We start from the raw sequence: 139,093 nt of genomic DNA, 5'->3' as shown, positions 1-139,093 counted from the left end.
TCGTCCCTCAGCTATATATAGATAGTTAACTTTTGCTCTGTTCCAGAACCTGCAAGAAGCTACTATTTTTTACTACGATAACATTTTTTCCTTTATGTTTTCGGAGAAAATAGTAAAAATTAGTAGATTCTTGTAGTTCGGGAACTGACCATTTGTCCGGTGTTATACGCCGAAGAGTGATAAGGCCATGTTTATATTATAGCCTTTCGCAGGGTTAACCTTCTTATGCTATGTTTACATTTACGAAATCTACTCGATTTCAACTGTCAATTCCTTTGGCTATACGTCAAATGAAACCCCATCTGAAATCAACTGGATTTCATTTGACGTTTAAGCAATGGAATTGACAGTTGAAATCGAGTGGATTTCATGGTCCACATCATGGCGGAATAAGAAGGTGTAGCGCCAAAAACGCTGATCATCATACTAGTTGTCAAAATGCATTATTGTGAATAAAATCTCATACAAAATGTAAACAATCAATTCACTTTACTTACTTACTTACTTAGCTGGCCCATTACAGAACATTTGTTCTATAGGCCGAACTAAGAAGAGATCTCCATTCCTCTCTATTTGTTGCTTTGCTCTCTGGAATACCGCGCCTTGTCATCTCATCATCCACTTGTTTGCGCCATCTATTCCTTGGCCTGCCAATTCTGCGTGCACCGCCATGTGGCATGTATTCATACGCCTTTTTAGTGGGTTCATCATCGCTCATTCTTTGATATGGCCTAGCCAACGCAATCGCTGCATCTCGATACGTTTAACAATATTGATGTCGTTGTATAGCAGATACAGCTCGTGGTTCATGCGACGTCGATATTCACCGTCAACGCAGATTGGTCCGTAGATCTTTCGAAGAATTTTTCTCTCAAACACACCAAGCACTGCCATGTCTGCTTGCGCAAGTACCCAGGCTTCGGAGCCATACATCAGCACGGGTAGTATCAGTGTTTTGTAGAGCGTTATTTTTGTTTGACGAGATGTGGCTTTGTTTTTAAACTGCTTACTTAATCCAAAGTAGCATCTGTTGGCCAATACAATTCTTCTTTTTATTTCACAACTGATGTCGTTTGTTGTGTTGACGGAGGTGCCGAGGTAGACGAAGTCTTTTACTACCTCAATATTATAGGAACCAACTTCCACAGTCGGTCCGAGCTCAATGGACGCATTGCGCGTCGACACCATCAACTTGGTCTTCTCACCGTTTACCGCCAGACCCACTTTAGCAGATTCTCCTTCGACTTTTATAAAGGTATCAGTTACTTCTTTTACTGATCGACCCATGATGTCTATATCATCAGCATAAGCAAGTAACATGTGACTATTGGTGTAGATTGTGCCACTTCTTTTGACGTTTGCCTCTCGTATAACCTTTTCTAGCAGGATGTTGAAGAGGTCACACGAAAGGCTGTCTCCTTGTCTGAAACCTCTTTTGGTACCAAACTCTTCGGAGAGGTTCTTTCCTATTTTAACTGAGGACCTCGTGTCAGTTAAAGTCATTTTACAAAGCCGGATGAGCTTTGCGGGAATACCAAATTCAGACATGGCTTGGAATACCTTTGAGCGCAGCGGACTGTCGAAGGCTGCTTTATAATCGACAAAAAGGTGGTAGGTGTCGATCTGCATCTCTTGGGTCTTCTCCAGGATTTGCCGCAGGGTAAATATCTGGTCAATGGTGGACTTGCCAGGTCTAAAGCCGCATTGGTATGGTCCAATAATCTCGTTGACCATTGGCTTTAGTCGTTCGCACAATATCCCTGACACGATCTTGTAGGCAATAGGGAGTAGACTTATGCCCCTATAGTTAGAGCATACAGTCTTATCTCCCTTCTTGTGGACGGGGCACAGGATACTCAGGTTCCAATCGTCGGGTACTCGTTCTTCCTGCCAGATGGTGCTAACTAGCTGATGAATACACCTTATCAGCGTGTCGCCTCCGGTTTTGAACAGCTCGGCTGGTAAGCCATCGGCCCCTGCTGCCTTATTATTCTTCAGCCGATTTATTGCTGTCTTTACCTCATCTTGGCTGGGCGGTATACATTCAATACCATCTTCTGGGATTGGGACTGTGGTATCTTCGTCGTCTTCGCTGCTATTGGATACCAACAGATTTGAAAAATGTTCTTTCCATATCCTGAGTACGCTATCTGTATCAGTTACCAAATTACCTTGCTGGTCTCTACAGGAGGATGTGCCTGTACCAAAGCCATCAGTTTGATGCTTGACTCTTTGGTAGAATTTTCGGACTTCATTCTGGCTCCTGTACATCTCGATTTTTTCACACTCCCGCTTTTCCATCTCTCTCTTTTTCCTGCGGAAAAGACGTTTCTCCTCTCTCCTTTTCTCCCTGTATCTCTCTCGTGCGCTACGCGTTGCTACGGATTGTAAAGTAGCCTTATATGCCGCATTTTTCTCTTCGGTGGCAGCACGACACTCCTCATCATACCATGGATTCCTTGGTGGAGGTCTCTGGTATCCAAGTATGGATTTTGCGGCTGTTTGCATGGAGTGGGCAATGCTTTGCCATTGCGCTGATATGTTATCGGGATGAGGAGGGCTTTGATTAAGCAATTGGGCTAGTTGAGTGGAATATGCTGTGGCTATCTGTTGTGATTGCAGCTTACCGATGTCTAACTTTCGTGTTGTGTCTGTTCGTACTTTGTTTGCTACGTTTAAGCGGGTGCGTACCTTTGCTGCAACAAGGTAGTGGTCCGAATCAATGTTTGCGCCTCGGAACGATCGTACATCCAACACGCTCGATGAATGTCTTCCATCTATCACAACATGATCAATTTGGTTTCTTGTTTTCTGATCTGGAGACAGCCAGGTGCCCTTATGAATATCGAGATGATTAAATCTGGTACTGCTAACTACCATGTTTTTTGCAGCTGCAAAGTCTATCAGTCTCATACCATTGTCAGATGTTTCACTGTGGAGACTGAATTTCCCGACTGTTGGGCCAAAGATATTCTCCTTTCCAATTTTGGCATTAAAATCGCCTAGAATGATTTTAATGTCATGGGCAGGGCAACGGTCATATGTTTCTTCTAAGCGCTCGTAAAATATATCTTTGGTCTGTTCATCCTTTTCTTCAGTGGGAGCATGAGCGCAAATAAAGCTGATGTTGAAGAATTTAGCTTTTATTCGAATTGCAGCAAGTCTTTCATTCACTGGAGTGAAGCTGGATACAAGACGTTTTAGTCTCCGACTAACTACGAATCCACAACCAAACTCATGCTTTACGTCATGGCAGCTATAATACAGTGCGTCACCTTTAGGTGTTGTTGTGACGCCTTTCCCAATCCATCGTATTTCCTGTATGGCAGTAATATCGGTCTTGTACTTTTCAAGTACGTCTGCCAATGCGAAGACTGCACCTTCTCTATAAAGAGTGCGAACATTCCAGGTGCAGATTCGCAGATCATGGTCCTTAAAACGTTTGCGGGGTTCGTCAACTTTAGAGGGGTTTGTTTTTCTTTTCTTTCGTTTTTTCATAGTAGGCTGTTTTTTCTAGGGGAGGGTTACTAACCCGACGCCCAAACCCAAGTTTTTAACGTTCTTATGGGTGAACGCGCGGCACATGTTAGCTCACTACCTTTAACGGGTGTTAAAGGCAGTTCCCCAGGTGACACCACGGGGAGGTCAGTGTCCACTTGGGATGAAAGAGGGACCAAGATAAATCCTGGGCTTTGCCATGTTAAAACCGGTCAGGACCGTTCCTTGGTATCTTCCATCCCCTACGTCACCCAATCAATTCACAGCAATGCATTATTGTGAAAAAAAATTGACGTTTGGTATGATTTGATGTAATACCTTCTTATTCCACCATGATATGGACCAAGTTTCGCGTGTGGCATAAAACCGTGGCCTTCTCATTGCACTATACCCAGCAAAAAATTTTGGAAGTTGTGCATGTGGAGTTGCACTCCGTTGGATACAATTTATAAGCAGTTGCTTTAGAGATCCCTACAAAAAAAAACAGTTGGTTGATCCCTACCCACCGCTGGCAAAATAATTTATTCTAAAAATAAGATAGAGTGCATACATATAATATCTGTCAAATAAATGACGTAAACTCCCAAAACGCCTGTTTTATGTGCATATGTAAAATGTATTTAACTTCGATTTGTTGTTTCAACAACGCATATGGGCTGACATCATGATGTACCAGAAACTACAACAAGACTATTTTAACTGAAAGTTCTTATCGCTTTACCTTATGTATTACACCATGGGCTGACATCTACAACTCGCAACCTCCCGGTCCACACTGGAGTGAGTTCATTGAAAAATATTCATGAAATTATGCGTCGCTTGATCGATTTCCATAGTCCCGGCCCACGCTAGAGTGGGTGAAATTTGGTGTTTTTAAATCGCGTTCCCCACTGCAGTAATTTCATGATATTACTCTTCTATAGAACTCGATATAGGGATGCCAAATTTCATTAAATTTTTCAATGAAATCACTCTAGTGTGGATCGGGACATAGCAAAGTAATTTCATGAAATTGCTGTACTGGGGCACTCAATATAATTCCTAGCTGTGAAAGCTTTGTATGAACGTTTCCACATGTGGCTTTAGAGTTATAAATGCTTGGCGTCAAATCATGCTTCTCAAAAGAGTACAGCCGAAAACATAATCAACGTTTAAGTAAAGTATTACGTCATTTCTGGTAAAGGAATAAAAGCCAAATGCAACCAAGTTCGATTTTTTTCTTAAACGTTTATTGTATTTTCGGCTTAATAGGGTGTACAATAACTTTTATTTATTTCGTTGGTAAAGCCCAAGCCTTCATTCTGTTATGATAGAAACAATTTTGTATTGGACAAATAATACATGGACTTGAACAAACAAATCTCCTCAATTTTGTTAAAAAATGAAAAAAATGTGCAAAAGTAATACTCATGTAAATACTAGAAATTATTACGAAAATTATAATAATTAGTAAACGTAAATGATAATTAATTGCTAGATTTAAGTAACAATAACAAAGAAACAAATGAATAATGTTGATTTTTTAACAAGAAAAAGAACTAGTTTTTAGTCAAGATTGAAGTCAAGAAATAATAAATTTTTAGTTAAGAATTAAGAGACAGGGTAATAGGGTGGTGGGTCAATGTAAACGTTGTCATAGCAATAACTCTTTTCCTTTATGTACAAGATTCTACTATTTTTACTACTTTTACTAGAAAAGCGTTCCGCAGAACAATACCAAAACTGTAATAATAGTTCACAAATTGTAAAACTTTTACAAAATTTAATACGACATTCTATTCGATCGAGTATTTGCTCGTGAATGAAAAGAATCGAACTATGAAAACCTATGTGTCTTCAAAGAACATTAAGAAGGTAGATGGTCAAAAAAAGTGTTTATTTTAGGAGCTTTTTATCATAATTTTTAAATATTGATTTATTTCAAGTACTTGACGTTTGCGCAAAGGAATTGGCATTTGAAACCCAGTGGGTTTATTAAATCCGGTTAAGTGCAAACGGAGTATAAATGTAATTTAAGTTTGATATATTTCATAATGCAAAAGCTTTTATGTTTATGCTATGATCAACGACTACAATGACTTTCAATCCTAAAATAGTTCCATATATATAAACTATATACATACGTACATACATACATATGTATATTTTTTGTTCTTTACATAAAAAAACAAATTATAAAACAATTGTTGTGACGACCACTGATAATGACATTCAACGGACATTTTGCGCAGGCGTAAGTAACATTACTTTTAAGAAAAACAAAAAAATTGCAATGAAATGAAGATTGAATAAAAAACGTAATTACATATATAGTTAATTATTAATTAATAATTTAAGTTTAAATAGTTTTAATACTCACACACCCATACAAATAAAGAGACTAGCAAAGGTGTATAACAAGAAGAAATAAAAAACGAAATTTAAATTTGTTATTAAATGTCTAAATATTTGTAATTTGTTATTAATAAAGAAAATGATGAAAGGTATTATAATTTCCAACAATAAAAACAAATTTAAATAAAGAAATGACAAAGAACCCCCAAAAAATTATATTTATTATTAAAAAAGAAACAGATAAGTCATGGTCTAATTAAAAAGGTTGGCTAAAGCTTTGTGTCAGTTTAATTTTTTTCTTTTGAGTGTTCCTAAAACATCAAAACAATGTAATATTGTGGAATAAGAAGGTGTCAAGGTCAGAACAGAATCAATCGTCGCTTGCTTTGCTTGCATCCCAAATGTCAAATTATAAAGGAATTCCAGAGCCTCCTAAAGGAAAACGCAGGCAGATTTGCAAAGAGGCTCTGGCATTCCTTTATAATTTGACATTTGGGGAAGCAAGCAAAGCAAGCGACGATTGATTCTGTTCTGGCCTTTACATCAAATCATGTCAAACGTCAAATTTGCTCACAATAATGCATTACTGTGAATTGCTTGTTTACATTTTGTATGTGATTTTATTCACAATAACGCGTTTTGACAACTGGTATGAAGAGCAGCTGTTTTTGGCGCTACACCTTATTATTCCACCATGCAATGTACACAATAGGTCTGTTCGATAACCCAAAAGTTTGTACAAATTTGTACAAACTTTTACAAAATGCTATTCGATAAAAAAACTTGTCCAGTAAAAGAGAAATGAGAAGTAGTTGCAAGTACTTGCAAGAACTTGCAAATACTATTTACTTGCTAAGTTATCGAACAGGCCTAATCTATGTATGTCCATATTTGGTCTGTTCCTTTAATTTAGAAAGTGGTAAAACCGGCAAAAGTTGTGAACTTCCCCCATATGAATTGTACGTTTTCGGAAGTAAAGGAACGCCTAAAGTTGTAAAATGTTCACTTCTCTTTAAACAAAAATGGCGCTGAATGACGCTCTCTTTAACAACTTTTTACTCGACAAATTTGAGCGTGTCAAAAATAGTAACATGATTGCCGGCATCTGATTGGCTGGTACTCCGACTTTGATATTTGTTCCAGCTTTTTGACGTTTTTTCCATTTTTGAGTTCCCGAACTTCTTGAAAAAACTTTTGTGTGAGATCAATTTTTTCTCTTTCTCTCTTTTACGAGTTTTACTATTAAAAAGTACGGGAACAAAGCTTATATAAGCAAAAGTTTACACCAGACAGTTTGTCTTCAAATACAACCCTGATTTACAAACACGTACATACATTTGTCGTTTGTCTCCCAGCTGTCCATCGTTTTTTCACAGACAGTAAGGTTAAAAAATTTTTGACATTTTTGTAAAAATAAGTGAAATCAAGGTATATTCATATAAGGTAGAAGTGACAGTCAGCTGTATTCTTACTTTTTTTGTAAATTTAGTTTTCAAAATGTAATAGGGTCTACTCATGAAATTTGAAACTTCGAAATGTGCTACCATAAAATACGGCTTTTCATCCTAAACGTGTAATAAAAATAACCTACGAGAGTTATCAATGCTTTATATTTACATTTTGCTTCAAATTTGTTCTATTCTAGAGGATTTTCAAAATGCATTTATGTTTTTCCTGAAAAAAAAATTTGAACGACCCTATTATTCAATATTTTCTTTGACAATGTATTTTCAATAACAACAATGTTGTTTTTGTAAATTCGTTAGTTGTTGTAATTCATGCATATACCTTATAATAAATATACCTTGAGTGAAATAATAATAGTATTAGGTGTGTTCGTTTACTCAACAATTTGTACAAATTCGTTCAAGTCCAGTAACTTCTTGCAATCGACTAAGCTCTTTGCATTGTACTGTAGAGTAAACGAATAACATCCAGTAACAATTTGTACAAATTTTGAGTAAACGAACACACATATTGAAAACAAAAGAAAATTAACAATTACAAAATATGTGAAAGGAAAACATAAAGAAATCGATGATTTTCATTCATAATTTTACAACTGTTTTTGCAGTTGTCTGGACGTCTACGTCACACAGGCAATTTCTAGGTTTTTGACAATTAATACATGAACTCAACTGTCCTGTCATATGTAAACGCAGGGTTAATGTAGAAGCACAATGAAATACGCCGCTCTTTCACGCTCAGTTTCATGTAAAAGACTAAAGGCCAAGTACTATCTAATTCAAATAAATTAGGCAGCATTTGAATTAGGTAGTACTTGGTCTTTAATCTTTTACATGAAAATGAGCGTGAAAAAAGCGGCGTACTTCATTCTGTTCACACCTTTAAGGTGCAAACAAAATGAGAAATTCTGGCTTATCCAAGCCTAATTTTATGTAAAAGAATAAAGAAATACAAGATCGCATTTTAATTAGGTAGAACCTCCCCTTTATTCTTTTACATGACATTGAGCGTGAAGTAAGCAACAAATTTCATTGTGTTTGCACCTTTAAGGTAGAAACACAATGCCTTTGGTTAGTCCCGGTCCACACTAGTATGAATTTCATTAAAAAATTTCATGAAATTAGGCGTTCTTAGCTCGAATTCCCCACTACAGCATTTTTATGATTTTACTCTACTATGGAACTCGATCTAGAGACGCATAATTTCGTGTCAAAATTTCAGTGAAATTACTGTAGTGTGGCCCGGGACTTACTTGCCTTACGCTCAATTTCATGTAAATGAACAAAGGTCAAGTACTACCTAATACAAATGCGATCTTGCATTTCTTTATTCATTTACAGAAATTCAGGCTGGGAAAAGCACTATACTTCTTTGCAAAGAAGCCCTTCTTTGGTCTAGCGCATGGTAGAACAATAAAAGGTAACAGTAAAGAGCTGAGTACATAAGCAGCCTTGCCTGATTGCCTTGCTTTCCTGCTTCAGTTCTGACATAATAAAAATAAAAGAATAGAGGAGGCCGAGCAAATTTCGAACTGGGTTGCCCTTTTCTTTTTTATTCTTTTATCAGAAGGAAGCAAGGCAACCAGGCGAGGCAGCTTATGTACGTAGGCCTTAATACCATGGTGGAATAAGAAGGTGTTACATCAAATCATACCAAACGTCAAATTTGATCACAATAATGCATTGCTGTGAATTGCTTGTTTACATTTTGTATGAGATTTTATTCACAATAATCCATTTTGACAACTAGTCTGAAAATCAGCTGTTTTTGGCGCTGTACCTTGTTATTGTGCCATGTCCAAGGCAGAATAATACAGGTACAGCGTAAAAAACAGCTGATTGTCATACCAGTTGTCAAAATGCATTATTGTGAATAAAATCACATACAAAATGTAAACAAGCAATTCCCAGTAATGCATTAATCTTGAGCAAATTTGACGTTTTGTGTGATTTGATGTAACACCTCCCAGCAAAAAGTTTGCATCCGCGGATGCAGTTAAATCACTAGAACAATTGCCGCTGGAGTACATCTTTTCCTATGAATTCACTATGAATTTTACAAGAGAGCGCGCAGCTAGGATGCACTCCATTTTGCTTCCACGGAACACAGCTAGGATGCACTCCATTTTCGATCCAAATCACAGCCTTTGATGTAGTGTTTTGGATTGCATTTAAATGCAGTCTAAAGATGCTATAAAATTCAAGCCATCCCAAAATAAATAAAATACATTGCTTATTCGTGTAAAACAAGAATATTTACTTTATTACATTAACACAAATTATAAAAACTCTCCATTAAATTTGATCGTAACCATGGCACAAATTCCACCATGATCGTAACTAAGTTTACTACCTCTACTCTGCTTTTTATCACATCGAAATTGATATTGCTTCATCATCCAAATGGTTTTTCATGTTTCCTCTTACTTCAGTTCAGATTTCCAAAAAACTCCAACTCCAGTTCAAAAATAATTTGCGTCTCGTGAATTACGGCAATGTTCATAACTTTTGTTTGTATTTCTTTATTTTTTATAAAACAAATTCTTAGAATTTTAACACTCTTTCTTGTGTTCAGAAAAAAAGGCTGCGACTGCAGGGATCAAAAAATTGGCTTGCTTGGCTAGGGATCTTTAAGCGAGTGCTTCCAAAATGTATCGAGCGCAGCGCATTTTCATAACTCCGTGTGGACTGCATCGAAAGATGTATTGAAATCATAACTCTGCATTGCACTACTTCCAAACTTTTTTGCTGGAAGCTTCCTATTCCACCATGGCCATGAGTAATACCCAGCTGACTGAACTGGGCTGAAATGTTAGTGTCAAATTCAATACGACATTAGGTCTGTACGATAACCCAAAAATTTGTACAAATTCGTACAATTTTTTACTGAATGCTGTTCGATAAAATAATTATCCAGCAAAAGAGAGCGAGTTTGGAGAGAGTTTTGTGACTGAGAACTTGCAAATTTTTGCTGTGAAAATTTGTCCCGCAAAAATTTGCAAGTCTGATCAGCTGACTTTTAATCACCTGTTCAATGTAAACAACTCGAAATGTTAACATTTTTGACCAGGAAAATTTCACAATTGTACATTTTTTTGATTCTAAAGGGGAGTACACACCATCATTCAAAACTGACAGTCAACGTACTTTTAGGACAATTTTCCAGCAAATAACAGCTTTTATTTAGCTAAAAATGTTTGAAAAACAATATATACGGCATTATTTACAGATTACAAAAGCAAATTTTCAGTTAGGCTTTGATATTCACGAAATAGACCTCGATGACTGTCAGTTTTGCTTGTCAATGTGTACTATACTTAAAGCGTTGTGGACAAGATTAAAGCATTAAATAAGTAAACTGCAATTTTAAAATTTATGTTTTTGTTTGGTTTAAAATATCAAAAGAAACAAAAACAAATTTCATACATTTTCGGAAACAGCTGACTTTCTTGCAAGTTTTTGCAAAATGCTGTTCGATAACTTTCTGCAATTTTTCTTGCTTGAGAGAGTAAAATTCACTGAGAAAGGTTGCTGGAACTGACTGAGTAATTATTGCTGGGAAAGTTATCGTACACACATATTTTATGTATTTATTTCTATGTTCGATGTATATTAGTGATATATATTTTTTGAACAACAAATTTATTCATCAGAAAAAAAACTATTTCCCATAAAGACTTCATCATATCACTGACATGTATCCTCCTTCAAGTCCGAACGATGTGCCGCACACTAAAACACCGCTTATAGAGGCGGTACAATATTTGTTAATATGTGTGGTATTTTGTTAAACTTGAAAAAGTAATGCTTGGTTTACATTTACGAAATCCACTCGATTTCAACTGTCAAATCCATAGGTTAAACGTCAAATGAAATCCAGATGAGATTTCATTTGACGTTTGAGCTATGGAATTGACAGTTGAAATTGAAGGATTTCGTAAATGTAAACTTAGCATAAAGCCCTAATAAACGTGTGCTATTTTGATTTCAAGAACAAAATATTAAAAGCTGTGTTCCTTTACGTGCAAGAATCTTAAAGTTTTACCACTTTTTACTCGAAAAGCGTTCCTTTACTTCTGACACCATACAATTCATATGCGGGCAGTTTACAACTTTTACTACTTTTGCCGGTTTTACCATTTTCAAAAGTAAAGGAACATACCAAAAGCAGCTTCTCCATTTTCAATGAATTACCAGCGATCCCAAACACTTTTGCAAGAATTCTACTTCCTGCGAGAAATTATGCATTTAGTGGAATGATATGGAAACATTCAAATTGAAAATCTAATAGCTATATCACACCATATGCTTTTTCACATGTATGTTGTCACTTTGCCTATACCAATATACAGACCAGCTCATGTCATACATGTGAAAAAGCATATGGTGTGATATAGCCATTTCATACATGTTTTTCAAAATATTCAATCAAATGTCAAAAAATATTAGTTTTTTAAATTCCAATAATTTATAGACATTTCCTTGTTTTGTTTACATTTACCGATGACACAAACATTACAAACAAATACAAAATTCTATGTGGTTGTTGAGTTGTATTTTTTGTATTATTTACTTTACACCATTGGTCGAGGGTATAAAACGGGAAACACAATACAAGTTTGATTAAAGTTTTCCGGTAAAGGAATAAATTTAAGAGGCAAAGTAATCCGAATTTGGCTGGCCAGTTCTTTATTCTTTTAACAGAAATGATGCAAAACTTTACTCAAATGCTTTATTTAAAGCATCGTTTCAGAACTAACAAGTTTTTAAACATTTGACACATTGTTCCCCAAAATGCGTTCCCATACACCAAAAAAGTTTCAAAGTGTTCACTTCTCTTTGACCAAAAATGGCACTGAAAAGCTTTCTCTTTAGAAACTTTTTACACGACAAATTTGGGCGAGCAAAAATGTGCAACATGTTTGCCGGCTTCTGACTGGCTGACATGCCGACTTTGACATTTGTTCCAAATTTTTTGACGTTTCTGTCATTTTGGAAAAATGTGTATGTGGAAACCAGTTTGCTCTTTTGACACTTTTATCATTAAAAACGCACTGGAACGAAGCTTAAGGTTTGCCACTTTTTACTCTAAAAGCGTTCCTTTACTTCAGACAATAAACAATTCATATGGGAGCAGTTCACTATTTTTACCATTTTTAAAAGTGAAGGAACAGACTAATGCGAGTTTAAGAAGGTGATCCAAAAGGGGAATTCAGGCCGTATTCTTCATTTGTATGGTATGAAATAACCTAAAAATGTAAACAACAGCTTTGCCAAACAAACAAAACAGCTGTTCCCTTTATGTTTGCAGACGAGAATAGAGCGCGCTTTAATCGAAAAAATGTACATATGTGTTGTCATCTCATTTTTATTCATCAAAATTTCGAGTAAAACTTACAGATCTGAAAAGCAGATAGTCCGTGTTTACACACACGGGAAAGTAAATTCAGTTTTTAGGCAATAGGGGGTAGGAAAGAGTATTGAGGAGCTCCTTCCTCTCCGCTCTCTCCCAAAAACTCAATTTACTTTCCCGAGAAATTTGTGTGTCTAAACACAGACATACATAACATGAAAAACAGATGACTTGCATGTTCCTTTACTTTTGAAAATGGTAAAACCGGCGAAAGTAGTAGAAGTTGTATACTGCTCCCATATGAATAGTATGGTGTCCGAAGTAAAGGAACGCTTTTCGAGTAAAAAGTTGCAAAACTTGAAGATTCTTGCACGTAAAGGAACAGAGCTGATCTGATGGCGCTCTTATTAAACTTGGTTTAGACTATGCGCTTATACGATGATTAAGTGCATTATCTCGATTTTTATGCCATATATTGTATGAAAATGACAATTTAAAACGACTGGATTTGCTAAACCATGCATAGCATAAACGGGGTATTATAGTACGTTTACATATAATCGGATTTAACAAACCCACTGGGTTTCAAACGTCAATTCCATTGTGTATACGTCAAATAAATCCTCTCAATGAAGGTTAACCCGGCAAAAGGCTATAATATAAGCATAGCCTAATACCCCGTTTATATATAACCGGATTTAACAAACCGACTGGGTTTTAAATGTCAATTTCATTGCTTATATTTCAAACAAATCCTCATAAAGAAGGTTAACCCTCCAAAAAGCTCTAATATAAACAGCATATTATGGTCTGCTTTGTATGGTAAATATTGTAACCTTTAGCTGAAACCAATCAGCTAAACCGATGCCAGCAAACATGATTTTAGATCTGCCAAACTTGCCTAGTAGAATTCAATCTCTTAAACGGCGTTTGCATTAGATCTCTTTGCCGGGTTAAAGATCTTTATGAGGGTTTATTTGATGTTTGCTCTAAGGTTAAGTGCAAACGGAACAGAACAAATATGGTGTCTTATTAATAGCTTAATGTCCAATTTACATTAGCAACTTTTTCGTCATTTAGAGCTGTTTCGTCATTTATTTGCTAAAACAGGCAACATTTTGCGTCATTTACCATACAAAAATAAATGACGATAGCTAACAACGCACGAAAACACCATACTATTATACGCAACCCTGCTTTTTCGTCATAAACTACCAAAAAATGCAACTGTTTTATGATGTCTTTGTTTGTTTGTGTGTGTTGTAGAACAGGAGGAGGCATTGTGACTCACAAGAGAGCCCATGTGCTCTAAGTGAGCGTAAATTTGTTATCGCTCACAGCCTGTGTAGATGCTAACACGTTGTGAACAACAACAAATTTACGCTCATTGAGAGCACAAGAGAGACCCAAAAATGTTCTCTGCCTCACTCTGTTGTAGAAAGTCAAAAATACTCAAACGATTAAACAACTTGCAAAAATTATGTTTTTTGTTTTTGGAATTAATTTAAGTTATTTGATACACATTTGTGTTAAAATTCCTATTTTTCTGAATAAATATATTGTGTGCGTGTGTTTGTGTTATTGTATATGTGTGTATGTGCGATTGTGTGCGTAAGCAAATGACGCAAAAAAACAGATGTAAATGCACTTCATTTGATTCTAGGATTTCGTAAAACGAAATCATTTAATGTGCATATGTAAATTGGACTTAATTTGCGGTGCCTTTTAAAATATGTAGTTCTAAATTCCTAACTAACTACGCAAATACATCTACCTTTATTAAGGCCTACGTACATAAGCTGCCTTGCCTGGTAGCCTTGCTTGCTTCTGATCATGGTGTAAGAAAGAAGGTGATACAATAATAGCAACCTATGTCTTCATTTGCTGTCAAAACCATGGTAGAATAAGAAAGGTAGAACAGGTTCGAAAAAGACATAGAAAATCAACCCTACACCTATGCCCGCTTTCTTTCAAAATTGTCAATGGTGACAAACTTCAATTTTTGTTTTTGTTTATTTTTGTTTCATATAATATTCAATTTTCAAAATGAATAAAATGTTTAAAAAATAATATGAGCGTTGTACAGAAAAACAAATATGGTCGTTCGGGTATTATTTCAGTTGTCTGGTTCCGCTTCCCATCCGTATCCAGACTCAAAGGCTAAAGAAATGCATGTGATGGGTATCGTGGCATCGATTCGGGCCCAATACGAATTGAGGCGGATGCATCGTCCAGATCTAAATTGACCTAAAACCACTCGTGCTTGCCTTGGCAGCTGGCGTTCTTCTGCTGCGATGGGTGGGCGTTGTCCCCATGTACGGCATTTACATTGTAACTCTTTATTGTCTTCGCGACTGTATTATTGTGAACGCTATTAAAGCCTGCCTGCCTATTTTCTCAGGACCCCGAAACAATCAGTTCCAACAAAAATCGAAAGGATTCGAGAGCACGTCCTAAACTGTATTTTTCCATTTTTTTGTGTGGGAGGTGGACAGATATAGTCCATATTCCAAACTGATGTACCTCTAGTAAAAATATTACGATATAAAAAATATGGACCAAATACGTTACATTCTTCGAGAGATCGTGACAGGGATGGACACTATTTTTTGTGAAAAATTTTGAACTTTTGTGGGGCAGGTACCCGAGGATGTGCATTAATATTTTTAAACTTGATCTAAATTTGGACAACGTTTACGAGGGCAAATTTTTTGACCGAATCGTTCGATCTGTTCGCGATTTATCGCGCGATCCAGCCAGACCGACAGGGCTTAGTGACCTTTTCGTCCTTTATATCATGAAATGTTCAGCGGTCCATTTCACTTTTAATATATTCCCTTTACGCTATTATGTAGAATTCTTGGAGTAACTAGGAATATTGAAATCATTAAAATGAAATCATTTCTCGCATCTTTTTTGAACAATTTATTTTTATTTCGATTAAAATTATTTTTGTTTCAAATGAAAATTCTGTTATGTATGTATATATGTATGTGTGAAATTATTTACTCTTTGAAATGTGTGAACAATCCAAACAAAACATCAAAATGGGTTTGACACAAGTCGGTCACTAACAGAAAAAAAATTGTAATCAGCTGTGAGCTCTGCCATACCTTTCTTATTATATCATGGTCAAAACATATTTTTAATCAAAAATAAATAACAAATATTTCGCTTCAATAAAAAATATCTGTGTACAACATCTTTGTTTAAGCTTCGCGAATAATATTTTAACGTTTTCTTCCAACTTTTGTGGATATTTCGCGCAAAAAAAATTTGACAGCAAATGAAGACTACAACCTAACGTCAACTATTGTATCACCTTGTTAAATTCGCCATGCTTCTGATAAAAGAATAAAAAAGAAAAGGGCAACCCAGTTCGAAATTTGCTCGGCCTCCTTTATTCTTTTATTTTTATTATGTCAAAAATGAAGCAGGAAAGCAAGGCAACCAGGCGAGGCAGCTTATGTACACAGGCCTTAAAGGTTCGAAATTTTATTGGCCAGGGATTACAAATGACATGACGAATGAGACATGGCATCATAAACATGCCTTCATGTGTTGAAAAATCAGAGTTGTATTTTTTTAACTTGTCTTGTTTAAACCCTAGCAAATGTTTTTGACTGACATTTATAATGATAATAAATGACAAAGTTCTCGACACATGATATTCCATCAATGTTCCAACTTCTTTGGTTTTTAATTTTAAATAAAGAAAATGAATCAGTACAATAATTATCTCTAACTGTAAAAAAAATGTTAAAACACTCATAGACACGATCACCTCTAGACTAGTTTCGATATAGAGATTTGACTTAGAATGAAAACTATAAAAGCTTAAAAATTAAGTATTTAGAATAAACTACAAAAGAAAATATATATATTTGTATTAATTTGCTGCAACCAAAGGTTTCAATTAGGCTTTTGTGTTAAGTTTAGGTACAAAATCTATGTTAATTATAATTGAATCTATAAATCTTAGTGTACATGTTATTCATTAAAACATTTATTTTTAATTAAGCAAATGTATTGCTGCTTAAATGTTCTAAAAACCAAACTGCTCATACTAAATTTCTTAGATGGGGTATTTATTAGTAAAGGACATTCGGTTACTAAATTTCGACTCAAAAAGACATATACATGTCTTAAATTTAATGTTCTCTTTATTTCTTTACTAACTACTAGTAATGCCCCGTTTTAACAATGTTTTGTTTTTGAGAAATTTTAAATGCAATTATTGATTTTTTATGATTTTATTACATACTTATAAGCTGTATCATCTCCGTTTTCATAGTGAGTTTTTAAAGAGAGTTAACTTCGAATTGTCCGTTAATACAGAAATTCAATGACAGTTGTCATGTTTCTCTTTTTTTGTAAAATTAGAATTGAATGCCACACTTGACACATAGGGCCTGTTCAATAACTTTGCATGTAAATAGTATTTGCAAGTTCTTGCAACTACTTGCAAGTACCTATCAACTTTTGAGTTATCGAACAGATATATATTCTAACAACATTGGCGCCTTTGTATTTGTTTAAGCAGGCAACTATTTAACTAAAATCGGAGATGGTACAAAATATAAATTAGAAATGAAAAAAAAAAAGTTTTTTAAGTAAGCATACGAAAAAAAATGATTTTGAAACGATGAAAACATAAAAATTATAATAAGTATTGTTGTGAATTTGCAGAGATTGTGCCTGTCACCAGTTAATTAATAATAAAGCAAATGAAAAAAAAAACTACACAAAGAAATTAAAAAAAAAACAATAACAATTTGTATAATATTAGAACATTTTAAAATAAAGTGAAATCAATCACAGAAATTACTGTCAATTTCACTCAATTGACGGAATGTAGAAATAAAATAAAAAAATGTTCGTTAAAATGGAATTTGTAAAAATTGCAATAGAAAACAAAATACTTGTGTATGTATGGACAAATTAAATACTGATTAGGAGAGAATAAAAAGCTTTAATAAAACAATTCAATCACCACCACAACAACAACAGCAACAAACACATTGTCATCCCATAACTGAATAAATATAAAACTATTATGTAAAATAATAATAATAATTAAAAGACCTACATATATTTTATTACAAATTTATTTTCAATTTATTTATAGTTAGCAAAATTTAATAAACATTTAATGTTTAAATTTATATTACTTTTTATATCAGAGTTATTTGTATTAATTTCTGAAAAATGATTTGTTTACTTTTCGAATAATTATTGGTCTGTTCCAGAACTGCAAAAATCTACTAATTTTTACTATTTTTTCCGATAACATAAAGGAAAAAATGTTATCGTAGTAAAAAGTAGTAGCTTCTTGCAGGTTCTGGAGCAGAGCATATAATAGGTCTATATGATAACCCAAAAATTTGTACAAATTCGTAAAAACTTTTCCTGAATGTTGTTCGATAACAAAATTGTTCAGCAAAAGAGAGCGTGTTGAAAGAGATTTTGTGCCAGTCTTGTGACTGAGAACTTACAAATATTTGCTGGAAAAATTTGTCTCTTAAAATTTATCAAGTGCGGCCAGCTTACTTTTAATCGGCTGTTCCATGTAAACAAATGAATATGGGTCTGTTCGATAACCCAAAAGTTTGTACAAATTGGTACAAACTTTTACAAAATGCTTCTCGGTAACAAACTTGTTCAATAAAAGAGAAATGAGAAGAAGTTCATAACGCATTGTACCATGGTAGAACAAAGAAGGTAGAGTAAATACTACAACAAATACAACTCAACAACAACCACATTGGGAATTTGTTTTTGTTTGTAATATTAGTGTCAACTGTATATGTAAACAAAACAAGGAAATGCATTTAAATTATTGGAATTTATAAAGCTAAAATTTTTTCACATTTGATTGAATATTTTGAAAAACATGAATGAAAATTCGTTACATTTTCAATTTGAAAATATCCACATCATTCCACTAAATGGATAATTTGTCGCAGAAAACAGAATTTTTGCAAAAATATTTGGGGTCGCTAAAAATTCATTGAAAAAGGAGAAGCTGTTTTAAACTTTTGCTTTTGAAACCAAAGAGCACATATTTATTAGAGCTTTAATGTTTTCAAATTTAACAAAACTCCACACATATTAACAAATATTATACATTCCACACCTTATACTACAAGCGGTGTTACAGTATGCGGCACGTTGTTCAGACTTGGAAGAGGTTACGTATTATTGATATGAAGAAGTCTTTACGGGAAATAGTTTTTTTTTTCTGTATGATACATTTTCCGCAAAAAATACATATCTCTAACATACATCGAACATAGAAATAAATATACAAAATGTCGTATGGAATTTGACACTAACGTTACAGCCCAGTTCAGTGAGCTGGGTATTGCTTTTAGCTTATATTGTTCTACCATGGCATTGTACATGGGATTATCGCTTTTACACTGCGTTTATATTATAGACTTTTGCAGGGTTAACCTTTTTTATGAGGATTTATTTGAAATATAAGCAATGGAATTGACATTTAAAACCCAGTCGGTTTGTTAAATCCGGTTATATATAAACGTACTATAAATAACTAAAATGTAATTTTAACATTAATGTTTTTGTGCCATTTGATTAAAAAATATCAAAAGCAACAATCAAAATGTTTCATACATTTTTGGAAACAGCTGACTTTGTTGCAAGTTTTTGCAAAATGTTGTTCGATAACTTTCTGCAATTTTTCTTGCTTGAGAGAGTAAAATTCACTGATAGAAGTTACTGAGTAAGAGGTTGTTAAACTAGCTATCAATTTCATATGACTCGAAAGAAAAACCTTCCATATCTACCCACGCAGGCAATGTGAAAATTTCCAATACTGGACAAATTAGCGACTGTATAACAATGGAAAATTTCAGCACATATGACATTGATAGTAGTGTAAACAACCCCTAATTATTACTGAGAAAGTTATCGTACAGACCTAATTTTTAGTCAAAGTCACGAACTAATTACCCGATTCCGGCTCCGTTTAAATTAAGGTGAGAACACAGTTAGCTCTTAGCTTAATTTTCCTGCTTAGCTTATTTCTTCACTAGGCCGCTTATTTCTTGGTATCACACATGAAGCGTAAAATTCATGAGCGCTATAAACATAATTATTTCAATATATCAAATAAAATTCAATTTTTTAAAATGAATTGTTCGTAAATAATTCGTACCGAACATAAAAATTACAGCCAAACTCTATTTCTCAGATTGAACACGTGTTTATATCAAATTAAATGTCGAAACGAAATGTCAAAAATGAAGCCAGTCGAAGAATTCAAAAGTTCAACAATTTTCAACTTTGTGGCCTGAAGCCTCGCTTCGTTGTGGCCTTTCCTGTTGAAAACAGTACAATTTCAATTTTGCGCTTTGAAGCGAGGCCAAAAAAATAAGTAACAAAAATCCATTGTGTTCTCACCTATAGAGCTTTTTGGCGGATTAACCTTCTTTTTGAGGATTTATTTGACGTTTGCGCTATGGAATCGACATTTGAAACCCAGTGGGTTTATTAAATCCGGTTAAGTGCAAACGGGGTAAAAACGCATGCAGTGTGATTTAAAGTATGTTTATATCAGCTCTTATTACAATGTTAAACTGCTTTATCTTGATTAAGTTGATGTAAAACTAATTTTACACTTTCACCAAAAAAAAGTACTTGGGGCCAATAATAGTACGTTTACATATAACCGGATTTAACAAACCCACTGGGTTTTAAATGTCAATTCCATTGGTTCCCAGCAAAAATTTGCATCCGCGGATGCAGTTGATTCACTACAAGTGTACAGTACATTTGCCGTTGGAGTACATCTTTTCCTATGAATTCACTTATGAATTTTACAAGAGAGCGCGCAGCTAGGATGCACTCCATTTTGCTTCCACAGCACACAGCTTGGATGCACTCCATTTTCGATCCAAATCACAGCTTTTCATATAGTGTTTTGGATTGAATTTAAAGGCACTCTTCTTGTGTTTTTAATCAATCCAAAGATGCAGTAAAAATGCAAACTATTGCGAAATATCCCAGAATACAAAGAACTTTATTAAACACAAATTAAAAATTTGTCCAATAAATTCAATGACATTTGAGTTTATTTTCTCCGTTCTCCAATTAAGCCAAGCGCATCTGATTTTGCTTCATCATACTAAAGGTTTTTTATGTTGACTTCCCATCACTAGTTCAGCTTTCGACATGGACTCCAACTGCACTTCACTCCATTAACAATTTCCGTTTCGTGAATTACCGCAAAATTGTTGGCAATTTAAGTTGGTATTTCTTTATTTTATAACAAATACTTCGAAATGTATACACTGTTGTTTATCTTTTGAAGAAATGTGTAGGGATCAACCAACTGTTTTTTTTCTGTAGGGATCTCAACAGCAACTGCTTATAAGATGTATGTTACGTAGTGCATTTTTCATAACTCTGTTGGACTACATCGAAAGGTGTTGTGAAATCATAACTCCAATTGAACAACTTCCAAAATTTTTTGCTGGGTTTAGTTTGCTGTCAAATACATTATTGTGAAATATGTAGGGAAATCAAATCACAATAATGAACAATCTATTATGTTTGTTGTCAAAAGTTGTTAACAGAACTCTGAATGGCCGACCTTCTTTAAGGGTTGTTTACACCATCTATCAATGTCGTATGAGATGTCAAATTTTCTACCTGCGAATGTTGTACACATAGTGTGACCACTATGAAAATTTTCATCTATCAAAATGATTTGGCAACTCATATGTACATTTTTCATTTAGGGAGCGCTCTATTTGATACGGCATTCTCGTATGTAAACATAAATTTATCAGCTGTTTTCTGGCATTCTCAAAAAGAAAAACAAAATCTTTTAAAAAAGAAAATGGAAAGTTATGTATATTAAAATATTTAGAAAAGTAAATAAAGGGTGTTTATAATGTTATTTTCAGATCGATTGGTAGAAAGAAGCAGTCTTGGAAATGATTGCTTTGTGGCAAAAACATGAATGCCTCTATAACCCCAAACCTATTCTACCACAACAAACATGATAGATATTCGTTTTCCTTCAACTAAAATTAAAATTTGACCAAATTTGCAACTCAACAATAAATGTAAACAATGACAAAAACAGCTGTTTTTGTATTTATAGGTTATGTCATATGAAAATAACACTTGTAGGTTTGAACGCACAAATTGAAAGTTGTATGGATGACGTCAATTTTGACAAACATAGAGAATGTCGAATGGATGAAAGAAATGACAGCTCATATGACATTGATATATGGTGTAAACAGCCCTTTAGGCTTGTATAAAATGTCGTATGGAATTTTACACTAATGCTTGGTTTACATTTACGAAATCCACTCGATTTCATCTGTCAATTCCTTTGTGTATACGTCAAATGAAAACTCATTTGAAATCGATTGGATTTCATTTGACGTTTGAGCAATGGAATTGACAGTTGAAATCGAGTGGATTTCGTAAATGTAAACATAGTATAGTTCAGTGAGCTGGGTATTGCTTTTAGCTTGTATTGTTCTACCATGGCATTGTACATGGGATTATCGCTTTTAAAAACTTAAATGTAATTTTAACACTAATGTTTATGTGCCATTTGATTAAAAAAATATCAAAAGCACCAATCAAATTTTTCATACATTTTTGGAAACAGCTGACTTTGTTGCAAGTTTTTGCAAAATGTTGTTCGATAACTTTCTGCAATTTTTCTTGCTTGAGAGAGTAAAATTCACTGAGAGAAGTTGATAGAAGTTACTGAGTAAGAGGTTGTTTACACTAGCTATCAATTTCATATGACTCGAAATAAAAACATTCCATATCTACCCACGCGGGCAATGTGGAAATTTCCAATACTGGACAAATTATAGACTGTATATTGTACAGTGCATAACAATGGAAAATTTCAGCACATATGACATTGATAGTAGTGTAAACAACCCCTAATTATTACTGAGAAAGTTATCGTACAGACCTAATTTTTAGTCAAAGTCACGTACTAATTACCCGATTCTAGCTCCGTTTAAATTAGAGATTTTTGGCGGGTTAACCTTCTTTTTGAGGATTTATTTGTCGTTTGCGCTTTGGAATTGAAATTTGAAACCCAGTGGGTTTATTAAATCCGGTTAAGTGCAAACGGCGTACAAACGCATACAGTGTGATTTAAAGTATGTTTATATCAGCTCTTATTACAATGATAAGCTGCTTTATCTTGATTAAGTTGATGTAAAACTAATTTTACACTTTCACACGTTTCTGTAATTTTTCCGTTCCCGCACATTTTGGAAAAATGTGTATGTGGAACTCATTTTCGACAGTTTGCTCTTTTGACACATTTATCATTAAAAAAGTACTGGAACGAAGCTATATTCTGTATTGAAAACTTAAACGACGCATGTTTTGAAATGCAAGTGTAAAATGCGTTTTAAAATGCATTTAATACTTGCATTTAAAACATGTGTTTTGGAAATTTACGTTATTTACCTAATTCAAATGCTGCCTAATTCATTTGAAATAAGTAGTACTTGGCCTCGATTTCAACTGTCAAATTCATTGCTTAAACGTCAAATGAAATCCAATTGATTTCAGATGAGTTTTCATTTGACGTATACGCAAAGGAACTGACAGTTGAAATCGAGTGGATTTCGTAAATGTAAACAAAGCATTAGTCTTTTACATGAAACTGAGCGTGATAAAGCGGCGTATTTCATTGTGCTTCTACCTTTACGGTTGCTCATATTCGTATATTTTACACGCAGGGTTACATTTTTTGTAACTTGGCATCAAGCGTGTACTTTTTGTTAAAAAAAATCCGTTATGTAAAAAAGCATTTTATGATTTTGAAATAACTTATATTTAGGTCATAATATCTAATACGACCAATCGTAAAAGTGTTAAACACGACAAACCATTCGCAAAAACAGTTGCAACTGTTGGTACTTTTTGAGCATAGTTGTATTTTTTTGCACAACATCGAATACAACATTGAATTTTTGGTCGATTTATGTCGGATTTAATTTTTGTATGGAAAATCTGATCCGATTTGACCAGATTAATACCCCGGTTACACTTAACTGGATTAAGCCAGTGGATTTGGGTTTCGAAGGTCAATTCCTCATTAAGTGGGTTAACCCGGCAAAAGCTCTAGTGTAACCGTGCTATTAATACCCCGTTTGCACTTAACCGGATTTAATAAACCCACTGGGTTTCAAATGTCAATTACAAAAAGCTCTAATGCAGACGTCGTTTGAGCCGCATTTACATCTAAAACATGCGTCATTTATGTTGTCAATTCCGTAAAGCGTGTACTATACTATAGATGACGTATTATAGCTAATGTAGGCTATACTTGATTTATACATTCAGTGAATTTAAATTGTCATTTTCTTACAATATAGGTCTGTTCGATAACTTCGCAAGTAAAAAGTAGTTGCTAGTACTTGCCATACTTCTAAGTTCTCCTTTGTTGATCAAGTTTTTTATCAAAGCATTTTGTAAAAGTTTGTATAAATTTTTGGGTCATCAAACATACCTAATATTTATCAAATAAATCGAGATTATGCACTTAATTATCGTATAAATGTTAGTATAACCCCAGCATTGGCCCCAAATGCTTGTAGTTTTAAAAACTACATTACATAAAATGTGTGCCGAAATTTGTAATTTATTTATTTTTTATAAATAAGTCGTTTAATTTCATTCAATTATTTTTTATATTTTTAATTTTAAAACATTATTTAAATCTATAATAAACAATCAAACATCAATAATAGCTAATCTAGTTAAAATAAACAAAAAACTGATAAATAATACTAAATAAGCGTATGTGTATTTGAAAACAACAACAACACTCAATCTTGTTTATTTTGAGAAATAAGTCCCAATTTACATTGGGCGAGTTTACTTGCGGCAATTGTCATTTTGTAGGAGAGAGAGGTGGGGCATATGGTAACCCTTTGCCTCTCAGCACCCTCTCTCACCTACAAACTGACAATTGCCGCAAGTAAACTCGCCTAATGTAAATTGGGAATAAATAAAGGCAGAAATTACCTGTCGTTTACACGTGGACAATTTTGAGCAGACAATAGATACAAAGTCCCGGGCCTCACTAGAGTAATTTCAATGAAATTTTGACATGAAACTTTGCATTTTTTTGGGAAAACACATAATTTCAAGAAACTAGTGTACACGGTTTCATGTGTTCTGCAATATTGTTTCGTTGCAATATTCGTATGAAACAAACAGACTATTTTATTTTACATTTTCTTTTACTTTCATGTCATAATTTTAGTGAAATTACTCTTATTGTGGCCCGGGACAAACGTTTTTCACCAATTCATTTATACATTTCTTATATTTGCTATTGTCTACCCAAAACTGTCGTTTGTCAACGCAAGGTTAAAACATAGGATAACAAAATCATTGAAACACTCGTTCGTAGGTTTAAACGAATTATTTTATCCCGTCCTTGTTAAACAGTCAGTTGCCCGAATGTCAGACGGGGCACTTTTATTTAAAAACATCTTAATTTCTCAATAAAATATGTTGCGATCGACTTCCAAAGATGTCGTGAGAACTGGGTGTTATACTATGTTTACATTTACGAAATCCACTCGATTTCATCTGTCAATTCCTTTGTGTATACGTCAAATGAAAACTCATCTGAAATCGATTGGATTTCATATGACGTTTGAGCAATGGAATTGACAGTTGAAATCGAGTGGATTTCGTAAATGTAAACATAGTATTAATGTCACTAGTACCTGTTCATGCAATATTACAGCATGTTTACCTTAGAACTTTTTGTAGCGTTACAGTACATTTACATTGCTAAATCTTGTGGATATAAATTGTCAATTTTATTTGACGTACATGAAAACAGTGCAGTTTAACTTTCTCCCTATGAGGAGATGTAAAAATAACAAATTTTGATTCATTTCAGGCCTTATAGTACGTTTATATGTATATATAACTGGATTTAGTTAATTCAATGGGTTTCAGCTGTCAAATCCATTGCAGATACATCAAATAAATCCTCATTAAGGAGGTTAACCCGGCAAATAGTGCTAATGTAAACATGTCCTTAGAGATAAAACTGCCCGCATTTTCTTAAGTTTTAAGTTTTTTCATTACATTTTGAAGGAAAGATGAGATTGTGACATTGTGCAAGACAGAGTAAGAAGTCAAACAAGCAAAAATTACCACCGCTTAATTTAAAATTATTTTGATACAAAAATATGAACACATGTAAATGGACTACACCCAAACCGAAACACATAAAATATTTATTTCATTTCCAAACCTACGACCAATACATTTTTAGATATAAGATAACGAATTTCCAATAAATTGAATAAATTCTAAAAAAATGTGAAATGCTAAAAAAGTAATACATTTATACATATTTAAAAATAATAATAAAAATGTTAATTGTTGAAAAGTAATAATAATAAAATGTACTAAATATTGTAATAATTAAGAAATAAATGAAAAATGAGAAACCATTCTCATAACAAGACACCGAACACTCACACACAAACGTAAATGCGAATCAAACCTAAAAAATATCGAGAATTAATTTCATAAAAATTTGTTTCTAAAAACAACAACAACCACAACTTTGTTTATAAAGTTGGGAAGAATAAACTGAATGCTAAAATAATAACAACAACAATTAAAACAAATTATTTCTAAATTCAAATTTCAATCAAAAAATCACCAATAGATGAGAAAAAAAAAACAAATAAATTTAAAAATTAATATTTAAAATTGTATTAACGACAAGAACAACAAATCCCCCAAACCAAACAAACTCAACTATGTAGATTCAGTATAAATTTAATATTACAACACAAAAACGCAGAAAAAATAGTAAAAAAGAAAAATATAAATAATTAAAAAACAAAAAAGAATTTGTAACTGGTTTAAATAAAAATTGTAAAAAATAAGAAAAATAATGGTGTTTTAATTTTTCAAGGTAATTTAGAGGGTCCACAACAAATCAGGTTTGTATGATAGTACCCAAGGCCTACAGAAGGTCGGTCATTCAGAGTTCTGTTAACAACATTTGACAACAAACATAATAGATTGTTAATTATTGTGATTTGATTTTCTTTGTATTTTATGTCACAATCATGGCACAACAATAAGGTACAGCGTCAAAAACAGCTGATTTTCAGACTAGTTGTCAAAATGCATTATTGTGAATAAAATCTCATACAAAATGTAAACAAGCAATTCACAGCAATACCTTATTGTGATCAAATTTGACGTTTGGTATGATTTGATGTAATACCTTCTTATTCCACCATGGTCACAATAATGTATTTGACAGCAACCTAAATAGTCAGGGCTAACTACTTTGGGCTGAGTGTCCGACTGTATAGACTGTGATAGTACCTTTACATATAACCGGATTTAATGAAACTATTGAGTTTCAAATGTCAATTCCATTACATATATTTCAAATAAATCCTCATAAAGAAGGTTAAAACGGCGTTTGCATTAGATCTTTTTGCCGGGTTAACCTCCTCTATGAGGATTTATTTGACATTTGGGCTGTGGAATTGACATTTGAAACCCAGTGGGTTTATTAAATCCGGTTAAGTGCAAACGGGGTATAAGACCATGTTTATATTATAGACATTTGCAGGATTAACCTTCTTAATGAGGATTTAGTTGACGTATACGCAAAGAAATTGACATTTGAAACCCAGTGGGTTTGTTAAATCCAGTTATATGTAAACGTACTATAACACGGCTAAAATCTATAAGTCCCAATTTACATTGGGCGAGTTTACTTGCGGCAATTGTCAGTTTGTGGGTGAGAGAGGGTGCTGAGAGGCAAAGGGTTACCATATGCCTCACCTCTCTCTCCTACAAAATGACAATTGCCGCAAGTAAACTCGCCCAATGTAAATTGGGACTAAAATAAACATGCTATAATACCATACTTATGCTTGGTTTACATTTACGAAATCTAATCGATTTCAACTATCACTTCCTTTGCGTATACGTCAAATGAAAACTCATCCGAAATCCATTCGATTTCATTTGACGTTTAAGCAATGGAATTGACAGTTGAAATCGACTGGATTTCGTAAATGTAAACCAAGCATTACACTTAACCGGATTAACCCAGTGGGTTTGGGTTTCCAATGTCATATTCATAGCGCAAACGTCAAATAAATCCTCATGAAGTGGGTTAATCCGGCAAAAAACTCTAATGTAACCGTACTATAAGATAGGTAAATATGTAAAGCCAAATTTACATATAACAGGTTTTACAAAACATGCGTCACTTACCACGGTGCGCCTTAACCAATTTTAAATGGAAAGGTGCTTACACCTGGGAAGTTTTTGCAGATTCTGGAACTACAATGCTCATAGATGAGAAATATCTAGAAACAAAAAAATCGCCGGAGGGATTTTCAAATAAATCGCGATTTAAGTTCACATTTTTAGGGGTTCTTTAGGTTTTCACGATTTTGCTTGGAAACCGCCGGTCCAATGTAAATGGTTCTACTGAAAATATTGTAGCTGTGAAAATTCTCCACAAGATTGGCCTTTATGGTATTTTCGCAGGTTTTACCGTTTTTGATATATAGAAGTTCAAATTGAGACAATGCACGGACTGTATCGCCTCCTTATAAAACAATGCCATTACTGCAATTTCCCAAATTAAACATATATATCTTGAAAATGGTACAACCTAGGAAAAAATAAATCATCCAATCTTGTAGAGAATTTTCACAGCTTCAACATTTTCTTTAGTCCCATTTTGATATGACTTGCAGTTTCCAAGCAAAATCTTGAAGACTTAAGATAAAAACCTAAACATTTGAATTGAACCTCTATATCTCAAAAATTGTAAAACCTACGAAAAAACCTAAAGGTTATTCTTGTAGAGAATTTTCACAGATACAACATTTTCTTTAGACTCATTTCAGTACGGCTTGCTGTTTCCAAGGAAAATCGTGAAAACCTAAAAAAACCCTAAAATTGTAAATTTTGATCGCGATTTATTTAAAAATCCCTCCGGCGATTTTTTCTGATTTTTTAATTTTTCTTATCTATGAACATTGCTGTTTCAAAATCCGCGTAATCTTCCCATGTGTAAGGGGTTTTCATCAAAAGTTAGTTTTGGCGCACTGAGCATGATATTGTTTTATAAGGAGGCGAAACCGTCAGTGCATTGTCTCAATTTGAAATTCTATATCTCAAAAACGGTAAAACCTACGAAAATATCATAAAGGCTAATCATTTTCTTTAGGCCAATTTACGTAGGACTCGCGGTTTTCAGGCAAAATCGTGAAAACTTAAAGAACCCCTAAAAATGTGAACTTAAATCGCGATTTATTTGAAAATCCTTCCGGCGATTTTTTTTGTTTCTTGCTATTTCTCATCTATGAGCATTGTGGTTTCAGAATGTACAAAAACTTCCCAGTTGTAAGCACCTTCCATTAAAATTTGAGTATTTGCACCTTTGAAGTGTTTAGGTTTATATGTATATGTTCACAATATCCCGCTCCACACTAGAGTGATTTCTTTGATAATTTGCACAAAGAAGTAAATAATTAAGATATGAAAAGTCAATTCTGAAAAAGTACCAATAGATGAATTTAAGGCCTCGGCAAATACATGAAAACTTCAAAAACAAACTTGCCATCACTTCCACATTTTTTATGATATTTCTCTGCTATGGATCCCGATCTAGGGGCGCATAATTTCATTGATTTTTTCAATGAAATCACACTAGTGTGGACCGGGATTAAAGTAGAAAGTGTACGAAATAGGGATACGCAAGTCGATTTTCGAGTAATCGATTCCTCGATTCTTTGATTTGAAGAATCTAAAAATCGAAATCGAGTTTTGACTTCATAGGGAATCGAAAGATCGATCTTTGAGTTCTAATTAAGAATCAAAAGATCGAAAGATCGATTTTTGCATGGTAATACGTATCCCAAGTACGAAAGCTGTAAAGCTGAAAACACATCCAACGTTTGAGTAAAGTTTTGTCATTTCCGGTAGAAAAATAGAGAAAATTTGAAACTTGGCAGACTTGAAAAATAGAACTTGGTTGCATTTGCCTTTTATTCATCTACCAGATATGACACAAAAGCTCTGTTCCTTCACGTGCAAGAATCTTCAAGTTTTACCACTTTTTACTCGAAAAGCGTTCCTTTACTTCTGACACCATATAATTAATATAGGAGCAGTTCACAACTTTTGCTACTTTTGCCGGTTTTACCATTTTCAAAAGTAAAGGAACAGACAAAAAACTTTACTCAAACGTTGGATGTGTTTTCAGCTTAAAGGTAAAGAAACAAACTTTAGCCACAAAACACGACCTTTATGTAATATCAAAATTTGTAAACATCGAAAAAAAAAATAAAATTCGCTTTTGTACACCATGTTAATTTTTCATTATGTCTCCGTACTTTTTTAATGGAAAAAGAGCAAATTAACGAAAATTGCTTTCCTATATATGTAAATTTCTTCAAAAAGTATGGGAAATAAAAAATGGCAGCAAAAATTTTTAAAGTCAACATATCAGCCTATCAGATGTCAGCGAACAACATACTGTTACGGAATTAGGTTTAACTAATCTCCGTGTAGACGTTGTTTTATTCCCCGATACGATTTGTACCAAATAAAACAAGGTTCGTTTTAGATTACGTTTCAACAATGATTTATTTACTTTATTATACTTATTCGGAACTGACTGTAATGCCAAGTTTACACTTGCGCTCTAAAATCCACTGGATTTCACGAAATCCTGAAATACATCCCAGTGTTTACACTAATTGTTTTGTTGATTTCATACATATCACAATGATCAAGGTAGATGCATACGCGCAGCTGATCGAACATGAATTTTCAAAACAAGTTGTTGCAAATTGAATTAGTCATCAAAAATATACGACAATATAGAACTTTACAACTTTATTTCGAAAATTATCGTAAAACTATCTATATATCGTATTAATTGTGTATAGAACCCGTTCCCGTACTCCGAAGTCTAGCAAGACTTACACTTCTCTTTAAACAAAAATAGCGCCGAATAACACCCTATTCTCCTGTTTTCTGCCATACAATTTTGGCATAGTAGAAACTAGCAACATGTTCATTATCATCTAAATACGATAGCAGATACGTTGATATACTGCAGTTTTTGCAATTTCCGTCATTTTTTCGTTCCCGTATTTTTTAAGAAATTTGTATGGGGAAGCAATTTTAGACATTTCGCTCTTTTTTCTAACATTACCATTAAAAAAGTACGAGAACGCAATGAAAAATAGCATTGTAACAAAGTAATCTAATATTTTTTTCACATTGTTTAAAAATTTTGATTCTAAAATTTTTTGTTGCATCAATTGACCATCTACCTTGTTTATTGTGATACGTGAAAAGTGTTGCAACTTTTGGTACTTTTTCAGTCACAAACAGGGTTGTATATCATGTGTACTGTGATTTCGATGTTGATTTCGCTGAAATCACGAAATGAGATGATTTCATTTTTGTATGCGAAATCATGATAATTTTTGCGTGATTCCGCGCGAAATCACGAAACGCCTTCGAAATCACGAAAAGACGCCGAATGTAAACCAAACATTATGCTAAGTTTACATTCATGGTAGAACAAATACAAGGTAAAGTTAATACTACAACAAATACAACTCGAACAACAACCACAAAGGAATTTGTTTTTGTTTGTAACGTTACTGCCAGTTGTATTTGTAAACAAAACAAGGAAATGTCTATAAATTATTGGAATTTAAAAAACTAATAATTGTTCACATTTGGTTCAATATTTTGGAAAACATGAATGAAAATTCGTTACATTTTCAATTTTCATGGTTCCACATCATTCCACTAAATGTATAAATTCTCGCAGAAAGTAGAATTCTTGCAGAAAAGTTTGGGGTCGCTGGAAATTCATGGAAAAAGGAGAAGCTGTTTCAATGTTTTGTTTTAGAAATCAAAGAAGCACATGTTTATTAGGGCTTTATTTTTTTACATTTTAACAAAATACCTCACATATTAACAAACGTTGTATCGCCTCTACAAGCGGGGATTTACTGCGCGGCTTATCGTTCGAAATTGGAGGAGGTTACATATCATTGATATGAAGAAGTCTTTCTGGGAAATGTTTTTTTTCGAATGATATATATTTTTTCTCAAAAAATATATGTCCCTAATGTACATCAAAATAGAAATAAATGTATAAAATGTCATATGAAATTTGACACTAACGTTACAACCCAGTTCAGTCAGCTGTGTATTGCTGCTACCTTTTCTTATTCTACCATGGTTTACATTTACGAAATCCACTCGATTTCAACTGTCAATTCCATAGCTCAAACGTCAAATGAAATCTCATCTGGATTTCATTTGACGTTTATCCTATGGATTTGACAGTTGAAATCGACTGGATTTCGTAAATGTAAACCAAGCATTATAGCTAAGTACACAGCTTTACTTTACTTCTTTAATAGACGATGTTTACACTTCGCGAAAAAATTCATAACTGATCACTGTTTGCCCGGCAATCTCATATTTATATGCCCACATTTATCGCTTGGAAGTATCTAGAGCATGTATCTGGCAACCTCGAGAAGCCAACTAACAACAAACACACAGACGCACAAGCGAACAACAACGGGATACAAACACAGAAGACAGACATGACGTACAGAATGGACTATTATACAAGAAAGTACAACAAAAACAATTACAAGAAATGGCAACTAGGCGATAATTGAATGATTATGGCAAAACAAATAGAAACTAGAATGATGAAGAGAATTCTACATGGTAGTTGTTGTTGCTTAACTAGGCGTTTACACCAGACAGTTTGTCTTCAAATACAACTCTGATTTACTAACACATACATACATTTGTCGTTTGTCTCCCAGCTGTTCATCATTTTTTCACAGACAGTAAGGAAGACAAATTTTTGGCATTTTTGAAAACAAAAGAACATGAACAAAAACAAAATATGCGAATGGAAAACAAAAATATGTCGATGATTTTCATTCAAAACTTTACAACTGTTTTTGCAGTTGTCGGGACGCCTACGTCACACAGGCAAGTTGTGGGATTTTGACAATCAATACATGAAGTCAACTGTCCTGTCATTTGTAAACGCAGGGTAAATAAAGTAACTGCGTAATAAAACTTTACGTTACAATTCAAATTTTTAAATTAACGGATATTAAACTAATTTAACATAAATCTATCAGCTACATTCTTAACAATACTAATAATTTCTACTAGGGAAAATTTGTAAAGCAGATAATAGGGAAAGAGAGGACTATTCAGCGCAATTTGTTTGTTTAAAGAGAAGTGAAAATTTTGCAAGTTTTTGGAGTAGTACTATTTTGCAGGTTCTGAAACACAATCAAAAAACTATTATTATGATGTCTCAACGACAAAATCATTTTTTATTTGTAAGTAGTATACACAATTTACTTACTTCGCTGGCTCATTACAGAACATTTCGCTCATTTACTCAAAGAGTGACACATCTCGAAAAATCAAGTTTCGAGAAAAACGCGTTTTAAGTTGACGATTGAAATTTGACTTCCCAAATTAAAAAGATTATTGCACTAAAACTAAAATAACTACTTGGACCATATTTTGCAACCAAATAGCCAGATATCAGTGCTAAATTTCTGTGCATGATCAAGCATGATTTGAAGTGTTTTAGTGCTTCATAAACTCAAAAAAACTTTTGTGTTGAATTATGCGAAACTCGAGCTGTAACTCGTCGAGTTTTTGAGATATCAGCATGAAAATTTGACACAAGATAAAGTAGAAGTCGTAGAAAAAACAGAAATTGCTAACTCAGAAAACGCATTTTTTAGTTATGTCCCTCTTTGAGTAAATGAGCGATTTGTTCCATAGACCGAACTAAGAAAAGATCTCCAATACTCTCTATTTGTTGCTTCGCACTCTGGAATACCGCGCCTTTTCATCTCATCATCCACTTGTTTGCGCCATCTATTCTTTGGCCTGCCAATTCTGCGTGCACCGCAATTTTAAAATATAATACAATAAACCAATAAAGTTCTATATTCTTGCATATTTTTAACTACTTAAGGCCCCGGCACATGCGGTCCGTGGAACGTCGCGTTACAACCACCCGATGAAAACTTCAAGAACAAACATGGAATCACTTACACTTTTTTCATGTGGTTATTGTTTTCAAGGCGTTACGCGACGCTTTAGTCAATTTACAACAATTTTTTTGAAAGTTCATGTTCGGTCAGCTGCCAATATGCATCTACCTTGATTATTGTGATATGTTTGAAACATGGTACAATAATACAGGTAGCATTATCATGCCAGCTGATGGTAACATATTGTGTCAATTGCAATGAATTGATGTCAAATTTTGACATCTTATGTTGCCAACAATTGCCGATGCGGCTACCTGTGTATTTGTACCATGATTTGAAATCAACAAAAAATAGGTCTATGGTGGAACAAGGTGTTACACCAAATCATGCAAAACGTCAAATTGGCTCACAATAATGCATTACTGTGAATTGCATGTTTACATTCGTATGTGATTTTATTCACAATAATTCATTTTGACAACTGGTATGAAGATCAGCTGTTTTTGCCGCTGAATGCTGTTCGATAACCAAATTGTTCAGTAAAGTCCCGGTCCACGCTAGAGTAATTTCAATGAAATTTTGAATTTTTGCGGAAAACATATAATTTTATGAAACTAGTGTATACTCTTTCATGTGTTATGCAATTTTGCTTTCTTGCAATATTCGTATGAAACAGACAGACCGTTTTATTTTAGTCCCGGTCCACACTAGAGTGATTTCATTAAACAAAATTCATGAAATTTGGCATTCTTAGATTGAGTTCCTCACTAAAGCAATTTCATTATATTACTCTACAATGTAGTGACGCATAGTTTCATTTAATTTTTCAATGAAATCACTCTAGTGTGGGCCGAGACTTACATTTTCTTTACTTTCATGTCAAAATTTCAGTGAAATTACTCTTAAGCTGTAAACACATCCAACGTTTGAGTAAATTTTGTGTCATTTCTGGTAGATGAATAAAAGACGAAGTTAGATCGAATTCCCCACTACAGCAATTTCTTGACTTTACTTTACTAGGGGACTCGATCTAGAAACGCATAATTTTATGAATTTTTTCAATGAAATTACTCTAGTGTGGACCCGGACATGTTCTTTGAAATTGACAGCGTAAATGACACCTTTTATTAAAACGCCTTTGGTGTAAATGCGGTTTAATTGTTTACATGTTATTTCAAGTACACCAAGACCTCGCTTTGCGTCGTAGATACGTTCCAAAAAAAAAAACACGCTCAAAGTGAAACGACGCAAAGCGAATTAAAATTTTCTATGGAAAACCATGTTAAGTTCGGAGATAGGTTCCAGGCTAGAACAACACTATTTTTTCTTATGCCCACAATTTTAGGTGGAGAAATTACTTAAACACTAGGAACCCTAAACGCCAAATGATAGCTATTTTGGTCTAATTCGGCCAGAAAATGTAGCTAAAGTAGTCAAAATGCCCGGGCGGTATTGCTTTTTGAGGGCTATAACAAAACGTGGACACATGTCAAGTTTAAACATCACTGGAAACACTAAATGGCATATTAAGCTAATTCGCTCTGAAAATGTCGCTAAAAAGGTAAAAACAACTGAAATTGGGCGGTACCGTTATATGGGGGCTTTACTAAAACGTGGACTGATGTAGCCCATTACAGTCCTCTATCTCAAATCATTCGAAGATAGCGTGATTACAACAAACGGACGGACATGGCTAAATCAACTTAGAATTTTACGCTGACCAAGAATATATGTATATATGTACCTACTTTGTACGGTCATAAATGGTTATTTCAATGCGTTACAATCGAAAAAACAAATGTTGTATACCCTCCAAATTTTGGTGGAGGGTATAAAAAATTAGACACTCAAAATTTTAAACAACACTGTTACGACTCCCTGTTAGTCGGCGCTAGAGGGGACCTTCCGGCAGCTAGCGGTCTCGGGTCTATGGTCCTCAACCCGTCCAACATCTCTAGCCCACAGGGCGAACACGAATTTGAACTCTACATGCACAACAACACTACACACACAAACACCTGCCTTGACAAGAGGGTAACGATGTTACTCCCCCTCCACATCCGCCCACCCAACCATGGTTTCCAAATCTCCTCCATACATAAATTTTATCGGAAACCCCACAAACACACACACTCACCTCATCACCTTACGTATTCCCCCTTTTTGACGAACAATTAAAACATATTAAATATTTTCGCTAGAAATCAACACATTTTACATTTATTTTTATAAAGAACCTTAAAACTAAGTATTTTGTTTTTTTGTCTGACGTTTTAGACTATTACTTGAAAATCTAACACCAGCCAAAAATCGTAAAAAAATATCAAAAATGATCGTCGCTTTATCTACAGGAATTTAGAGCATATGTTCTGTCTTCTGACCACTTATTAATTTATATCCCTATCCTAAGTGAGCTCGCTTAAGACAGTCTAATTCGCCAATTTGGCCTCACGCACAAAAAAACTACTCTATATCCCCTTGAAAAACTTGATGAAATTCAGTTAATAAGACACTGGCGTTAAAATCTCTTACAAATGTGTAATACAATATAGGACACTCACAAAACAACACAACAATTAATATTACTAGTCTTTCATAATACTTATAAAATAATATGGTTATAAATTACTGGCATAAAAGTGATAGTTTTAACCTTTATGACTCTTAGCGGATTTCTATTGAATATTCTTTTCCTTTTTGTTAGCCAACAGAGCCAAAATATCTGTGGCGACAATTATTTCAAATTGGATTTTTTTATGATTTCAAATATGGATATATTGTTAAATAATTAATTTATCTGCCTTTCTTATTTCTTGCAGGAAACCGCAACTCAGAGTGGATCACACATCAAATTCTCACATACAAAGGTTACCTGGGACTTCCTGTAGCGAATGGCAAAATTCCCGTTTTCTGGCCAAATACCTCTTTTCGGACCTTGTCCATCCATCAAGGAGGAACCGACCAAATACTCTGCTACACCCACTTCACGACTTGTCCAGAAAAATGGTCGAATAAATCGTTGGATTTGGCCGTGGCTGGTAGTGGGAACACCAAATCTGAACGCTCTCCAGCCGGCAGAAAGACCAAAAGAAATATTTTTGTGGCACAATTCCCAAAATTGGTTTCCGTTTTGACACAATAAAATACCGGGAAACCTATATAAGACCACACATTTTAATCTTTGATATCGTTGTTATGTACCACACACTCACTTTAAGTATTTGTCTCCACAAACAAACAAAAAGAAATAAAAGTAACAAAACGTTCAACACTTGTCGAATTATTACCACTGTTTTTTTTTGGGCTAAAAATGTAGTTATAGCAGGTAACCTGTATGTTATGCGGTCAATAGACAAATAGACCCTCCAAATCTTCGGAATTTTCCTTTTATACCGCAGGGCATTTCCACCATTTTCCTCCAATTTTCCAATAATTTGCCAAAAACAAAAACCATTATACCGAAATGGCTACTTTTTGCATAGTTGATTGATAAGGTAACTCCCGACTGAACATACCCCTCCGATTTTTTTGTGTTGACATGGCAACACTTCCTTCTTCTCTACTTTAGTCTTTTTTGAGGATCGCATGATGTGCGGACACATCAAATTTCTTAAAAAAAAAATTTGTTGCGGCAGAATCAACCACCCATTTTAATTAATAAAATGAACTACGTTGGTGAGTGTTGCATTGATCCTTCGTTTGGATCATGCTTCCTGATATAATAAACTGTACTAGGTTGGATACCGCCGACAACAGGGTAAAAATTGCCTACCCACGCAACAAAACTTCGCCCATTGCTGAGCGAAATTTGGAATTTGCAAAGGGCGATGTGCGTGTGGTCTTCTTTTTCCAAACGTGGGGAACTCCCACACCCTGGAGATTCCAAGCCGGGCATATTTAATCAGTTTCTGGTAAGTTTTCATATTGGTTGATCCATGTGGTTTTTAAGAACTAGCGGCACATTTCAGCGTCATTCATGCATTTGGATGTACTCACACATATACATGAACGTAGAGCAACTAGTAAAGCCGAGCAGTCGCCGTTAGCGTCGACAGAATCTTCACTAGTTGAATGTTTCAATGTATGCTATCCACCATATTTACTACGCCATCTGGCAGCATCCTTCACGCGCCATTCACCCTGAATGTCTCATTCATAAGGAGGTCTAACAAGAAGAAGCATTTACAAATTCTCCATCGAGGAATGTAAACACACAAAACATTGGGTGTAAAAAAATGTTTGCTCAACAGTAGGTGTATATTTTAATATTTGATTTCCATTGAGGTAACAATTACAAAGTTTTCTTTCATTTGTTTCAGTTCCGCCCGAAAGTCATTGTGTTTCTACATAAATGGAATTGTTCTAGAACCCTTTGTGCGTATCTTGGTAAAATTCTTTCCACTTCCCTCTTTTATTCATTTCTGCTTCTTTTTGTAGGTACATTCATATGGCTGATTGTTGGGGAGCTTCCGACCGGCATATACTTTAGTGGATTTTGGAAATTGAATGGGGTGATTGTATTGTGTCTTGTGCTTAAAAGACAATTTAGTTCCTAATGGGCAAAAAGTGCAAAAATCGTATCACCATCATTTGCCCAATTTAAGGACAACAATGGATTAAACCATAGTGTGGCTTGTTTAAAATACTTCCACACTATGTTTATGAATGATGGAATTTCGTCTATGGGTGTATATGATTTAAGTAGGCCGTAGTAAAGTCTTAAACTACCTGCTCCCCATATACAGGGCTCTTTGTAGTCATCAACAAAAAATTATTTCGTTTTTGCAAGTATAATTTTAATCAACATTGGTGTCGTTCGGATCACTACGATGGTTACCCTTTTTATTTTTAGATGCGGGCAGTAGTGTCTATTGAATGGCAGCTTCACTAGTCGCATACCTGTGTGGCCCATGTTCCGGGAAAGTGCGGATGGACATTTTACATAGGAACCCACCACTCACTACAAGGACATCCCATTAGGCTGGACATTTTCCAGGTACGTTCATCCCAGATTGTGTGTGTGTGTGAATAAAAATGAATGTTTTTTTATTGAAAATGGTTGGGCCATACAAAATGGTTACGTATGATAAAGTTATGTGTTCATTATTATATGTCTTCCTTTATCCCAGTTTGGATTTTCCGAACACAATTTTTTTTAGTGTTCTGATTAAGTTAAAGTTAAAAGCGACGATACAATCCCAAGGAGGACAATCTTGGCATTAGCTTTCAATGTGCAAACTAGATTTTTAATGTCTCCAAATTGGCTTATTCTGCGTTTTCAGATCCATCCAAGGTAAAAGCACACATATAATAATGGCCCATCGACTTATTTATTATTGATCGCAGTCCGAGAAAGTTGGGGTTTGAACTTGAAATCGGTCTATGAAGATTGTTAAGTGTAGGTTATATGTGTATAAAGACATTGACCAAAGCAAATTTGTATAAGATAAATGCATTAGTTACAACAGCTAACAAATTTTCCCAAACCACATTGTTTTTATTGAAAACTATTTGTCACCGAAAATATTGAATATTAAGGTCGTTCCAAAATTTTTTCTCAGGAAAACATAAATACATTTTGACAATCCTTATAACAAATTTGAATCAAATGAATTCCGAACTGTCGTAGTTTCGTTTTATTACAGGTTTTGGATAAAAAGAAGTATTCTGTGATAGCACATTTCAACGTTTCAAATTTCATGGGTAGACCCTACTACATTTTAAAAACCAAATTTACATAACGAGTACAAATACAGCTGATTGCCACTTCCACATCATATAAATTTGCCTTGGGTATGACGGATGCAATAATTATATTTTCATGATGGGTGGGAACATTGTGCAAGAAAGACGGTGATACAATCACGCCAACTGATGTCTTCACTGGCTGTCAAAACATATTTTTTTTTTCAAAAATTAATAACATATATTTCGTTTTTATAGAGAACATATGTTTACCAAATCTTTATAAAAAAAATTCGCGAAGAACATTTTACCATTTTCTTCGACCTTTTGTGGATATTTCGCGGAAAAATGCTTGACAGAAAATGAAGACTTCGGTTTGAATTCGCCTTTTGGATCACCTTGGTAAATTCGCCTTGGGTGGGATATTCAAACTGTTTTTGTCAATAGACAAATTTGCTCGTACACAAAAAATGATTTTAAAGGGGCACTAAAACTGCACTTTTGTGTCGAAATAAATAAACTGGTAAGTGTAGACTTTAAATATGCATATGCTAAAGGATCATCCTTAGAAGGGCTGTGTACTACCGACAATCAATGGGTGTGTTCGTTTACTCAACAATTTGCGCAAATTTGTACAAGCTCAGTAACTTCTTGCAATCGGCTAAGGTATTTTGGATTGTACTGTAGAGTAAACGAACAACATCCAGTAACAATTAGTACAAATTTTGAGTAAACGAACACACATAATAAGGTATTGATGGCAATTGTGCGATCATTTATTATATGACCATTCCCCTCGCTTCGTGGAAAGGTACAAAAAAATAAAATAATTATGCTTGTGCAAAATCATAACCACGTTTTGGATAGGATATATTAACTTATAGTTAAACAATTATGACCATGTTTAAAAGTGGTATGAAAAGAGATGAATAATACCTTCGTTGGCCAATTGATTTTCGGGTTATTTATGGTGATTAATACTCCCCACTTTTTTGGTGAAAACCCCAAAACCCTACATAATGTTCGTACATCATGATTTGTGAAATGTTATCTTTATTATTGCCAATAGTTAGAACTATTAGGTAGTTGGAATCTAGCTTTTGCACCGGCCACTTTGGTCTCCCTCAGTACGCGTGGCACTGGTTCCTCTTCGCTACATATGTTGGAGCCATTTCAGTGGTTTGGTTTAGCTACACGGTCCTGGCTGTAGCCTTGCTAGACTTCACAACTACCTACAAATGTTCCAACTTTGTCTTTATCCGATAACCTCACAGTCTGGTGTTACATTTTTAAATCTTTAATATGGCAAGTGCCTAGAGGATTACCTTGCAGGTCTTCGATTTCGTAAATGTTATTACCAATGGGTCTCACTATTCTACATTTGACATACTTTCTGCAAAATTTTGCATTAATATTCTTTCCGAAATCGCTCAGTATGTGATTTCTTTTATAGACCTCTTGTCCTGGAACAAATTTTACAGTACGTGCCCGCTGATTGTAACGCTTCGCACTCCTTTCATAGGCTTCATGCAAGTTTTTAGCAATCTTTTCTCGAACTAGCTCCAACTTTTCTTTTCGATTTATTTCGCTAATCCTGTGGTCGCACAAGGATTTAAGTTGTCTAGCTAACTTATAGTCGGTCCCATTCGTATACATTTCATACCCGAAAAGGGCGAAAAACGGTGTCACTCCCGTGGCTGTATGTATAGATGATCTCAGAGCGCACTCTATTTCAGACAAGTATGTGTCCCATTCTCGATGATCCTCTTCCAAATATGCCCGAATTGCGGCTAGCACAGATTGGTTTACCCTTTCTGATGCATTTGATTGCGGTGAGTAGGGTGCGGTTTGCAAATGCTTGATTTTATAAAGTTCGATCATGTCTTTAAATATTTTGGATGTGAACTGAGCCCCATTATCAGTATGTATGGTTTCTGGAACACCGAATTTTCTGAAAATTTCCTCAACTAGAAACTGCATAACATTGGATGAAGTAGCCTCTTTCATAGCCTTTAAGAAAACAAATTTGGAAAAGTGGTCAACCACTATAAAGATATATGCATTACCGCTCTTAGATCTGGGGTACTTCCCCAAAAAATCCATGTAGAGCTTTTGGAACGGTCGTTCCGTCACAACCTCGTTCCCTATTGTTGGTTGCATACTTTTATTTATGGGCTTAGTCTCCTTACAAGTTTTGCAATTGTTTATGTAGCGTTTCACCTGTAGGGTCATTTTTGGCCAATAGTAAAATTTTTTTAGACGATGGAGAGTTTTTGCAATACCCCCATGGGCAGCTGTTAACTCATCGTGAGCTTTTTCTATTAAAAGGTGTGTTAAGGATTCAGGGATCCATAATTTATATGGCATCTCATCTTCCAATTCGGAATCCACATCACTTTTAGTCCGTTTAAATATCAGTCCATTTTCTATTTTGATATCAGGCAGTTTGGATTTGCTCTTTTCAATATGCTCTAATAAATCTTTATACTCTTGACTTTCGAACTCTGCCGTCTCAAAGTCAAAGAGATCATCTACCACGTCAATATCTTCTACCACCTCTAAACGAGAAAGCATATCGGCCACCACATTCTCTTTGCCTTTCCTATGCTCTATGTCGAAATTGTATCCCTGCAACATAAGAGACCAGCGAGCGAGCCTACCACTTAAGTCTCTTACCCCCATCAGCCACTTTAAGCTGGCATGGTCCGTTATGACTGTAAACTTCATTAGCTCCACATAGGGTCTAAATCGTTTCACAGCCATAACGGCCGCCAAGCATTCCTTCTCAGTTACACTATAGTTGCGTTGGCAACTATTTAGCTTCTGGGAGTAAAAGGCTATAGGGCATTCCTCGTCGCTTTCTCCCTTTTGAAACAAGACAGCTCCAATACCATGTTCTGAAGCATCGCACTGAATATAAAACGGTTTCGAAAAGTTTGGGTGCGTCAGAACAGGTGCTGTGGTTAATGCAATTTTTAGATTTTCGAAGGCCTCCTTAGCTTCTTTAGTCATTGAAAACTTGGGACCTTTTTTTAGGGTATCTGTCAGAGGGGCTGAGATGTTAGCAAAGTTCTTAATGAATCGGCGATACCAACCGGCCGTTCCCAAAAAGCTGCGGACGTCCCTCGGGCTTTTTGGTACTTTGAGATTTTTAATGGCTAACACTTTTTCTGGGTCGGTCTTTAGAACTCCCCCTCCTATGATAAATCCCAGATACTTGAGTTCCTTGAAACAGAACATGCTTTTTTTCAACCCGATGGTCAGATTAGCGCGCTTTAAGCAGTCTGCCACTTCGCTCAAAAGTTTTAAATGGGTCTCGAAATCTTCAGAGATCACCAAGAGATCATCTAAGTAAATAAATACATTCGATTTTAGGCGTGCAGGGATCACCTTATCCATAAGGCGGCAGAGGCGCTGTGCAGCGTTACACAGACCAAACGGCATCATTCTGAACTGATAGAGTGGACGACCAGGTACAGTAAACGCCGTATAGGGCCTTGACTCTTCGTCCAACTCTATCTGCCAGAATGCATGTTTTAAGTCAACGCTGCTGATATATACCGTTTGGTCGATTCTGCTCAGAATGCCGTCAATATTTTGAAGCGGGTAAGCATCTTTTATTGTCACCGCGTTCAACTTTCGGGCATCCAGACAGAATCTATTTTTCCCTGGCTTGCGAACTATCGTTGTCCTATTATTCCAGGCGCTTTCACTCTCTTCAATGACTTTTAATTCTAGCATTCTGTCCACTTCCTCGTATACTATCTGCTGCACTGCAGGTGAAATGGGATAGTGTCTATCTTTAATAGGATTTGTCCCATCGACCAATTTGATGGTATGTTTTTCTATGTTTGTGTGACCAAGCCCCAATTTTTCAAAGGAGGGAAATGATTCCACAACCTTTTGCAATTTTTTCATTTGATCCGGTTCTAGGACATGCATTTCCTTCTTCCCCTCTGAATCACCAGCGAATTTGGATTGTATCTTCTCAATGTCTATTTCCTGTACTTCGATTATATCTGGAGCCAATTTAAACGCTTTCCAAAAATCGATTCCTAAATAGACTGGTTGTTCCAGATCAGGACACAAGTAAAAAGCTATTTCCTTTTCATAATCTTTATATTTCACTTTTATTCTTATCTTGCCTAAAATTCTGTGCAATTGCCCAGATGCTGTTCTGACGTTAGTATAATGAGATTCGGGTCCTATCTCCAATTCCTCTAACAACTCTCGGCATCCTTTTCCCAGTACAGAAACGGTGGCTCCCGAATCGAGCAAGCCTTTTAATTCTTTGCCTTTTACGTTTATTGTTGCATATGGTCGAGGGTCAGAAGTTTCGTTGTATCTTCTCACTGATTCTATCAACATCCTTCTAGCGAGTTTATTTTCCTTTCTTCTTTCTCTCAACTTCAAAAGTCGTTCGTACCTTTTGGGATTCTTGTAAAGTTTTTTGCCTTTCTGACATTCTGTTTCCTTTTCGGTTTCTGTTTGGTCGACCTCTTCTATCTCAAGTATCCTTTTCCTTACAATCTCATAATTGGCTTTTCTAACTTCGATTGGTAGGTAATGTCGTATAGAAGCGTAATTTGAATCTTCTATTGTTGACGTTGTTGGTTGGACTGTACGGGTTGGTTTGCTGAACATGACTTTCCCGCCATCGTCATGTTCCTTCGAGAGTTTTCCGGATTACATTTTGGACACAAAGGGGCTACTGTTTTTGGATGACCACATCGGTAACAGAACAGTGTCCTTTGTGTCGATAGGCAATCCATGAAACGGTGCCCCGGTTTGCGGCAGTTCCAACAAACCGGCCCTGTAGAAACCTCAGCTACTTCTGGTACTTCTTCTAACTCGTGATAGTCGTAAAGTTCGTTAGCTATTTCGTGAACCCTAATGTTGCGATTAGTGGGTGGTGGTATCTGCCTGACATCTCGTTTTGAACATGCCTTTTCAGCCCGAATACACTCCATCCTCAAATGTTCAATAGAAGAGATGGACATTGGATAGACCATTCTAAATATCTCACCTTTCAAATTATTCTTGATAATTTGAATAAATTCTCTTTCACTTATGGGTTGAACTAATTTCGACCTTATAGTGTTTATGGATTGGAAAAAGTTATCAATGTCTTCGCCTGGCTTGAGCTTTCTCTCTACTAACTCGCTCATAACTTCAAAGTTAGACCTAGTGTTGCAGTACCTGCTAAACAAAGCGTCTTTCAAAGAAGGCCAGTCTTTTACAACGTTAGTTTTGATCTGGAGCCAGAACCATTCATAAGCTCCTCCAGATAGCAATGACTGAAACTCGGCGTATATTTCTTCCCATGAAACCTTATATTGTTCTTTTAAGTATTCTAAACGAAAGACGAAGTCTTCAACAGACATCCCAGAATGCCCACCATCGAATTTCAATTTAAACTTCTCCACTTTACTTGACCTATCAAAATTTGGACCGTGATTAGTTGGCATTGATTGTGGCCTATCTGGGGGTCTATTTGGATCTATTGTTGGTGGTGGTGTGTTGAAGTTGAATGGAATACTCGGTAGAGGATTTTGAGGAATGTTCTTTGCCCCTGACAAATTCTTAACCATATCTCCTAACTTCCCTATCGCATCATAAACTTTCCTCATTTCATCCCCAATGCACTCCTGTACTAACGGCCTAAGATTCAGTGACGCATTGTTGATGCTTTCATCAACCATTTGCCTTATGTTTTGGTTGTCATTGGAAGGCGTAGGATCTTTACTTGCTATATTCTGAGCTACCTGATTAACATTCATTAATGGTATATTGCTCGCAAAATTTTGACCATTTGTATTAGGAGTTACGTTGGCATATTGATTCGAATTGGAGTTGATAGTTTGGGACATGTCTACTATGGACGCGTCCATTCCCAGAGGTTGGTTCACCATCCTGCCCTTATTATTCTTTTTCCTATATTTGGGTTTTGTTTGGACAAAAATCCTACTTGCATCGAAGGATGCTGTTCGGTTCCGCTTACTTCGACGTACTGTCTCAAAAGGATACTCTTCTGTCATTCGCAAAAACCTTCGTATCTGACAAGAACTTGGTGTCTAGAGCCTCAAAAATTTTATATAAAAAAAAAATAAATCAACGGAAGTTAAATCAAAAGGAAAATTTTAATCAAAAGAAGTCAAATAAAAAAAAAATAATAAAAGTATATAAAAAAATAAATAAAAATCATAAAAAATAAAATATAATAAATCATAAATAGTACGTAAACATACAACGTGCAACCAAATTTATAAACGAACAAATAACACATTTTAGGGGTTTTACACAAGATGGGGTTTCATGAGGTGTGTGTTTTTTTATTTTAATTTATAATGGATATGTCCTTTCGGTTATCAAGGCAAGCTAACAAATACATGATAATACAAAAAGGTTTAAAAATTTCTGTTTTCGAGTTTGTCTCGGTGGCTATTTTCTTCTTTTTTTTCGAAAACGCTCTCACCGATAGGATTGTCAACTAACACCCGATTCTCCAGATCCTGGTGACTATTGCACAGTCCCTCGTCTCGAAAATCTCGCTATTTAATCTACACTAACAAAAAAGACAAAACAAAACAGGTCTTTCACAATACAAACATTGTTACACACAAGACGAACAAGCTATTGCACTGACCTACATGTAAATGGAAGTACTATCCTAAATATCCTATATACCTAAAACTAATATTGCACTTAAAATGTTTTCCACAGAAAACACGAATCAATATCGTTCAGGTTGATGGATATCGCGATAGCACTCATATCTATTAAAATCCCTATGGTCTATTGTTTTCGTGCTTGGATGGTATTGCACTTTTTCAATTTTCTTTGTTCATTATATGAACCTTTTTTCCGTTTGGGCGCCATCTGTTACGACTCCCTGTTAGTCGGCGCTAGAGGGGACCTTCCGGCAGCTAGCGGTCTCGGGTCTATGGTCCTCAACCCGTCCAACATCTCTAGCCCACAGGGCGAACACGAATTTGAACTCTACATGCACAACAACACTACACACACAAACACCTGCCTTGACAAGAGGGTAACGATGTTACTCCCCCTCCACATCCGCCCACCCAACCATGGTTTCCAAATCTCCTCCATACATAAATTTTATCGGAAACCCCACAAACACACACACTCACCTCATCACCTTACGTATTCCCCCTTTTTGACGAACAATTAAAACATATTAAATATTTTCGCTAGAAATCAACACATTTTACATTTATTTTTATAAAGAACCTTAAAACTAAGTATTTTGTTTTTTTGTCTGACGTTTTAGACTATTACTTGAAAATCTAACACCAGCCAAAAATCGTAAAAAAATATCAAAAATGATCGTCGCTTTATCTACAGGAATTTAGAGCATATGTTCTGTCTTCTGACCACTTATTAATTTATATCCCTATCCTAAGTGAGCTCGCTTAAGACAGTCTAATTCGCCAATTTGGCCTCACGCACAAAAAAACTACTCTATATCCCCTTGAAAAACTTGATGAAATTCAGTTAATAAGACACTGGCGTTAAAATCTCTTACAAATGTGTAATACAATATAGGACACTCACAAAACAACACAACAATTAATATTACTAGTCTTTCATAATACTTATAAAATAATATGGTTATAAATTACTGGCATAAAAGTGATAGTTTTAACCTTTATGACTCTTAGCGGATTTCTATTGAATATTCTTTTCCTTTTTGTTAGCCAACAGAGCCAAAATATCTGTGGCGACAATTATTTCAAATTGGATTTTTTTATGATTTCAAATATGGATATATTGTTAAATAATTAATTTATCTGCCTTTCTTATTTCTTGCAGGAAACCGCAACTCAGAGTGGATCACACATCAAATTCTCACATACAAAGGTTACCTGGGACTTCCTGTAGCGAATGGCAAAATTCCCGTTTTCTGGCCAAATACCTCTTTTCGGACCTTGTCCATCCATCAAGGAGGAACCGACCAAATACTCTGCTACACCCACTTCACGACTTGTCCAGAAAAATGGTCGAATAAATCGTTGGATTTGGCCGTGGCTGGTAGTGGGAACACCAAATCTGAACGCTCTCCAGCCGGCAGAAAGACCAAAAGAAATATTTTTGTGGCACAATTCCCAAAATTGGTTTCCGTTTTGACACAATAAAATACCGGGAAACCTATATAAGACCACACATTTTAATCTTTGATATCGTTGTTATGTACCACACACTCACTTTAAGTATTTGTCTCCACAAACAAACAAAAAGAAATAAAAGTAACAAAACGTTCAACACTTGTCGAATTATTACCACTGTTTTTTTTTGGGCTAAAAATGTAGTTATAGCAGGTAACCTGTATGTTATGCGGTCAATAGACAAATAGACCCTCCAAATCTTCGGAATTTTCCTTTTATACCGCAGGGCATTTCCACCATTTTCCTCCAATTTTCCAATAATTTGCCAAAAACAAAAACCATTATACCGAAATGGCTACTTTTTGCATAGTTGATTGATAAGGTAACTCCCGACTGAACATACCCCTCCGATTTTTTTGTGTTGACATGGCAACACTTCCTTCTTCTCTACTTTAGTCTTTTTTGAGGATCGCATGATGTGCGGACACATCAAATTTCTTAAAAAAAAAATTTGTTGCGGCAGAATCAACCACCCATTTTAATTAATAAAATGAACTACGTTGGTGAGTGTTGCATTGATCCTTCGTTTGGATCATGCTTCCTGATATAATAAACTGTACTAGGTTGGATACCGCCGACAACAGGGTAAAAATTGCCTACCCACGCAACAACACAACGTCGAAAATCGAACGACGCAGAGTGAAAATTGGTATTAACTAAGCAACGACGCAACTTCGAAAACAACGCAAACTGAAACGACGCAAAGCGAGGTCTTAGTGTATTGTAAATTGTTTAAGCTCATACTACTGTTATTTTTGCATTGCTTTTCTTTTTGTCTACGCTACACTTGAATCTACTTTTAAAGCCGACCCCAACATACGTTGGCGTTGAATAGAAAATGTGATTTTTTACGAATGGAAATGGAGCATGGCACAATCATACAAGGTACCCGCATCAGCCCAGCTGATGTATTGCAAGCTGTCAAAAAAGATGTTGTAATTGAAAACATAAAAATAAAAAAAAAATTAAGTAAAAAGTTGTGAGTTTTTAATGTATTTTTGTAATAATGCGTTTACTAATACCTGCCTAATAAAATTTTGTTGCAAAAATTATGTGAATCGCTTTATTTTTGGAAAACATTTTTAACATTTCACAGTACTGTAGTGCGATTCTCTAACACATTTTTGGAGTTACCGACAAAAATCGATAAAATTAAATTGCTTATAATTTCGGTAATTAACGGTAAGCTAGCGATCAATAGAAAGTAGTCGCAAAGTTCTACCGATAGCAAAAGTGTTGTCAACTTTTATTTGAACATTTCATTCATAATTTTGCGTTTAAATGTTACCGATTTTTGTCGGTAACTCAAAAAATGAGTTAGAGAATCGCACTACTGAGCTGGTTTTTGTTGTAGTTGTTGGCTGATGCATCTACCTGTAATTGTGCCATGAAATGCATGGTAGAACAACAAAAGGTAACATCAATACACAGCTGACTGAACTGGGTTGTAACGTTAGTGTCAAATTCCATACGACATTTTATATATTTATTTCTATTTCGATGTACATTGCGGATATATATTTTTTGAGGAAAAAATATATCATTCCGAAAAAAACTATTTCCCAGAAAGACTTCTTCATATCAATGATATGTAACGTTTGTTAATATGTGAGGTATTTTCTTGAATTTGAAAAAATTAAAGACCTAATAAACATATGCTTCTTTGATATCAAAAACAAAAGATTGAACCAGCTTCTCCTTTTTCAATGAATTTCCAGCTACCCCAAACATTTTTGCAAGAATTCTACTTTCTTCGAGAAATTATGCATTTAGTGGAATGATGTGGAAACGTCCAAATTGAAAATGTAACGAATTTTTATTCATGTTTTCCAAAATATTCAATCAAATGTGAAATTTTTTTTCAAATTCAAATAATTTATAGAGATTTCCTTATTTTGTTTACATAGACTTTTGACACTAGCTTTACAAACAAAAACAAATTTCTATGTGGTTGTTGTTGAGTTGTATTTGTTGTAGTATTTACTTTACCTTATATATGTTCTACCATGCATGAAATGGAGGAATGTGAAAATCCGTTTCGCTTTTTTCGATCTATAGATCCATATGGCAAAGCCATTCTCGATCTATAGATCCTTCCAGCTTTTATCCAACAAAGTTGCCAGGTTTCACAATCTTTCGTTATTGTGAATTAATCATTGTAGCATCTGGCAAAGTTGTGTGTTATTCTGAATTGAGTAAATCTTTAATTAAATGACATTAGGTCTGTTCGATAACTTCGCAAGTTAAAAGTACTTGGAAGTTCTTGCAAGTACTTGCAATTACTTCCTATTTCTCGTTTACTGAACAATTTTGTTATCGAACAGAATTTTGTAAAAGTTTGTACAAATTCGTACAAACTTTTGGCTTATCGAACAGACCTATTACTAGGCCTTCACACAAGACAATTTGTCTTAAAATACAACCCTGATTTACTAACATATAGGGGTAAAAAATGATTGACATTTTTGTAAAAATAAGTGAGATAATAATTGAAATATATTAAAAACATAGCGCAAACCTCAAATAAGCCCTCATAAAGAAGGTTAACCCGCCAAAAAGGTCTAATGCAAACGCCGTTTTAGAGATTTATGTGCTAAATCCGCCAGGGGCTTAATTCTGTTTCTATGAAAATTGGAAATGAAATCCTTTATAAAGGATAAAACTGTCAAATGAAAAAAATTATGAAGGAAATATTTTTCATTTCAGTTTCATGTCAAAATATCAGCGAAAATAATTTTTTTGTGGCCCGGGACCAAATCCGGTTATATATAAACGTACTATAACACGTTTTTTGAGTTACCGACAAATTAGTCGTGTAAAAAGTTTCTTAGTCCATATTTACATTAGGCAATTTTCCTTGCGGCAATTGTCAGTTTGTAGGTGAGAGAGGGTGTTGGGAGGCAAAAGGTTACCATATGCCTCACCTCCCTCTCCTTCAAACTGAAAATTGCCTAATATAAAATGGACTAACAATGTGTGGCAACAAACCATGGCACAATTACGCAGGTATTCGATCGCACCAGCTGATCGAATATGAAAAGTCAAATCCCTTTATAAAAAAATTATTTTTGTTGTAATTTCCCCAAAAACATAAAGAAAGTTTTGACACAACATATTCAAAATTTTACGATGTCACTACCTGGGTAATTTTGCCATGTAACAAACCATGGCGCAATAATAAAAGTAGCTTTGTTCCTTTATTTTTTTATGATAAAAGTGGTAAACGAGAAAACTGTCAAAATTGTTCTCTGATGACTAGTTTTACCAAAAAGTAAAGAAACGGAAAATTGAAGATCTGGTAACAATGTCAAAAAGAAAAAGTTCAAATTATTTCACTGTTTTCAATTTTGTTGTTTACTAGGCGTTTACACTAGACAGTTTGTCTTCAAATACAACTCTGATTTACTAACACATACATACATTTGTCGTTTGTCTCACAGCTGTCCATCATTTTTTCACAGACAGTCGGGTTAACAAATTTTTGACATTTTTGTGAAAAGGAAGTGAGATGATAATTCAAATGCGTTGGAAACAAAAGAACATGAACAAAAACAAAATATGTGAATGGAAGACAAAAAGAAATCGACGATTTTCATTCATAATTTTAGAACTCAACTGTCCTGTCATGTGTAAACGCAGGGTTAGCGTTCGTTTTTTAGTGTAACCCTGCGTTTACACGTGACAGGACAGTTGAGTTCATGTTTTGATTGTGAAAAACCCAAAACTTGCCTGTGTGACAAGATCTATTTAACAGGTCACGTAAGTAGCACAACAACAACTCGCTTTTGGCCGAAAATTCTTCAATATGTCAAAATGTTTGTTTACGTTTTCATACAATTTATTCACAATAACAAAATATTTGACAGATTGAAACCAATCAGCTGGCCGTTTTACGCCACCTTATAATTTCATCATGCTGTGTGACGTAGGCGTCCAGACAACTGCAAAAACAGTTGTAAAAGCTGTGTTTCTTTACTTACCTGAGGTTACTATTTTTACCATTTGTTACCATTTTTAACCTGCAAAGCGTTCCTTAACCCCGAAAAGTGGCAAAACTGGAAGCAATTTTTAAGAGATTGAGAGCGAGAATGGCTTTCTCTTCTACCAGAGGCTACCTGACAAATTTCTGCAGGTAAAAAATGGCAGAACTGATTTTTCGACTTTTGTTTGACGATTATTTCACAATGAAGAAGGAAAAGGGCGAAAAACAGAAGAAAAAGTCGAACGCTGACAAAACTAAATTAAAAACTGTGAAATAAAAGACGAAAATTGATTTTTTTATGTTTCTTTTTGACATTGCTGCCAGATCCACCATTTTTCCGTTCCTTTACTTTTCTGGTAAAAATGTTCATGAGAGAGCAATCTTGAGAGATTTTGACACTTTTCTCTTTTACCACTCTTACCATTAAAAAAGTAAAGGAACTAAGCTAAAATTATGAATGAAAATCGTCGATTTCTTTTTTGTGTTCCGTTCATATCATGGTGGAATAAGAAGGTGTAGCGCCAAAAACAGTTGATCATCATACTAGTTGTCAAAATGCATTATTGTAAATAAAATCTCATACAAAATGTAAACAAGCAATTCACAGCAATGTATTATTGTGACCATGATGAAATAATAAGGTGGCGTAAAACGACCAGCTGATTGGTTTCAATCTGTCAAATTTTTTGTTATTGTGAATAAATTGTATGAAAACGTAAACAAACATTTTGACATATTGAAGAATTTTCCGCCAAAAATGAGTTGTTGTTGTGCTACTTACGTGACCTGTTAAATAGATCTTGATTGTGACCAAATTTGAAGTTTGGTTTGATTTGATGTACACCATGGTACAAATATACAGGTAGCCGCATCGGTAATTGTTGGTAACATAAGATGTCAAAATTTGACATCAATACAATGCAATTGACACATTATGTTACCATCAGCTGGCTTGATGATGCTACCTGTATTATTGTACCATGATGTACACCTTCTTAGTCGGCTTTCACACAGTGTACTTTCGTCACGGAGACGACGTCATTTCTTGCTTTCCGTTTTCGCTTCATTCGTATTTTTTTGTAAGCAGGGTTGCATTTTTGCGGGATTTTTGTACCAATCGTACATCTTAACCTAAGCGTACTATTCATGTACCGAATGTACAAAAATGTTTTAATGAAATATGTTGAAATAGATATTACAAAATATGTGTATAGATTGATTCTGATGAAAAACATCATTGCAGGTAAGAAAGATAATAAATGAGTACAATAAAATAAGTATAATGTGTATGAATTCACATCAATAGTACTTTTTCGTACGTTTTCTTCCTATCTTTGCCACAACATTTTCCCACCCTGACAACATCTACGAATGAATATCAAAACGGAATCTGCGAAATGGTGTCGTCAAAACGACACTGTGTGAAAGCCGACTTATTCCACCATGCCAGAGCCTCCTAAAGGAGAACGCAGGCGGATTTGCAAAGAGGCTCTGGCATTGCTTTATAATATGACATTTGGGGAAGCAAGCAAAGCAAGCGACGATTGATTCTGTTCTGACCTTTACTGTGAACTGCTTGTTTACCTTCTGTACGTGATTTTATTCACAATAATGCATTTTGACAACTAGCTGCTGTTTTCCCGTTGTTTCCCATGGTCTTGTATAAACGCCTAGTCTTATGCCAGACTATGAACATTTTCATTAACATGAATATGAGTTTATTGGTAAGAGGTGTGAAGGGGGTGAAACTCTGTTCACAAGGTTCTGTAATCTGAAATTATTCTTTGTGTTTAAATTAGTAACTCTCAAACCAACGCAAAGCAATGAAAATATCAAAATTTTCATATGATTTCATATATGTGTGTAGACGCCAATGAAAATTTGGAAGAAAATGGCAAAGCGTTTTCAATGAAAATTTTCATTGTCTGGCATAAGACCTAGTAAAGCCTGTTAATACCTCTGTTCCTTTACGTGCAAGAATGTTCAAGTTTTACAACTTTTTACTTAAAAAGCGTTCATTTACTTCAGACACCAACAATTCATATGAGCGCAGTTTGCAACTTTTACTACTTTTGCCGGTTTTACCATTTTCAGAAGTAAAGGAACAGACCAATCCAGCAAAAAGTTTGCATCCGTGGATGCAGTTTAATCAGTACAAGTGTACAGTACAATTGCCGTTGGAGTACATCTTTTCCTATGAATTCACTTATGAATTTTACAAGAGAGCGCGCAGCTAGGATGCACTCCATTTTGCTTCCGCAGCACACAGCTAGGATGCACTCCATTTTCGATCCAAATCACGGCTTAAGATGCAGTGCTTTGGATTGAATTTATATTCATTCTTCGGATTGCGAAATATCCCAACATAAATAAAATGCATTTATTATTTGTGTAAAAGAAGAACTCAAAGAACTTTATTATATTTATTTTAAAGAAACACAAATTTAAAAAAAGTTTCCATTAAATTCATTCACATTTGAGCTAACTTCCTCCGTTCTCAATTTAATCCAAGCGCATCTGATTTTGCTTCATCGTCCAAAAGGTTTTTTATGTAGCCTTCCCATCACTAGTTCAGCTTTCGACAGGGACTCCAACTCCGCTCCATTAAAAATTTCTGTCTCGTGAATTACCGCAAAAATTTTCGCAACTTAAGTTTTTATTTCTTTATTTTATAACAAATTCTCCGAAATGTATACACTCTTGTTTGTCTTTTGAAGAAATGTGTAGGGATCAACCAACTGTTTTTTTTTTCTGTAGCGATCTCTACAGCAACTGCTTATAAAATGTATCGAACGGAGTGCATTTTTCATAACTCAGTTGGACTACATCGAAAGATGTTGGGAAATCATAACTCCAATTGCACAACTTCCAAAATTTTTTGCTGGGAAGTGATACTAGAGCTCTGTTCCAGAACTAAGAAGTTTTTACAATTTTTACCACTTTTACACATTTTGCGTTTATACAAAGATGTAAATATTATAAGATAGGAAAAGTCAATTGTTAAAATAAACTGTAGGTGGAGTTAACCTCTGTTGCTACGATATCATAACAACATTCTGTTAAACGAAAACTGTTACTCATTGGAATATTGACAAGAAAAACATTAAAACTCAAGTTTGACGGCATTCGCTTTTGATTTTTTCATTGAATAAACAATAAAAAAAAAGAAAAGAAACAAATTTTAGCCACAAAACACAACGTTTATGTTTTCTGTGCGGATAAATGGGAATCAAAAGCGATTGACATTGCTGTTATCAATTCCAGTAAGTTATGTAGCCATCTGAAACCAAAATGTGGAACTATTAGCATATGTTTTTGGAAAATGCATTTCTTTTAGTCTTTACTTCTCTACGTTTTTGATTTATATGAAAATCGTTTACGACTTTTACAACTTTTACCACTTTATAAAGTACGGGAACAGGCCATAGTTGTCGTAATGCATTATTGTGAATAAAAGTCACAGTAATGCGTTATTGTGAACAAATTTTGACGTTTAGTATGGCTCAATTATTGTTATTGATTGATGTAACACCTTCTTATTCCGCCATGCAAAACAGATGGTATTCTCTGCTAAAAATTAACGGCGTCATATACTTTTGCAATATAAAAGACAACAACAAAAGTAACAAAACTGGCGCTCGAATGCCGTAGAATTGAAACAAAAAAGATAACAAAATGAAACGACGAATGGGGGAGACATTGTGAAATTGAACTACGTCGAAACCTTTGAAATCGGAACAATTTGAAGTCAAAAGAAAAAGACCGACACAACGACAAAACATAGCGTTAATTTATTTGTGTGTGGTGTTACAAAAGTAGTCGTCGAAGGGTTTTATTTGAAAGAAATTTTTTATTGAACTCAAATAATCTGAAATCTCCCTAAAAGGAACATTTTACAGCTCCGAAAAGGGTAGCAATAAAGTTGAAAATCCAGCGCATTTCCAGAGATCAAGGGCTGTAAGTATTAAAATAAAAAACCCAAAAGCAGGCAGCAATGCAAAAATGTTGGTGAAGGAAAAAATTAGAAGAAAACTAAAACTGCAATGAACAGGTATTTGGTTGGTGGTTTTTGGTGGCTGGCGGCGAAAAGAGGAAGAAATAAGTGCCGAAATTAATTAAAAATTCATAATTTTTATTTTATCAGATAAAAACGTTAACGAAACATCTTGTTAAAGAAAAACATGTGTGTGTCCGTGTTTTTGTAGTTGTTGTCGCAAATTGAATTTTAATATTTTCTTGGATTTGGCGATATGTGAGTGATGCGTTCGTTATTTAGTTTATGTGACAATAATTAAGAAATCGCAAAAGAGAAAAAAACAAAGAAAATCTTCATACATTTCTTTGCAATATATTGTTGGCATGCACAGGCACAATCAGACATTGAACTTGGCCGGGGAGGCTGGAAGAAAAAACATTCATTTTCACTTTGAAAATTAAATTCTCAAAATATATTTTGCTGAGCCGACTTGCCAAATCGATCAAATATGAAATATTGTACTAGCAACCACTACTGGATCCCGTAGCAGATCTGCAATAGACACACATACGCACATGTACTAAACGATGCCTGCCCTGCTGCATTCTACTGCATTAGGAACGGTGTACAACTGAATCACACAACTCACACTTATCTCTAGGCTAAGTGGGTCTTCTTTGGTTGTCAATGCAACACCACGCATTCCCTGAGAGACAGTAGATCTCAAAGCGAAAATGGGGTTGGGGAGTTATTTGACTTGAATAAGCCAACCAGCCAGCCAGCCTTCCTTTAAATACACGCATTTTTTTATGCTTCTTCTAGTTATTATTCGCCCAATACCACCGCCCGCCGCCACATATCACAAAAAAAAGCAACACAGTAGCAGAATTTTCATACGTTTACATTTGCTTGCTTTCAATTCCAGCCAAATAGAACATAAACACACACTCACGCAGCAAAGAGGTAGAAAATATCTCCAGCTTTTCTTGTTTTAGTTTTTTTTGGTTTGGTGTTGGTTTGTTAGCAGCAGCAACAGCATACCGACAAGAAGAGACGAAATTGGTCAAGTTTTTTTATTGGGTGTCTTTTTGCGGTAAGTTTTCCTTTAATTAGAATGTTTAATATATTTAGTAACTAAATAATTTAATATTTTCCAGTAAGCATTTGCTTTTTTCGCTGGTGATCAAACATCCACAAAACCAACCTCCAGCACATCTTCCCATCGTCATCAATTACAAACCAGCCGCCAAACAACAAAACACAAATTACAATGGAAAAGAGAATAGATTTGGAGAGACGTGCTCGTAAAGCTAATCAAGTAAGTGTCCCAACTATAAACTATTATTTATGTTATACTTATGTGTACAAATGTTGTGTTATCCTTTTTCCGATTATCTGATAACCCCCCATTATCACCACCCATTTTGTGGTTGTGAAATAAATATTCAATAGGAAATTATGGATAAGAAAGATACATTTGCCACATTGTTTCTTTATTATTGTGGTTAGTATTGTTGCTAATCGCCTATTTTGTATATGATCTTTTGAGGTTATGTTAAGTATTTCTTGTTAGTCAAAACAATCGCTTAACAATATCTACTATCATAACAAAACAGACACATAATTGTTGAAAAGACGGCCCTGATCGAAGATTCCTACTAGTCAATCCGGTGCATAGAAACGGCCGTCGTGGGATTGATCTACTACCTACCATAGGTTTTATTGATGCCCTATATTGATTTTTGGGAAAAGTTAGAAGTGTCAAAATTTTCAGTATGTATAGCGGGTATGCTAATCGCTGCACAACAGTACAACAGTATAATTCTCCTCTTTGTGAACGTTTCCAAATCGTAGTTTTTAAAATCAATCAATGAGATAAGGATATGTAGATATTTCTAAGCCAGAAAATATTTGTCTATAATCGAAAATCATAAATTCTCAACATAGGTCGTCCTTGTGGATGAGATTTTGCACATGTGCTGCCAGTGTTCAAATCTTCCCATGACTAAAATTCTTAAACTCTGGAGGTGGCATCGAAAATATGTATTCTATTCAAGCTTATTAGAATGCCTTAAAAACATAATGAAACTTTAGTAGGTATTTTGACTAAAAATTATGAAAAAGTCTTTACATATAGCACTCCTGCATGTTCACAGTCTCTATTTATTAAAGAAAAAACACACAATTCTTTAACTTACGAAACCACTAAAAATGCTTCTAAACATGTCAGACCTGTAAAAATATTATAGCTATAGAAGGACTTCTATCTGCAGATTTCTTTGACACATAATAAAAAGCATATCTTGTACCATTTGCTTTCAGAATGTATTCAATCTATAAAAACCCTACACACTGTTTTTCCATATAGAATAACTATACACACTTTAAATATCTATTCCCAAAAATCGTGGAAAAATAACAATACACTTGATACCTACTTACCTATCTACTATTTACCTGGACCATTATCTTTGGCCGAATCGTGCTCGAGAATACGCAAAAGAAGTTTTTCCTTTATTTCAAAACACAAACGGGGCGTGTCGAAAAATACGTATGCACACATGTTCCCACAAACATCCCCCTATGGACAAGGGAGACTTCTCTTGTATCAATGACTCTGTCCTACTTTTTTCGCCAAGTCCGAATGGCTTGTCTTAAGACGGCACTTGTAAATAAGTTTTACATGATTAGAATACTTAGGAAATCTAGCCTTCATTAGGCCGAGGATGATTTTTTTTTTTTTTTACGCCATTGAAAGTGTGATGGATGTTGTTTTTTGGCTTGGAATATAATCCGGGAACTTAGTGTCCAAGGCGTAAGTGCTTACCGATATGATATCCAAAAACAGGCTTCAATTTTTCTCTTTTGAGAAATCAATTAAAAATCGACTTTCGATTTTTTTCGCCGCCCCAAAGTCTTGTACCAGGGTATGAAAATTGCCATGAACTTGTTTTGATTTTGTGGACAAGAAGTTAGGAAGGGGGCTCCTTCCCTTCACCTCCGCTTTCTCCTAAAAGTTAAAATTTTCATGTGATATTTTCAAAGTCTGATCAAAGAGCTATCATTGGTAGGAAAATCGAAAACCGATTATGAAAAATGGATTTTTCGATTTTTTCCATAACCAAGCACGCTCCAAAAAAATAAGAAATATACTGAAGTAACATTTTCACTAAAAGCCACGTACGCCTATTGTGCTATACCATGTAGTACATCTGCCTCCTGCCCAGAGAACCTCTGATAATTAAAGAAAATTTAAATGTCATTCTAAGGGCGCTCTTTTAACCCAAAATGAAGATATTGCGTCCAGAGGACCCTAATTCCTAATCGACGAAGTGGAATATGGTCAATATATAGAAATCATATTTTATCTTTAAAAATACCTAGTTCGTCCCGATTATGAATTCAAGAAGGTTCTATGCTAATTAATGTACATATGTTCAAGAGTAAAATTCTTACATCCTTTGAGATGGCCACCTAATGCAACTCACTTGTCCCACAGGTTTTTGAACATTTTGTCTGGTTAGACAGGACATTATGGGGAACAAAGTAACATCGTAAGTTTCTCTTAATAGCCGGCCTTTGACCGGGGATTTAAGACTTTCTCCTATGGACAGGAGCCAATCTCGGGAACTTGAACAACATTTTCTTTTAAATTAAAAATGTTCTCTAAGTAGCAAGCCTTTCAACAAGGGAATTTTCGGGACTTCACGAGTCCCATATCTCGGGAAGTATACATTTCCCCAACAAAAGTTATACAGCCTTGGAATCAGCATAAAAAGCACTATCTGTGGTAACAATTTCATATTTTTTCGAATACTGTCGGTAAAGGAAAGATGTGCCCATTGTGGTGGTCATCGTTAGGTAGGACATGAAGTAATAAACAATTTTTCTAAACCAAATTTTCTGCACTCACAAAAATGCCATATCATAGTTGGACCACTTATACCCGACCCTCCTACATATATCCAAGCCTGTGTTACCGTCTACCTGTAATATGCCGATGTTGTCGCATGTTAGGTACTTCTTGGGTTTTAGTCAAAACTTCTAAACTAATAAAGTTTCAAGACAATCCGAGAAGTGTCTTTAAACTAGATTTAAATGTAAAAGTGCTGATCTTATGTAGTGAAAGCAAGTGCTATGGGCAAGAAATATTCCGATATAGTCCCTCTTCTTATGTGTTTTGTGTGGGAAAAAGATAAATATGTGCAAAGGTTGGCCAATGCCACTCAATCCCTTTATGTGACCGTTTTAGTTGGTCACCGTAAGAATTCTTAGAGTCCATGAAAAAATAGAAAATAACTGAAATTCTGTGGTGGGAGGTACTCGAAGTAGTTGACCGTTCTAGGTTTGGAAGAAATATTACGATGTACAATGTTTAGACCTAATGGGTTACACCCTTCGAAAGTTACCTCGGGCACCTGCCCGAAAGACAAACGACAACGAATATAGTTATATCGACTCCAAGTTGTCTGGAAGGAATTTGGTTTTAACAACTGTGGGGTCCAACGCCAGTATTTCGATGAGACACATTGTCCATCATAAACTACTACTTCTTCCCATATTTTTGTTGGAATATGACTACAGCCAATTATTACTTTTTAAGCCACAGAAATGAACTGGTAAAATTTTCTCGTCGATTGGTAATTACGCAGTAATTACGGCCTTTAAGGCAACTTCGTAAAAAATCACCTTTGGCCCCAACAAATTACTTTGGAAACTTTGAGGTCCCAGTGGCACGTGACAAGCAATTCCAATTGTGCTCAAACGTTGGCAGTCTTAAAACTTAACTTTTTAGGAGGATGATTTTCCCTTTGAGTTAATGATACACATTGGTCGGCTGTAAAAACATAAGAAATGTATCTATGTAGATCGAACGACTCCAAATTGCCTGAAGCGGACTTGGTCTTTACATTTATGGGATCTAAAAGCATTATTTCGATAAGACGCATTGTCCATCGTGAGCTACAATATTTTACCCTTATTTTTTGTACAATATGGACTCTACGCCAAAAGAACCGCTACAGTTTTGAGGCAAAGGATGAAGCAAACAAATTTCGATACCTTATTCATAAGTGAAGTGCTTCCCCCTAGAAGCATCCTGCATCAAACAACAAATGACAGTCAACCAGATCTGGGATATAAAGCCGGAGGAACGAAATACCTCATCCCCTTTTTACGAAATAGTTTTTTAACCAGTCTTTCAAATTCCCGACCACAGGAAGACTGTTGTTATAATCGAAAATTATGGATTTTGGCTGGTGTTCTGGTTGTTTTCGGCGGGCCTTTGACTGCCCAGTGGCCAGGTATTAGGCAACTGTGATGATTTGGTTGGTTGCTTAGGCTTTTCACATGACTATTCGGGTTTGAAGATTTTTACTGTTACACCAGTAACAAAACGATGCCAAGATGGCGTCATTCCACACGTAACAGGCTATTTGCGATTGAGTTTGGCATATTTGGTATACTTGATTTTAATTGGCACATACCATATCTGAGAGTTATGTCATATGTTTTCAAAACCCACAATATTAAATTGTAGACCCTATAGGTAGCTACTTGGCTCAATCATAATGAAGTAATCTAGTCTGCAGAAGAATCTAAAGAGCAATGTAAGACTTAATATCCGAAAAAAATGTGGGAACAAAGTGAATTTTTTTTTGTTATGATGTTCAATGAAGGATAACTTAAAAATGTGTTGTGTTTGGGTACTGCCGGTACGCATGTCCAGCACCACGGTGGATCAAACAATTTACAATTATTCCTATTAAGGCAAATATTTTCTGTTCTTTGCTTCATGATGCAGCTAGGAATTAAATAATATACAAAGCCAGACCATTACGTTGACCTTCTCAGGGGTCATGTAATGATTTTGGAGCTTAATGGTCGACAGATATTTTTCCTAAAACTACTAATTATTACTTTCCTAATGTAGATTTCCGACAAATAAGTTACGAAAATATTCCAAGAAGAAGTAATACAAATAAACTAAACTGTCCAATGAGTATGACCATTTTTGATGTTTTAAATCATATTTTTATTAGAGTGAAGACATCTATCTGCCTGCGTCATTAAAATATAGCAACTTAACCGTTTTGCCATAATGAATGACGCGGCGTATATGTACTGTCAATTTGTAGGGAACTGTAATTGACATTTTCAAAGATGTGATGAACCTAAACCTTGCTTTCCAAAGATAGGCATTCTATTATCGATTTATCTCAAATTCAATTGTGGGTAACAAATAGATCGTTGCATTCTGCATTGTTATGTGGAAGAAAGTGTGTGTGGTGATAAGTGGAGGGGTTGACCACACATCGGCAGATAATCGCCGCGCAAACACAAATTAAAGACGTCAATTATCTTTTAGAAACAATGTGGAATTGAATATACACGCGTTACTTATCTACCACAATTTTAAAAAACACCAAATTTGTCGTAAGCAAATCATTGCAGATAAGAAAGCACAATTGACTCCCTCCTTTCCCCCTCATTAACACGTTTTTAATAAACATGATGAAAATTTGGATCTGAAAGTTATGAAAAGTTTGTAGCAACAAAAAGTTTGCAGCAATTCAATGTGATTGACCACCAGTGCAGTTCAACCACTTTCATTTTTGCATAATTAATACACTCCCCCCTCCCTCCATTAATCGCATCACAACAATGCATATAAAAAGGGAGAGAAAAAAAACAAAAGTTGTTGCTATTGCAGAGGGCCATCGCATCTCAAAACATTTTGTAAACAATTCAGTATTTTTTACATTACATGGTAAATATTGTTTTGCTATTTCTTTCGCGTGGATGCCATGAAACATTTTCTTTCGTTTTCTCATTTGTTTCTATTCTCTCTGGCGAGTGTACTCTGCAAAAAAGTCAATTTTCTCATGTTTCATTATCATTTTGTTCACCACACAGAACAGAAGGAACAACCACTTTGCTATCCCTACCCCCTTCTCTATCCGTTCAACGTTTCGGTTGCCAGCCAGCCAGCACCAACCAACCGACCATCTTCAATACGTTCGTAGATTACATCATATTTCTTTTGGCTTTTTTCAATATGAACTCTTTAGAAATTTTGCTGAAATTTTTCTGCTTTTAACACATAAATTTGTGATTTTTCTCACATTTCATTGTAAGAAATTCATTCATACACATTTTTTTAGTATTTCTTTTCAACATTTGTTGCATATTTTCAATTTCGAGTTTGCTATTGGAAAAGTTTTCATTTGTTGGTGGGTGCAATAAAAAGTTCTTTGCTCTTTGTGTTTTTTTTTCTTTCGTTTTTCACGCGTTCACACCAAGACAACACAACTCGCAATATGGCGGCTGTTATATGAACGCTTGCTGAAATGCGACTAGTTTCATCTTTGTTTCGCACTTTCGGTTTATAGTCCGCATATGCAGAAATGAGTGAGCAACAAGGTGTTTTTTCTGTTTTGTTGTTGTCGATTCTTGTTGTCATTCTGATTCGCAGTTGTTTCTCTGGGAATGTTTCACTGTGCGATGTTCCACACAAATGTATTTCATCTTCATATTGTTTCAATGACATGTTAATTCCTCTTCGTTTCGTTTGGCTTGATTTGTATTTATCTGCTATAGGTACGATGTTCGTTCTTGTTGCTCAGAAATTAATAATGCAACCTTTTTGCCAACCCTTTTTTGTTGTCGTTGTGGCAGGATGGATTGTCAAATGTATCCTATAATGTAACTTATAGCTCATTTAGACTAGCCATAAATCCTCGACTGGATTTAATAAATCCAGTACAAATCTCATTGCATTTAGATATACATTTTGGAGGATTTAAATGGCAGTCAGCTGATTTTTGTTCATAGCACAATTACCAAGGTAGATGCATCAGCCCATCTGATCGAATTTGAAACGTCAAAAGAATTTTTTGTAAATTGAATTTGTCTCAAAAAACATACAGTGTACCACAAATGTCTTCGTACTCCTTGTAACAAAATATTTATTAGTGATAATCAGTAGTTTGCGAAATAGTTTTACAAAATATTTAACTGTATTTGTCCTTTTTATACATTTCTTTTATCTTTTTAAAAAGAACTGGCGAATTTTGCGAATTAGTGCAAAAGTTATTAACGAAATACTAAAAAATGTGCCCTTATTGATCCCACAAAAGTCTTCGTACTTTTCAGAATTGATTTGATTTTGTTAAAATTTCCGCATATTAAAGACTCTTTTATAACGATTCCTGTTAAAATACAATAAGAGGGAGATGTGCGAATACATTCCTGGCCTGCTGCGCGAAATCTGTCATAAGATTCGTCAACAAATGTTCAAAATACATGGGAAATGTTTGTCGTACTTTGATGATCAAGTTAATCTTCAAGAATAAAGATTCCGCTCAGTGAGTTGGCTCTGCTAATCTCAAAGAAGTCTAGTCTGTCAAATCCCTGATATGCCGCGTTCAAAAACGAAGTTGCATTTTAAAGAAGCCCAAAATTATATGTACTATGTCTTTAGATTATTAAAAATTTGATCATATTTTTCATATGACCACTAAAGATCCATTTATTTTTTGTCGGATACAAGGAAACACCCCTATAAATCGCATTGTTCCAACATTATTGATGTAACTGTACAAAATTCGGTCATAGACGCTATTCGAAAATATAGAAAAGACACCAACCATCCTTTTGTAAATGGTGTAAAAAGTAAATTAAACCAAGAGATTACACGTTTATGACTTTCACATTTGGGAGGGACTTCATATACTTCCTTGAAGTTAAGTACTCAATTTTGCGCTCATTTGTGGATTGAAAGTGTGAATAAATGACAATAAAACCTGATTAACTTAAAATAACAAATTTAGTCGATAGGCATGTTTTAATATTATAGTGATATTGAGCCATACCGCAGTTGGTGGTGTTTACCAATTGGAATGAATAGGTGGATTCACCCAAAATCTATGATAAATTTATATTATTGAGATAAATTTATATCCCCATTGAGAAATATTTGGATGGCTTTAGACACAACTACAAAAATAAACTGAGTAATTGAAGTAAATGACCTCTAATATTAGGTCACATCTGATGTTTATTACTTTAAAACGCCAAATACAGGAGAATGGTGTTAACTCCGCCAAATGATTGAGAAATTTGCTTGCGAAAAGTGTCTAAATTCAAGATAAGATTTAGGATTCTCATTCAATCTAAAAATGGGTCAATATAAGATCTCTCTACGTTGAAGACACAATCAAAACCTCCAAAATATTGAGTTTGTAGGAAACACGTCGCGACAAATCAGTGACATCAATTTAAAAACATTTTAGTGCCCGTTTTGATAAATTCTGTTAGGAGTACGAAGACTTTTGTGGTGTCGAAATATGAAACTTTTTGGTTTTGGCGTAATAACTTCTTTATGGTTCATTAAAATTCACTCTTCTTTCGAAATTTCATTCAAGAACTGTGGTAGCGAACAGCCGCACACTATTACAATTTACATTTTTGCTTTATCATAGTATTTTTACATCAATTAAGGAAAATGCTATAGGAGTACGAAGACATTTGTGGGACACTGTATGTATGTACGTCAAATTACAAATTTATTGTTTAATACCAAAAATGTTAGCACATTATGCTACTAATGCTAACCAAAGAGCAAATAAAGAATTATTTTATCGCAGTTTGCCCATCTAAAATAAATAAACGAATTATTTTATCGTTTGGACATCGTAAATATTAGTCTTAGTTGATTAAAATCAACTTTGTACATCAAAACAATTTTAATTTTTCCGCCTTGTTTACAAATTTTTACATTTTAAATTATTTTTAGTGTAGCAATTCACCGATGCATCTACCTTGTTTCTTGTGCCAGCTTGCAACTTTTTGTATTTTCTAGCAACATGTTGCAAAGAACAGAGTTGTATACGAGGATTTATGCCAGATTTAAAACAAATCCACTCAATAGGAGGATTTATTTTTGTATGGGAAATCGGGTAGATTTTGCCTGGATTTAGCAAATAAAACCTGATAATGTGCCAAATCCGGCTAATGAAGTCATATCTAAATGGGCTCTTATAGTACATTTACATCTACTAAATCGAGTGAATTTCAACTGTCAATTACTTTGAGTATACGTCAAATGAAAAATCATCTGAAATCAAATGGATTTCATGTGACGTTTAAGCAGTGACAGATGAAATCGGGAGAATTTCGTAAATGTAAACGTGCTCTGACAATGCGTTTATATACCCAGATTTAATAAAAACACTGGGTTTTACATGCCAATTCCATTGTATATGTACAATAAATCCTCATAAAAAAGCTTAACACAAAAAAGCTATAATATAAACAGGCTATAGTCTGTTTATACCCTCAGCATTTATACTAACGAGGGTATATACACTTTCATACGGGCAAAATGCGCCTCATCGAAATAATGGTTGTAGACCCCAAGTATGTTTGGACGAAATGTGTTTCAGACAATTTGGAGTCGATTGAGCAATGTCCGTCCGTCTGTCTGTCTGGCTGGCTGGAGCGCACGATAACTCTTGAACGCATGAACCGATTCGGTTCAAATTTTGGCTTTCGTAATATTTTGCCCAAACTTAGTTTAAGTTTGAAGGAGGGCTATATCGGTCCACTCCTTCCGGTACCTCCCCCACAAAAGTTCGAAAATGTTCGGAAAATTTTTGCGCACGATAACTCTTGAAGGGTGTAACCGATTTGGTCCTTACTTTGCCCATCGTAAAGTGTGTACCAGGCTTAGAAAAGGTTTCAATATGGACTCAATCGGTCCACTCCTTCTGGTACCTCCCACACAAAATTTCGGAAAAGTTCAGTTTAGGGCCATCTCTCGAATCGCCTTGATTTTTGTTTTAGCAACTTGTATTCACTGCCCCCCATACGACGGTACAAGTTTCCTTAGGGCAAGTCCATACTTCCCGAGAAAATAGCCTGAAAGTTGCAAAATAACCCCTTTGACACCGTGTGTAGTGGTTGGATCTGCCGATTCGATCCAAAATTTGGCCTTCATCATATTTTGTCCAAACTTAGTTTAAGTTCGAAGATAAGCCATATCGGTTCACTCCTTCAGGTACCTCCCCACAAAAGTTCCAAAATGTTCGGAAAAATTGTGCCCACAATAACTCTTGAAGGGAAGGGCCGATTTGGTCCATACTTTATCCATCCTAACATACTTTAACCATCCAGATATAGATCAGGTTTGGATATGGACTATATTTGCCCATTCTTTCGGGTACGTCCCACACAAAATTTCGGATAAGTTCACTTTAAGACCTGGTCTTGACTAACTTTAATTTCTGTTCAGGCAACATGCAATCGCTGTCTCAATTCCAACGGTAAAAGTTTTTTCTGTGGCAAGTCCATACTTCTTGGGAAAACAGCCCGAAAGTTGTAAAAAAACCCCTATGGCACCATATGTAGTAGTTGGAGAGCACAATAACTCTCGAACTGATAGACCGATTTAGTCCAAAATTTGGCATTTGTCATATTTTGTCCAAACTTAGTTTAACTTCTAAAATGGCCCATATCGGTCCACTCCTTAGGATACCTCCCCCACAAAAGTTCAACATTTGTGTCCAAGTGTAGTTTAGGGTCTATTCGGAGATCCTTTGGAAATTTATACCGATGATGTACAGCCATATTATGTTTTCCGTGGATAAGTCCATGCTTCCTGGCATACTGGTCCAACAAGTGTACAATAACATACTGAAATGACTAGTGGGCGCGATATCTATCGAAAAAATATGACTCTCAAAACAAGATCCACTTCCGTAATACACTATGTCGGTCCATTCCCTCCTCCGCAAAACTTTTGAACTTTAATCCTAATCCACATTTTTGTTGGCAAGTTCAAATGCCCAAAAAGTGCCACAAAATTCTGAAAAGACCCTAAATACATTCGATCTGTCCATAGATAAAAGTTCCAATTCACATAGCCTGAGGCAAAGCCCACTTATACTTTTTTACTTGTTTTAATTTATGATACATTTAGTTGCATTTTCGAGGATACGGAAGACAGCCAATTTTACCACCGCCACATACATATGTAATATCTTCAGTTCAGAGATTGAGCCACAGACATTTAGTGTGCAGGGCGGAAATGCTTACCACACCACGGTGGTGTTGAAACAATATTTAATTTCAATTATATAAAGCTGTTATGCTTTTAGCTTATTTCATAACCACAACCAAATTTCCTCTTACTTTCAGATTACAGATTTAAATTTGGACAACTGCCGGAGTACAAGTATCGTTGGCCTTACAGATGAATATACGGCATTGGAATCATTAAGTTTAATTAATGTTGGCCTAACAACCTTAAAAGGTTTTCCAAAATTGCCCAATTTAAAGAAATTGGAATTATCAGATAACAGGTAAGTTGTTGCTACAGAATATTTGATAAGAAGGACACTATACTTTATACCTCTCCATTTGTTTTTTTTTTTTTCAGAATATCAAATGGCCTCAATTATTTGTGTACTAGCCCCAAATTGCATTACTTAAATTTGTCTGGTAACAAAATCAAAGATTTAGAAGCCTTAAAACCATTGGAAGAATTCAAACATCTAACCGTTTTGGATCTATTCAATAATGAGGCAACACAAATTGAAAATTATCGCGAGAAAATCTTTGAAATGTTGCCTTCATTAAAGTTTTTGGATGGGTAAGTTTAACATTTTCGTCGCAGTATAGCTTTTCAAGAAAAACAAAATGGATTTTTATGTATATATTGTTGATTTATTTACAGTTTTGATCGCCATGATGTAGAAGCTCCTTCAGAGGGTGATGACGATGAGGAAAATGGAAATTATTCTGAAGAAGAAGGTAAGATTTGCTTTCAAAAGATATGTTTTACTATAAATGTTGAATCAACGACAGCTGATTCAACAGATAGCAATGTTTGGTAATACAGTAAAACGCGAAAGAAGCCGCTTGAAGGTGCCGAGAGTTTAATATGGACTACATCAGAATCGCGATAACTAGTATTCGTATATGTCGAAATCCTAAATACAGTGGAATGCCTATTATATGTTCGAGGGGTCAGTCTTTTTTACGAATTATCGGGGCTTTCGATTTAACGGAAATCGGTCCCTGAAGCCGAAAGCATGCTACAAACTCCAGAGGTTTTCGATTTATCGGCCATTGGTTTAAGAATAAGCGGAATTCTATCATAGGTATTTTAAATGTCAAATAATTTGTCCACATAAAATGTCAGGATAACTCAATATATAAAAAGGTTTAATGACCCTCGTCCCAACAATAAATAAAAAGTAAATGGACCCATTTATATGGCATCTTGTATAGTTCAACAAAAAACTTAATTTCTTAGATAGTTTTTTAAAAAATCCAAAGCAATGCAACAATACTTCAGCTTTAAAATGGCAAGTGGTATGTACTTACCTTTATGATGTGATTCCAATACTTTTTTCAAGATCTCCCAAAACGGGTTTCTGTTAGAATACAGTATATTTGTATATGGCGATTCTCACGGGTTAATATCAATATTTCCAATATAGATCTCACAAATTGACAATTATACTGTGATTCTCACCTTATTTATTGTTTGTGTTTATATTCATCATCTACATTGGTACACAACACACACCCCATAACCTCGAAATCGTTCATACATATATTACATTTGTCCAACAACATCACCGCCAACTCTATTTCAGATAAACAAAATGCATTTAGTCTAAATGGATTAGAAATTGATTTGGATGAATTAGAAGAATTTGAGAAACGTATTAAAGCTAAAAGGGAAGCTATGAAAAAACAAGAGGAAAATACAAAACCAACAACAAATGACAATAATACAACGACAACTGAAACCACCAACAATATGGGGACCAATAACTCTACTACTAATAATGAAACAACGACAGAAGTCGATGAACTTGATGAATATCTAAAAACATTGCAGCTAAAGGAAAAGATGGAAGAGGAACAGAAATTGCAGCAGCAATCTGTTTTATCATCTTCTTCTAATAGTCACACAGATGATGGTTCTTCTCCCATGAAATTTGCACTTTTATTGTATTGGTTTTTAGCAATTTTAAATTTGGCCAGTGCTGCCTTTTGTAAGCATTATTCCAAATTGTCTATAACAATTGAAAATTAATCGGTTACATTTTTTTCTTTTTTTTTGTTTGTTTTTCAGATTCTGAAAACGATGATGATGAAGATGACGACAATGATGAGGACGGTTCAGATGGTAGTGAATCAAGTGCGAGTACAGGAGATGTTTCGTTATCAGAGGTAAGTTGTTGAGGGGGATATTTTTTCAATCTCCAATGATGTTAATTTGTTTTCATTTTTCATTTCATTTTAATATAAATGTCAATACATAGGGAATTCAAATCTAAATTTGTTATTAAATAACTAAATAATAAATATATTTAATAATAGAGTTTTTAAACTCATTTATTTATGAGACACACTTCACCTCTCACTTCACGCCTCAAGCATTTTGTTTACCCAATTTACTCCTATTTTTTCGAATTTCTTGGGGCTAAGATTCACTAGACTATAAAATATTCGAAAAATAAGCGTAAATGGGGTGAACAAAATGTTTGAGGCGTGAAGTGAGAGGTAAAGTGTTTCTCAGAACATACCCGATTATATTTGTTATATAAATACGAGTACATTGCTGAAAAAAAAACAATACGATACAATGGTTGGTTAGGCAAATAATACCAAAAATGATCAACTCGAACAAAGAATGATTTTTCATAGATAACCGAATGAACCAAAGGGATATCAATTTGAATTCATGAATGAAAATTCATTAGCAAGAACTTCTGAAGATGTTTTCAAAATTTTATAGAATTGAAGAACCAAGCGAATTACGCGAAAATATAGGTTGGGATGGAAAAGGGAGAATTTATCACAATGTTCCAGGATTTGGGCTTTTTTATCAGGTATTCCAAAATTTTGGCATAACAGGAAGTATTAGGTTTGTCTTTGTACTTAATAATTTTTACTAAATTTTACTGAAACACCTTTTTTTTTAGCAACTTTTCCATTATACAACTGTCAAAATTCGAAACATTTGTAATAATTATTACAAATTATCGAGTATACGGCAGGGATATTATAGGACTCATTTCATTACTATTGTGACCATTTTTGAAATAGGTGTGATCCGTCCTAATTTCCATGCATTGTTTTTTTATAATATTTTTTTCAGGTATACAATGATGACTTAGAAGAAGATGAAGGTGAATGGGACGAAGAAAATGCTGCAAATGATGAGGATGACGATGACGAAGATGAAGATAGCGATGAAGATGAAGCTAACGATTCAGCTGTTGCAAATACTGACAAAGCTGGAGATAATGCTGCTGGTGGTAAGTAATTTTTTTATACCCTCAGCATTTATGCTAACGAGGGTATATACACTTTCATACGGGCAAAATGTGGCTCATCGAAATAATGGTTTTAGACCCCAAGTATGTTTGGACGAAATGAATCTACCGATTCGGTCCAAAATTTGGCTTTCGTAATATTTCGCCCAAACTTAATTTAAGTTCGAAGATGGGTTATATCGGTCCACTCCTTCCGGTACTTAACTTCTTAGGGTACCTTCCCCACAAAAGTTAAACATTTGTGTCTAAGTGCAGTTAATTCCTAATCCACATTTTTGTCGGCAACTTCAAATGTTCAAAAAGGGCCACAAAATTCTGAAGAGACCCTAAATACATTCGATCTTCCCGTAGATGAAAGTTTCAGTTCACATTGGCTGAGGGTATATCTCTGTCGGCAAAGCAGACTGACACTTTTTTACTTGTTTTATTGAATATTTTAAGTGAATTGAACAAAATTAGAGCTTTTAAACTGGGAAGAGACACTTCCGTCATGTGTAAATAGTGGCCTATTAACTTATTAGCTGTATGAAAGTTCTACGCCGGCAATGGGATGCATAGTAACAAAACTATGCTCGGTAAGCTAATTTGTGGGAATACATTATTATAGAGCTTCAGCCAAAAAATATTGAATACAAACCCACAGTTGTTTCAAAGGTAGGCCAAAACTTTGATAGAAAACTAAAGTGAAGAAACGAGGTCACCTCTCAGTTGCAGTAGTTCTGAAGACGGAGATAGCCACCCAAGTATGATATGACAGATTCCGAGTTGGGAGAGCAATTGGTTGTTGTTGTAGCAGCATAAAAACCTACGTAGAAGCATAGCTTTGAGATGCTGGGTTGGCAGCCGCTGGCCGAAACAATATGGTTCCGGGTCAATCCGGTATGAAAGAACCCGCTGCCGTGGGATTGGTTGTCCGTTTCCTCATCTGCGAAGCACGGCATTTTCTCATCTGCCACTTTAACTTTTTGTTTTTGTTATCCTCAATTAACGAGATAGGTCGGACTGTCAATTTCAATTTCGGACAAAACTCTAAGTGAACCTTCGTAAAAGAGGCAGAAAATGGGAAGATTTTCGGATACATTTTCAGAAATTCAAAAAAAAAAATCGGACGTATACCAAATTTTGAAAATTATCGGATGTTTGATCCGAAGTTCAGAAAATTTTCGGAAACTTTGTTCCTCTAACAATAACTTGTTCCACTATGTTTAGGTCACTTAACAGCTGAGAAATAACTAAAAGCAATATTCTGCGTGCAAACAAAACAAAAACATCTCAATTTTTAATTTTGACTGCATCACTCGGAAACCTTCCGGTCCATTGTGATCATCCAAGGAAAATAAATGAAAGCACTGTAAAGATAAAAGATGGAGAAAAAGAGAAGAGAAACGGATAAAAGGAAATACGAAAGCATTTAAGTAACATTTATAAGGAAGAAAAAGTTAGGGGTGATTATGGTTGGAAGAATTTGGATAATACGGTTTACGTGTTCAGGTTGCGCTGTCCCAGCCACTTTAGATTTCTGATGATGTTGTACAGTTGAATAGAAGGTTAGACCTGGTGGAAAGTGAAAACCGATTAATATATGCCGCCGCCTGCAAACCAAAGCTGGACATCGACACAGGAGGTGCTCGTTCGTCTGCGTCTCCTTCTCATCCTCACAGAGTCTGCAGTAGTCAGTAATTTCATCGTCCCATTTGATGGCAAAGGCCCTGATATAGCAGTGTCCCAGTTCACCTTTAGCTCTCGCAGCGAACGGTCAACATCTCTTTTTCGTGCGCTCAACACAAAAGTCTATTTTTCGTATCAGAGCAAAACAAAAAAAATCAAAGTTCATTCTCTCTATCATCTTTTATTTTTGTGTACTCGTCATACAAGTTTTTTCTATTACTGCCTGTTAGTGATCGGTACTCGTAATGGAGTCCTCCTCTGGAGGAAACTACTATGCTAGTCTAGACCCAGGGGAACCAAGTTCCGCCTCTCCTAGACGCAAAAAACAAAAAACAAACGCAACCGTCATGCTTGGAAATTCCATGGATTATCCACCTCTTTTGCAAACACGAAACAAGAAGCAGCAATGTCCAAAGTTCGTAATCATGAAGAGCAAAAATATCGATCAACCGTTGAAATCATACAACATTTTCCTTTTATCAAAAGCCATACAAGGCATTTCTTCAGAGCCAACATTAAAAACAATATTCACGAGAGATGGAAATTTAATGTTCCTTACAAAAAACGAATCGCAAGCCAATCGTTTCATCAGGGCAAAAAGTCTACCTGGCCTTTGCCCAATAGAATGTGCACTACATCCTACTTTGAATATTGTCAAAGGTTTTGTATACTGCGATCTGTTAACCAATCTTAGCGAAGAAGAAATTGTAAAAGAAATGAAATCACAAGGAGTTGTTGGATGCAAGAAGATAACCTCGTTTAAAAATGGCATTGTATCTAATACACCCATGCATATTCTCGATTTTGATCTCTACGAAGTTCCACAGACTGTTGATATTGGCATAATCCCATGCAAAGTGAAGGAATACGTACCAAACCCTTTGCAATGTAAAAACTGTTACAAAATAGGCCACACAAAAAAATTTTGCAAAAACAACACAGCATGTGAAATTTGTTCTTCTGTAATACACGATCCCACACCATGCACTAAGATCCAATGCATCAATTGTAACCACTCTCACCGCTCCACCAACAAACAGTGCCCAGCCATATTACAGAGAAAAGAGATATTAAAATATAAGATAAAAAATAAATGCTCATTTAAAGAAGCATCCCAACAATCACCAAAGCTCACGAATTTTGAAATACCAATAGAGAAATTAGAGGAAGCAATGGAAGAGCGAAAACTCAAATTAAATACAATAAACAAAGACAACAACATCTCAACTACCGTTGAGAAAACAACAAAAACACAATCTCCTACTGAAAAAGTCAACAACCAATTAAGAAAAGAAACTGATTCAACAATATGTACAACATCCACCACTAACAATTCATCATCAAACACTCTGCTAAATTCTTTTTTGAAAACCAACAATTCTATCTCCTCTCTCAGCCCCACAACTGAAATTACTAAAACTACCACATCACACACAAATACATCAACATCACCCACAAATACTTCAACATCATCATCACCCGCAAATACATCAACATCATCATCACCCACTCAAAATGAACAAAGCAAAAAATTCACCTCTTCTTTTCTCAGCAACCCAACTACATCATCACTCAATATCTCAAGAGCATCATCTGCAGATACAAAGAACAATACTCTCAAAGAGACACCAGCTAAAATCACTGCAAGAAGGTCTGAAATAGACACACAAGACATTGACATGACAAGTAGCTAATCTGTTATAGTACTTTTGGATTTCTGGATCCGCTCGATTTCAAGTGTCGATTTCATGGCGCATGCGGCAAATGAATCCAATGGATATTTTTTGGCGTATGCACTATGGAGTTGTCATTTGGAGTCGAGCGGATTTCGTAAGTCTAAACGTACTATTAGATACATTCCATCTCGATTATCAATATGGATATCTTTAAGATTATCCAATGGAATATTAAAGGTTTGATCAATAATTATATTGATCTTCAACATTTAATAAATGATTATAATCCGGATTTTTTATCCATACAAGAAACACATATACCCTATAACGGAAATATAATTGCGCCATCCTCATTTGCTTGTTATTCAGCAAATCATCCGGATAACAGTACTGCTAAAGGTGGAATCGCTGTTTTTATTAAAAACCATATACCTCACAAAAAAATTTCCAACAACTCGAAACTCCTGAACATATCAGTTGAGGTTACTCTTAATATAAAATTTACGATTGTTTCGGTATACATCAACCCCAACGAAACATTTTCAATTTCCGACATCTCAGATCTTTTTTGCAATATACGTACACCTATAGTATTCGTCGGCGATGTCAACAGCTGGAACATAATTTGGGGATCAAATACTACTAATCCTCGAGGCAATATTATAGAAAATGCCCTGAACATTCAAAATTTATGTGTGCTCAACGATGGAAAACCCACGCATTTGTCAACATTTGGCACACACACAAATATAGACATTTCGAGCTGCTCTGCATCCCTATTATCATCCGCTAGTAGTCACACACTGGACGACTTATATGGTAGTGACCACTTTCCCACAATTACCAATATCTTGTTGGGTACTTCTTCCATAAGATCAAAGCCATCGATCAAATATAATATAAAAAAGGCGAATTGGGACTCTTTTAAAATTGATGTCGATAAGAAATTGGACACAAAAAATCTTAAAGGTAACCCAAATAAAGTTAATGCGATCTTCACGAAAGCGATTCACGTAGCTTGTAATAAAAACATTCCAATTTCTAAAATTATACCAAGGAAGACCGTCCCTTGGTGGAATAAGGAATTGGACACCCTACGGAAATACAAGATGCGTTGTTATCGGAAATTTAGAAAATCGCCCTCTATGGAGAATTTAAAATTATACAAAAAATCCAATGCCAAATTTAGGTTTGAATCCAAAAAAGCAAAAGCGTTATGCTTCTACAATTTTACCAAAACCATAAGCCGTGATCTTCCCCTAAATTTTGTGTGGCAAAAAATCAATAGATTATCAAAAAAATGTGAGCACCACTCCTTTACAACCATGGAGTCCAATGGTATACTTATAAATGATCCTGTTGATATTGCTAATCACTTTGGTATTAAGTGGTCAACCGAATCCTCTAACACCAATTTTTCCAGTGATTTTTGTTCCGCCAAATCAAAAATTCCATCAGCATTTTCTAATGTCGCTTTAAATAAACAAGCATCTACAATTGAATCAAAAATCGAATTCTCCGAACTTTTATTGGCGATGAAAAAAGTCAAATGGAACACACCAGGACGGGACAATATATCATACCCAATGTTGCTAAACTTATCCAACAAATGCAAACAAAAACTGCTCTCTTTTTACAATGATGTTTTCGAAACTGGTATAATTCCTCATGCGTGGAAGGCTGCAACAATTATACCAATCCCAAAACCAAACAAAACCAAAACAGATTTTTCTGCGTATCGACCCATATCTTTACTGCCTTGCGTTTCAAAACTATTAGAACGCATTATCGCCAATCGGTTATCATGGTTTCTAAGTACACGCAAACTAGTTGCAATTAACCAAGTTGCATATAAATCAAATCAGGGATGTACAGACGTACTTCTGCACATTGATTCATATGCATCAAAGGCAATCTCTACAAAAAATCATGCTTCCGTATTATCAATAGATTTTGAAAAGGCATTTGATCGCATAGGAATGCATGTCATCTTAGAATCCTTATCGTCATGGGGCGTTGGCTACAAAATCTTAAATTTCATCAAATCATTTCTAACAGGACGTCATTTTCGAGTTAGAATTAACAATTTCTTCTCCGAGCAGTACACAATGGATAATGGTATCCCACAAGGATCTCCACTTTCTGTGATGCTATTCCAAATAGCCTTTAACCGAATAAGTGATATCATCAACCAACATCCAAAAATATATCATTGTCTCTACGCCGATGACTTATACATTTTAAATACTAACAAGGATAATACCACTACCAACAATCTGTTCTCCAACATAATAACTGACATCAACACATGGTCCAAGACATCCGGTGCCAAAATATCTTTCTCAAAGTCTTCAATTCTCCACATTTGTAGAAAGCAAAATTGTCTTCCCACAGATATATCGGCAAATGGATTTAATATATCTTACGTTAATAAACTCAAAATTCTGGGCATTGTATTCCAAAAAAATTATCGGTGGAATGAACACATCATAAAATTGAAGAAAGACCTAATTCCGAGGTCCAACATCATCAAATACCTTTCATCAAGAAGTTTTGTCCACGTAAATACTCTTACATACTTAGTAAAGACATTGGTTTTAAGTAAAATTGACTACGGTTTGTATTTATATGGCAATAGCCCCAATTCAACACTAAAACAAATAAAATCTGTATACCATGACAGCATCAGAGCAAGTTTGTACGCGTACAGAACAACACCCATAACTACATTGCTTATAGAATCTGGGCTACCCTCTCTCGAAGACAGATACCAAGAGTCTATTAATATGTTATTGCCGAAAATTCTGTCTTCCAAATCCTCGCTTATCGACGCTGATGTAACAAAAATTATGAAGGCGAAAAGAAAACCCAAAACACCATCAGCTATTTATTACTCTCTTACAAGCAACGTACTCAATTTCAAAGATAAGCTGTCTTGTAACAAAATAAAATGTCCCACTTGGTCTTTTCCCGACAAAGCTTGCGACATATCCCTCAGTACTCTAGGCAAGAGTACAACACAAAATGAAACATACTCCCAACATTTTCTAAATTTTTCTTCTCAACATTCTGATTGGCAGTTCCTATACACTGACGCATCCAAAACAAACACAGTATCTTCATATGCCGTAGTTGATGCTGTAGGCAACGTTTTAAAAACCAAAAAACTCATAGACTTTGCATCAATCTTCACAGCTGAGGCAGCGGGGATAATTGAAGCCATCAACTTCGCAACATCAACAAAACGTAAAACAGTTATTTGTTCTGATAGTTTATCAGTAATAAAAGCAGTTTCTAATATATCAAATATTAAATGGACTTCAGTTAATATGATTAGAGATGTATTATCTGAAAATAACAACATCAAATTATATTGGACGCCTGGGCATGTTGGCATTAAAGGAAATGGTTACGCGGATAAAGCGGCTAAGAATGGATGTACAGCTCCTCTAGTGTATGACACAATTACAGAAAAAATGGATTTGAGAGCTCATATTAAAACTGAGCTCCTTGACATTAGAGCAAACAAATTATCTCTATTCAGACATAACCATTACAATCATGTCAATCCCAAATGTATCAAACCAATTTATCCCACAAATGTGGACAAAAAGAAGATAAGATTATTCTCCAGACTACGTATGGGTCATACTATATCCACGCATCAACATCTTATTAACAAGGACATTAGCAATACTTGCCCGAAGTGCGGAAGTATCTGCACAGTAGAGCACATCTTACAGAATTGCAACCAACTTTCCCATCATTACCACACATATCTGAACAACCGAGGACTGGGTATCCTGAAATCACCGACACCTGCCAACATTGAAGCAATTTATAATTTCATATCAAAATCCAATTTTATAATCTAAACTAATTGTATCCTAACCTTTAACTATTACAAGCTCTAGCTGATGGCCACAGTAGCCAATGCTAAATCTTGCTTTACTAACTATGTATTTACTACATTGTTAATAATAAATAAATAAATAAATAAATAGCAGTGTCCAGTAATAACTCCCGTCATTACTCTAACTTCAGCTTTACTCTGGTTCAACAGTGAGTTCGTTCTTTTGGCTAACAGAGTTGGCCAGATGGATCTTGATCTAGGTCCATTATGCCATAATTCACTGACTCTTTCGTAAGAGAACGTCTCAATATTTCGGAAAAAAATTACAAATGGTTGATTTGATGGAGTCAGTGATTGCCAGATGTGTAGACTGCGATCCCCGTCTAGCTAATTCGTTTGCTTTTTCATTACCCATAAAATCGCAGTGTCCTGATACCCAGCATGGTCGATAGCTGTTAGTTAGGGTTTCCCAAGCTGTTCTACACTTAAGGACGATCTCAGACTTGATGATACAGGGTTTGATGGCTTTAAGAACCGCTTGACTATCCACAAAGATAGTCACCGGTTCAATGAATTCTGCATCCAGACTTTTTGTCAGTTCCGCTGCCTTCCAAATCGCCAAGATTTCAGCCTGGAATACACTATCTAACCTGTAAGTGTACTCAAGACCTAGCCTTTCACACTAGACGCCAGCCCCAGTACCTTCTTCCATCTTGGAACCGTCTGCATAAAAAGCCAGTCCAGAGGGGGGTTAATCGGTTCCAGTTGTCTCTACTAGGGATAGCGACATCTATATCGTCAAATCTTAGGACTGATGATTAGACAGCGGAATCCTATGCAAATGAATATATGGTTAGGATGGTCGTAGAGAAAATCTGATTAGACAGAAACTCGTTTTATCACAAAATAAAACAAACTAAGCCCAGAAATTTTTGCATATTTTGCATATCGTGCATATTTAGACATATTTGCATAAAATGAGCATATGCAAGACCATATGCAAAAATATATACAAGGATTTGTGGTCTAAAAATCTCACCGAAATGCCTGAAATGTGGTATAAAGTCTTCGTTAGGGGTATGAAACTTGACACCTGAAAATGGGTCCACGTCTTCATATAGCCCCCATAGAACGGTACTTCCCAATTTCCGATATTTTGAAGGTTGTGGCCTCAACATCACACTTAAATGGCTGACATTTTGTATAAAGTCTTCGTTGGGAGTATAAAACTTTTCATCTGAAAATTGTCCGCATGGGTCCACGTCTTCATATAGGTCCCATAGAACGGTACCTCCCGATTTTCGATATTTTGAAAATTGTAACCTCAATATTAATCCGAAATGGCTGAAATTTGGTATTTAGTCTTCTTTGGGGGTATAAAACTTTCCACCTGAAATTTCTCGATATAGGTTCACGTCTTCATATAGCGCCCATAGAACGGTACCTACGGATGTCTGGTATCTTGAAGGTTTTGGCCTCAATACCCCTGCGAAATAGCTGAAATTTGGTTTTAAATCTTCCTTGTGGGTATAAAACTTTCCACCTGAAATTTCTCGATATAGGTCCACGTCTTCATATAGCCCCCATAAAACGGTACCTCAGGATTTCTGGTATTTAGAAGATTGTGGCCTTAATATCCTGCCAAAATGGCTGAAATTTGGTATTAAGTCTTCCTTTGGGGTAAACAACTTTCAACCTAAAATTTGTCGGTTTATGTTCAGGCCTTCATATAGCCCCCATAGAACGGTACCTCCCGATTTTTGGTATTTTGAAAATTGTAGCCTCAATATCCCTCCGAAATAGCTGAAATTTGGTTTTAAGTCTTCCTTGTGGGTATAAAACTTTCCACCTGAAATTTCTCGATATAGGTCCACGTCTTCATATAGCCCCCATAGAACGGTACCTCCGGATTTCTGGTATTTTGAAGGTTGTGGCCTCAATATCCCTCCGAAATGGCTGAAATTTGGTATTAAGTCTTACTTGGAGGTATAAAACTTTCGACCTGAAATTCTTCATATAGCCCCCATAAAACGGTACCTCTCGATTTTCGGTATTTTGAAAATTGTAGCCTCAATATCCTGCCAAAATGGCTGAAATTTGGTATTAAGTCTTCCTTGGAGGTAAACAACTTTCAACATAAAATTTGTCGGTTTACGTTCAGGCCTTCATATAGACCCCATAGAACGATACATCCCGATTTTCGGTATTTTGAAGGTTGATGCTGTGGTTATACATTTCTCTATTTTATTGACTTGTCTGAAAAGAATTTTAAACAGAAAAATTGTACATACAAAAATTTTTTTACCTATTATTGAAATATTTGTTGCATAATTTTGCATATGTCATATGTTTCGATTGCAATTTAATCAGAAGCCAAAAATATGCCCAGTCCCAAAATTTGACATGAATCGGACCAAAAATAGGGGTTGCATAAAATTCCGCTGTCTACTGATGATATATAGCCGCTTAGTTTTAATCATCAAGGTCCATACTCTCTTCTTTAGAGCCACATCAATCTTCCTGAGTAGACTTGGTCGGCATCACCGTGGTGTCCAGTTAGGGAAAGATTGTGTAGCAATTCCACCGGGAGCTGGTAGGAGTTCCCTACTCTGTCTCTCTAGATTATCGTGAATAGTTTTGAGTGTCCCAACTGCGGTCCTGTCTGCCGTAGACTGGTTTTCACCAGTCCTGGCTAAATCATGTTCCATTAGAATTGCCGGGTCGTCATCTATTTTTGGGGTTAAACTTGATGCACTTGTAACGGGTACAGCTGTAGGTGCCAAGGCAACCACACCTAAGACAGCCGGATCAAGTAGGAGAATGGCAACTCCCCTAGGAATGGCAACTCCCCTGAACACTAAACAGATTAGCTCTTTTTGTTTAATGCGGACCATGCAATGCACATGAGGAAAAGGCTCTTCCTGTCCTTTATCACAATAATAATATTTTTTAGTTTAGTAACGCCATGCTTAGATTGAAACGTCCATTTGGAAGAATTTTTCATGATTTAGAATAGAAGTCCAAATTTACGTGGAGGTATTCTGTTTGTGAAGACCGCAAGGAATATTCCGTCAATAGGACCTCAACATATTTTCTGTCTATAAAAGAGTTTAGAAGGCCCTTTCTTATATATTTCTTCTTTCTATAGAAGAGATATTCTCTCAATAGAGAACTTAAAAAGATATGCCTTCTGTAGTCAGTCGACAACCAGAAGTCATCTGTGATCTATAGAAGACCTCAGGAAGTTTATTTTTGTTTATAAAAAAAATCAAGATCTTAAGAAGGTTTCTGTTTATTAAGACCTCAGAGAATTTCAAGAACTATTTCGCTAACTACGAAAATTCGATTTACTTTTAAAATTTAGGTCCACCACTCCTGTTATTTTTTATAGCAATAGGCCTTCTGTATTAAACTGACTCGTTGTTACTTGCTTTATTTGCGTTTGAAACTTATAAAATTATTCTCTCGTTTTGTTCTTTATTTTTCAGCTGAGGAAAGTCAGGCACGAGGCAAGAAAAGAAAGCATGAAGGTTAAGTGACAACTCTAACCAACCAACCAACAAACAACCACACAACAAACAGTAGCAGCAAGAAGAAAACCAACCATTATTATCATCTTTCCACACTTTGGTTATCACATCTCGTCGTTTCTTTTCATGTGTGTTTTTTTTTATTATTAATAATAATTAAATCGTTTTTATATTATGGATAATACTTTTACACATTATTATTATACTACAAAACAAGAACAACAAAAATATTTGCAACTTATTTTTCGTAGAAGAAGGAAAAGCTGAAAAAAAACAAACCCCCACAACAACAAAGAAATCAAATTTTAATAATTAAGTCAAAAAGTAAAAACCAAAAACCAACAGCAGCAATTTTGATGGACATGATGTATTAACAACGGAAATACGAACAACAACCAATCCATTCTAATGATCCAAAAACACCAAACAATAACAGCAATTAATACAAGAACAAAAAAAAAAAAACAAATGCAAGCAAGAAATGAGAAATAAAGGATTTCATTTACAAATTAAAAATTAGTACACAAACAAATGTTGGAGAACAGAAAAAGAGTATACATAACCCAGAGGAGATGATACATATTTACAAGTTTAAAAAATTAACACATTTCATTTTTTAAAACAAAAACTTCTAGCAAAAAGTAATAGCCAAAGCTATTGAAACATCTAACACTCCACTGTCTCTCTCTAGCTCAGCAAGCAAAATATGAAAAGAAACATATGTATTAGCATTTGGATAACAAATAAAATCAATACTTTCCTCCTCCTCTATACTTTTCTATTTTCCTTGACCCTGTGTAAGTCCTTGTTTTTCTCCTTTTCCCAAAAACACATTATGTGCTTTATTATATGTATGTCTGCTGCAAAACCCACAATAATTAAATTCATAGAATCGTGTCTTTTTGCTTTAAGTTCACCACCAAAACCCAATTAAAATGTAGATACGAATTTTTAAAGCTGATATTGTTGTGTTTTTACTTTGCCGCCACCAACACCAACCAATAATACATAATAATAATGCTCTCCAAGCCAATCAACACACACACATTTCCCCCTCCACATTTCCATAAAATTTTGAGTAATTTCCTTAGGATATTAATTATATAAGTATAAATCAAAAGTTTATTGTTCATGTATATGATTTTATTGAATGAAGAACTTTATATATATAAAAATTAATAACAAAAAACTTTACAGAAACAAAACAAACAAATGTGGTTATAATTTTTTATCTAATAGTGAATGTTGGAGGGAATACGATCGTCATTGTGATAAAGTCAACAAACTTCCACGACTTGTGTTCCATTGATTTTTTAATAAATTGTGTTCTCTCGTACAGATTTGTTGAAAATGAAAGGACATGGGCAGTAAATAATAATTTTTATATCCTCAGCCTTTTGGCGAACATTTGCCTCATGAAAATAACATTTTAGACCCCAAGTATGTTGGGACGAACTGTCCGTCTATGCTTTACACGATAACTCTCGAACGGAACAACTGATTCGAACCAAATTTTGCACTTCGTAATATTTTGCCCAAACTTAGGGGTCGATCATCGATAACAATTATCGTTGAGTGGCGTTGCCAGTTGTCAAAATTGATCCACGTATGGCAACTCTCAACTGAAGTTGCGAATCTCAGTTGACGAAGCGGCTGTTTTTCAGCAACCACAAATTTTCAGTTGCAGTGAACATTTTCGAAGAAACAAGTGGGTCTATCTTGTATTGCCACTAAACTTGTGTTGCGTTGTCAGTTGTCTGTGCGACTGAGACGAAATGTTGTACCATTAATGTCAACTCAACTGGGTGGTCGATAAACATGTTATCGATCAGTGTTTTTTCAAACTTGTGACCTCTATTCGCCAAAAAAAAAAACGTTTTAAAAATAATTGCGCTTTGGATAACTCTTTTGTGTATTCTGGACAATATTTTGGCTGAGTTTTCGAGCAAATTTGGAAAACAACCCAAGATTGGAATATAACCTGCCCATTGAATCTTCGGATCGTCAAGTTTTATTTGCTGTCCCAAAAAATGATAAGTTCGGTGGAATTATTTTTTGATGATGAAGAAAATGTACAGGACATTGCATCTATTAGAAGAAATTTGAGGGACAAGTCGAAACCATTGGAATTGCCATCTGCACTGTAAGCTGATGATCATGTGGAAAGATCTGTGTAATCAGTAAATTATTTCAGGTTTAAGGCGTATTTTCGATTGCCAAAGGATGCCGTAGTTTACGTTGTGGAAACGTTAAAGGATGACTTCAAAGTAAGTTACAGATCAACAGCAATACCCCCACTTTTAAAAGTGTGCGCAGCGTTGCGATTCTTTGAGGACGGAAGTTTCCAAAAGTCCCATGGCAATGATTTCAACAATTGCATGGCTCAATCTACATTGTCGAGAGTATTGAAGGAAATTGTCCACTTGATAGAGGACAAATTGTGTGTTTCGAAGTTGACAGAGGAGGAAAAAAGGCAAAATAAAAACCATTTTTATTCAAAAACGAAATTCCCTGGTGTAGTTGGCTATATAGATGGAGTACATGTGCACATGTCCAAAGGAGGATGTTCGTCATTTGTACATAAACTGAACCTACTGTATTTGTCACCAAATTCATTTGCAAAAGATTTGCTGCTCTCCGCTCCAAAGGTGATAAATTCACTTATTGTGATGGACCACCACCAGTGTCGTTGAAGTTTATTTTATTTTGAGGCATTTTCTTTTTCAACTTTGCTTTAAAGTGAATCCAGGCTCTGCCACTCTTCAGGTGTTCGTGTTGGAGGTTCATGGCTGTTTAAACTGTCCGAAATGGACCTCCACGCTTCATTCGCTGTGGCTTTTGTTTCACCAAAACTCCCGAACTCCTCGGGCTAAGTTTGGATTTTCACTCAGTTTATCAATTAATATTTCGAACTGTTGCTTTGATTAATTAATGATGCAAGGAATGCAAGGAATCAATAATTGTTAACAAAATGTTTATTTTTCCTTCTATTTTACTTCTTGTTTCTTCAAAAATGTTCACTGCAACTGAAAATTGGTGGTTGCTGAAAAACAGCCGCTTCGTCAACTGAGATTCGCAACTTCAGTTGAGAGTTGCCATACGTGGATCAATTTTGACAACTGGCAACGCCACTCAACGATAATTGTTATCGATGATCGACCCCAAGAAGTAAAATAGAAGGAAAAATAAACATTTTATTAACAATTATTGATTCTTTGCATCATTAATTAATTTTGTGTATCAATATGGTGAAAATAACGACAAAGCAGCAGTTCGAAATATTAATTGATAAACTGAGTGAAAATCCAAACTTAGCCCGAGGAGTTCGGGAGTTTTGGTGAAACCAAAGCCACAGCGGATGAAGCGTGGAGGTCCATTTCGGGCAGTTTAAACAGCCGTGAACCTCCAACACGAACACCTGAAGAGTGGCAGAGTCTGGATTCACTTTAAAGCAAAGTTGAAAAAGAAAATGCCTCAAAATAAAATTCAACGACACTGGTGGTGGTCCATCACAATAAGTGAATTTATCGCCTTTGGTGCGGACAGCAGCAAATCTTTTGCAAATGAATTTGGTGACAAATACAGTAGGTGCAGTTTAAGTACAAATGAGGAACATCCTCCATCTATACAGCCAACTACACCAGGGAATTTCGTTTTTGAATAAAAATGGGGTTTATTATGTCTTTTTTCCTCCTCCGTCAACTTCGAAAGATCCAATTTAGGCACAATTTGTCCTCTATCAAGTGGACAACTTCCTTCAATACGCTCGACAATGTAGATTGACCCATGCAATTGTTGAAATCATTGCCATGGGACTTTTAGAAACTTCCGTCCGCAAAGAATCTCAACGCTGCGCACACTTTTAAAAGTGGGGGTATTGCTGTTGATCTGTAACTTTGAAGTCATCCTTTAACGTTTCCACAATGTAAACTACGGCATCCTTTGGCAATCGAAAATACGCCTTAAACCTGAAATCATTTACTGATTATACAGTTCTTTCCACATGAACATCAACTTACAGTGCAGATGGCAATTCCAATGGATTCGACTTGTCCCTCAAATTTCTTCTAATAGATGCAATGTCCTGTACATTTTCTTCATCATCAAAAAATAATTCCACCGAACTTATCATTTTTTGCAAATAAAACTTGACGATCCGAAGATTCAATGGCCAGGTTATATTCCAATCTTGGGTTGTTTTCCAAATTTGCTCGAAAACTCAGCCAAAATATTAAAATATTTTCCAGAATACACAAAAGAGTTATCCAAAGCGCAAATTTTTTTTTAAAGTTTTTTTTTTTGGCGAATAGAGGTCACAAGTTTGAAAAAACACTGATCGATAACATGTTTATCGACCACCCAGTTGAGTTTGACATTAATGGTACAACATTTCTGGGCCGATTCCGTACAGCGAGGCGAGTCATGTCGCGTCGTCTATCGTCTCTGTGACAAAATTTAAAAAATGCACTACGTACAGCGATAGAAAATAATCGTCGATAACAAGTTATTTTTATTTTTTTTTATTCGTTAGTAAAAATGTACGGCGACAGCTAATTTGTTGTCGCCGGAAAATGAACATTTCGGCGACAAAATTTGACGACGTCAGGCGATATTGCCATACGGAATCGAAAAATTGCATTTCGCAACGCGACACGACTCGCCTCGCTGTACGGAATCGGCCCATTCATCTCAGTCGCGCAGACAACTGACAACTCAACTCAAGTTAAGTGGCAATGCAAGATAGACCCATTAGTTTGAGTTCAAAGATCGGCTATATAGGTTCACTTCTTCGGATACCTTCCCCACAAAAGTTCACAAAAAAGTGAACTTTAAGAGCTCTCTTGGATCGTTTTGACATTTTTTAGCAGCTTGTCCTTGCGGCCCGCTTTACAACGGTACACATTTTTCGGAGGAAGGTCCATACTTCCTGAGATAATTGGGTATGTTCTGAGACACACTTCACACCTCAAGCATTTTGTTCACCGCATTTACTCCTATTTTTTGCGAATTTCTTGGGGCTAAGATTCATTGGGGTATCTAAAAGAAGATTAAACCCTAGTCCGTCCATAAAATACTCGAAAAATAAGCGTTATTGTGGTGAAAAAAATGTTTGAGGTGTGAAGTGTGTGGTGAAGTGTATCTCAGAACATACCCGAATGACTTAAAGGGGTCGATTATACATTGTCACTAAACTTGAGTTGCGCTGGCAATTGCCAGCGCGACTGAGATGAAATCTATTATTGATGTCAACCCAACTGGGGTGGTCGGTAAACGTGTTATCGATCAGTGTTTTTTAAAAGTTGTGAACTCTATATTCAAAAAAAAAAAAAAAAAAACACAAAATTCGCAAAAAAAAAAACAATTTTTAAATGTTAGGGGTCGATCATCGATAACAATTATCGCAACTGAAGTTGCGAATCTCAGTTGACGAAGCGGCTGTTTTTCAGCAACCACAAATTTTCAGTTGCAGTGAACATTTTCGAAGAGTGAAAATCCAAACTTAGCCCGAGGAGTTCGGGAGTTTTGGTGAAACCAAAGCCACAGCGGATGAAGCGTGGAGGTCCATTTCGGACAGTTTAAACAGCCATGAACCTCCAACGCGAACACCTGAAGAGTGGCAGAGTCTGGATTCACTTTAAAGCAAACTTGAAAAAGAAAATGCCTCAAAATAAAATAAACTTCAACGACACTGGTGGTGGACCATCACAATAAGTGAATTTATCGCCTTTGGAGCGGACAGCAGCAAATCTTTTGCAAATGAATTTGGTGACAAATACAGTAAGTTCAGTTTAAGTACAAATGACGAACATCCTCCTACACCAGGGAATTCCGTTTTTGAATAAAAATGGTTTTTATTTTGCCTTTTTTCCTGCTCTCTCAACTTCGAAACACAAAATTTATCCTTTATCAAGGGGACAACTTCCTTCAATACTCTCGACAATGTAGATTGTGCCATGCAATTGTTGAAATCATTGCCATGGGACTTTTGGAAACTTCCGTCCTCCGAGAATCGCAACGCTGCGCACACTTTTAAAAGTGGGGGTATTGCTGTTGATCTGTAACTTTGAAGTCATCCTTTAAGGTTTCGACAACGTAAACTACGGCATCCTTTGGCAATCGAAAATATTTAAGGCGTATTTTGAAATAATTTACTGATTATACAGATCTTTCCACATGATCATCAGCTTACAGTGCAGATGGCAATTCCAATGGATTCGACTTGTCCCTCAAATTTCTTCTAATAGATGCAATGTCCTGTACATTTTCTTCATCATCAAAAAATAATTCCACCGAACTTCTCATTTTTTGGGACAGCAAATAAAACTTGACGATCCGAAGATTCAATGGGCAGGTTATATTCCAATCTTGGGTTGTTTTCCAAATTTGCTCGAAAACTCAGCCAAAATATTAAAATATTGTCCAGAATACACAAAAGAGTTATACAAAGCGCAATTATTTTTAAAATGTTTTTTTTTTTTTTTTTTTGCGAATAGAGTTCACAAGTTTGAAAAAACACTGATCGATAACATGTTTATCGACCACCCAGTTGAGTTGACATTAATGGTACAACATTTCGTCGCAGTCGCGCAGACAACTGACAACGCAACTCAAGTTTAGTGACAATACAAGATAGACCCATTACTTTGAAGTCATCCTTTAACGTTTCCACAACGTAAACTACGGCATCCTTTGGCAATCAAAAATACGCCTTAAACCTGAAATAGTTTACTGACTATACAGATCTTTCCACATGATCATCAGCTTACAGTGCAGATGGCAATTCCAATGGATTCGACTTGTCCCTCAAATTTCTTCTAATAGATGCAATGTCCTGTACATTTTCTTCATCATCAAAAAATAATTCCACCGAACTTATCATTTTTTGGGACAGCAAATAAAACTTGACCATCCGAAGATTCAATGGGCAGGTTATATTCCAAAATATTAAAATATTGTCCAGAATACACAAAAGAGTTATCCAAAGCGCAATTATTTTTAAAATGTTTTTTTTTTGCGAATAGAGGTCACAAGTTTGAAAAAACACTGATCGATAACATGTTTATCGACCACCCAGTTGAGTTGACATTAAGTCTGTCTGGTTACTTTCCCAGCAAGAACTTTCTCAGAGAGTAAGGGGTTTTTATTCTCTTTTGCTAGAAAATTTTAAAAAGTAAACAGACACCTTCCCTTCAAAAACCAGCAAGCAATCAGCTGACTTGCCAAAACAGAACAATTTGTCCGCCAACAAAGGAAGCAACACGTTGTATTTTATTAAAAATAAAAAAGAAAATGAAACAAAAAAGTATTTTTCCACTTTACAAATTTGTTCTCCATAAAACAATGCAATTAGACTATGTTATTTCCACAATAAAATAGTTTTTAATGTTCACAAACATAAATCAACAAAAAACTAAAAACGGCTGATTGATTGTTTTCAGAAGAAGAGCTTGCTAGAAGAAATTTGTCCAGCAAGAATTTGCAAGCTATCAGTGAAAGAACTGTCAAAATGTCTCTCTCGAATCGCTCTCTTTTGCTGGTTTTTTGTGTTAACACACGACTTCCAGCAACAATTGGTACAAATTGTTACAAATTTTAGGGTAACCAGACACAGCTATTAACCCTACGATCCATAACCACCTGGACGAACGAGAGTCCATAACCAGGGTACCCGGGTACCCAAATGGAGTTTTTTCGTTTATATTCAAATAAAATAATATTTATATGTACAAATTTTTAAAATCGCTTAGTTTTACATCTCAACTGTACGAATTTCATGTTTGTAAGATAAAATTGGTTTCTATGAGCATTTTCTAGGCTAGAAAGGCTCACAAAAAAGGACTGGTTTTGTGTTTTAGGTAGAAAATGTTGAGTTTCTTTATTTGTGTACCCGGGTACCCTGGTCATGGACCCCCGTATACAAAAACTTTAAAGCCATTTTTTTAGTTAATATATTTAACCAAATTTGATAAATTTCTTTCCAGTCTCTAAGTTTAGCCGAAATCTCTGATGATCCGGAGTTTCATGTTGATATCTTCAATAATAAAGGAACAGCAGCACTTTAAAGTTCAAAAAGTACCCGGGTACCTGGTTATGGACCCCCGTATACAAAAACTTTAAACTCATTTATTAGTTAATATATTTAACCAAATTTGATAAACTTTTATCCAGTCTTTAAGTTTAGCCGAAATCTCTGATGATCCGGAGTTTCACGTTGATATCTTCAATAATAAAGGAACAGCAGCACTTTAAAGTTCAAAAAAGTACCCGGGTACCTGGTTATGGATCGTAGGGTTAATGGTACAACATTTCGTCTCAGTCGCGCAGACAACTGACAACGCAACTCAAGTTTAGTGGCAATACAAGATAGACCCATTCATCTATTAGAAGAAATTTGAGGGACAAGTCGAATCCATTGGAATTGCCATATGCACTGTAATTTATGCATGTTGGAAAGATCTGTATAGTCAGTAAATTATTTTAGGTTTAAGGCGTATTTTCTATTACCAAAGGATGCCGTTGCTTACATTGTGGAAACGTTAAAGGATAACTTCAAGGTAAGTTAGAGATCAACTCACTTCTTCCGATGGACTACCACCAGTGGAATTAAAGTTTCTATTATTTTGAGCCATTTTCTTCTTCAACTTAGCTTTAAAGTGAATCCAGACTCTCTGCCACTCTTCTGGTATACGTGTTGGATGTCCATCGCTGTTTAAACTGTCCGAAATGGACCTCGACGCTTCATCTGTTGTGGCTTCGGTTTCACCAAAAACCCGAACTGCTCAGGCTAAGTTTGGATTTGCACTCAAGTTATCAACAATATTTTAAAATGTTGTTTTGTCGTTATTTTCACCGTATTTTTGATGCACAAAATGCCTGTCCGTGTACTGGATAATGGATGACTTTCGTATTGTCAGTTGATTTTTATTCGTGCATGAAACTATTCTGGAGAAGCAGCCACATCGTGGGATTTTTTTGATGAAATGGACGAAGTTTATGGAACCCGCTCTGATATAACTATACATGATACCCATATACACCTCAAAAGTGCTAATATTCGTCCTAAAATGGGAGTAACATACGTCATCCGGCATATTATATATATATGACTTCCCAGAAGTTACATGTCTTTGGAATCTTTCTGCTTTGAAGATGTTCAGATGATTCGAAAACATTTCTTTTTATTCAGGGCTATCAGGAATATTTCCCTCGGTATTTTCCGCAATTTTAAAAAGTGAAATTCTTTTAAAATCAATATTTGTAAAACGTTGAAAACTACTAGATTCACTTAATTATGGCATATTCTAGTCGAATCGATAAAAATATTCCCTTTTTGGGCATAAATATGGAAATAAAAAATTCTGGAATAGGGGAAAGGGAACAAATTTCGCACGGAATTTTTTTTTCTTGATTGCACTGATTGTGTTTATCACACTCAGCAAATTTTGACTGGAGGTTTGATTCATGCATTGTGACAAATTTAAAAAATGTTCAAAAGAAATGTGTGCGGTCGCGTTCTTCACGTTTGTTTTCCCTAATAACATCTGCCAGCTGTTCTACATCGTCAATGTAGGGGTCGATTATGCATTGCAACTTGAGCTGAGTTGTCAATTGCCAGCACAACTGAGTGGTGTTTTACATTTAAACGATTGCTCGTACGCAAGATCTATTATTTCATCATGCTCGTACGAGATTTTTTCTCCTCTTTGTGGTGGTTATTCTTGTTAAGCAGAGTTGCAAAACATAGTAAGAGAAATTGAAACAGAATTTAGTTTTGCAATGAATTTGTGCATAAAAATTTATTTAACGCATAAAATGATAATAATGAGGAAGAGGTCTTCTTATAGAAGAGGAAGAGGTCTTCTTATAGTAGAGCAAGAGGTCTTCTTATAGAAGAGCACGAGGTCCTCTCCTTGAAGAGCAGGACGTCTTCTGATAGAAGAGCAGGACGTCTTTTCATATAAGAGCAGGACGTTTGCATATAGAAGGGCAGGAGGTCTTCTTATAGAAGAGAAGGAGGACTTCTTATACAAGAGCAAGAGGTATGCTCATAGAAGAGCAGGGCGTCTTCTCGTAGAAGAGAAGGACGTTTGCATATAGAAGGGCAGGAGGTATTCTTATAGAAGAGAAGGAGGTCTTCTTATATAAGAGCAGGAGGTCTGCTCATAGAAGAGCAGGACGTCTTCTCATAGAAGAGCAGGAGACCTTCTTATAAAAAACCAGATGGTCTTCTCATAGAAGAGCAGGGGCCCTTCTTATATAAAAGCATAAGATCTTCTCATTGAAGACCAGGAGGTCTACTTATAGAAGACATGAAGGTTTTTCATAGAATATCTGGAGGTCTACTATTAGAAGATTTGGGGGTCTTCACATAGAAGGTCTTCTTATAGAATATCTGGAGGTCTTCTTTTAGAACATTTAAAGCCTCTTATAGAAGTCCTAGGGTCTTCTTATAGAAAAGCTAGGGTCTTCTTATGGAAAAACTGGAGGACTTCTTATAGAAGACCTGAATGTCTTCTTATAGAAAAGCTAGGGTCTTCTTATGGAAAAACTGGAGGACTTCTTATAGAACACCTGAATGTCATCCCATAGAAGGGCTGGAGGTCAGCTTGTAGAAGACGTGGGGGGGCATCATATATAATATCTGGAGGAGTTATTTTAGAAAATCTGCAAGAATTGTTATACATCATCTGGAGGTTTTCCTATGGTGGATCTGGAGGTTTCATTTTAGAAGACCTGGAAGTCTTCGTATAGAAGACCTGGAGGTCTACTTATACAAGATCTGGAGGTCTTCTTATAGAAGACCTGGAGGTCTATTTATACAAGATCTGGAGGTCTTCTTATAGAAGATCTAGGGGTTTTACAATAGAAGATCTGGGAGTCAAACGAAGTGAAACATTTCCGTTGGGAAAAATCTATGCCATATGGCATAGTATGAAATATAAAAAATCTGGCAGCTCCATTGAACTATATTTCGGATATTTTTATCGTTTTAATTATTAAGGCAATGATTATCTACTAAATTAAATACAAAAAGTTAACAAAAAAATATTTTTGTTAAGTAAATATATAAAACTATAAGATGGTATTTTCATGCAAATTTTAAATCGAACGAGGAGCGCTTGCTCTTTGAGACATAACAATGTATAGGGTCCACCAATCAAACATTTTTGTCGAATTATTTTTAGATAACACTTCAGGGAAAAATACAAAATTATTAAAAAAAGAGTGCCCATAAGTATTTAGCCTTAAAACGGGCTTCAAAAACTGACTATGCCATATGGCATAGAATCACCGAAAGGGATATGCTAAGATCGTTTAGGCCAGCGCATCAGGCATGTTTTGAATGTAAATGGCTAGAAGACAAAGGACGATTTTGATAACTTCTATTTATACAACCATTTTTACAAATTTGTAGATATGAAGTATTTTTTAAAGTCTTTTTCTGTATCAAGTCACCCTAGTGTCTTGTCTAGGAATCATTTTTTCAATACATACACATGTACAATCGAAGGGGGTGGTTTCCTTCATGAATTGTAATGCCCTCCATTTCGGAAGTTTTTGTTGATATCATATCAAGAAGTGTTGACATGATAGGTTGGCAGTGGCTTAGAACGCTAAGACCTCGATAAGCCACTGCCATCGGGAACAAAATATTTTTTAAATTTTTCACTAAGTAGCTGGCCATGGTAGAACAAATACAAGGTAAAGTTAATACTACAACAAATACAACTCGAACAACAACCACAAAGGAATTTGTTTTTGTTTGTAACGTTACTGCCAGTTGTATTTGTAAACAAAACAAGGAAATGTCTATAAATTATTGGAATTTAAAAAACTAATAATTTTTCACATTTGGTTGAATATTTTGGAAAACATGAATGAAAATTCGTTACATTTTCAATGTTTATGTTTCCACATCATTCCACTAAATGCATAAATTCTTGCAGAAAGTAGAATTCTTGCAGAAAAGTTTGGGGTCGCTGGAAATTCATAGAAAAAGGAGAAGCTGTTTCAATGTTTTGTTTTAGAAATCAAAGAAGCACATGTTTATTAGGGCTTTATTTTTTTAAATTTTAACAAAATACCTCACATATTAACAAACGTTGTATCGCCTCTACAAGCGGTGATTTACTGCGCGGCTTATCGTTCGAACTTGGAGGAGGTTACATATCATTGATATGAAGAAGTCTTTCTGGGAAATGGTTTTTTCCGAATGATATATTTTATTTTCTCAAAAAATATATGTCCCTAATGTACATCGAAATAGAAATGAATGTATAAAATGTCATATGAAATTTGACACTAACACTACAACCCAGTTCAGTCAGCTGGGTATTGCTGCTACCTTTTCTTGTTCTACCATGGTAGCTGGCCTTCAAAAAGGCAATTTTCTCAAATTCAGGGGCCCATATTATGCTGTTTATATTAGAGCTTTTTGCGGGGTTAACCTTCTTTATGAGGATTTGTTTGACGTATATGTAATGGAATTGACATTTAAAACCCAGTGGGCTTTTTAAATCCGGTTATATATAAACGTACTATATGACGGGAAGTATGGACTTCCGCAACAAATGTTATATATATATTTGTGATCAGGGTGACGAGACATACCTGTCTCATCCCGATCCGAGCTTAGTGGATCCATATTGCCTATATCAATGTGCAACATTTTTAGGGTGATCTTGTGGAAACAATTCCAACTGCGGATTTTTTTAAAGTACACACCCATACGACAAAAACCCTTAGTTGGGGTTTGTTTTGTCAGATCCAGCTCGGATTTTATGGCCCCATCTAAACATGGTTAAATATTGAGTTTTTAAAGAAATTCGGGACTATATCTCTGAAACCAATGCGAATCTTCTTCTGACCTCTGAAGCAAATTTGTAGATAAGGACAAGAATAAAATAATTGGAGAAATAATGAACTCGAAAAACTACATTTATTGCCTTAAATTTCAAAATATATGCAAAAAGTCTACAATTTTTATACCTACTAAAAATGTAAATAATGTAGTGAAATCCGAAATGCGAGAATAAACTGTTGGTGTGAACAGTGTTTGAAATACGTGTTATAAAAGATATGATGCAAAATACCGCTGAAACAACATGAAGTGAGCATTTTAGGGTTTCAGAATGTTCTAAAGAATTGTTGAGAACTTTATTTGGAAGATTTTTGCCAAAGGTTACTTGGTTCAACTCCCAGTAGTTTAGCCGATACTAACCACAATTTCAGCAATTATGTAAAATTTTCTATATTTTATAGATTTTGATGCCCTAGATGGAGTTTTTCTTATGTGGTTTCTTCAAAAGATAAGTTCTACTTGTTTAGGGCTACAATATTGCTAACGACAGCAAGGCCAAATTCCTATTCGTTTCTGAGATAAAGGCCTGATAAATGCAAAAAAGTGTAGATTTAGCCCGGTTTAGATGAGGCCATAAAATCGGAACTGGATCTGACAGGACAAAACCCTACTAGGGTTTTTGTAGTCTAATTATATACTTTCAAAATGCATGCATACTAGAAGTTGTTTGCATTTTCAGTTTTGCATAGTATATTAGGATATGATGCTACTATCAAAACATTTCCAAAACGTTCAAGACCCATATTATGGACTTTTCAAAACATCATAAGTTTACAGTACATTTTATAAGCTTTACTAAGTTATCCAATGGATTTTTACCACTTCCGAGGTCCACATCTCTTGAAGTAGAATATAGCCTGTCTGGAAATTAAAGTTCTTATCTAGTCGCGCTTCGATGTATATTTTAAAACATTTGGAAGATTGAACTGTTTTATGTCAACACTGATATCCGAGTCCTCTCCACTTGTTGTTGTTTACATTAGACATGTTTAGGACAACAAGATTTCTATTTGCACCACCAAATATTAATAAACTTCCTTCCAGTATTTGCCATAATACCATTGAATAAATTTGAAACACATTATCACTTTAGTTGTCTGTACATTTAAAAAACTTTTGAACGTTTTTATTCAACATATCTTCTGGAGAATTGGCAAACCCCCTTAAAAATACAATATGCATTAGATTTGGGGGGTTAAGACCAAATGCACATTTACAAAATATCTATAAACTTCTCTCTTGTTAGGAGATGACGCAGGAGGAGGATGTTATTGTTGGTTGTTGTAATACCCAAAGATAGTAAATGTAAATTTACTTCAATGGAATGAATCTGGAGCTGTGGGTAGCACCAATACCGGGACGACCGTGCTTAACGGGTTTGTAGGTCAAAACAAATTCACCCAAGTAGTGACCAATCATTTCTGGCTTAACTTCAACTTGACCGAAATCTTTGCCGTTGTAGACACCAATGATGGAACCGGTCATTTCGGGAACGACAATCATGTTTCTCAAGTGGGTCTTGACAATTTCGGGTTTCTCATTTGGTGGAGCCTCCTTCTTGGCTTTGCGCAATTTCTTGATCAAGGCCATTGGTTTGCGTTTCAAGCCACGGGAGAAACGTCTGCGGGCACGGCTGTGCATCAATTCAACCAATTGGTTGCTACAAAAACAAAAGAAAAACATTACATTAACCACAAATCACTTTTGCTTGGAGGTGGTTTATCTTACTTGGGCATATCCAACAATTGGTCCAAATCGACACCGCGGTAGGTGTACTTTTTGAAGGTACGCTTCTTCTTAAGAGTTTCTTCAACCTAAAATAAAGGATACAGGAAAATACATTAGTCACTTTCATGTTAGATGAGCTAGAATTCACAAATTGCAAGTTTTCTTAGAAAAATTTCATTTACATCATATGTAGACTTGTATTTGCCACAAAATTTATGTAAATTTAGTTTGAATTAATTTAGGATGTGCAATATTTTTAAAGATTTTCGTTGAAAAAATTACCTCGGCCATCTTGACGTTTCAGTTTACAGAACGGAAAGAAAAACAAAAGGGGTCGGAGTTGCCAGCCTTGAAAATTTTTGGTTTGTCATGTTGTCAGCACTGTGGTCGATGAATGGCCAACTTTTATTTTATTTGAAAAGCATTGCCATAATAGTATTATGTATTCAAGCATTGCCAGCAATGTATCTTTTTCTGGGGTACGTTTATACTGGCGTTTATCATAATGATAATGATGGCTTGTTTGACAGATATTTTTATACATTTTACGTCAAATTACGATAGCGCCTCTTGTTCTCCTGTTATATTAAAAACAGTGCAAAGGCTAAAGCATGGGTACATAAGCTGTCTTGTCTTTATTTCCTGCTTCATTTCTGACATAATAAAAATAAAAGAATAAAAGGGCAACCTAGTTCGAAATTGGCTCGGCCTTCTTTAAGGCCTGAGTACATAAGCTGCCTCGCCTGCTTGCCTTGCTTTGCTGCTTCATTTCTGACATAATAAAAATAAAAGGATAAAGAAGGCCGAGTAAATTTCGAACTGGGTTGCCCTTTTCTTTTTTATTCTTTTATCAGAAGCAAGCAAGGTAACCAGGCAAGGCAGCTTACGTACCTATTGCTTTATTCTATTATCAGAAGCAAGAAGGCGAGGCAGCTTATGTACCCAGGCCTTAAAGCATGGGTACATAAGCAGTATCGCCTGCTTCATTTGTCCCGGTCAACACTAGAGTAATTTCATTGAAAAATTGCATGAAATTATGCGTCTCTAGATCGACCTCCATAGTAGAGTAAAATCAAAAATTGCTGTAGTGGGGAATTCGATTTAAGAATTCCTAATTTCATGAGTGAAAAAATGATAGACAGCTGGGAGACAAACGATAAATGTATGTATGTGTTAGTAAATCAGAGTTGTATTTGAAGACAAACTGTCTGGTGTAAACGCCTAGTTAGTCAAAAGGTTGCGGCAACTCATATGTAACTTTTTCAGTTAGTCCCGGTCCACACTAGGTCCCGGTCCACACTAGTATGAATTTCATTAAAAAATTTCATGAAATTAGGCGTTCTTAGCTCGAATTTCCCACTACAGCATTTTTATGATTTTACTCTACTATGGGACTCGATCTAGAGACGAATAATTTCGTGTCAAAATTTCAGTGAAATTACTGTTGTGTGGCCCGGGACTAGCGTGAATTTCATTAAAAATTTTCGCGAAATTTCGAGTTTCATAGTAGAGTAAAATCATGGTAATTTTTTAAAATGTTTTCTTTTTTGTCTACGTGTGTTTATAGCCGAGACGCCGCGAGTGTTTGAAGAAGCGCTGTAGAGACTATAAAATAAATAAAGTAATAAAAAGTTGTTAAAGCCAAATAAACAAAAATTTACCAACACAAACGAAACAGGTGAAAATAATAAAGCTAACGAGCACAATGCCAGCGCCGACGAATTTTTGTTTTTCCCGGAGTGATATTAAACATAGTCTTCTGCCAGACTATGAAAATTTTCATGAAAATGTTTTGAGCTTATGGGTAAGAAGGGAGAAAGGGAGCTCCTTCAACTCCGCTCTCTCCTAAAAGCTAAAATATTTTCATGTGTTATTTTCATTTTATACTTCACATTTGATGTAACTTGCAGTTAGTATATAATTATACACACAATAATTTATTCTGATTTTTATTTTAATTGCAATTTTCCGGCGATTGGTTTTATTAAATTACAGTCGATTAACGCCCACCGCTTTCCGTTCAACGTCGGCAACACAGCTGTTCTGTAATAAACACAGCATAGTCCCGGTCCACACTAGTGTGATTTCATTGAAAAATTTCATGAAATTATGCGTTCCATATTCAAGTAATTTTTTGGAACTGCTGTAGTGGGGAACTCGATCTAAGAACCCTTAATTTCATGAAATTATTTAATTGAAATCACTCTAATGTGAACCGAGGCATAGTCGAGTAAAATCATGGAATTGCTATAGTGGAGTATTCGATCTAAAAACGCCTACTTTCATGAAATTCACGCTAGTCTGGACCGGGTCTAACTGAAAAATTTACATATGAGTTGCCGCATCCTTTTGACTAAAGCCACACGCTCTCTCCCACAGCTATTGGGAGAGAGCGGAGATGAAGGAGCTCCTTCACCTCCGCTCTGACCCAAAAGCTGTGAAAGTTTCGTATGAAAGTTTCAACTTGTGGATTTACTAGGCGTTTAAACCAGACAGTCTTTAAATACAACTCTGATTTAATAACCAATACATACATTTGTCGGCTGTCTTCCCTGCCCATCATTTTTTCACAGACATTCGGGTTAACAATTTTTGTAAATATACGTGAGATTATAACCCAGCAAAAAGTTTGCATCCAGCAATTCACGAGATGGAAATTAGGTTTGGAGTTTAGTTGGAGTTAATTTCGAAATCTGAGCTGGATTGGGAGGACAATATATATAAAAACCTATTGGATGTTGAAGCAAAATCAATTACGGTGGCATAAAATTCAGAGCAGAGGAAGTGATATCAGTCACGATTAAATTAAATTTCAGTCACGATTAATTTAATGGGGAATCATATGTAAATTTTTTAGTTAGTCCCGGTCCACACTAGCGTGAATTTCATTAAAAAAAATCATGAAAGTAGGCGTTCTTAGATCGAATACTCCACTATAGCAATTCCATGATTTTACTCTACTATGTCTCGGTTCACATTAGAGTGATTTTAATTTAATAATTTCATGAAATTAGGGGCTCTTAGATCGAGTTCCCCAATACAGCAATTCCAAAAAATTACTTGAGTATGGAACGCATCATTTCATGAAATTTTTTCAGTGAAATCACACTAGTGTGGACCTGGACTATGCTGTGTTTATTACAGAACAGCTGTGTTGCCGACGTTGAATGGAAAGCGGTGGGCGTTAATCGATTGTAATTTAATAAAACCAATCGCCGGAAAATTGCAATTAAAATAAAAATCAGAATAAGACCTTGTACACGCGCTGCGACTTTTGATGCATGCATCACCATTTTCGTACTTGTAGGGTTGCATTTTTTCGTAATATTGTAAGAAGTGTAATTTTTGTAACAAACATGTACGATTTTACATACATGTTATGATTGTTGAATGCATGTAGGTATAAATTGTTAAACCAAAATTATTGAAATAGGTAAAAATATTTGTTAATATTTCTCGACAAATGTAAATAACAAAATTTTTGGAAAAAAACATTGTTAGGTAAAAATGTATTTTCCATTCTACGACACACAGGTAATAAAACTCCGACAATATGGGCGTTCACACAACTATAATTATTGAAATATTTTTACGAAATGTTGGGCTACAAATTGAGCAACGAACGGCGTCAATATTAATCCAATCGATTCAAGCAATTAAATTCTTTTATCTGCAATTCGCATTTTGATGTTTTAAAAACACATTTGGAACACAAGCAATTCAGTTCCAACTATGAAGTCAATAAAAAACTAACAACATACTTATCAAATAAAGGAGGAAGTTTAGTCCATTTATTTTTATTACATTCTTTTAAATCCATGATGTACATTAAATAATTTTAACATTCTAAATGGTATTAATAAATTAAATGATTAGTCATGAAATTTTACATTTCATACATTTCGTACATTTTCATTCCCTCCATCACAACTATTTTTTGCAACACCGCTAAAAAAATGGTGATGCATGCATCAAAAGTCGCAGCGTGTGTACAAGGCCTAAATTATTGTGTGTATAATTATATACTAATACTATGTTTACATTTACGAAATCCACTCGATTTCAACTGTCAATTCCATTGCTCAAATGTCAAATGAAATCCAATCGATTTCAGATGAGTTTTCATTTGACGTATACAGAAAGGAATTGACAGATGAAATCTAGTAGATTTCGTAAATGTAAACATATTCTAACTGCAAGTTACATCAAATTGAAGTATTCAAGTATTTATGTTTAATATCACTCCGGGAAAAACAAAAATTCGTCGGCGCTGGCATTGTGCTCGTTCGCTTTATTATTTTCACCTGTTTCGTTTGTGTTGGTAAATTTTTGTTTATTTGGCTTTAACAACTTTTTATTACTTTTATTTATTTTATAGTGTCTACAGCGCTTCTTCAATCTCGCGTCTCGGCTATAAACACACGTAGACAAAAAAGAAAACATAAAAATACATTTTTGCTGACGTTTCGTTTTTAACAAATTATTTCTTGTTTTGTGTTTTTTATTAAATAAATTGTGTTGTTTATTTATATATTATCAATCAAAGCTAACAAATTATTGTTACCAAGAAATCCCAAAATGTTAAATTGCAAATTGCTCAAAATGCTAAAACACCATTGAAAAGTTGGCTCTAGTAAAATTCAAAATCCTTTTGCCACCATTACTAATCTATATATTTCCTTTAATTAACCAAATGTGATTGAAATAAAGTTGCAAATTACAAACGTTATATGGTGGATGAATAATCTTTCTCTTTTTATTTGTTTTCTTGTATTCAGATAGCCCAAAATCGAAAAAGTGAAAGTTTTGCATAAATATTTATTATATTGGTGGTCAATGTGAAGTTCATTAGGTCACTGAATTATAGAATCGTTGCTAAATCAAGGGCTTACGACTTTTACTACGTTGCTGTTGTTGTTGTGATCTACCGGCTAGTCAACCTTGAAACTATTGTAAAATGTTGGCCAATTCCGGTTATGTTATGACGCTAGCGAATAGCATTATTGGTGTGGGGATATTAGCTATGCCGTTTTGTTTTCAAAAGGTATGTATGAATGTGTGTATGTTTTGTTTACATAAATTATAATAAATAGGTATTCTTTAATTATTTAGTTATGTTGTCAAATTCATATCAATTTTATTTTAAACAAGCATAGCAAATGCCGTTATCTCCTCCTTTATCTCTAACAATGTGGAAAAATCACAAAAATACTTGTGAAATTTCGAGAAATGGTTATTATTCTTTCTAACGCAATAACAGCCGTAATAGAAGTATGTCTACATTTATGAAATCAGTGGAATTCAATTCTCAATTCCACCGCCAAATAAAATCCACTGAATTTCAGATGAGGTTTTATTATTGAAATTCACATGGGTAAATGCAAAAACTTTGTTGTCTTGGTTGTCCTATAATCATAAGAAAAAATCACGACTTCAAAGATCTATAAATTTATTGCGGAAATGTATTCTTCCCGAGATATAGACCCCGCCACAAATGACCGCACTTGTCTCGTTAGCAACATCTGACAGAAAACAACTAGGATATAGGAGAAAACTTGCCATGTAGCCATGTAAAAGAACATTTTGTTGTTGTTGTTAAGGTTGTTCCAGGCTTAAGTTGAATGTTTTCATTAAGCTCGGATCGAGACCCATATTTCGGAAATTTTGCACTCTCCAAATAAATAGAAATTGGTTTCCCATATCTCGGAAAGTGTGGACTTCAGAAATAAATGTTGTTATAATTGTGATTTGGGTGACGAGATCTAGCTGTGAAAAAAGTTTGGTCCCAATTCGAGCTTGCTCTGCTATGGGTTTCGACCCAGAAATAAAGAATATTCTCCAAGAATATTTCTCCAATAAATCATTTGATGAAAAACTATATGTATTGCAATTTGATGAATTATATGTAATGCTTGACAATGAATCACGCAATGCAAATGTCTTCTTGTTGGACAACCTTCATAAGTATGACACTGTTGATGATGACTGTTCAGTTATCACCAACACCTTTAAACTTGAACCTATTGAAGTAGATGATATTGGAGCAAAAGTGGTACATATTGTATGTATGATGCTCAAGATTAAGGAACCTTATTCTAGGTATATTGAAGTTCGTGATCACCATAACCTATACGTTATTGATATAATCCATTGCTTTTTATATTGATTCGTGCAAAACAAAACGAAAATAATGATAATAATGATATTTATACCAATATAGAATTTGTAAAGCGAGGAGTAGGATTCGACACCACTTATAAGCGTTTTTATACCCTCAGCCTTTAGGCTAAAGAGGGTATTTACACTTTGATACGACCAAAAATGTGCCACATCGAAATAATGGCTTTAGACCCCAAGTATGTTTGTACGATATCCGTTTCTGACAATTTTGAGTAGATCTAGCAATGTCCGTCCGTCTGTCTGTCTGGCAGGCTGGTGCGCACGATAACGAACGGATCAATCGATTTGGTTCAAATTTTGGGTATCGAAATATGTTGTTCAGATTCGAAGATGGGCCATATAGGTCCACTCCTTCAGGTACCTTCCCCACAAAGGGTCAAAAATTGTCGCAAAACTTGTGCGCACGATAACTCTTGTAGGGAATAACCGATTTGGTCCATACTTTGCACATCGTGTAATTTCTACCAAACTTAGATGAGGTTCCAATATGGACTCAATCGGTCCACTCCTTCGGGTACCTCCCTCACAAAATTTCGGAAAAGTTCAGTTTAAGACCTGGTCTCGAATCGCTTTGATTTTTGTTTACGCAAGTTGTATTCGCTGTCCTCTATACGACGCTGTAAGTTTCATTAGGGGCAAGTCCATACTTCCTGAGAAAATAGCCTGAAAGTTACAAAAGAAACCCCTATGACACCGTGTGTAGTGGTTGGAGCGCAAGATAACTCTTGAACGGATCTTCCGAATCGGTCCAAAATTTGGCTTTCGTAATATTTTGTCCAAACTTAGCTCAAGTTCAAAGATGGATTATATCGGTCCACTCCTTCCGGTACCTCCCCCACAAAAGTTCGAAAATGTTCGTAAAATTTGTGCGTACGATAACTCTTGAAGGGAGTGACCGATTTGGTCCATACTTTACACATTCTCATAATATCTACCAGATATAGATCAGGTTCGAATATGGACTATATTTGTCCACTCCATCCCGTACCTCCCACACAAAATTTTGGATAAGTTCACTTTAAGACCTGCTATTAAATCACTTTTTTGTTGAAGCAACTTACATTTCGCTGCCTCAATTACGATGGTAAAAGTTGTTTCAGGGGCAAGTCCATACTTCTTGAGAAAACAGCCCGAAGGGTGTAAAAACCGCCTATTGGACACACATGGTCTATGTCGGTCCATTCCTTTAAGTACCTTTTCCGCAAAATTTTTGAACTTTAATCCTAATCAACATTTTTGTCGGTTCATACGACCAAAATTTTGAAACCCCCTAAATATATAAGTTTTTTGTGAAAAAAGTGTTTTAATTTGCACAGGCTGAGGGTATATCTCTGTCGGCAAAGCCGACTGATACTTTTTTACTTGTTTTATCAATAGTTTATCACTATAAACATAATACAAAGACATAAATACAACAAGATAAGACATTTTTTTTGCTATCATTCTTCATTGAATGGCTTTTGAATTTAACATAATGTTATATCACGATATGGTGATATAACATTTTTTTCTTTTATACATTTTTACGTATTTAACCGAATTTACCGATCCAATTGACATAGAATTATTCTTGAATAGATCCTTGAATTCATAAATTTCGTTTCTGATACCATTACATGAAATGTTCCTCCTTGGTTGCGATTTTGAATTAACTGCAACCTGTTAAGGGTAATGTTTCTATACAAAGTTTCGTAAACATTTTTTTGTTGCATGCATTTTGTCTAGTCTTAGTTGTATTTATGTCTTTGTTGAATTTAACATAATAGCTGTGTCTTTTTACGTGATAATTAGTAATAATTATTACTAATGTTGCAAATTTTGACAGTTGTATAAAGGAAAAGTTGCTAGAAAAAATGTTTCAGCAACATTTAGTAAGTAAAAAGACACACCTAATGTTATATCACGATATGGTGATATAACATTTTTTTCTTTTATACATTTTTAAGTATTTAACCGAATTTACCGATCCAATTGACATAGAATTATTCTTGAATAGATCCTTGAATTCATAAATTTCGTTTCTGATACCATTACATGAAATGTTCCTCCTTGGTTGCGATTTTGAATTAACTGCAACCTGTTAAGGGTAATGTTTCTATACAAAGTTTCGTAAACATTTTTTTGTTGCATGCATTTTGTCATGTCTTAGTTGTATTTATGTCTTTGCATAATATGTTAGACATAATTACAAAGTTTTTATGAGAATTTCATAAATGTATTAGAATATCGCACATCAGGTTGTAGAATACAGTTCGATGTGACGTTAGTTGAGACCTAAAACATTTCTCATATCTCGGCGAGGTGGTATCAAATGAGTACTCCCCTTCCAGGATTAGTAGAGAGTGCCTCCTTGTCGGACAAATGACATATCCTGGCCACCATTTCATCGGTGGGCATGAGTGAAAAGTTCCTACATCTTCTATAGGGTTGTAACATCACCTTGACTAATCCGAGGTGGTGTGCTTGTTCTTTTTCTTTATGTGCGTGAAGATAAAATCGATTTTAACTAGCGGAGACAAAAACCATAACTACCACCACCATATTTAGCCAAGACACATTCTCTTACGTATAACAGATTTAGAACAGTTGTATAACAGTTCTAAAAACGATTTTGACAAAATATAAAATCGATTTTGACAAAATCGTTTTTGAAGAATATGTGTTTTAGACCTTTTTCAGGATCTAAAAAGATATGAGCACACGGAAAATTGACAAAATTGAAAAAAAAACGGAAAGTTAAAATAAAAGATTCTGTAGGACTTTTTATCGAAAACCTTCATACATGTGGGTGGACCTATTGAGGGCCCTCCTGGCGAAATTTATGCCGCGTACCTACAGATGGCGAGTACAGCTAATTAGGCCATTGGGTCGACTATAAGAAAATACAAATTTGATTACAGGTTGATTGTATAAATTTTGAAATATCGACATTTTATGAAAAACCTTCATATATGTGGGTGGACCTATTGAGGGCCCCCCTAGGCGAAATTTATGCCGCGTACCTACAGACTGCGAGTGCAGCTAATTAGGCCATTGGGTCGACTATAAGAAAATACAAATTTGATTACAGGTTGATTGTATAAATTTTGAAATATCGACATTTTATGAAAAACCTTCATATATGTGGGTGGACCTATTGAGGGCCCCCCTAGGCGAAATTTATGCCGCGTACCTACAGACTGCGAGTGCAGCTAATTAGGCCATTGGGTCGACCATAAGAAAATACAAATTTGATTACAGGTTGATTGTATAAATTTTGAAATATCGACATTTTATGAAAAACCTTCATATATGTGGGTGGACCTATTGAGGGCCCCCTAGGCGAAATTTATGCCGCGTACCTACAGACTGCGAGTGCAGCTAATTAGGCCATTGGGTCGACTATAAGAAAATACAAATTTGATTACAGGTTGATTGTATAAATTTTGAAATATCGACATTTTATGAAAAACCTTCATATATGTGGGTGGACCTATTGAGGGCCCCCCTAGGCGAAATTTATGCCGCGTACCTACAGACTGCGAGTGCAGCTAATTAGGCCATTGGGTCGACTATAAGAAAATACAAATTTGATTACAGGTTGATTGTATAAATTTTGAAATATCGACATTTTATGAAAAACCTTCATATATTTGGGTGGACCTATAAAGGGCCCCCCTAGGCGAAATTTATGCCGCGTACCTACAGATTGCGAGTGCAGCTAATTAGGCCATTGGGTCCACTATAAGAAAATAATAATTTGATTACAGGTTGATTGTATAAATTTTGAAATATCGACATTTTATGAAAAACCTTCATACATGTGGGTGGACCTATAAATGGCCCCCCTAGGCGAAATTTATGCGGCGTACCTACAGATTGCGAGTACAGCTAATTAGGCCATTGGGTCCACTATAAGAAACTAATAATTTGATTACAGGTTGATTGTATAAATTTTGAAATATCGACATTTTATGAAAAACCTTCATATATGTGGGTGGACTTATTGAGGGCCCCCTAGGCGAAATTTATGCCGCGTACCTACAGATTGCGAGTGCAGCTAATTAGGCCATTGGGTCCACTATAAGAAACTAATAATTTGATTACAGGTTGATTGTATAAATTTTGAAATATCGACATTTTATGAAAAACCTTCATATATTTGGGTGGACCTATAAAGGGCCCCCCTAGGCGAAATTTATGCCGCGTACCTACAGACTGCGAGTACAGCTAATTAGGCCATTGGGTCGACTATAAGAAAATACAAATTTGATTACAGGTTGATTGTATAAATTTTGAAATATCGACATTTTATGAAAAACCTTCATATATGTGGGTGGACCTATTGAGGGCCCCCCTAGGCGAAATTTATGCCGCGTACCTACAGACTGCGAGTGCAGCTAATTAGGCCATTGGGTCGACTATAAGAAAATACAAATTTGATTACAGGTTGATTGTATAAATTTTGAAATATCGACATTTTATGAAAAAACTTCATATATTGGGTGGACCATTAAAGGGCCCCCCTAGGCGAAATTTATGCCGCGTACCTACAGACTGCGAGTGCAGCTAATTAGGCCATTGGGTCGACTATAAGAAAATACAAATTTGATTACAGGTTGATTGTATAAATTTTGAAATATCGACATTTTATGAAAAACCTTCATATATGTGGGTGGACCTATTGAGGGCCCCCCTAGGCGAAATTTATGCCGCGTACCTACAGACTGCGAGTGCAGCTAATTAGGCCATTGGGTCGACTATAAGAAAATACAAATTTGATTACAGGTTGATTGTATAAATTTTGAAATATCGACATTTTATGAAAAACCTTCATATATGTGGGTGGACATATTGAGGGCCCCCCTAGGCGAAATTTATGCCGCGTACCTACAGACTGCGAGTGCAGCTAATTAGGCCATTGGGTCGACTATAAGAAAATACAAATTTGATTACAGGTTGATTGTATAAATTTTGAAATATCGACATTTTATGAAAAAAACTTCATATATTGGGTGGACCATTAAAGGGCCCCCCTAGGCGAAATTTATGCCGCGTACCTACAGACTGCGAGTGCAGCTAATTAGGCCATTGGGTCGACTATAAGAAAATACAAATTTGATTACAGGTTGATTGTATAAATTTTGAAATATCGACATTTTATGAAAAACCTTCATATATGTGGGTGGACCTATTGAGGGCCCCCTAGGCGAAATTTATGCCGCGTACCTACAGATTGCGAGTGCAGCTAATTAGGCCATTGGGTCCACTATAAGAAACTAATAATTTGATTACAGGTTGATTGTATAAATTTTGAAATATCGACATTTTATGAAAAACCTTCATATATTTGGGTGGACCTATAAAGGGCCCCCCTAGGCGAAATTTATGCCGCGTACCTACAGACTGCGAGTACAGCTAATTAGGCCATTGGGTCGACTATAAGAAAATACAAATTTGATTACAGGTTGATTGTATAAATTTTGAAATATCGACATTTTATGAAAAACCTTCATATATTTGGGTGGACCTATAAAGGGCCCCCCTAGGCGAAATTTATGACGCGTACCTACAGACTGCGAGTGCAGCTAATTAGGCCATTGGGTCGACTATAAGAAAATACAAATTTGATTACAGGTTGATTGTATAAATTTTGAAATATCGACATTTTATGAAAAACCTTCATATATTTGGGTGGACCTATAAAGGGCCCCCCCTAGGCGAAATTTATGCCGCGTACCTACAGACTGCGAGTGCAGCTAATTAGGCCATTGGGTCCACTATAAGAAACTAATAATTTGATTACAGGTTGATTGTATAAATTTTGAAATATCGACATTTTATGAAAAACCTTCATATATTTGGGTGGACCTATTGAGGGCCCCCCTAGGCGAAATTTATGCCGCGTACCTACAGACTGCGAGTGCAGCTAATTAGGCCATTGGGTCGACTATAAGAAAATACAAATTTGATTACAGGTTGATTGTATAAATTTTGAAATATCGACATTTTATGAAAAACCTTCATATATTTGGGTGGACCTATAAAGGGCCCCCCTAGGCGAAATTTATGCCGCGTACCTACAGATTGCGAGTGCAGCTAATTAGGCCATTGGGTCCACTATAAGAAAATAATAATTTGATTACAGGTTGATTGTATAAATTTTGAAATATCGACATTTTATGAAAAACCTTCATACATGTGGGTGGACCTATAAATGGCCCCCCTAGGCGAAATTTATGCGGCGTACCTACAGATTGCGAGTACAGCTAATTAGGCCATTGGGTCCACTATAAGAAACTAATAATTTGATTACAGGTTGATTGTATAAATTTTGAAATATCGACATTTTATGAAAAACCTTCATATATGTGGGTGGACTTATTGAGGGCCCCCTAGGCGAAATTTATGCCGCGTACCTACAGATTGCGAGTGCAGCTAATTAGGCCATTGGGTCCACTATAAGAAACTAATAATTTGATTTTTCATAAAATGTCGATATTTCAAAATTTATACAATCAACCTGTAATCAAATTATTATTTTCTTATAGTGGACCCAATGGCCTAATTAGCTGTACTCGCAATCTGTAGGTACGCGGCATAAATTTCGCCTAGGGGGGCCCTTTATAGGTTCACCCAAATATATGAAGGTTTTTCATAAAATGTCGATATTTCAAAATTTATACAATCAACCTGTAATCAAATTATTAGTTTCTTATAGTGGACCCAATGGCCTAATTAGCTGCACTCGCAATATGTAGGTACGCGGCATAAATTTCGCCTAGGGGGGCCTTTATAGGTCCACCCAAATATATGAAGGTTTTTCATAAAATGTCGATATTTCAAAATTTATACAATCAACCTGTAATCAAATTATTATTTTCTTATAGTGGACCCAATGGCCTAATTAGCTGTACTCGCAATCTGTAGGTACGCGGCATAAATTTCGCCTAGGGGGGCCCTTTATAGGTCCACCCACATATATGAAGGTTTTTCATAAAATGTCGATATTTCAAAATTTATACAATCAACCTGTAATCAAATTATTAGTTTCTTATAGTGGACCCAATGGCCTAATTAGCTGCACTCGCAATCTGTAGGTACGCGGCATAAATTTCGCCTAGGGGGCCCTCAATAAGTCCACCCACATATATGAAGGTTTTTCATAAAATGTCGATATTTCAAAATTTATACAATCAACCTGTAATCAAATTATTAGTTTCTTATAGTGGACCCAATGGCCTAATTAGCTGTACTCGCAATCTGTAGGTACGCCGCATAAATTTCGCCTAGGGGGGCCATTTATAGGTCCACCCACATGTATGAAGGTTTTTCATAAAATGTCGATATTTCAAAATTTATACAATCAACCTGTAATCAAATTATTATTTTCTTATAGTGGACCCAATGGCCTAATTAGCTGCACTCGCAATCTGTAGGTACGCGGCATAAATTTCGCCTAGGGGGGCCCTTTATAGGTCCACCCAAATATATGAAGGTTTTTCATAAAATGTCGATATTTCAAAATTTATACAATCAACCTGTAATCAAATTTGTATTTTCTTATAGTCGACCCAATGGCCTAATTAGCTGCACTCGCAGTCTGTAGGTACGCGGCATAAATTTCGCCTAGGGGGGCCCTCAATAGGTCCACCCAAATATATGAAGGTTTTTCATAAAATGTCGATATTTCAAAATTTATACAATCAACCTGTAATCAAATTATTAGTTTCTTATAGTGGACCCAATGGCCTAATTAGCTGCACTCGCAATCTGTAGGTACGCGGCATAAATTTCGCCTAGGGGGCCCTCAATAAGTCCACCCACATATATGAAGGTTTTTCATAAAATGTCGATATTTCAAAATTTATACAATCAACCTGTAATCAAATTTGTATTTTCTTATAGTCGACCCAATGGCCTAATTAGCTGTACTCGCAATCTGTAGGTACGCCGCATAAATTTCGCCTAGGGGGGCCCTCAATAGGTCCACCCACATGTATGAAGGTTTTTCATAAAATGTCGATATTTCAAAATTTATACAATCAACCTGTAATCAAATTATTATTTTCTTATAGTGGACCCAATGGCCTAATTAGCTGCACTCGCAATCTGTAGGTACGCGGCATAAATTTCGCCTAGGGGGGCCCTTTATAGGTCCACCCAAATATATGAAGGTTTTTCATAAAATGTCGATATTTCAAAATTTATACAATCAACCTGTAATCAAATTTGTATTTTCTTATAGTCGACCCAATGGCCTAATTAGCTGCACTCGCAGTCTGTAGGTACGCGGCATAAATTTCGCCTAGGGGGCCCTCAATAGGTCCACCCACATATATGAAGGTTTTTCATAAAATGTCGATATTTCAAAATTTATACAATCAACCTGTAATCAAATTATTATTTTCTTATAGTGGACCCAATGGCCTAATTAGCTGCACTCGCAATCTGTAGGTACGCGGCATAAATTTCGCCTAGGGGGGCCCTTTATAGGTCCACCCAAATATATGAAGGTTTTTCATAAAATGTCGATATTTCAAAATTTATACAATCAACCTGTAATCAAATTTGTATTTTCTTATAGTCGACCCAATGGCCTAATTAGCTGCACTCGCAGTCTGTAGGTACGCGGCATAAATTTCGCCTAGGGGGGCCCTCAATAGGTCCACCCACATATATGAAGGTTTTTCATAAAATGTCGATATTTCAAAATTTATACAATCAACCTGTAATCAAATTTGTATTTTCTTATAGTCGACCCAATGGCCTAATTAGCTGCACTCGCAGTCTGTAGGTACGCGTCATAAATTTCGCCTAGGGGGGCCCTTTATAGGTCCACCCAAATATATGAAGGTTTTTCATAAAATGTCGATATTTCAAAATTTATACAATCAACCTGTAATCAAATTTGTATTTTCTTATAGTCGACCCAATGGCCTAATTAGCTGCACTCGCAGTCTGTAGGTACGCGGCATAAATTTCGCCTAGGGGGGCCCTCAATAGGTCCACCCACATATATGAAGGTTTTTCATAAAATGTCGATATTTCAAAATTTATACAATCAACCTGTAATCAAATTTGTATTTTCTTATAGTCGACCCAATGGCCTAATTAGCTGCACTCGCAGTCTGTAGGTACGCGGCATAAATTTCGCCTAGGGGGGCCCTCAATAGGTCCACCCACATATATGAAGGTTTTTCATAAAATGTCGATATTTCAAAATTTATACAATCAACCTGTAATCAAATTTGTATTTTCTTATAGTCGACCCAATGGCCTAATTAGCTGCACTCGCAGTCTGTAGGTACGCGTCATAAATTTCGCCTAGGGGGGCCCTTTATAGGTCCACCCAAATATATGAAGGTTTTTCATAAAATGTCGATATTTCAAAATTTATACAATCAACCTGTAATCAAATTTGTATTTTCTTATAGTCGACCCAATGGCCTAATTAGCTGTACTCGCAGTCTGTAGGTACGCGGCATAAATTTCGCCTAGGGGGGCCCTTTATAGGTCCACCCAAATATATGAAGGTTTTTCATAAAATGTCGATATTTCAAAATTTATACAATCAACCTGTAATCAAATTATTAGTTTCTTATAGTGGACCCAATGGCCTAATTAGCTGCACTCGCAATCTGTAGGTACGCGGCATAAATTTCGCCTAGGGGGCCCTCAATAAGTCCACCCACATATATGAAGGTTTTTCATAAAATGTCGATATTTCAAAATTTATACAATCAACCTGTAATCAAATTATTAGTTTCTTATAGTGGACCCAATGGCCTAATTAGCTGTACTCGCAATCTGTAGGTACGCCGCATAAATTTCGCCTAGGGGGGCCATTTATAGGTCCACCCACATGTATGAAGGTTTTTCATAAAATGTCGATATTTCAAAATTTATACAATCAACCTGTAATCAAATTATTATTTTCTTATAGTGGACCCAATGGCCTAATTAGCTGCACTCGCAATCTGTAGGTACGCGGCATAAATTTCGCCTAGGGGGGCCCTTTATAGGTCCACCCAAATATATGAAGGTTTTTCATAAAATGTCGATATTTCAAAATTTATACAATCAACCTGTAATCAAATTTGTATTTTCTTATAGTCGACCCAATGGCCTAATTAGCTGCACTCGCAGTCTGTAGGTACGCGGCATAAATTTCGCCTAGGGGGGCCCTCAATAGGTCCACCCACATATATGAAGGTTTTTCATAAAATGTCGATATTTCAAAATTTATACAATCAACCTGTAATCAAATTTGTATTTTCTTATAGTCGACCCAATGGCCTAATTAGCTGCACTCGCAGTCTGTAGGTACGCGGCATAAATTTCGCCTAGGGGGGCCCTCAATAGGTCCACCCACATATATGAAGGTTTTTCATAAAATGTCGATATTTCAAAATTTATACAATCAACCTGTAATCAAATTTGTATTTTCTTATAGTCGACCCAATGGCCTAATTAGCTGCACTCGCAGTCTGTAGGTACGCGGCATAAATTTCGCCTAGGGGGCCCTCAATAGGTCCACCCACATATATGAAGGTTTTTCATAAAATGTCGATATTTCAAAATTTATACAATCAACCTGTAATCAAATTTGTATTTTCTTATAGTCGACCCAATGGCCTAATTAGCTGCACTCGCAGTCTGTAGGTACGCGGCATAAATTTCGCCTAGGGGGGCCCTCAATAGGTCCACCCACATATATGAAGGTTTTTCATAAAATGTCGATATTTCAAAATTTATACAATCAACCTGTAATCAAATTTGTATTTTCTTATAGTCGACCCAATGGCCTAATTAGCTGCACTCGCAGTCTGTAGGTACGCGGCATAAATTTCGCCTAGGGGGGCCCTCAATAGGTCCACCCACATATATGAAGGTTTTTCATAAAATGTCGATATTTCAAAATTTATACAATCAACCTGTAATCAAATTTGTATTTTCTTATAGTCGACCCAATGGCCTAATTAGCTGCACTCGCAGTCTGTAGGTACGCGTCATAAATTTCGCCTAGGGGGGCCCTTTATAGGTCCACCCAAATATATGAAGGTTTTTCATAAAATGTCGATATTTCAAAATTTATACAATCAACCTGTAATCAAATTTGTATTTTCTTATAGTCGACCCAATGGCCTAATTAGCTGCACTCGCAGTCTGTAGGTACGCGGCATAAATTTCGCCTAGGGGGGCCCTTTATAGGTCCACCCAAATATATGAAGGTTTTTCATAAAATGTCGATATTTCAAAATTTATACAATCAACCTGTAATCAAATTTGTATTTTCTTATAGTCGACCCAATGGCCTAATTAGCTGTACTCGCCATCTGTAGGTACGCGGCATAAATTTCGCCAGGAGGGCCCTCAATAGGTCCACCCACATGTATGAAGGTTTTCAATAAAAAGTCCTACAGAATCTTTTATTTTAACTTTCCGTTTTTTTTTCAATTTTGTCAATTTTCCGTGTGCTCATATCTTTTTAGATCCTGAAAAAGGTCTAAAACACATATTCTTCAAAAACGATTTTGTCAAAATCGATTTTATATTTTGTCAAAATCGTTTTTAGAACTGTTATACAACTGTTCTAAATCTGTTATACGTAAGAGAATGTGTCTTGGCTAAATATGGTGGTGGTAGTTATGGTTTTTGTCTCCGCTAGTTAAAATCGATTTTATCTTCACGCACATTTTTTCTTTGGCAATTTGTCGTTTACACTGAAACTGACAAAGGGAGGACATTTTCACAAAAAATCTTTTGTTTCAAAGATGTACCAAGACAGTTTACTAAGGATAATATTGCAAATTCCATCTGCAACGCTAAAGCTTCCATAGCGATGGACTCGAACGGAATACCAATGGCAACACTGAAGCTGCTGATTGAGCTTGAGGATCTTACAAAAGTCTTCAACATATCGATTGTCATCGAAGTTTGCAAAAAGGTATTGCGTTCCCTCTACTCAACCAAAACATGCAAGCCAACAAAGCTGAAATTGTATATGTCGATTTCACTATTCCTTCTTCCTAGTATCAGACACAATTATGCAGTTGCCCATCATCGGCATGGGTTCAGCTAGCCGTACAGGGAAGAACAACACAGCACCCGAATTAAGTTAGGTTATAAGATGAGCAGCTGACATTGATTGTTGTTGTAACGGTGTTTTTTATTATGTTTGTATTTTCGTTCCTCTGTTCAATCTGGATCTGGGTCTATCTCCAGTTCCAGAAAAATCGCTGCTTCTATGGGTTGTAGCCACAGATCCACTGGAGTTAGATGGGTAGGTTTGGCGGGGCAGTTGAAAAGGTGTTCTGTGTCGTGCGGAGGGCCCATGCCGCATTCTGTGCAGATGTCTTGCACGGCGCGATCGATTTCCGCCCAATAAGAATTTTGGCGACTGCAATATCCCGAGCGTAGTTGATCCAAAACTACTCTAGTTTATCGTGGCAGCTGACGCTCCTCAGTTGCGATAGATGGGAGATGTACTCCGAGTACTTTATTCACACTATAATTGCTTAAGGCCTTGGTAACTGCGTCCGTGTGAATGCTATTCAAACCTACTTGATATGCTTGTTGATCTAGGGTTTCTCTCATGTATCCTTGGACCTCTTCCTCTAGAGCATGGATATCCTTCCTGATCTGCCTGAATGTGTCGGGCCTACGCATAAGATGGCGATTGGGATGGCTCACAAGGTAACATCCAAGCAGGTACTGCAACGAAAGCATCTCATTGTGTTGCTTTACTGGAAGAATCTTTGCCTCCTCATGTATATGGTCCACTGAAGATTTGAGGCACCCTGTTGTTGTTCTCAGGGCGGCATTCTGGCAAGTTTGAATCTTTTTCCAATTCGTATCACATAATCTCGGGGAACAGACTGTACCCGCATAGCTTACCACAGACCGACCTATGTGGTCAACAAGGTTTCTTTATCTGCACCAAAAGTGCTGCCGGCTAGGGACTTGAGGACCTTGTTCCTACTTTTCAGCTTGTCGCAGATAGCTGTGGCGTGTGCGCACGATGTGAATGTAGTATCGAATGTGACAGGCTTAAGCGAGATAGGTCTGTATTGGACAGACTGGTGCAATAGGAAAGCTAATCCCCCACCTCCACTTCTTGTGCGATCTTTCCTTAGCACTTTGTATCCATCACAATGCTCTAAGCTGTGGTTGTCGTTCGTTCAGCTTGGTTTCTTGCTTCTTCCGACTCATGAAATCCACTATTTCCTCGATCTTACCTCGGAGTCCATTGCAATTAAATTCCAAAAAGGATGCATTCTCTGGGATTGGGACAACAACGGCTGGTGTTAAAGGCTGCGTGTGCGGTTGTTGTCGAGGGGACTGCAGGGGAGTTTCGTAGTCAGACGACGAGGTAGTTTCGTAATCGGACGACGACTCACTGGGACTGTGTTCACGCAGCATGCAGCAACATAGTCCCTGTCGTAGTCCCTCACGTGGACAAGTCCAGAGCAACCCCTTAGATGCACCCACTCCTGACATCTATTGCATTTCACTGAAGGTTGGATGTGGGTGAAGATGCGGATGTGACAAACTGAGCACAGATATATTGGTCCTGGGTTTTCCTCCGTCCCGGCACGGACAAAAAGAATTCGGAGCAGGCATTCCGGGATATGCTGCTCGCAACACAGAAAACCGAAACAAATACAAACATATGTACACTGATGTGGCAGCCGCTGTTGATTGTTGTCAGCAACTACACTCGTAGACTCAGCGGTCCATTGTGTTCAGCCTGAAAATAGATAAACAGGAGCAGGAACTTACGCAGGGTTTTTCCAAGGGGGCCCGGAAGTGGTTAATAGGCCCACAGGGTCTATGGAGGAGAAATAAGAGAGATATACCAACCATCCCATGCACACCAAACAACCTATGTCTTTTATTTAACTAACAGTCTACGACACAGGCAGAGAAGATGCTCGATTGTTTCAGTCTTTTCTACGTTGTTGTCCTCCCACTTACTTGTCATAGAACTTATGCCCCGAAGTGACCAATAATGACCCCTACAGTGATTCTGATTTAGGTAGTGAGAGAAGGGACGCAGTTGAACGCCCTGAGATTGCCGGCCAGCTTGACTTCATTACCAAATCGTTGCGGGTTTCTCTGCATAGAGCATAACTGAGTTTGTTGAGAAATAAACAAAGGTCAATGGATTGGAACCTCGTCTTGCCAGTTTATCACATAAATCACTCAACTTAACGTACACTTCGGTTCATCTGAATAGAACCGACCATTTTTGCCTACAAATACCGTTATATCTAACGATAGGAGAGAAATTGGAAAATATATTTTTGTGGACATGTAGAGTATATTGTAGCCGATATTTTCAATACCTAACATGTTTCACATATGCGTTACAACGGTACTTTTTACTCTCTTTATGAAAAAATATAAAAATATTGGCATGTTAGAATGGTTCACCAGGATAGAACCAATGTGTGTGAAAATAAATTGGAATTTAAATTGGAAAATTTAATTTTAGCAAAGGCGCACACCAATAACAGGGTGATTATGAGATGACATTTTAAATTTAAATTGGACAAATTTAATCACAAATTCCAATATAAGGTGACATTTTAAATTGAAATTGGACAAATTTAATCACAAATTCCAATATAAGGTGAAATATTAAATTAAAATTGGACAAATTTAATTACAAATTCTAATACGCAAATTTGCTGATGTGCATACTGCTGGAACCACTGTTCAAAAACGGTGATGGGTGCGCCGGCGGAATAATTTTTTTTGTAATCAACATCGAAAATGCCTACAGGCCATGAATGTCGGATTTTTCTATATCTGTTCAGAGGCTGGTAAACAATTATTTGATATATCCCCAAGAGAAAATTTGATGAAGTTTATATATTGTTTGGCCCACTATTCAAAAACGGTGCCTCGTGCGTCGATGAAATAATTTTTGTCGGAATCAGCATCGAAAATACCCCTAGGCCATGTATTTTGGGAAGATCAATGCTTATTAAAATCTTGGAAAAAAATTTATTTGTATGTACACCCAATGAACCTCTCGAAGTGCATTTACTGTTGGGCCCACTGTTCTGAAACGGTGGCTCGTGCGTCCGCGGGATAATTTTTATTGGAATCAGCATCGAAAATACCTCTAGGCCATGTATTTTGGGAAGATCAAAGTGATGGAAATATCCCAAATAGTTCTCGCTGTCCCAAAGGTTATTGAAAGAGGATCGAATTAGTTTAACTTCTTAGCTTACAATTCACTTTATTTCAGTTGGATAAATTACAAGTGAATGAGAGACTACAATAATCAGTGTTATCAACATTATAAACATGTTAATGTTTTGCATACAACATATGACCAGTGATGATCACTTGCAATCAATTTACTACATTCGTAGTCACTCATTTACCATGATATACAATAATAAACAAAAAGCGTACCAATATTCATGTTGTTATAAATCATTAAGTGTAACAAACAAATCTTACAATTCCGACACTCCTCCTCAACATGTATATTGTACATAAGAAATGATATTATTCTAAATTCAAAAGCTTCATAAAATACATATGTTTTTCTTTCGCCAAATTTTTTGTAAAAATGTCTGCAATCATATTTCCGGTTGGGCAGTATTCTAATTTAATTTCCTTTGCCTTGATCAATTCTCGGATGTGGTGATATTTGATATCTATGTGTTTTGTTCGGTTGTGATAAACGGGGTTAGTAGCCAATTTCAAAGCACCTTGATTATCCACTTGCAGCTCGACACTATCATCTTTCCAGAAACCAAGCTCTTTCAACAATCGTTTGAGATACACCGCTTCTTTTGATGCATTTGATACAGAAATGTATTCAGCCTCAGTACTACTCAAAGCTGTCGTTGATTGTTTTTTCGATTCCCACGAAATGACACAATCACCAAGATAAAACACAAATCCAGAGTAAGATTTTCGATCTGTGGAACAGCCTCCCCAATCTGCATCAGCGTACCCCTTAATATTTCCATTTCCGTATCGAAACTTTAATTTAACGTTCTGCGTTCCTTTCAGGTACCTTAGAATCTGCTTTGCTGCCTTAAAATGTTCTACGTGAGGTTCTGAATTCCTTTGAGAGAGCTTTGAAACAGAATGAAGAATATCTGGTCGCGATGTAACAGCCAGGTATATTAGGGCACCTATGAGCGATTGGTATACTGTTTCATTTACCCTTTCACAATTTTCGTTACATGCTGTTTGAAAACCAGGCGACAGCGGCAATGATGCTGGCTTACAGTCTATCATTCCATGCTCCTCTAGTAGTTCTTTAATATAAGTGGCTTGACTAATTTCAATTTCACAGGTTTTTCCTTTACGGCTTACTTCAATTCCCAAAAAATGTTCCAATAGTCCTTTATCAGTTATTTCAAATTCTTTTCCAATCAGTGATTTAATTCTTACAATTTCATTTTCCTCTTTACAAGCAATTATCAGGTCGTCAACATATACAGCAATAAGAATCAGCGTGTCGTTCCGAGTCATCATATACAAACATTGTTCATTTTCGCATCTTTTGAATCCAATATGGCACAAATAATCATTTAATTTCGAATTCCACTCTCTACCGGCTTGCTTTAAACCGTATAAAGATTTTTGTAGTTTCAGCACTTTACCGGGATTGTTCTTATCGATGAACCCTTCTGGTTGTCGCATATATATTTCATCGGTTAGTTCAGCGTTAAGATATGCAGTTACTACGTCAACTTGATGTAGATGCATCTTATATTGAACAGCTAACGCTAGCAGCAATCTAATCGTGGCATACCTTACGACAGGTGAAAACGTTTCTTTATAGTTGACCATATACTTTTGGCTGCAACCTTTAGCAACGAGTCTTGCTTTATGACGAAGTACTTCTCCTTTCTGATTTCTCTTTAACGCATATACCCACTTGCATTTAATGGCTTTATGACCAGCTGGGAGATCTTGTATAATCCATGTTCTCTTTTCCTTCAACGACTTCATCTCCTTCTCCATTGCTTCTTTCCATTTAAGACTTGACTTGCTGGATAATGCCTCTTCATAATTTTGCGGTACATTTTCCTCCACCACATTATTCAGCGAGTTTGGTGGTACTCTTCTTGGACGACCAGGTCTACCGCTTCTTACAACTCGTGGCCTTCCAGGACCGCGTCTAGGAGTACTAACTTCTGACGATTGCTCCTCCTCACTTGGCGTAAATCCACGAAATTCTTCAGTATCATTCAAACTATCACTATCTGAAGGGCTATTCTCAATTTCATTATCCGCACCGTTATCATTTTCTTCCTGTTGCACGTCTTCGTCGGCATCTTCGTCTACACTAATTTCTTCTGGATTACCATTCTCGACATGTTTTGGGTTATGACAATTCTCAAAACAAATAAAGTCCTTGTCTTCCTTATTAAATCCACCACCAGGCATTATATTTTCATTGAATATGACGTCACGCCGTTCGATAACTTTTTGGGCACTACTATCATACAATCTGTACGCCTTTGCAACTAAAGAGTATCCCACCATAATCAAACTAGAGCCTTTTTCTTCAAATTTGCCTTTTCTCCTTTTATTTAATGCCACAGCCTGAGAACCAAACACTTTAAGATGGTTAACTTTGGGTTTTTGACCACTCCAAACCTCATATGGTGTTTTTCCATCCAAAATTTTTGTCGGACAACGATTTCTTAAATACACTGCCGTTGCTACAGCTTCAGCCCACAAATTTTTATCCAAACCCGAGTCGATTAGTAAACACCTAGCCATTTCAACTATCGTACGATTTGCACGTTCTGCTATGCCGTTTTGTTGGGGCGTATAAGGGACAGTTAGTTGGTGTATGATTCCATTTTCTTCCAAATACTTGTTAAATTCACCACTAACATATTCCCCACCGTTATCGCTTCTCAGTATTTTTATAACTTTGCCCGTTTGGCGTTCCACCATGCTCTTAAAGGTTTTGAATTTATCGAACACCTCACTTTTCTTTTTCATAAAATAGACAAAAATGCGTCGAGATTTATCATCTATAAATGTGACAAAATATTTGGAACTACCGAGAGATTCCACCTCGATGGGTCCGCACACGTCTGAATGAATCAAGTCTAACACATCCATAGATTTATCCTCTTCGTGTCTTGGAAAAGATGCAGCATGAATCTTTCCAACCATGCATGTCTTACAGGGCTCAGCAACAATCGACTGACTCAATTTCATACCACTCACCATATCTTTATCAAAGAGGTCTTTTAACCCTTGGTAATTGAGATGACCAAATCTTCGGTGCCATAGTTTGTCATCACCATTTGCAGTGCATAATTTTTGTTGGACATCGTTAGCTTCAAATACAAATAAATTATCCTCTTTCTTGGCTTTCAGCACGAGTTTACCTTCGTCGGTTACTACCGCTCCGTTGTTATCAAATTTTACTTTACAGCCATTTTCAATTAATTTGCAAATCGATACAAAATTACCATTTAACTCCGGAGAGTATAAAACATCCTTAAACCTGATCTCAAATCCATTTACATAAACCGTCACAATTCCTCGTCCTTTTGCCGTGATCGATTTTCTGTCAGCCAACATAATTTTTTCTTCGCATTCTTCAAAAGTCGTAAAAAATGAGCGATTCGAACTCATATGGCACGTGGCTCCACTGTCAATTATCCACTTGGCGCTTGGCACATTTCCAACGGTTTCAACCATTGCCACCATAGAATATGATTTGTGATCTCCATTTCTTGATCTGCATTTGTTTGCATAATGTCCCCTCTTACCGCACGAAAAAACACTTGCCATCGTTTTCTTTTCTGTATTTTGCTTTCTTACCATTGTCTCTTTTAGTCTTGCCTGTCATTACTCCAAACGCTTGTTGACTCGGTGTAACTTCATCACCCTTCCTTTGATTCCTTCGCTCGTACTCTTCCAAAAGTTTCACCTTTAATGCAGACAACTCTGGCAATTTGTCTCTTGTTTCGATTGCGACGACGAAGTTTTCGTATTCCTTCTCCAAACTTGAAAGTAAAACAATTACCAGCAGCTCCTCTTGAATTTCAATGCCAACATCCATCAGCTTTTCAGTAATTTCGGTAAAATCATACAAATAGTCGGCCATGTTTTTGTATTCCTTCATGTTCAGGTTCAGCAACTTCTTGTACAGTGTCACCTTTTGTAGGGGTCCCTTTGGCTTATAGACATCCCTCAGCTTATCCCAAGCTTCTTTGGAGGATTTACTGTTTTTAACATAGTTGAGTTGAGACGACTTAAGGCTCAATGTAATTGTGGCCAAAGCTTTTTCGTCGTCAATTTCCCATTCCAGTATCTTTTCTGCTGTCCAGTTTGGATCCTTCACACATTGACCATTAACATATTTCCAATAACCGCTATGGATCAGCACACTCTTCATATGGACGCTCCAAGACTCATAATTTTTCTCGTCCAATTTCTCAATTTGGTACAACGACGAACTCATCTTGTATGAAATATTTCCTGCCGCTTGCTATTGAATTTAATATTCTTCTCCAACGAGCACTGGGCCCATAACCTGATGGAAATATCCCAAATAGTTCTCGCTGTCCCAAAGGTTATTGAAAGAGGATCGAATTAGTTTAACTTCTTAGCTTACAATTCACTTTATTTCAGTTGGATAAATTACAAGTGAATGAGAGACTACAATAATCAGTGTTATCAACATTATAAACATGTTAATGTTTTGCATACAGCATATGACCAGTGATGATCACTTGCAATCAATTTACTACATTCGTAGTCACTCATTTACCATGATATACAATAATAAACAAAAAGCGTACCAATATTCATGTTGTTATAAATCATTAAGTGTAACAAACAAATCTTACAATTCCGACACAAAGCTTATTAAAATCTTGGAAAAAAAATTATTTGTATATACACCCAACTTGCAGAAATGCATATTTTTTTAGGCCCACTATTCCGAAACGGTGGCTCGTGCGTCCACGGGATAATTTTTATTGGAATCAGCATCGAAAATACCTCTAGGCCATATATTTTGGGAAGATCAAAGCTTATTAAAATCTTGGAAAAAATTTATTTGTATGTACACCCAATGAACCTCCCGAAGTGCATTTCCTGTTGGGCCCACTGTTCTGAAACGGTCACTCGTGCGTCCACGGGATAATTTTTATTGGAATCAGCATCAAAAATACCTCTAGGCCATGTATTTTGGGAAGATCAAAGCTTATTAAAATCTTGGAAAAAAAAATTATTTGTTTATACACCCGCTTATACTTGCGACGTAAAATGTTTTTTGAAGTTTAACTTTTGTTTATTGAATTCTGAATTCATTATTTTTGTATTTTCCAACAATAAAAATATAAATAAATAAAAAATAAATTTATAATTTATTTATATTTATAAAAAAAATATCATTTTAAAAAAATTTACTGAGGGGGTGGTTTAGTTTTGGCCGACACTGTATGTATTTGGATAACAGACATAATACGTACAAATTTATAGAGTCACAGTCAAAAGTATCCTGTTCAGTTTCTTTAATTAATTCATTAATTTGCGATTGCTAAGAGTAAATTAATGAAAATGTTTTTGTTCTTTTTTATATTTTTATTATGTCTTTTATCCAAAAATGTGTACAAAAATAATAAGGACCTGCAACCTAATAAGGCAACCGCTATTTGTATTAAAATCAAAAATAATTTAAAAAAATAAGCTACAGTGTATTATTATAAATGCATTTAAAACTAGAAAATAATTTTTCGCTTAGCATCAAGTATTATATTCTTCATCAAGATGGAATCTCTCAAATAAAACGCTCGGCGTTTAATTTTGTCACGACTTTTAATTTATATGCAAGCGTTTTATTTGAGAGATTCCATTAGTTTTAGTTTAAAATAATGCTGACTATTTTATAAACACAACTTAATATTTTCCCAATATTTCCCCTTAGGCCAACTGTCTAATTAGGGTTGAGAACCAAAGTATTCAATATTATCCAATGCTAGCTTGATTAATTTTGAACTAGTTATAAGCTAAACTGCCTATTTTGGCTTATTTGCTGATTTACAGTTTAACAAACGCTGTGCAAAAAGAATGTGTTTTTTGTTCTGTTTTTTTTTTCCAATAGGGATGATTGAACATTTTCTCCTTTGCCTTTTTCGAGTGTCTACTGTTACCCACAAACACACCTTCATTTATATTACGTTGCCTGTTGCATTCCTTCTTCATACCACTACAACAAACTGTACCACATGTAGTACCTCGATCAACTTATAATGAATGTTGGTTTTATATGAAATTTATTTAGAAAATGCAAATGCGAATTATTTATACATTTTATTATTTTCTTCAAAAACAAAAAACACGTTGAAAAAGTCCATTTTCATTGTCAATTTGTTTGATGTCTCGGTGACTTCAACAAATTTACAGTTAGTTGAAATGTTATGCAGAGATGGACATTGTGTACCTTTTTCTGTTCAGCTCTATATGATTTTTAAACCAATTTACATGTACATAGTATGTACATATTTGGTTGTAGAAAATTTATAATAAACTATTTTTAAACTGGTTGATAAAATTCAGACAGGGAAAATACACAACAGAAGAATATTGATTAAAGTAAAATCCTGATAACTTACTCTCGGAAAAAATGTATTATATTTATTTTTTACGAAACATATATTTTATGCATTTTATTCAGTACCTCTACTGAGGTTGCATAGCCGAATTGGTTGAGAGTCTGACGTTGCGATTTATCGGTCTTGGGTTCAAATCTCAATGGAGTTTTGATTACATAAAGTTGTTTATTTATAGTGAATATTTATTTTGTTATATTATATTTTATTATATTATATTTGACCATAAACTAACATTCGTTCAACACATAGACTATATTGTCCCAAAGGCTTACTCAATGCTGGCATTTATAAAACGCAATTCTTTGGATTTTAGTGACCCATATACACTAAAATTATTATACAATTCATTTGTAAGGTCAAAGCTAGAATACGGTTCTATTATTTGGAGCCCTTTTGTAAATATTCATATTAACAGGATAGAAAGAGTCCAAAGGAAGTTCATTAAGTATTGTTTAGCTCACTTGAACTTCTCACACCCAATTCCAAGTTATGAATCACGTTGCCTTTTAATCAATTTGGAAACATTAGAATGGAGAAGAAAAGTACAATGTATGCTATTTATCTATGACTTACTTAATTCAAATCTTGACTGTTCTTATTTATTAGAAAAAATATATTTTCACGTACCAAGTCGTAATCTACGGAATAATAATTTATTTCAAGTTGAATTTCACAGAAATAATTATGTAAACAATAATCCCATTGATAGAGCTTTGATAAACTACAATACGCTTAATAAAGATGTATTGGTGGACTTCAGTGCAACAAAACATCATTTAAAATACACTATTAAAAAATTTATAAAATGATATATTATATAAGTATATACATATATGAATAAAGTAAATATACATGTATTTGAAAATAGTTTAAGTTCTCACAGTCTGTAAAGAATATTGTTCTATAGACTGTAATCAGATGAAATAAAGAATATTTATTCATAAATTAATAAGACAAAATCTTTCTTTTTTGTTAAATAAATAAAAACGCAAAAAAAATAAGTCATCAAAATCAAAACTCCACAGGGATTTGAACCCAAGACCAACAGACTGCAACGACAGACTCTTAACCACTTCAGCTACGCAAGCTCCTTATCGACACTGAGTTAAACGTATACTATTAGCACTGCATCTTTCTTTTTATTACGTTTAGGGGTAGGTAGTATACACATGCACATAGTAAACATGTGCAGTCTAAGCCTAATACTATTTTTTAAAAGCCAATTTTCTCCCGCGCTTTTAAGCATCATTTTTGGTTGGAGAGAAGGAGAGAAGATAATAAAAACACAAAAGCTAAAAATAGCTATGGAAACTTTTAAGTATAGAAAAAGGCAAATAAGAGAATTCTGGAGCAAACAGACATCACAGATCGTAACACAAAATATCTTTTAAAGGGCGGTACCACTACATATCAGTTTTGAATGACAGTCAACCCTTTTCAGTATATAAAAACTATTGTTTAGCTAAAAAAATTGAAATGCATGATGTAAAGTATTATTTACAAATTAGGAAAGTAATTACATATGTACATATTCAACTAGACTTTGATATTAACGAAATATGTAGACCTCGAAGACTATCATTGTTTTTTGTCAACGTGTACTATGTTTAAAGCCTCTGGTCGTTTAAACACCACAACAAATGATTTCAAAAATTTACGTAAAACGCTGGTATATTCGAATATTTTTGTGGGTTTTTGCATTTTGTTATAGTATTGTCCGTTATCTATCATTTAATGCTTATAAAGCATTTGCCCACAATTGGGATAAAACCCAAGCTATTAAAAAAAACTCGACTTTTTTGTAATTTTCGACATTTGATGAAAAATTTGAATATGCGATAAAAGTTTAATCATACATGTTAGAATCGTATAAAGCCAGGGATTTATTAGGAATATAGGTAGTAAGAGTATTTTCTTAATCAAATACCAATGGATTGGCATATAAGGATTAGAGTTGTGCCAAAGGAACTATATGGAACTATATAGTTCACTTCGCAGTTCCAATGGCCCACATTTTTTCTTTGAACAAACTGCGTATACTTAACATCACACGTTATATTTCATGATGTTACTCATACGTTTTGGAACTAGTACAAGGAACTAGATTACCCAACTCTAATAAGGATACACCTATATTACACTTCAAAGTTTTTGGCGTTTTTAAAAGAAGGCCCGATTGCAGAAAAACTATACGTTTTAGAGAAAAAAGTTATTTCATAAAAAATACTTAAAAAAGTCTTAAAATATAATTTTCATAAACAATTTTAAGGTTTCTCGCAAAAAGAGGGTTAACTCACTTAGCGCCGAGATTTTTTTCGAGAAAACTTAAAACTTTATTTGAAAATGATAATTTCGTGACTTTCTAAGCATTTTATATAAAATACCCTTTTTCTCTAGAACGCATAGTTTTCTTGGAATCGGGCGTTCTTTAAAATGGGGAAAAGTTTGGAGGATTTTATATGTATGTATGTATGTACCTATGTGTATAAATGTTTTCAATGTGCTGGTTTTTGATTGAAAAAATACTGTTAGTACATTCCTAATAAATTCCTGAATTTATATACATACATATGTATGTAAGTAGATATAACATAAATGATTAAATTTGTATCACATGTTTAAATTTTTCATCCAAAATTACGAAAATCGGTTTTTAACCCACATAATGCCAAATGGTTGCAAATATTTACGTAAAACTCGGATATTTTCGCAAATTTTTGCATTTCGTCATAGTATTGTCTGTAATTTGTCAGTCCATGTTTACAAAGTTTCATTCGGCCTATGTATCTCCACGCAATCGCAAATTGTTATTTTTTGTAAAAAAAAATGTTTGGGGTTTTTAAAGGGTTTCTGCATATTTAATAAAATTTGTTAATTAATAAAACAAAACAAAAAATTAATAGAAAGACTTTCACCTCCTCGGGGATTTGAACCCAATCCTCTGCTATAAAACTGCGTTTGTACCGACCTCTTAGACAAATGAGCCAAAACCCGACACGATAACTCGATCGCAAACCATTATATGGTGTGGTTGGTTACTAGCAAGTTCTCATGAAGAGAGAGTTAACAGAGAACAAAGTGACTTAACAAACAACTTTCTGTAACAACTTAATTATCCTTTTCGTAGTGGGTATATACAATTTTTTTTCCAAAATCTGAATATATTTAGAATTTCTTGAAAGACATGGACTTAATAGACATTCGATGTCCTATCCAGAAAAAAATATTCCGTGGACGAACCCCTCCCCATTATTAAGTGGGGCCCCACAATAATTTCCCTTTAGCAGTTTTCGTAGTGGGAATATAAAAAATAAGTTTTTCCCAAAATCTGAATATATTTAGAATCTATTGAAAGACATGGGCTTGATGGACGTTCGATGCCCTATCCAGAAAAAAATATTCCGTGGACGAACCCCTCCCCATTATTAAGTGGGGCCCCACAATAATTTCCCTTTAGCAGTTTTCGTAGTGGGAATATAAAAAATAATTTTTTCCCAAAATCTGAATATATTTAGAATCTATTGAAAGACATGGGCTTGATGGACGTTCGATGCCCTATCCAGAAAAAAATATTCCGTGGACGAACCCCTCCCCATTATTAAGTGGGGGCCCCACAATAATTTCCCTTCAGCAGTTTTCGTAGTGGGAATATAAAAAATAATTTTTTACCAAAATCTGAATATATTTAGAATCTATTGAAAGACATGGGCTTGATGGTCATTCAATGCTCTATCCAGAAAAAAATATTCCGTGGACGAACCCCTCCCCATTATTAAGTGGGGGGCCCCACAATAATTTCCCTTTAGCAGTTTTCGTAGTGGGAATATAAAAAATAATTTTTTTCCCAAAATCTGAATATATTTAGAATCTATTGAAAGACATGGGCTTGATGGTCATTCGATGCCCTATCCAGAAAAAAATATTCCGTGGACGCACGAGCCACCGTTTCATAACAGTGGGCCCAACAGGAAATGCACTTCGGGAGGTTCATTGGGTGTACATGCAAATAAATTTTTTTCCAAGATTTTAATAAGCTTTGATCTTCCCAAAATACATGGCCTAGAGGTATTTTCGATGCTGATTCCAATAAAAATTATCCCGTGGACGCACGAGCCACCGTTTCAGAACAGTGGGCCTAACAAAATATGCATGTCTGCAAGTTGGGTGTATAAACAAATAATTTTTTTTCCAAGATATTAATAAGCTTTGATCTTCCCAAAATACATGGCCTAGAGGTATTTTTGATGCTGATTCCAATAAAAATTATCCCGTGGACGCACGAGTCACCGTTTCAGAACAGTGGGCCTAACAAAATATGCATGTCTGCAAGTTGGGTGTATATACAAATTATTTTTTTCCAAGATTTTAATAAGCTTTGATCTTCCCAAAATACATGGCCTAGAGGTATTTTTGATGCTGATTCCAATAAAAATTATTCCGTGGACGCACGAGTCACCGTTTCAGAACAGTGGGCCTAACAAAATATGCATGTCTTCAAGTTGGGTGTATATACAAATTATTTTTTTTTCCAAGATTTTAATAAGCTTTAATCTTTCCAAAATATATGGCCTAGAGGTATTTTCGATGCTGATTCCAATAAAAATTATCCCGTGGACGCACGAGCCACCGTTTCCGAAAAGTGGGCCTAACAAAATATGCATGTCTGCAAGTTGGGTGTATATACAAATAATTTTTTTCCAAGATTTTAATAAGCTTTGATCTTCCCAAAATACATGGCCTAGAGGTATTTTCGATGCTGATTCCAATAAAAATTATCCCGTGGACGCACGAGCCACCGTTTCGGAATAGTGGGCCTAACAAAATATGCATGTCTGCAAGTTGGGTGTATATACAAATAATTTTTTTCCAAGATTTTAATAAGCTTTGATCTTCCCAAAATACATGGCCTAGAGGTATTTTCGATGCTGATTCCAATAAAAATTATCCCGTGGACGCACGAGTCACCGTTTCAGAACAGTGGGCCTAACAAAATATGCATGTCTTCAAGTTGGGTGTATATACAAATTATTTTTTTTTCCAAGATTTTAATAAGCTTTAATCTTTCCAAAATATATGGCCTAGAGGTATTTTCGATGCTGATTCCAATAAAAATTATCCCGTGGACGCACGAGCCACCGTTTCCGAAAAGTGGGCCTAACAAAATATGCATGTCTGCAAGTTGGGTGTATAAACAAATAATTTTTTTTCCAAGATTTTAATAAGCTTTGATCTTCCCAAAATACATGGCCTAGAGGTATTTTTGATGCTGATTCCAATAAAAATTATTCCGTGGACGCACGAGCCACCGTTTCCGAAAAGTGGGCCTAACAAAATATGCATGTCTGCAAGTTGGGTGTATATACAAATAATTTTTTTTCCAAGATTTTAATAAGCTTTGATCTTCCCAAAATACATGGCCTAGAGGTATTTTTGATGCTGATTCCAATAAAAATTATCCCGTGGACGCACGAGTCACCGTTTCAGAACAGTGGGCCTAACAAAATATGCATGTCTGCAAGTTGGGTGTATATACAAATTATTTTTTTTCCAAGATTTTAATAAGCTTTGATCTTCCCAAAATACATGGCCTAGAGGTATTTTTGATGCTGATTCCAATAAAAATTATTCCGTGGACGCACGAGTCACCGTTTCAGAACAGTGGGCCTAACAAAATATGCATGTCTGCAAGTTGGGTGTATATACAAATTATTTTTTTTCCAAGATTTTAATAAGCTTTGATCTTCCCAAAATACATGGCCTAGAGGTATTTTCGATGCTGATTCCAATAAAAATTATCCCGTGGACGCACGAGCCACCGTTTCCGAAAAGTGGGCCTAACAAAATATGCATGTCTGCAAGTTGGGTGTATATACAAATAATTTTTTTTCCAAGATTTTAATAAGCTTTGATCTTCCCAAAATACATGGCCTAGAGGTATTTTCGATGCTGATTCCAATAAAAATTATTCCGTGGACGCACGAGCCACCGTTTCGGAATAGTGGGCCTAACAAAATATGCATGTCTGCAAGTTGGGTGTATATACAAATTATTTTTTTTCCAAGATTTTAATAAGCTTTGATCTTCCCAAAATACATGGCCTAGAGGCATTTTTGATGCTGATTCCAATGAAAATTATCCCGTGGACGCACGAGCCACCGTTTCAGAACAGTGGGCCCAACAGGAAATGCACTTCGGGAGGTTCATTGGGTGTACATGCAAATAAATTTTTTTCCAAGATTTTAATAAGCTTTGATCTTCCCAAAATACATGGCCTAGAGGTATTTTCGATGCTGATTCCAATAAAAATTATCCCGTGGACGCACGAGCCACCGTTTCAGAACAGTGGGCCTAACAAAATATGCATGTCTGCAAGTTGGGTGTATATACAAATAATTTTTTCCAAGATTTTAATAAGCTTTGATCTTCCCAAAATACATGGCCTAGAGGTATTTTCGATGCTGATTCCAATAAAAATTATCCCGTGGACGCACGAGTCACCGTTTCAGAACAGTAGGCCTAACAAAATATGCATGTCTGCAAGTTGGGTGTATATACAAATTATTTTTTTCCAATATTTTAATAAGCTTTGATCTTCCCAAAATACATGGCCTAGAGGTATTTTTGATGCTGATTCCAATAAAAATTATCCCGTGGACGCACGAGTCACCGTTTCAGAACAGTGGGCCTAACAAAATATGCATGTCTGCAAGTTGGGTGTATATACAAATTATTTTTTTTCCAAGATTTTAATAAGCTTTGATCTTCCCAAAATACATGGCCTAGAGGTATTTTTGATGCTGATTCCAATAAAAATTATCCCGTGGACGCACGAGTCACCGTTTCAGAACAGTGGGCCTAACAAAATATGCATGTCTGCAAGTTGGGTGTATATACAAATTATTTTTTTCCAAGATTTTAATAAGCTTTGATCTTCCCAAAATACATGGCCTAGAGGTATTTTTGATGCTGATTCCAATAAAAATTATCCCGTGGACGCACGAGTGACCGTTTCAGAACAGTGGGCCCAACAGGAAATGCACTTCGGGAGGTTCATTGGGTGTACATACAAATAAATTTTTTCCAAGATTTAAATAAGCTTTGATCTTCCCAAAATATATGGCCTAGAGGTATTTTCGATGCTGATTCCAATAAAAATTATCCCGTGGACGCACGAGCCACCGTTTCGGAATAGTGGGCCTAAAAAAATATGCATTTCTGCAAGTTGGGTGTATATACAAATAATTTTTTTTCCAAGATTTTAATAAGCTTTGATCTTCCCAAAATACATGGCCTAGAGGTATTTTCGATGCTGATTCCAATAAAAATTATCCCGCGGACGCACGATCCACCGTTTCAGAACAGTGGGCCCAACAGGAAATGCACTTCGAGAGGTTCATTGGGTGTACATACAAATAAATTTTTTTCCAAGATTTTAATAAGCATTGATCTTCCCAAAATACATGGCCTAGGGGTATTTTCGATGCTGATTCCGACAAAAATTATTTCATCGACGCACGAGGCACCGTTTTTGAATAGTGGGCCAAACAATATATAAACTTCATCAAATTTTCTCTTGGGGATATATCAAATAATTGTTTACCAGCCTCTGAACATATATAGAAAAATCCGACATTCATGGCCTGTAGGCATTTTCGATGTTGATTACAAAAAAAATTATTCCGCCGGCGCACCCATCACCGTTTTTGAACAGTGGTTCCAGCAGTATGCACATCAGCAAATTTGCGTATTAAAATTTGTAATTAAATTTGTCCAATTTTAATTTAATATTTCACCTTATATTGGAATTTGTGATTAAATTTGTCCAATTTCAATTTAAAATGTCACCTTATATTGGAATTTGTGATTAAATTTGTCCAATTTAAATTTAAAATGTCATCTCATAATCACCCTGTTATTGGTGTGCGCCTTTGCTAAAATTAAATTTTCCAATTTAAATTCCAATTTATTTTCACACACATATAGAACCACCAAAGTAATTTGCACAAATCCTTTGTCAGATGTGGAAAACTTTTACAACATCCCATCCTGGACAAGGGAGACTTCTCTCATATCAATGAGTGCACCCCGATTCATATTTAGCTCAATAATATGGGACCTACTGTTTATCGCCGAGTCTGAACGGCGTGTCTTAGGACAACACTTGTGGAGAAGTTTTTCAAGGCTGAAATACTCAGGAAATGTCGCCAACATTACTGAGGGGTATTTTGCCACCATTGAAAAATGTTTGATGTTGCCTGGCCGGGGAATCGAACCCCCGACCTTGTGCGTGCAAGGCGGGCGTGCAAACCATTACACCACGGTGGCACCCAAAAAAAACTACTTATAATTACAACTTAAGGACGTGTGTGTCCATTGCCAACAAATATTGGGCAAAAAAATTGTCTTCATCTGCACAGTAAGTCATAACGCGATCTGTATATTAAAGTGGCTTAAATACCTCATAAGATAGCATAATCAGTAGATTGTTTATGGTAGTAACCCATAGGAGGTGTTTATAAGGTGCCTTCTAGTGGCGCTCCTACGCTAAAATTGTTCCTTATATTTACCTCGTGCAGCCCTAGTCTACCCTTCTGATCTTTAGAAGCTATTATTTCCAAAATCACAGATCTCTACCTTGTTTCATGTATTCCGCTTGGAACTTCTAATCCCAGCTGAAGCTATAAAAATTCTCATTCTGAGAACTGTCGTTATTATAGAATATCAAAGCCTTTTTTGTAGAATATGAAATAATGATATTTTTATATTATTTTTAAGAATTACTATAATAAAAAAGTAAAGACCTTGTCCTACACTGTATAATATGGTTTTTTGTTTTAATTCTATTTTTCTTGTGAAATTAACGTGAACATGCAAATATTAACACTTTGGTTTTCATTTTTTTGTTTGTTTATTTGCAGTGCGGCATTATTTTATCAATTGTTTTACTTGTGGCCAGCAATTGGGTAACACGAATCTGTTGTCATTATCTCATCAAAACATCACTACTCACACGAAGAAGAAGTTTCGAACTCTTGGGTAAGTTCTTACATTTCGTAAGAGCATATTAAGAAAGAAGAAAAAAAATAAAACAAAAAACGTAACCACAAGCTTTCAATGATATGCAATGTCGCCGTCTCTTTATTTTTTTTTTGTAGGTTTTCATGCATTTGGTACGTCTGGCAAATTATTGGTAGAATTATGTATCATTGGTTATCTACTGGGTACGTGTATTACCTATTTTGTGGTAGTCGGTGACTTGGGACCACAGATTGTTAAGAAAATGTTGTCACTGGAACATGACTATCATCATTTACGTACACTGTTAATGTGTGGCGTTACACTGGTTTGCATCATACCACTGGGTATGTTGAAAAATGTTAGCAGTTTGTCGACGGTGTGCACAGCATCAATTGGTTTCTATGTCTGTTTGGTTATTAAAATTATTATGGAATCAAAGACACACATTAAGGCAAATGACTGGACCACAGAAGTTGTGTATTGGCAGCCAAGTGGTGTTTTACAATGTCTGCCTATTTTCAGTATGGCTTTGTCATGCCAAATGTAAGTAGTTTTTTGTTTTAGATAATACCATGGTGTAATCATGATCATTAACGTGTTTACCCTTTAAGGCAACTTTTTGAAGTTTTCACCACCATCAATAATCAAAGTTTGGAAAAGTTAAACGGTATTGTGCGTAATGCCACCTGGATTTGTACCTTTGTCTACATTGCTGTGGGATTTTTTGGTTATGTTGCTTTTTGTACCCAAAAGTTTTCTGGTAAGTTGTTGCACCCTTTTTCTCGATATTTGTTGGAGTGTTTATTAATTGCATCTATTTTTCCAATAGGTAACATTTTAATTAATCTGTCACCATCCTTTGGCAGCGATGTTATTAAAATCGGGTTTGTTCTTTCGGTGGCCTTCAGTTTTCCTTTGGTTATATTTCCTTGCCGCGCTAGTCTGTATTCCTTGTTATATCGCAAGGTAAGTATCAGAGCAAATTTCAAATTTCTTCAAAGACACCGCAGGAATTAATGGACCCAACTACGTTGACGTTTATGATATGGTCGAAAACCCTATTGCCCTATCGAAATAGTACCAGTGAGCGGGGAGTGGGATTAGTTAGGTTTGTCCAATTTAAAGGACAGCGTCATTGTCGTCATTGCTATTTATTGTGGTTTTATTATTCGGCATAATATACGGACTGGATTCGGATCGATGATAAAAAAAATTTCGATTTAAAGGAAAATTTTGTTCGCCTTAGCCGAGATTTGTTCCTGTCCATAGGAGAAGGTCTTAAATCCCCGGCCGAAGGCCGGCTATATATGAAACAATTTCAATTTAAACTAAACTTATCGTCGAAACCAAGGGATTTTTGGAACTTTCGGAGCCTATATCTCGGGAAGTATGAGCTTCCTGCCCATGATATATATATTGACGTGATCAGCACTGCAAGTCCAATCTGTGGAAAAAATTTCAGATCGAAACGAATCCAGTCCAAACATTCAACCTGCTCCCATCATTCATACCTTGTGATCCAAAACCAAATTTTATCAGTGCATGAATTTGTTTGGTTTGTCACATTGGTATCCCCCACACAATAAACTGCATTTAAAAGATTGCTCATCACAGTAGTCAAAACATAAGATTCTTTAACAGACTCACAGACAGGATATTTATAATTAAATTGCAGTGGGCTCTTCCGAGATAATATTTAAGAACCAGTGACCATTAGGCGCAAGGAGCATAGCAACTACTGCATTTTACAGTGTTGTTATGGCTATAACATTCTGAGAAAGGGTTGGGGGAATTGTATTTTCTGTTATTCCAATCCATTTAATCTTACTTGATTTACTAGGCATAAGTCAAGTGTAATTCTGCTGAGGTATATGTACTGAATGCAATAAACTGACTAAAGGCATCGTTCCCGAACTCTAGAATATTGAAAAGATTTTCTGAAGGTTACAAGGCAAAGATTCAGTAAGCATCAATTGTATTGTATGACCTCTTATATTGTGGTAAGCCATGATTAGCAAATACCCTGAGAATGCCTTCAGAGGACCATGTACATAGGTAGACGGAAATTCTTCCTGTTAGTCAGTATAATTCAGTTTCAGTATCTGTTTTATTATTACATAGGAAGCTACCTAATAATTAGTGCTACAAGTCCGCACAATACACTTTACTCTTTCCCCTGCCCAGCCAAACTTGTTCAACTAACAACAAAATAATTGTTTATCACATCCAGTGGAAATAGTACAGTCACGGTTAAAAATAATGTCTACCTAGCCTACCAACCTCATCCTTTATATATGCCTTGACTGTGATCTGAGAGAAAGGTGAGGGGAAGATGTAATGCCAGATCGCTTCCACTCCTGATTGAATAGGGTTTTTGGCGTCGAACATTTTGGTGGGATCGTAATAAGGCTGAATACTCTTACCAGGTTTTTTTTACTCTCTCCTTATAATTTCTCTTTGCAGTGTAAGTTGTCAGTTTAATTATCAAATCATATTTTTTTCTAGGGCCAAATGGATGTCTCCGCCTATATACCAGAAACCAGATTCAAAGCCATCACTCTTTTCATAGTAATTTTCTCCTTGTGTGTGGCCCTAACCATACCTTCAGTTGAATTAATTATTGGTCTTGTTGGTTCCACTATCGGTGTTGCAATTTGTGTAATGTTTCCCGCCGCTTGCTTCCGCTCAATTATTCGCAAAAATAGCATGGAACGTAGTCTGGCTCAGCTAATAATCATTGGTGGTTTTTGCCTAATGATCTTGGGTACATATGCCAATCTATCGGCAATTGATGAAAAATCTTCTGGAGCTCATTTGGAAGTACCAAAAATTGATGAAAAACTGCTACAGAAGCCTTCAGAAGCACCTCATGATTTCTTGGATGAAAAAATTAAAAATATCGAAAAAGCTATGGAAGAAAAATATGCCAAAGTTGAGGAGGAGAATAAAAATCAAGGTATCAAACAAAATCTGGAACCACCACTTAAGGCAAATAATTCCCAAATAACACCAAAGCTGACGAAACCATCACTGCCACCTCCATTGCCTGTGGATGAAATACACACACAAAATGAAGATGCAAAACCCCAGAAAATTGAAGAAGTCCAACCTCCGCTGGTATTGTTGGAAAAGAAAAATCCCCCACCAGCTAAAGAAGAAGAAATAAAAATAAAGGAAAAGGAAACAGAAACAGAAATTAAAGCAAATCCCGAAATTAAAATTGTTGAAACCCCTGCAGAAAGTGAAAAGAAATTGGAAGATTTGAAGAAAACCACACCAAGCGCTGCTATATTACCACAACAAACCATTGATCACGATGCCATTCGCAAAGACGAAGAAATTGCCAAAGAAGAAATGAAAATAGAAAAGAAGCAGGAAAATGAGGAACTAAAGAAAACCAAGGAAGAATTGGAAAAAACAAAAGATCTGCTTGAGAAAAAAGTTGAAGAGCTGAAGGAGGAACTTGTCAAGCAAAATCAGGAAACACAAAATTTAGTTGTAGAAAAACTAGGTGAAGTTGTAGAGAAATTTGAAGAAATCGAGCGTAAAGTACAAAATCAACAAGTTGAAAATGCGCCTATTGCTGCGAAACAGATTGCCAAAGAAGAAGAAACAGAAAAAGTGATTAAACCTAAGGAAGACTTGAACCCAATAAATGATACAAATGGCGGCGAGCTGAAACCATCCAGTAAAGGATCACTAATTTCCATATTGACTGATAATAGAAATTTAAGTAAAGATCTCCAACCACAAGAATCTGCAGTTTACGAACCATTGTCCTATAAAACAGGCGAGTTGATTGAGCATGCTCGTAATGGTAGTAATCTAGAGAAACGTTTACCCTTGCCATTGGCTTTACTTATCAATGCATCACAAGCTAAAATGAATGAAACTAACACTCAAAAACTTAATCAAACTCTTAGTGTGGTAAATTTAAGCAACACAAATAAAACCACAGTAACTGAAAAGGAAGATAAAATCAATGTTGATTCTATACGAAGAGAAATTTTACAATTACAAGAAAACTCCGATAACAATAATCCCACCAAACAAACTCTACCATTGGACAATAACAAAGACCACAACCAAGACACACATCGCATTAAAAGATCAAATATTATGTTGGAGGATAATTGTCTACCGGAACCAAATATTGACAACTTAATATCGTCCAGTTTAAGTAATGGGGCCGCTGCCGCCGGTGGGGGTTTGGAAATGAAAATTGGTCGTGATTTAAAATCGATTAATAGTGAAGATTAATTTATTTTACATTGTTTTATAATGATTCCCAATGGCATTTAGTAGTATCATACCATAACTAAGAGACAATTAACATTTAAGAAATCGAATGAAATGAAAACTAACTGTACCTTTTTAGTATTGTTTTAAGCTTAATATTAAGAAAGAAATACAAAAAATAATAAACATATGACGTTTATATTTATTTATTTGTAAATAAATAATTCTATGTATGTATATACCTATAAAGAGGAAATAAGAAACAGGAAATGCAATGCAAAAATTAATTTTTTAAATAAGAAAGAGAATTGTAAATAAAGAGATATATTGATATTTTAGATAAATTTTATTATAGTTGTTTTCTTATCTATGTGGGATTAGGGCAACGCAGTGGTGGAAGATACAAAGGAATGGTTCTGATAGGATCTTTAAGAGCGATATTGGTCGGTAAATGTAGGTTTGCAGGCACTGCTGCTTTGTCTTGTCAGCGGGTTCAGTTGGTTCCACAGAGGAATTTTTAAAAAGAATTTTTGGAGGACTAAGAGAGGGCTATAAACGTGGATTTAAAATAAATGGATGACCAAAGGTGAACTATAAACGTGGATTATAAACGTGTATACTTACTTACTTAGCTGGCCTTTTACAGAACATTTGTTCCATAAGCCGAACTAAGAAAAAATCTCCAATACTCTCTGTTTGCTGCTGTATTTTCCCAATCTGGGATATGTAGCTTTGTGATATCTCGTTTCACTTGTTCGCTCCAACGAAGCTTTGGCCTTCCAGATCTGCGAGAACCTCCATGCGGCCCGTATTTATACGCCTTTTTAGCGGGTTCATCATCACTCATTCTTATAACATGGCCTAGCCATCGCAATCGTTGTATCTCGATTCGTTCAACTATATTGATGTCATTGTATAGTTGATACAGCTCGATGTTCATACGACGCCGATATTCGCCGTCAACACAGATTGGCCCGTAGATCTTTCGAAGAATTTTTCTCTCAAATACACAAAGCACTGCCTTATCTGCTTGAGCAAGTACCCATGCTTCGGAACCATACATTAGCACGGGTAGTATCAGTGTTTTGTACAGTGTTATTTTTGTTTGACGAGAGGTGGCTTTATTCCTAAACTGCTTACTCAGCCCAAAGTAGCATCTGTTAGCCAACACTATTCTTCTTCGTATTTCACAACTGATGTTATTTGTTGTGTTTATGGCGGTGCCGTCTTCACTGCTATCGGATACCAACAGTTTGGAAAAATGTTCTTTCCATATCCTGAGCACACTATCTGTATCAGTTACCAAATTACCTTGTTGATCTCTACAGGAGGATATTCCTGTACCAAAGCCATCAGTTTGATGCTTCACTCTTTGGTAGAATTTTCGGACTTCGTTCTGTCTCCTGTACATCTCCATTTTTTCACACTCCCTCTTTTCCATTTCTCTCTTTTTCCTGCGGAAAAGAAGTTTCTCCTCTCTCCTTTTCTCCCGATACCTCTCTCGTGCGCTACGCGTTGCTACTGATTGTAAAGTAGCCCTATATGCCGCATTTTTTCTTCGGTAGCAGCACGGCACTCCTGGTCATACCACGGATTCTTTGGTGGAGGTCTCTGGTATCCAAGTACTGATTTTGCGGCTGTTTGCATGGAGTGGGCAATATTTTGCCATTGTGCTGATATGTTATCGGGACGAGAAGCGCTATCATTAAGCAATTGGGTCAGTTGAGTGGAATATGCTGTGGCTATCTGTTGTGTTTGCAGCTTGGCGAT

At 35.5% G+C, this 139,093-nt stretch overlaps 3 protein-coding genes and 2 long non-coding RNA genes across 15 annotated transcripts; 3 read left to right on the top strand and 2 right to left on the bottom strand.

Annotated features, from left to right (window-relative positions):
• Positions 1-34,038: 34,038 nt before the first annotated feature.
• Mapmodulin (acidic leucine-rich nuclear phosphoprotein 32 mapmodulin) lies at positions 34,039-82,898 on the top strand. Of its 6 annotated transcripts, none has more exons than XM_073956105.1 (10): positions 55,205-55,583; positions 56,528-56,695; positions 56,760-56,920; positions 67,801-67,964; positions 68,042-68,254; positions 68,339-68,415; positions 69,267-69,671; positions 69,752-69,849; positions 70,781-70,940; positions 81,644-82,898. In XM_073956105.1, the coding sequence occupies exons 3-10, from the start codon at positions 56,873-56,875 to the stop codon at positions 81,688-81,690; spliced, it is 1,212 nt and encodes a 403-aa protein (XP_073812206.1). In that variant the 5' UTR covers positions 55,205-55,583; positions 56,528-56,695; positions 56,760-56,872; the 3' UTR covers positions 81,691-82,898. The 6 variants fall into 6 exon arrangements, with proteins under 6 accessions (XP_073812205.1, XP_073812208.1, XP_073812209.1 ...); XM_073956106.1 differs by having other exon boundaries at positions 55,205-55,677; XM_073956108.1 differs by lacking the exon at positions 69,267-69,671 and having other exon boundaries at positions 55,147-55,583.
• Positions 35,965-37,300, bottom strand: LOC141406107 (uncharacterized). The gene is made up of 2 exons (XR_012413319.1): positions 36,986-37,300; positions 35,965-36,928 (listed from the first exon to the last, which is right to left on the bottom strand). It is a non-coding gene; the product is annotated as an uncharacterized lncRNA (long non-coding RNA).
• On the top strand, positions 37,315-47,752 carry LOC141406106 (uncharacterized). 2 transcript variants are annotated; one of them, XR_012413318.1, is made up of 6 exons: positions 37,315-37,684; positions 37,742-38,026; positions 38,093-38,147; positions 38,211-38,561; positions 38,626-38,769; positions 47,292-47,752. It is a non-coding gene; the product is annotated as an uncharacterized lncRNA (long non-coding RNA). The 2 variants fall into 2 exon arrangements; XR_012413317.1 differs by having other exon boundaries at positions 37,321-37,684; positions 37,742-38,022.
• Positions 82,899-95,635: 12,737 nt separating the features above from the next.
• Positions 95,636-96,641, bottom strand: RpS15 (ribosomal protein S15). The gene is made up of 3 exons (XM_073957341.1): positions 96,558-96,641; positions 96,276-96,361; positions 95,636-96,207 (listed from the first exon to the last, which is right to left on the bottom strand). Exons 1-3 carry the CDS (start codon positions 96,564-96,566, stop codon positions 95,859-95,861), a joined length of 444 nt encoding a protein of 147 aa, XP_073813442.1. The 5' UTR covers positions 96,567-96,641; the 3' UTR covers positions 95,636-95,858.
• Positions 96,642-100,423: 3,782 nt separating this feature from the next.
• LOC141405195 (uncharacterized) lies at positions 100,424-137,667 on the top strand. 5 transcript variants are annotated; one of them, XM_073989272.1, is made up of 8 exons: positions 100,450-100,596; positions 100,654-100,908; positions 101,054-101,319; positions 132,985-133,102; positions 133,222-133,627; positions 133,696-133,844; positions 133,914-134,050; positions 135,590-137,667. In XM_073989272.1, the coding sequence occupies exons 3-8, from the start codon at positions 101,233-101,235 to the stop codon at positions 137,342-137,344; spliced, it is 2,652 nt and encodes an 883-aa protein (XP_073845373.1). In that variant the 5' UTR covers positions 100,450-100,596; positions 100,654-100,908; positions 101,054-101,232; the 3' UTR covers positions 137,345-137,667. The 5 variants fall into 5 exon arrangements, with proteins under 5 accessions (XP_073845377.1, XP_073845373.1, XP_073845374.1 ...); XM_073989273.1 differs by having other exon boundaries at positions 100,559-100,596; positions 100,654-100,898; XM_073989276.1 differs by lacking the exon at positions 100,654-100,908 and having other exon boundaries at positions 100,424-100,596.
• Positions 137,668-139,093: the final 1,426 nt, after the last annotated feature.

This window comes from Musca autumnalis, unplaced genomic scaffold (genome assembly GCF_047663935.1).
Source record: "Musca autumnalis isolate F117 unplaced genomic scaffold, ASM4766393v1 scaffold_5, whole genome shotgun sequence".
Taxonomy (NCBI): domain Eukaryota; kingdom Metazoa; phylum Arthropoda; class Insecta; order Diptera; family Muscidae; genus Musca; species Musca autumnalis.
The sequence above is the reverse complement of the archived record's forward strand: the minus strand, read 5'-3'. Positions and strand labels throughout refer to the sequence as shown.

What these genes read in the sequence shown, in the direction of transcription:
- Mapmodulin (XM_073956104.1), top strand. Translation starts at nt 34,039, where the DNA reads ATGTCAAATTTTGACATCTTATGTTGCCAACAATTGCCGATGCGGCTA. An exon ending in TTGGAATTATCAGATAACAG is followed by an intron (nt 67,965 to 68,041) that starts GTAAGTTGTTGC and finishes TTTTTTTTTCAG; the next exon opens with AATATCAAATGGCCTCAATT. An exon ending in GAGATGTTTCGTTATCAGAG is followed by an intron (nt 69,850 to 70,780) that starts GTAAGTTGTTGA and finishes TATTTTTTTCAG; the next exon opens with GTATACAATGATGACTTAGA.
- RpS15 (XM_073957341.1), bottom strand. An exon ending in CAATTGTTGGATATGCCCAA is followed by an intron (nt 96,208 to 96,275) that starts GTAAGATAAACC and finishes TTGTTTTTGTAG; the next exon opens with CAACCAATTGGTTGAATTGA.
- LOC141405195 (XM_073989276.1), top strand. Translation starts at nt 101,233, where the DNA reads ATGTTGGCCAATTCCGGTTATGTTATGACGCTAGCGAATAGCATTATT. An exon ending in AAGAAGTTTCGAACTCTTGG is followed by an intron (nt 133,103 to 133,221) that starts GTAAGTTCTTAC and finishes TTTTTTTTGTAG; the next exon opens with GTTTTCATGCATTTGGTACG. An exon ending in ATGGCTTTGTCATGCCAAAT is followed by an intron (nt 133,628 to 133,695) that starts GTAAGTAGTTTT and finishes TTACCCTTTAAG; the next exon opens with GCAACTTTTTGAAGTTTTCA.